Source organism: Coturnix japonica, chromosome 22, assembly GCF_054131305.1.
Source record: "Coturnix japonica strain WE chromosome 22, WE-NBRP24, whole genome shotgun sequence".
Taxonomy (NCBI): Eukaryota; Metazoa; Chordata; class Aves; order Galliformes; family Phasianidae; genus Coturnix; species Coturnix japonica.
Genome location: NC_140684.1, coordinates 7,227,641 through 7,363,396, shown reverse-complemented (window position 1 = coordinate 7,363,396; position 135,756 = coordinate 7,227,641). Strand labels below are relative to the sequence as shown.

Sequence of the window (135,756 nt, the reverse complement as noted above, 5' to 3'; positions counted from 1 at the left end):
CCCCCTTCGGAGGGGGTTTGCCCACACCTCACTGCACATGCTGGCTCTTAGACCCAAACAGCAGCAAGCTCCAACACAGCCACATGCCTCCCCACCACATCCATGAGGTTCTTTGTACTCCTGAATGCAGACACCTCCGTGCTGGGCATGTATCTCAAGCAGAGCTGTGCAGCCTGCAGCTCCCTCTGCTTATCTGCAGAGAAAGGCTGGCTGCCCACCCCAGGACATGACGATCCTTATGGGTCTCTTCCAAATTAGGATCTTCTATGACACCCATCCCAGCAGTTCCATGGAAATCACACACCAGATACTACAGCCTTCAAGACAGAGGGTGCACGATGCCAGCAGCACTGAAGGGCAGGAGCAAGCCCTGGGGGCTCACCTCAGCAGGAAGCAACCCAGCCATACCTGCCACCACAGAGAGGGTTCTACTCCCATCTCAGACAGGAGTGGAGAAAAACCCATCCCAGTTTGGCCCCGAATGCCCTACGTGACTCAAGGACCTGCTTGGCTACAGGATCCTCCTCACCTTGTGACTCAGCCATGGGCACAGCTCACAAGGAGACCTGCCCTGAGACAGCACGTGGATAAGTGCCAGACCCCAAGGGTTCATTGAAACCTGCAGAAATCAGTCGTGCACAGAGAGCAACTGTGCTGCTCCAGATCTAGTGACTGATGGAAACAAAGCAGAGCTTCCTCAGGATGGGGTTTGCCTTCTCACCTTATTGTACAGCCTGTCAGAGACCACATACAACACTTCATCCTTGGCAGGATGAGCATCACGAGCCAAACCAGAAGAGCCAGCGGGGTTCAGGGAAGAGACGAGAGGAAAAGAAGGAGGTAGAACAAGTGCAGAGAGATAAAGAGGAGATGGAAGCAGATATCAGTTTGAGCAGGAACTACCTTTCTTGGACACTTTCCTCCCCTCCTTAACTGAGCTGTGTTTTTTAGTGGCTTTATGGGTGCTGGCAGCTTGCGGCACACAGGTGAGGTGCACGGGGAGTCCAGCGGCTGACATCAGAATAGCCGTCATGCCTACAGCAGGTACGAGATCCACATGCAGGAGGGAAACAACGGGGAAACACATTCATTAAAACAACCTTCAAAACTTCCAAAGAAAAAGAAAATAAAATACAGAACAAAACCAAACCCAGGCCCTCAATGTGAAACACCTGACAGGCAGCAGGACTAGAGTCAGCACAAGGATCCAGAGGCCTTCAGAAGGAAGAACCTGGGCAGCAAACCAAAGCATCCACCTGGGAAATTCAGGCCTGCTGACGCCGGAATATTCCTAAGGTGACATATTGCTTTAGAACTCACATTCCAGGGAACACCTGCATGTGTGGGTGTCCATTCTCAAGGATGCCACAGTCAAAAATCACTCATGGCTGCAGACACAACAGACAACCCAGAAGCCAGCACCTCCCCAGATGTTATCTCCTATAAGCTGCCTGTGCTAAACCACATCCTAACACAAAGGAAATCCTCACCAGCATCCCCAGATCCGTGCACAGCTCATGGCTAAAGCTGAAGACTTCTGTTTTTTAAGCCCATATTCAACTGAGTTGGAAAGACAGAAAAGCAAATGCATCATTCAGGACAAAATAAGGTACCAGCCCACACAGGACTGAAGATGGAGATATGATGGGAAACACCACCCAAGTGCAAGCAGTAAGGCTGCTTCCTGCTTGAAGCCAGTCAAGGAACCACTGCCTGCAAGTAGAAATCCCCTGCACAAAGCCCACATAAGCACCCCACAAGCAGAGCCAGTCCCCATGCAGCCCTGGCTTCACATAAGGTCCAAGTACATTACGCATCCCACACACTGTTCAAGTCTTCCTTGATGCAAGAGTTAGATGTAAGATAGACAGCGTGTAAGGACCGTAGACTTCTAGACAGAAAGCATTTCACAAGTTGGGATATGAGACACAGCCATTTGTACAGGACTACCCAAGGAAGGCCCAGGCTGCCCCATGCACTATAGACCCCCCAGCACACATGGAAACAGGTAACCCCACACCAGGAACCCTGTTAGGTGTCACCTTCACTGACTCAGCTTTACATAACCCCCCTCCCACACCCAGGAGCTGCAGGGATAGAGGATCTTTAGAGCACAGTGGCACTGAGTGACCTCACCCCACTACCAGCACTGGGTGTTCTCAGTATGAGCATCAAGGGAGCAGCGTGAACCACGACTGAACATTGCATCCATAGATATCACAGCTTCCTGCAATCACCAGCTGCAGGTTGCTGCTGGCCCCATGCTACACCAGCAGTCCTTCAGCCTCCAGAACAGCTTAAGTGTCCCCCTAATGAAAGCTACTCCCAGGAGCTGCACAGCTGCCCCCTGCTTGCACCAGGAAGGTACTTGTGTCCTCAAGTTGCAAATCTCCAACTGCCTGACCCCACCAGAGCTGGGAAATGCCATTCCCCAGCCTGGTGCGAAGGAGGGAAGTGGTGATGCTGTGTCAAATGCTCATTTCTCAGCACTGTGATTACAGGGATTGCAAAGACTGGCATTTGACAAGAAGTGCAAAGACCAGCAGGGACTGTCACCACCCACACGCATCTATCTGACTGATATACAAATGTACAATCAGTGCTCTGTTGAGGAGACCAACAGCAGTTTGCTAACTAACATGCAAAGCCCACTGCAAAAGGGGGGGGGGAAAGGAGAACAAGATAAAAGCAGAGACTTCAGACTCCATGTCAGAGAGCCAAGTGAAGAACAAGGCTTGGAACCTCATCCAAGTTCAGCTACCTGCTAGTATGGCCCTTCCTGTACCTCGAACAACTTACCCACAGTCGTCTACCAGCATTGTGAATCACTGCAAAGCAAGTACTTAATTCCAGAAACTCTCATTTCACAAACTGCAAAGGCAACAACAGGTCCACGTGCACACAGAGCACAGGTTAAGCAAAGGACCAGGAGAGCTACCCCCAGTTCAATGCTCTCTGCACAGACAACCTTAAATTGGCAAGAAAACACTTTTCTATTTTTACCTTCTGCTGCCCTCACAGAGGCACACAATGAATCCTCTCTTCCTACAGATTCAAACCAAGAGAGCATTCAGAATGGGGCTGCTCCTGTGCTGTGTTGTTTGAGATAAGCCAAAAGAACACCACAACAATTCCTCCTTCAGAGTGCTGATACAAGGCTGGAAACCTCAGTATCCAACAATCCTCCCACAGGTCTGGTGACAAGAGCAACCAGCAAGGGATCCCAGACTCACATGGAGACGTGTACATGCCAAGTGCATGTGTGTGTGTACAAAGCAAGAAGCACACACCTCTCTCCCTTTTTTCTCTTACTCAAAGCATCTACGTGGCCACGAGCACCGTATTAAAACTGCATGGGGTAAAGTTATTTTTGCTGCATCTCTGACAGCATCCACCAGCTCTTCTCGGCCTCCTATGTAAATAAGGCATTTTTTTAATATCCTGTGCAGAATATTAGCATGGGGAAAACACCCTTACATAATGCACTGAGCACCAACCAGCTGCTTACTCACCCCCAGCCCAACACACCCATCCAGCCACAGCTCAAACACCAACACGGCGCTTTAGCAGTTTGCTGAGACTGATATTTTGGCATTTCTCTGTACTAACCCAATACCAAGAGTGGAAAGAACACTTCAATGACAGATTTTCTGCACAACTCAAAATACTAAAGTAACAGAAAATAAGGAAAAAAAAGCATAGAGAACAGGTTCTCAAAGTCAGCTTTGTGATTTCTGGGGCCTGGAGCTGCAGTGTTATAAATTCCTTGCTAAGAACCCAGGTATTCATCACACCACCAAAGCCCTCCTTCTCACTGACAGCAGGATTCCCCATTACCTGCTGATTCAGAACGTTTCTCCCCTTCCTGGCCCCTCAGAGCATCTCAGGTCTGATCACAGCCATGGGCTACACAAACAGAGAACCCAGAAGAGATGCTCGCCCTATGGATGCTCCTGCGGAGACCACTCAGCCCAGCACACAACACACTGCACCCTGCAGCTGCTTGGATCTCCCACTTGCTGCCTCCCAGGGACCTGGAGACCTTTCAAATTAACAAGGGACAATTTGCATATGCAGAACGAGGTCACAGTTAGCACTATTAACATAGCCTGGATACAGTAGGGCTTGTCAGTCCTTTGCTGTATTTACCCTTCTGTGATTAAGTAACTAATTACAGTCAGTGCTAATAGTCAGGGGATGAAACTCACAGCTCTCATAGCGAGCCCTGCTCACAGGTCATCCTCCCAGAGCAAGTGTGAGCTCTACTCTACACCTCATTTCCACAAAGCCTGATCTATTAAGACTGAGCTGGAGGGGCTACATGCTGTCAGCACAGCCTGCATTTGACTTTACATGGTGCCCATTTGGCTCTGGAGACCCACAAGGCACAATCCTCATCACAGCACTCAAATTGGATGACCAGAAACATCAGTGCCAGGGCATCACCAGGGCAAAACCTGTACTCCCAGCAGCCACTGTCACACTGCAGACCCCATAGCTACAGCCAACCAAGGCAAAACACCAGCATCAAGTTCTAGCACTCAGATTTTAAGCACTTACTGAAAGCTATAAGCGTGAGCTGCCATTTTCAAGGCAACGCCATTTCATGTTCCACAGGCAAATCTACTCTGAAAAGCAGCACTGAAAACTTGCACTTTCATCTCTCTCAGATGCACTGCTTGGGTATATTTAGGATCAGATTCACAGGTTTCAATGATAACAAGCCAGCCTGCATTGTGTTGCCACAGGAGACAGCGACTGATTTAACTTCTGTTTCTTCCTTTCCCTAAGGCAATGCATTACAACCCTTTTTAAGCTAACAGCTATCTCAGCCTTTATAATAAAACCAGACAAAATCATCCCATGCAGTTGCCTGCACTACAGCCTTCCTCCTCTAAGGAAGGAAAAAGGAAAAGCATCAATTGCCAGCCAGCACACAGCATGGCCCAGGTGCCACCCTATAGCTAACAAATTAGCACCCAAACCCTAAATACACCCACTTGTCCTCATAACCTGTCTCTAAAGCACAATTCAGAAGCAGAGCTTCTTCAATGAGCCCACAGAGCTCATCTCTCCGGCCCCAAGACTGACTACACACCAGCTGGCATCCTGTTCTCGTGTTAGGAAAGCACTGATCCATGTTGACCAACATCAAACCCTCTCCTAAAAAAAGGAACAACACCTTACAACAAACTCTAATGAGAAAAAACAATTGTTAAGGTCCAGCCTTCCTGCTCTCTCTCAAGTCTGCTCTTTCTACTGCTTGGGTTTTAGGACTAGAACTTTTTTGCTACTAAACACAAACCAGAGCTTCCCTAAAGGCTAGAAAGGGAAAGCAAGTGCCAGAGGAGACACTCACATAACCCTAGAAATAATGCAGATAAAGCAAAACAATGTAGTTACCTGCCAAGGCTTGGTTCAGCTTGCTGGGCTTGGACATCTTGACTGGGAGGTTTACAGTGCTAGAGAGAGAACAAGAAAGAGAAAAATATAACAGTACAGGTCAGCAGTCAAATAAGCAAGAGCTAACTGAGCTGCAGTAGCACACAGCCCTAGATATTTTAACAGGCTCTAATTACCCAGGTGAGCTTCACCTGGGACCCCCTTCCCCTCCCCACACCCCCACTGGCCCAAGAGTTATATTTAAGAAGCCCACCCCTTTGTAAAGCAGGGTTCTAATGCTTGTTATCTTTGATGATACTATAAACATATATGAACAAGGGGAGAAAAAACTGAAAGAGACTCAGAAGAGTTTGGCAGGCACTCTACCTGAGAAGCCAAGAGAAGGTGGACACCAAGCATCCCTTTTAGGTTCCTAGCTTGTTTTGGTAGCATTTCTTAGTGCTGGCAACAGCACCTTAAGCAGCTTAGGAAATATGGGTAGTTCTCTGACCACAAAGCCCCCCTAGGGAATGCAGTTCTCCTCTTCCAGACTGGTACCCAGAACTGGAGCATTAATACTTAACTCCCAGTGCACTGTGTGATGTTATGATGTGGAATATCAGTAACCAAAAATCATAAAACCATGACAAAGCTGGACCCCAGCTTGAAGCCCACCACGCTGGGCTTTGCCTTAGGTGGCACACAAGCACAGCAGCTCACGGGCAGCAGTTGCAGTCACTACACAAGCAACACAGCATCACAGGCAGTGACGATCCCTCTCTGCAGCCCCGCTAAGATCCAGCAGTGACACGTGCCTACCTCCCATTCTTGCAGCAGCGATGCATCCCCACCTTGCAGTTCCCCTGCCTGCTGTGTTTGGAGCAGGTTCCTGTATTCTCTGAGCCCCCAAGGGAACCCTGCGTCTCAGTGTGCTGTTGGCAGCCTCCAGACTTTTAAAGGGTCCTTCACACTGCAGAGGTTTCCTTCCTTTTCTGACTGTGTTTTCCCCACTGTTGCCCCTACTGTTGCAATATTTTCAAGTGATGCAACCAACTGTTCTCACTGCAGCCCAGTTCAAACCCTTCTGACCACAGTGGAAATCCTCTTTTCAACTTCAAGGGGCTCTTAGTGACTATGACCCTCTTTATGACTTCTTCCTTCCCTGATTTCGCTCCTTCATCACAGTTCCCTCTCACTTATTTTTCTCTCCCACCAGGAAGCAGCCCAGGAGACACTGCAGTGTCCATTCCTGGTATGTGACACAGCTTTGTGCCCAAAGTGCTGCAGCCACCTGGGTGCTTCCATCTCCCCCATGGAAAGGAAACGCAGAGCTGATCCAAGAGGGGGATGATGAGCACTGTGAAGTGAGAAGAGCCCTCAAGACTTACTTACAGTAAAGGCAGAGCATGTTAGCTTTGACTGCAGGAAGGCTTTAAGGCAACTAATGATGTAGGAACTAACTAACTTTTATTTCATGTGGGCTACATCTAGGTTTGAAATAGGATGTGTTAACTCATCCATGTGAACACAGGGGCAGGGCTGCCACGTGCAGAAACCTGCAGAAATCCCAGCCATGAGGCTGATGAAACCAAGGGAAATTCACACTGAGCTGCCTCTGCCACAATGCTGCCTGGGCAGATCTGAAGCCGCAGTGCGTAGGAGGAAGTGTTGCCATGCTAAAAAAGGTGCAGAAATGCAACTCTGAGCTTACGTTGGGCCTCAGGTGGTTTTTCTTTTGGACAAGGAAGGGTGTAATGAAGGAGGATATTGCTATAGCCGTGTAACACACATCGTGCCTTGCCTCCAAGCAGGCGTGCCTGTTCCCACACCTCCGCTGCACAGATTCCCAGCTGTTGCCTGCATCTCTGAGCCAAAGCTCGGCCCTTGCAGCAGCTGAAAGTCAATGCCTGAAATCTCTGAGTGCTCCCTGATCTGCACCTCCTGAGTGCATGGGAAGAGCTGGGGCTGCAGCACACGATGCTTCCCAGCACAGCTTCACCCGTGGATAGAGAGCTGCTGGAGGCAGTGCTGCATTCTGTTCTACACACACAGCACACTCCATCTGTGGCTCTCAAGTGTAGTTTGCAAGGAGGCTGGAATTGCTATATTTACTGCCTGGGAGGAAACTAAGGCACCGAGAAGCAAAATAACCTGCCCACATTTATTTCATACATTAGAGCAGAGCCAGGAATATCTACTTATGCCTTGGCTTGCTCCAGCCAGTGCTCCTCTCTGTTTTCCAGAGACTTTGATCCTTTTGGGAGCACAGGGAAATGAAACCTGCAGCATACAGTGCCTGAGCTCTACCCTGACCTCCATCCCTGCAGCAAGCAGGAAATATTCTCCCACCACTGATACCACAAAAGCTGCCATGTTTAGCTTCATTTCCTACAAAACTGGGTGCATGTAATTGGGTGGGTAACTGCACTGTCTTTCAGTCTCTGGTAGCTTTTGAACTGCTAGTTACAGCTCAGCTCCAGCAAGGCAGGAGCTGGGACTCCCTGCAAGCTTTTTAAATGTCTGCCAGTGTTGCATGCTTCAGGGCCAAAGGTTGCGCAGTGCACACAACACAACCTTTATTAGACACTGGAGAATCTCTCAGTGCCACGTCTCCCTTCCCTGCAGCACACACTGCTCTGTACAGCAGCACAGCTCTGTTGGTGGATGCTTGTGCAAGCTGCAGGATGGCCATAGAGAGGGAGCAGCTAAAGGAATTGCATGGTGCAGATAAGATGATCAAAGACACACAATCTCCTCCTTGGATAATGACCACAGCATAATTAGCACCTCATCCTTGCAACCACAAAAGCCTCACTATTCAGTGATACAGCAGTGAGGAGCAACGGAAGAGGAGCTAAGCCACAGAGCTAAGCTGAGGGGAAAGACAGGGAACACAGTGGGTAAGGAATGCTGTGGGCTTAGGAATTAAATGAAACGCATTGTTAGAGTATGCTACTCAGGTTTCCCTTAATTCGCAGAAATGAGGGTATTTTCTGCTGGAACACGGGCTTCATGAGCCTGGGAACATAACCCCAGCCAAGAGCTATTACCCCAACTCTGCACTATTTCCAGCTCACCACATGGGAAGGAAGGGGAAAAGCCATCCTGAGCTGTCAGCTGGCGTTGAAAGAAACCCTTTCACATAATGAACTGCAGAGGAAGACACTGCCCCATGTGCATTCACCTGTCTGGACAGGGGAAAGGCCAGAGCCCTTGGAAAGGTAATGTCAAAGGACTCTGAACATCCCCAAGGAGGGAGGTTCAGCAAGAGAGCAAGACTGAAGTCCTGCTTAAGATACAAACTTCAAAACACTCTGCTAATTGCATGGAGCACAGTATGCTCTTTCTGCCCTTCCAGTCTTTTATCTATGCCTTTACTTGGGCTGGCATGGACAGGTAAATCAGCTCTGGCAAGTTTGCTTCTAATTGCTCAGATGCTCACAGTGATGCTTGAGATTATTAAAGTGCAGAGCGTATATACTGCTCTACATGATGACAGCAGCAGTCAGACAGCCCTTACTCAGCCCTCCTATAGCTGGAAGACGTGCAGTGCATGTATCATCATCAGCTTTTGGAAAGAAGACAGGCCATGGAAGATCGGCTTCGAAAACATCTTGTGTGCAGTGAAAACTACGACCCTAAAAACATGATTCATGAGCATCTTGATGGTTTGGGTTCCATAGAGATCAACCCTGCAAGGAGACAGAGGAAAGTGCTCCACTTTTGAGGGAGACACTGACTCTGCTGGCTACAGCCCCGGGGATAACTGACTGTGGCTATGCCAAGCAACCTGTGCATGGGAGAGAAGAGTGCGGTAAGCTGCTTTCCATTCGGCCTGCAGCACCTATAAGGCCTGAGGAGAACTGAAGCATACTTTGAACTAAATAGAAGTGCCTATAAGTCTCCTTTGCCTTCACTTGGTTATCCCTCTCAAAATGCTACCTTACATTTCCTCACGCCTGCAGTATCTCAACCTGAGCACTTCCTTCAATGGTTCAACGTGGCTTTCCTGGCTGACAGGGATGAAATTTCAAGAGGGAGAAAAGCAAGGAAAAGCAGAAGGGAAACCTCCTTATCCATCAGACACCAGAAGGCTGCCTCCTTTTAGGGAGCTCAGTGAGAAAGGCTCCTAAACAATGGAGACCTGAGTACAGCAGGTCTCTGGGACACGCGCAGCGTTTGAAGGTGAGTCGAGGTCTGTACCTGACTCCATTCGATGTGGACAGTCCTGTGCTGGGGCCCACGGCACCTCCAGCCTGGGGCAAAGCCCAGCTGCTCTGTGCATTGAGTCGCTGTGTGGACCTCGCTCCAGATAAAGCGGGTTTGTTATAGGGCACAAAGCCGACGCCGGAAGAACCCACTGATGTCGTCCTACCAGAAACCTGAGGTGCAGTGGAGGAGTTGGGGAAGTTTATCATGGAGTTCCGGTACCGCGTGGTGATGGGGCCAGTCCCCCCGTTCAGCCAGCACTGCTGGCACGAGCAACCCGTCCCTGTGTGAACGGGGGCCAAGGAGGACGTCACAGGGTACGGACTGTCCACCCGCCTCCGAACACTGCGGCGGAACCTCGTGGTCTTGTTGGTCTGCACTTGAGCCACCAGGTCGACCTCATAGTCGTAGCCTAAGGGTCCAAAGTCCACCCACTGGTGGTTGGAGGCACAGGCTTGCTCCAGTAACTCGCAGATGTTCATCGCGTAGGGGAACCAGCCACGTTCATCGTTCTGCCACTCCCAGATGATGCCCTGTCCAGCTGCCGAGTCCCTGGGGAAGACGTGCCTGCGGACGGCCCGCATCGTCCCTGGTAGGAAAGAAAAAAGCACTTTGAGATCAGAGCAGCAGACCTGCTTCAGTGATGTGCTCCTACACTGATCTGCGGCGTTTAAATAAGAGCACTAATAGATTTTCTCATCCCGACAAAGGTGGTTTTGCTCACAGAGCTTAGAGAAACAGAACACCTCGGAGATCCATGTCCACCAGCCAAATCTGATTGAGGGCTGGCAACGGGTTCAAAAGCTGCTGGGAGGAAGGGTGGGAAGGGAGGGAAGGAGAGAGGATGTGGAGACCGACACACCCAGACACGAAGGAGCAGCAATCACAGATGTCTCACTGATGTTAAAATCAGGCTGAGGCACGGATCTGGTATAAACCTCCCACAGCCTCAACAACGGAGTAACTATAGAGACACAGCACCTACAGAAAGTGCGGCTGGGGCTGAAGGCCCACTTCCGTCTGCTGCACTAAGGCCTGGGCAACTCTGCTCCCACAAGAGGAGTCTCACGAGGGCAAGACAAGGGCTTCAGAAAGGGAAGGAGAGACCCAGCTTCTCTCAGCTCCTGACTGCTGCAAGGCGAGCATAGAAAACCAGCAAAGTCATCTGGATGCTGCAGAGAACAGCTGCTCACATAAAAGAAGAGCGCTGAAAGCAGATATGCTGTCATTGCAAGGCGCTCAAACCCCCCAGAAGCTTCCAAGGGGACCTCACTCAGTTGCTTTTTTAAAGCAAAAAAGCTCCTGAGAAGGAAGTGAACCACCTAACAGCACAGAAGCTCAAACCTCTGCAGAAATAGGCTTCTGCAGCTGGGCCAGATCTGTTTGCAGTGGGAAAAAAGCTCAGCAGCCCAGTGCACTAAGAGAAGCTGGGAATACCCCAGGGCAAGTCTGGGAATGCAGGCAGGTGGTGGGGAACAGGAATGCAAAGTGCTGTTAACACAAAGGAGTTCAGAGAACAGCAGCAAGAAGGAAAAAAACAAAACCAACAAAGCCTCTAATAGCAGTAAGGAGGGCTCTGACCCTGAACTCCAGGAAAGAGGTGAAAGAGCACATCAACAAACAAGTATCTGCACTTCAGCTCTGTGAGAACTGCCCCAGGATGTTCTTGTGGCTTTGTGGGACTCCACTCTGCCTGCACCAGAGGACAACCTGTGCTGCAGCTCTGCTGACAGCGTGGAAGTCATATCTCTGCTCCTACTGTGCTCCCAGGCTTCTTTGTGAGTAGCATTGGTGGCTTCTGCTGAGTGCTTTGGTGGCCAGACCATGAGACCCTGTGAAATTCCATACCTGACCTGTAGGACCCAGGGTTGAACCCCTGATGGCTCAGCTGAAAAACCCAAAGACTCCTGTGGGATAAGGCCCTGCTCTGGCAAAAGCAAGGGTGGAAGGTAGCAGCAGAACTAAGCCAACCTTCCCCAGCCAGGAATCAGTGCCTGACATGGGAAAACAGAGAACACAGCCAAGAGCAACTCAAGCAAGGACCGCTCCCATTCAGCAATCAACTCCTGCCAGGTTTGAGAAAGACTGAGAGCACAAGTCTATGTTTTCAACAGACACTGGGGAAGATCTGAGCAGAGGGAAGGAGGATGAGATCAGATTGGGACCAACACAGTGACACAAGCCATGTATTTAGAGATGGATGCTAGGAGCTTGCTACCAGCAGAGAGGAGACCAGCACAGGTAAAGCAAGGTGTTAGAAAGCCAAGCAGGACACATGGGTAAGAAATCAGCAAGGCAGTCCAAAGCTGCTCCAAAGGCAGCTCAGAAGCTATAAGCAGCACAGGGAACACTTCAGGTGTTTGCAAGTGACCTGAAGTTTTAAGATAGTCAAACTGCAATGGGGAGAGGAGCTTTTAGGAGTCAATAATAAGTGAAGGCATGCAAGGAATGGAAGGGTCCCCTTCCCCCAGGCTGGCAGGGAAGCTGGCATTCATCTCCCGGGTGGGCAAACAGCTGTGGCAGGAGGACAACTCCTGCTGCTGCCTCACATTCACTTCCAGTTAATCTGCCCAAAGCAGCAGCTGAAGCCTGCAGTTAATCCTGCCCACAAGATCCCCCTGCACAGCTGTCACTCCCTGTTGGTGGGGATGCTAGTCCCGTTAACACTGGCTTCCTGTTATTCTCCCTGGCTTCCTTTGAAGAGCTATTTGTCTGTCTAATAGCTAATGAGCAGAATACAACAGCCTATTTTTTGCTCTGTTTAAAGATTTTTCATGGGGATGTTTCCTGCAGAGATTCTTTTCTCCAGCAGATGACAAAGGTCAGCTGGCTGCTTGCTTAGAAAGGTTCGAGCTTAAGGCAGAGCCCTGCAGAGAGAAAGTCCTCCTTAGAAGTGGGCCACAAAAAGGGGATATGAGCATTCTCAACAGTCACACACACAGCACATAGGAACAGTTACCCATGGAGGGAGGCTCACAGACCTGGCTGCTCTGATCAGCATCCCTCCAAATCAGTGGGAAACACTGCAGGAGAGCTACGAAGTAGAATGAGCCTTTTTGTTGTTAAAAAGACTGCCACAAACCTCATCCACACAAAGAGGAGATCACGTCATCCAGCATCATTTCCAAAACTGTACCGTGCTGTTTCTCTGGGATGACTAAACCCAAATCATCCTGCAATGGACAGTATAGCTAGATGGACAATATAACTGGATGCTTTGAGGCTTTTCACAAGTGACTAAAGAGATACAAGGCACCTGCACACGTGAATAAGGATGTCCCAGTTGCTCTGGGACACATCTTTCAGCCTCCCACAGGTAATCAACCTCTACATGCTGAGATCTCAACCTCATCCAGCTGGGATATGTCCTGCACGAGTGCAGTGTGAAGAAAACAAGAAACAACTACTGGTGCCAGCTCCGGTGGCCTGCATTGTGTTGCTTGAAGCCACAGCTCTCAGCAGAGCTTCCAGGCCATGCTGAGCCAATACTGCTAGTGCTCAAGACACTTATAGGGAAAACTCATCTCAAGGTTACTGGTAAGCACTATAAAGTCAGAACAAAAACACGGATGCAGCTGCGATGAGCATTCACCACTCCAACCACTTCCCTTTCCTGTAGGAATTGTCTCATTTTGCAGTTGATTCAAGACAGTGCTCATTTCTTGCTTCAGCTGGCAAGAACCCAGTACACTGCCCAACATCACAGCCTGGTGTGAGGCTCAGGCAGTGTGCTAAACATGACTGTGTCCTGTGGCAGGGGGAAAGGTGTTGGCAAAGGCAAAACCGATGCATGGAGAATTTTCCTTTCGTTTAGGAGTGTGTAATGTGGAATCTCCCTGGATTTTCTGGAGATAAGAGCACATATTACATCCCTGCTTTGTGAGCTGCAGCTGCTCAGCACATCTGGAGCAAAAGAGGGCAGAAACCATATCAGCACATTCTGAGCCCATAGGCCCAGTGACCTCAGAAAATCAAGATGAGAATGAAAATTAAACCTCAGCCCTGCAATTAGGAGCAGCCCACCCTTCCTCCCTGGAAGGAAGCAAGTGAGCCTGGGACAGCAGCAATGGGGGACTATTCAGTGGCTGCATTACATTGTTGTGCCAGGGGCAGAAGGCTTTCACAGAGCAGCTCGCAAAGGATGGCATGCCAAAGTAAAGCAGCTGGCACACCTACTGCAGAGGGAACAAGGGATGAAGCCAGGAGGGTTTCAATTGCAAAAAGGCCTTTCTGTGGGAGCAGTCTTCAATGGATGCGGGCTGGGGGGGGCAGGCAGAAAATTTCCAGCTCTGAGGAGCCTAGTCCACGAGCTCTGAGCTGTAGAGGTCTCACGATGAGGCTTCTCTCACCTGTCTGCCTGGCACAGCCCTGCAGATTCATGTCAGCCAACAGTGCTTTGCTCACATGCCAGGTGGCACACAGTGTCGGGAGAGAAGACAGAGCACATAGCAAGTAACAACAGTGTCAGCAGAGCTCTGCAGGGCTCTCTTTAAGCACACAAGCAGGCTTACAAAAATGCTGACATGAGAAGGAAGCTCCCTTACCTGTATCCTGCCGGAACTGCATCAGGCTTGGGATGTCGATGACATAGGGAGCCAAGCTAGCATCCGCATGTCCCAGAGAGATGCTGCTGCTGACAAGCCCCGATCCAGAACGCTGCCCCTTCTGCTGAGAAGCCTGGAAACCCTGCTCTATGAAGTTGCACACGTTCACTTTGTACGGCCTCCACCAGCCCAACTCGTCCTTCCATTCCCACACCACCACTGCTGTGGAGCTGCTGTGTCCTGGGATGGAGGCTATGGGGGGCCCGGCCAAGCTGCTTCCTGCTCCCTGAGCTGCTGCCATGGTCTTCCCTGAGGTCTGGACACACGGAGATCACAAGCAGCAGCTGCACCAACTGGCTTTACACCATCTTCTGGGGAACCTGCAGGGAGAGACACAGGGCACAGCAGAGCTGAGAATGATGCTCTATAATCAACACACCTTAAAGACACACGACACAAACTCAGCCTTTCACAGAAGATAATCATTGTGCATTTAGGAGACCACAGGAAAGGGAATACACTCTGGTCAAGGGCAAATGAGGTGCCACCACCTGCAACATGTCAATGTGACTTCTGCAAATTTGGAGAAAGAGCTTTCTGACAAGACTCTGCTTCCAACACCAGACACCACCAGAGCCTGCAGACTTATGCAAAAGTAGCCCAATGCCGCTGCTGATCTGCACTAAGCATATCCATCAGCACTGAGCCAAGCTCAGACCTGAGAAGGATGCCAAGCCCTGCACCTGTGCACACTGATGACTTGGTTATGCAGGCAGATCCTGAAACTCTGCACTGGTCTAACTCCAGGGCTACAATGCCAGCTCCATTCAGGTCTCTGATTGTGGGGATTCAAGAACGTTCAGAGCAGAAGCTGTGGAGCAAGAAAAACAGCATTAGAGAGGAATGCTGAGAACCCAGGATGCCTCCAGGAAAGAAAAACAAAAGTCAAGTGAGATGGGTGATGCCAAACAAAAGTCAAGTGAGATGCGTGACCATAGCAGGATTAGCAATCCTGACTGGGAGGAAGAGAACATGGCTAGGAACCACTCACAACTGACTAGATAAGTGCCTGCATGCACAGTTAAGGCGTAGACCAGAGGTGACTTTGTGGAATGTTCTGTTGACATGTAGAGGAGGGCAGGAAAGTTACGAAGGAGAAGGTGGGAATGTATATGAGGGATGCTAGAAGCTGCAATAAATGATTTGGATTGTGGATTGTTCATGTGTTTGAGTCTGTGCCTTCAGACACTGCATCTGATCATCCGTTGTCATCCAGGATCAGTCCCTCCACTCCTCCTGTGCAGCATTATACACGTACACAAAGCCAGAAGACAATCCTTAATGCATGAAAGTCAGCAAAGCACAGAAATAAATTTGTTAAGCTTGATCCAAAAGAAGAAATGAAAGGAACAAGCATGGAAGTGGCAGGAGGAACAGAGGGGACAGAGAACAGCCTGTGCTGAGGACCGGATCACAGCAGTACTACCTACAGCTTCTGGGGCTGGAAAACAAGGGTTATCTTAGAACAAGGGACAGCTTGCATCACTAACAACTCAAGTCAGCTGCAGAAAGCCGTTATGAAATTATTTGGGGAAGGATAGAGAATGGGGTAGGAGCCTTAAGATAAGGCATAAGATCCAGATAAGGACACAGAGGGCAGCAACTAAATCCTAACAACTCACAGAGCAAAGACAAATTGCAGACAAAACATCACCAATGATCTCAGCCCCCAAGGAATTTAAAACAGCAAATCCAAAGCCATCATCACGTGGGGTCACCCACAGCAGTGGGGACAGACACGTTATTAGGGAACACAGGCAGAATGAAGATGCTATTAAGAAACAGCTATACACATGTGTATGGTTCCATAGGCATTGCTCCATGTGCTGCCACAGCCCACCCAGCAGGACAGGCAGCAGGACCTCCTGGGTGAGGAGGTGGAAAAGAGGGACTGAGAGGTGACAGCTCACTTACAAATGATGACCACTCACTTCACAAAGTGGTGTTGGTTGTGCTAACAGCACTGTTAAATGTTAGGAGCAGGGATACTGATCACACATGGTCACCAAGCTGCATCCAGGAGGCAGAGCACTGATAGCTGGCATTCCTGTGCTGCTGTGTTGTTGCAAGGAATTCTGTCCAGACCAGCTGGACACGTCTATCTTATGCCTGAATACCATGCAGAGCATTTGGAAATCTCCATGGCAGTGCTGGTGAGCAGCTGGCTACAAGAAGAACACGAATGCGAATGAACAAGATTCATTTGGGGTTTAAAAATACAGTCACCTTCTCCCTCCTAAGGTCTCACGTTGTTGATTGCTCACTTCACTCCAGTCAATAAGGAGCTGTGAGCTTCCTTCCTGCCAAACAGAAAAGTTCGTGCCTCCCAAGAGGCAGCAAAGCTGTGGGTGGCTTCCACTGGAGGATGCCATCTGCATGGAGAATGACATCGCTGCCGGATGGGGGAAGAGCCCACGCTCCACAGAGCATCCCATCCATCCTGCTGGCGTGGCTTGCTAGCTTAAAAAAGAAATAGAATTAGAAAAAAAAAAAGAGAAGAATCGAGCAAAGAAGAGACTCACCCACGTGTCTGCATTTATGAGATGAAAGCAACACAGAAATGCCAAAGTGCTCCGGGTCACCAGCAGCACACCCCACTCGTGGTGAGAAGTAATCAGCCACAGCAACACACACAGGTTGGTTATTTTACTGCTCCAAACAGCAAATTCAAACCGTAGGTGTCAAACTCGACACCTGCCTCCACCAGATCATTTGAAGGCAGGTTTCACACCACACTCTGCCTGGACTGAGTCAGAGCAGGGCTTGGAGTGGGGGGGATCTGTCCATCCCACAGTGCAGCTGGATACAATGCAGAGCTCAGGTGCTCTGAGCCCCAAAATAGGGAACTGCACCATTTTCCCTGCAAAGTTGTTGCTGCCAAATTTATTCCCTCAGCCTCAAGCAGAGGAACAGGGAGAGGCTTTTTGGAGGGAGTCAGCAGTTTGTTTTGTCCTTCTTTTGCAGTACAGCAGCAGGAGATGAAGGAAAGCAGCTCAGTGAGCACCGCATCTTTCAGCCACCATCAGTATCTGATGCTAAAAACGGGCAGGTGACAAAATCCTGCTGTCACACCCAGGGTGGCAGTGAGATACTTTGACTCTGGATGCGGCAGCTAAAGCACCCAGCCCCACTGCATGTGAGCACAGCTCTGCCATCTGCTTCCCCACCTGAAAAGGGAAATATTCCCTGTGCTGAGACTGCACAGCAGCAGAGATGGGTGTCCTGCTCCCGCCCCAAATGACAACAGGGACCTGACTTAGCACAAAGTTTAAACGATCCAGCCACAAAACTCCTGTTTGAGAGGCTGAATTAAGGTTTGTTTGCTTTGACCCCCAGCACCAGCACTGCAGCATTTGCCAGGGACCCCAATGACCAGGGACCTCAATGAGAGCAGGGTGCATTTCAATGGCATTTCTCACCACCCAACTTGCTCCTCCAGCCCCATGTAAGTCAGTCTGTTTAACAACATACATCAGGACATTGATTTCAGAGCCAACACATCAGTTGAGCCAAACGAAACCATAAGCGACAGCTCTAAAACTCCCCATTCCAGCTCCAGTGGCTGAGCAGACACAGCTGCCCTCTATCATCTCACACTGGGGACAAAACTGAATACTTTCCTCTTCTGCTCTAACGATTTCACCTCACTGTGAGCACTGCAGTCGCTACTGATCGTGCCTTAAGGCACACAGGGGCACTTTATTCGGGTTCCACATTGTGTTTATATAGGGTTCATTCCGGCCTAACAAGCAATGGGAACCTTCCATAATGGGACATGGGGGGCAGTGGGGCGGCTCACACCCACAGAGCCGGCCCGGCTCGGTCCTCCCGCATCCCAGTAAGGCCCAAAACAGCCCCGTACCCCAAATAAACGCCCTTAAAGCTGAACCCACCCCCCACCGCCGCACACACCAACCTCCGCCGAGTCTCCACAGCCGACAGCCCCACACTCAGCGGCTCCACCGGCCTCAGGAGCCGAGGAGCCCAAAGGAGCCCAAAGGAGCCCAAAGGAGCCCAAAGGAGCCCAGAGGGGCCCAGCCTCGCTCCGTTCCGACCCGCAGCTCCGCTCACTGCGGGACCGGAGGAGCCGCCACTTCCCGGCCGGAGGAGGAGGAGGGATGTGCGCATACACGGCGCGGTGAGAGATGGGGGCTGTAGTGCGGAGGGGCGGAGCGTTGGGATGAGTTACATGGAATCGACTCCGTACAAAGTATTGGGGGTAAATTAAATTTTTATATATATTTTTTTTTATAAGGGATGGGAAATAATTTAAAGCAAGAATAGGATAAAACGTAAAGCCATAGGATGGTAGGGTTGGAAGTTCTAACCACCCTGCAAAAGGCAGGGTCACCATCCTCCAGATTGAGTCCAGTCCAGGTTGCCCAGGGCTCCATCCAAGCTGGTCTTGATCGCCTCCAGGAACGGGGCATCCAGAGCCTCTCTGGGCAGCAGTCACAATCCGATTCAGTGATGTCCAGTCAGGAGTGTCAATGCCGAAATCAATTACTGGGACTATCAAACCCGTTGTCTCAGCTCCCTGCTGTAGCCTGTGTCATCTTCCACGGTGCTGGAATCTTGTCAGGGTTCCCACCACTGACTCTTGTAGAAGACGCAGCAGCTCAGCAGGGCAGTGCAGGCAGGAGAGTCACGGCAGTGTTGGTGCTGCACCCTGCAGTGCTCCGGCACATCAGCAAACTCTCCGGTGTTCCAACCATCGGGGCTGTTGTGCAGACGCTGGGAAGGTGGAGCGGCCGAGGTGCTTCTCGTGGGCTGTGCAGGCAGCTGAGCATCGGGGTGTCCCTGGTGTGTTGCAGCCTCTTGTGCCGGAGCTGAAGTGCCAGGAGCTGTGGTGCCTGCAGGGATCACTGCGCCAGGCCTGACGCTGAAGGGGCTGTAAGGTACATGGAGATGAGTGTAGGAGCACATCTCTGTGCCCATCGTGGCTCCAATGGGGAGGACATGTCCCGAGGACATATGGCCACGTGTCTATGGGGACCACATCCCCATGCTGCGTTTCTTACCGGCGCTCACACCACTGCAGCCGCTGCACTCCCACGATTCAGCGTCCTCAGCGATGGCAGAGCACTGCTGGTGGGTCCCGCAGGAGCCGCAGGAGCTGCAGAGCAGCATCCTCCAGGGCCTGAATAGTGACAGAAGCCCGAGATACACTGTCAAGGGGGGTTCTGGGGCTGTGGGGTGCTGACCATGGGGGGGTCCATGCCACTCCCACACTGGTGGCTGGTACTGATCTACCAGTGCACAGCTTGTGCCGTGCTGGGCTCAGCATGCTGGCCAGGCTCCATCCCAGCTGCAAGGAGGGGATGAAGGCGCCAGGTCGCTGTGGCTTTGGGGTCAGAGCACACTCACCCCATGTTCTCAGAGTGCTGCCGTCCCGCTGGGCACAGGCACACGCTGGTGTCACAGGTGCTGTGCCTCTCGTAGATCTCCTGGAAGGCTTCCGCTAGCTCCCAGGCTGCATCCCTGTGGGAGGGAGCCGGGGACAGCTGAGTGTGGCCGTGCGAGGGGAGGTGGGACGGGGCCGGGCGGTGGCGGGGCGGTGGGTGCTGACCTGTCTGGGATTTTGATGCCAAGACGCAACATCTCGTCCTTGAAGGTCTGCGTCTCCTGGCAGAGCGGGCAGCGGAAATGGTGCAAGGCCGCACTCAGAGCTTGGCGCTGGGGAAGGAGCAACATCAGCTGGGGGGCCCCGCACGTTGCCCCAGGGCTGGGGACCATGCCAGGGTTGCAGGGTTGGGTGGTGCAGGGGATGGTGCCGTTGTGGTGTGGGGGCGATGCCGCCTACCTGGATGCAGTGCCGGTGGAACATGGCGCTGCGGCAGGAGGGACAGACCAGGGTGTTGTAGCTGGGCCGTGTGTACACCTCCTCCATGCAGATGACACACTGCGGGTGCTGCTGTCGCAGCGGCTGCACCTGCTGCGTTGGGCGATGCTGCCAGCAGAAGGACCTGCAGGAGGGACGGAGGTGGCAGCTCAGCCTCCTGCCCCGTCCCTCCTGCACCCTGCGGGACACAGCCCTGCCCACGCTCACCTGTACTCGCCGAAGAACTGGGAGACACATCTGCGTTCTGTTCCGCAGGGGAAGTGGAAGGTGCGGGAGCATCTCCGGTTGTGGCAGCGGACAGAGGCGCCCTTCTTGCGGCAGATGCAGCAGATCTGGGGACAGCAGTGCAGTGCTGGGCGTCAGCGCCGTGCACCCACAGCTGACCATGGCCCAGCAGAGCACCGTGATGTTCTGCTGGGCCACGTCCCTTCTGATTAGTGCAGCCATGGGGCTTTTTGGGCAATGAGGGCTCTGCTGGAGCCTCCCAGCCACACAGCATGGGGACCGCGGTGGGGACACGTCGTCCTGTTCACCTTCTGTGCCACGTGCTCCATCTGCTGCTCGATGTCAGGGAGAAGGAATCCAAAGAATCCTTCATCGTCTGCGCCGTGCTGGTACATCCCGGTGGCGTGGTACTGCGGGAGGCAAGCGGGGACCTGTTGCTGCACATGGGGGGCAGCAGCTGGCACAGGGCTGGGGGTCAGGGGATGGGGTTGGGGCTCACCAGGCAGTTCTCATGGACACAGATCCTGTCCTGACGGCACATCTCGCCGTAGATTTCGGGGTCGTCGTCTGTCCGGTGGCACAGGCCGCATCCTGCCATGGGGACAAGGGCATCGTCACCTCAAGCATGGCAGCGGGGTGACACCAGCACGTGGCAGAGGTTCATCTGCTGCGGGAATGCTCTGCGCTCACCTTCCTCCTCGGAGATGTGCTGCTTATTTCTTGGGGGGGACGGTTCCCGTTCAGGTTGTGCCCGTGCCCTGGGCCGTGCCGCAGGGCGGCGGTGGCGAAGATTGGGCTGCGGTGCACAGAGGCGTCGAGACCTCAGCTCCATTCCTGGGCGTCACTTCTGGAGCAAAGCAGTGGAGCTGCTTCCTCGATCCAGAGGTACCCGGGACTGGGGGCACACAGGGGCTGTGCTGTGTGATACAGCTCTGCACATTGTGATGTCACGGTGACAACGTGGGTGCTGGTGACCCATGTCACAATGAGCAGAGCCCTGGGGTGGGGATGTGAGGGCACAGGGGACCCTGAGGGCTGGGTTTGGGGTGCCCACATCTCCCCACGGGGCTGTGCTGAGTGGCAGTCAGCTCCTACAGGGAGTTGGAGACACACCAACTCACAGGTCATGGAAGGATGTGGCCTGAAGGCGGTGTCACAAATAAACCACATAAACCCTAATTTCCAAGTGCAAGGGATTTGTTTAGGCATCAGAGCTCCCAACTCCTCAGCAGGTATTCTGATGTGTTCTGCATCATCTCTGTTTTCCTTTTCTCTGGTGGGAGAGCAGCTTTTCTGTTCTGGAAGAGCTCCAGGAGTGCCTGCACCCAGAACTGCTCTGGGTCTGCGCGTATCTCCCTGTTCTTGGTGACCTGCAAGGAGAAAAGCTACTATTGCTTAAAGGAGAGGAGTCCACAGCCGAGGAGCAGAGTGCCATAAGGAGAAGAGCAGCCAGGGCAGCTGCAGAGCCCTTCATGGTGCTGTGGCACATGGGCATGGGGAGCAGGGCTGGAGCCAGCTGGCTTAAGAGCTCTGCTCTGCACGAAGCTCAGCCCCTGGTAAGGTGCCACTCTTATCCCCTGGCTGCTGGACATGTACAGGGCGTCAAGGGAAAAATATGAATGCGTAATAACTAGGAAATTATTTCAGAACCCCTGAAGAAATAAAGCTGCAAAAGGGGAAGCACCAGCCACAGGGCCACTGCTTTCAGATTGTGTTTTACTGCTCAGTGGGGCACATGGGACATCAACCCTGCTGCTCTGCACTGACCCTGCAGTGAGATCCAGGCTGGGATGAGGAGTTCTATGGCTGCAGCCCCTATGGGAGTGGGGTGGACAAAGGCTGCTCCATCCTCACTGCTCTCCACAAGCTCAAAAGCAGCTGTGCTTTCATGCACTTCTTGGTTCAGAGAATGGGGTGACATGATTTGATTTCCTTCATCCCTGACAACAATTTGCTGACCCTCATTGCCACCATTCAACCCTCTTGTAGGACAAGCTTGTGCTGTGCTGGGCTCAGCATGCTGGCCAGGCTCCATCCCAGCTGCAAGGAGGGGATCAAGGCACCAGGTCGCTGTGGCTTTGGGGTCAGAGCACACTCACCCCATGTTCTCAGAGTGCTGCCGACCCTGTGGGCACAGGCACACGCTGGTATCACAGGTGCTAATCCCTAATTTCCAAATGCAATGGATTTATTTAGGCATCAGATCTCCCTGACTCCTCAGCAGGTATTCTGATGTGTTCTGTATATCCCTACTGAGATATATCACAGCAGGTATCAATGCGTTCAATAAAACCCATTTCCTATTGGAGAAAATACAATTTTGATCATCGTTTGCTGCTCTGACTGCTGCTCCTTCGGCCCAGCTGTTGTTCAAGGCATTCCTGCCCTGTGTGGATGGGGCTTTGAGCAGCCTGGATGTGGCATCGCTGCTTTGTAGCACAGCTATCAGAGGATCTGGCTGCTGATAATAGGCTATCAGAGGATCTGGCTGATTATAGGCTATCAATCAGAGGATCTGGCTGATAACACGGACCCATCACCTCCCGTCCTGCCACCACAACGGCCCAGCGCTGACTGAGCGGCCCCGGGTCGCCGCGCTGAGGCCGTAAGGGGAGGAGACTGCGACTGTCCAATCAGCGCCGCCATTTTGTGCGGCCATTTTGTGTGTGTGGGGCCCTTGAGGGCAGCGCTGTGTGATGGCAAAGGGCAGGACGGGACTAAAAGGGCTGAGAATGTGACTGTAATGCGGGATATCCACATTGAGAGGGGATATATCACGGGAGATATCACTGAGATTCAATATGTTCAATAGAATCAGTTTCCTGCTGGAGAAAATGCAGTTTGATGGCTGTGTTGTGTTTGTGGTGCTGTAATTGCTGCTTCTTTGGCCCATTCCTGTCCTGTCTGGATGGTGCTTTGAGCAGCCTGGATGTGGCTACACCTCCAATGGACAGCACTGCATCCCCTATGTTCTGTGCTGCACCTCCAATAGACAGCACTGCATCCCCTATGGGCTGTGCTGCACCTCCAATTGACAGCACTGTATCCCCTATGGGCTGTGCTGCACCTCCAATAGACAGCACTGCATCCCCTATGGGCTGTGCTGCACCTCCAATTGACAGCACTGTATCCCCTATGGGCTGTGCTGCACCTCCAATAGACAGCACTGCATCCCCTATGGGCTGTGCTGCACCTCCAATAGACAGCACTGCATCCCCTATGGGCTGTGCTGCACCTCCAATAGACAGCACTGCATCCCCTATGTTCTGTGCTGCACCTCCAATGGACAGCACTGCATCCCCTATGGGCTGTGCTGCACCTCCAATGGACAGCACTGCATCCCCTATGGGCTGTGCTGCATCTCCAATGGACAGCACTGCATCCCCTATGGGCTGTGCTGCGCCTCCAATAGACAGCACTGCATCCCCTATGGGCTGTACTGCACCTCCCATGGACAGCACTGCATCCCCTATGGGCTGTACTGCACCTCCAATAGACAGCACTGCATCCCCTATATACTTGGCCGTACTGCTGACAGCCCCCTATGGGCACTCACCATTTGGGGTCTTAATGGTACCAGCTGCTGTGCCCCCCCTGCTGTCAGCAGCCCGTCCTTGGGCTGCTCCTTCCCCCCTGGCGCAGGTGGGTCCTGCAGCACATCACTCAGGATGCGGATTATGGGACAAACAAAAGGCATTTGTCCAGGGCTGGGTTCCTCTCCTGGCTCCCCAGCTCACCGCAGCCCTGTGCCAGCACACAGCCTGCATCTCTTCCTTTGGCTCTCAGAAAATACCTTCAGCTTAAGCAGAAGAGCATCCCAAAGCAGATGACCTGATGCCCGTGTGTTTACCAGGAGGGAGGCTTTGCCTCGTTGTGGTTCAAAGGCTGTACGGTGCTCACTTACAGCCATGGCGGGTAGCCAGAGAGGCTGGGAGTTTTGCAAAGTTTGGGCAAAACAGACTTAAAAGGAACCTTTGAAAGCGATGTTTGTGAGCAGACTCGTTAGAACTCTGCTGCTCCTGGGGAATACAAAGTCAGTGCCTAATTGCTAATTACTGAACACACAGGGGGCAGTGCTGGCAGATGGGTGACGGTGCTGGCAGTGACGGCTGTTTTGGAGCCGGCTTTGTGCCAAGGAAAACCCCAAACCCCAGCACTTGGGGGCATGGGCAGCCCTGCAGGAAGGGCAGGGACCTCACTGCCTCTGGGATCAGCTTATCAGAGCCGACAGCACACCCCAGTGCCCGTGCTGCTGCAAGAGCAGGAAAGCAGCACGTTTCTGTGTTCCTCCTTCCCCATTGCCTTCAAATTTGCTCTCACTTTTATTGTTTGGCTTGTGGCTAAACACACTTCATTGGAAGCCCAGGGGGACACTGTGGTCTTGTAGCACATGAGGTGATGGAGAAGGGAGGTTTCCTATGATGAGGAGGTGGGTGAACACCAATAATCCACATCTTGTGCTTTTGGACACCCTGAGCACCTCCTTGATACTGCCCTCAGAACAGCAGAGTGCGGGTACTGCTGATGCCCTGAGCACTGTGTGCAGCATTGGACATGCTGGGGATGCCCAGGAGCAGATGGAGAGTGCTGTGGATTTAGGGTCTGGTCCTGTCTGTGTCAATGGGACGGATCCAGGCAGCACAGGAGGGGGAAGGCAAAGCCGGAATGCCCTCAGCCAGCCCAGGGAGGTCACAGTGCTCCCAGTGCCAGCTGCCCTGAAACCCGAGCCAGTCCCACCGCCATGCCCCGCTGAGCCGCCCCTTGCTCTCCTTGCTCTCCTCTTCCTTTCCTCCTCCTCCTCCCTCTCAGCCATCCCTGAGCCCCAGTATCCCGCAATGGGGCCGGGCTGCCATCCTGCCCCATAGCCCTGAGCCTGCGGGGTGACACAGGATGACAGCCGGGAGCTGCTTGGCTGATGGATGGGAGCCTCTTCTCCTCCTTGTTACCTTTCTTTTCCTGCTGTATCCCCCACTGTAATATTCCTTGCATGGATTAATTTTCCCTCTTTTGTTTTTTTAAACTAACCAGCCAGCACTTTTCTTGACTTCAGAGGAGCAGATTTATTTCTGGGTTTAAATACATCATCTTTATACTGGAAAGAAAACAGCAGACAGGTACGTGGATTGATGGAAAACACTGCTTTTGCAATAGGGTCAGTCCATTGCAATAGGATCAGTCCATTGCAATAGGGTCAGTCCATTGCAATAGGGTCAGTCCGCCTCTCTCATGCCCAGACTGAGGGAAGGAGCTTTCCCAGCTTGTTTGCTGAGATCTGCATTGTTTGGGGTGAAAACAGAGCTGGGACTTTCTGTGGGAGGAAAAGGAGGGATTCACCTTTATAGGGATAGCAGGGACTGTGCTCAGCAGCTCAGTGCTTTATGGAGTGCTGGGACAACTGGAATGGGATGCAAAGCGCAAAAGATGGATGTGGGATAAACATGGGGTGGATGCAGGATGGATGAAGGATGAATGTGAGATAGATGCAGGGTGGATGCAGGATGTGTGTGGAATGGATACGGGATGGGTGTGGAATACATGTGGGATGGATGCGGAATGGATATGGGATGGATGTGCAATGGATATGGGATGGATGTGAGATGGTTGTGGGATGGATGTGGAATAGATATGGGATGGATGTGAGATGGTTGTGGGATGGATGCAGGGTGGATGCAGGGCAGATATGGGATGTATGTGGGATTAACGTGGGATGGATATGGAATGGATGCAAGGTGGATGCAGAGTGGGTATGGGATGGATACAGAGCGGATGTGGGATGGATTTGGGATGCATGTGGGATGGATGTAACATGGATGCTCACCCACAGCAGGGCTGGTGCAGGCAGCGTGCTGAGGGGCTGCAGGCCCACGGCAGTGTGCCGGCCGTCTGTCAGCCACCCTCCAGCAGAGAGTGGGGAGGGCTGGTGGGACAAAAGGCGACATTATTCAGAGCGGAATAAGCATGAATGGAGTATTGAGAAATGCAATGTTAGGGACTAGATTGATTTCCGAGCCCCGTAACTGAGCCGACTGTCTGCTGGCGGGTCTCCTCTGAGTGCTGGGCCGGCAGCAGCCCCACGGTGAGAACAGGGATGTGCAGGGGGCTGTGTCCTGTGTGGCAGCTCTGTGGGAAGGGGCTGAGTCCTGTGGGCTGGGTACAGCACAGGTATATGATGTGAGCTCTCCTTTGCCGTGCCTGGGTGATGGAAGCAGTGCTGTCACCACCCCGTGCTGCCATTGAGAATCCAGCAGTGCCAGATGTTCACCATTCCAGCAGCAGTTGGTGAAGAGAGCAGCAAATGATGGGGAAATTGCATCTTATTATCTTTAATCTCTTCCTCGTTTTCTCCTCGCTTGCTTTCCTCCTCGTCCCAATGGAGTCTGCATCTCCTCCCACTGACAAATGATGTGATGCTGTGGTGCAGAAGCCCAGCCCTAAAGGTCCAAAGTGACCCTTCATCAACAAGAAAACACCTCTTGTTCTCAGCAAACCCCAACCGGAGCCATGATTTGATGTGATCGCTGCCCAATGGCTAATGCTGGTGTCTGCATGTTGCAGGGGCAGCAAGAGAACCCCAGAGCAGCGATGAGCCCTGGTCCCTGCATGGCATGCGGGGCACTGCCTTCCTCCCTGCTCCTCCTCCTCCTCCTCTTCCTCAGCCCCAATGGTGAGCTCTGCTGTTTCTCTTCCTGAATGGCCAAGGCTAAGTCCTACCAGAGGGTGATTTGTCCTATTTGGGTGGGTTTATTCAGAAATGTGACTTAAAGGGGGCTGTATTTACCTCAAGGCAGTTCCCTTTGTTCTCTGGGCTTTGTGAGCTGGATCAGAGGGAGCCAGGAGCTCTGTTCTCCACGATGGCTTTGCTCATTAGTGTGGACACACTGTGCATGTTATTCAGGTTTCTCTTGACTTTGCTGGAGGATGCTCTGAAATAAATACTTCAGAGCTTTGATTCTGACTAACGGGCGATGGATACTGAATATTGAACAACGTCCTTCTTATCTGCTCCTTGTTAAAAAGAGGTTTAAAAGTGCTCAGAATCCATACAAGCCAGAATAAATCACCGTTCCAGATACTCTTTGGGCATCCCAAGGTGGCTGCCCCATCTCACACCCCAACTCCCACCCCTTCTGCTGCCAAGCACCCTAAGGGGCCATGTCTGTGTCCCCCCATGTTTTTTGGGCCACATCTTTTGTTTTTCCTGGCTGAAAATGCTGCAGCAGCGGCTGTTACCCAGGTACCTGCACCGCTGCAATGTGACATATGTGATGGCAGGACGCAGACCTGTGTGCTGCCCTGCAGCAGCCCCTGCAGCCCTCCCCTCTTCAGCATTGCTGAATGGAATTAGAATGCACCGAGTGGTGCCCAGAGCAGCATTTCCCATCAGGAACCACCAGCAGGCTCTGGTGGCAGGCAGGACCATTTATCCAGGGCTTGCTGCTGTCACTCACCGTGCTCATAATGCAAGCTGCTGGCAGCCAAACAATGGCAGAGAGGAGAGGAGAGGCAGGAATGAAAGGCTGCTTCTGTCTGGAAGCGAGCAACTCCTCGGCGCGTGCCAGGAGAGCAGCTTGGTTTCATTAAGCTGCTAATGGCCACTCTTGGCACCTCTCTATCACATTCCATCCAGGGATCTGGGGGAGCTGCGGCTCCCCTGTTCCTGCCATCTCCTTCACTGTATCCTATGAGACCCAACCCTGCCTTCTCTGTTTCAGGAAGCTCCGAGCCTGCTCCGCCACCATTCCCAGGTGAGATTCTTCACTCTGAGTCGCTCTTCTCTGGGTGTTGCAGTTGAAAAATGCGTCAGAGAGGCAGCGGGTTGGTTCTGAACAAAGAGCAGCAACAAAGAGCTGACCCTCCCCTACAGAAAGGAAATAGAGATTCTTTATTATCCTTATTCTACTTATGATCAGGCGAGTACAACCTCGCTGCTCCCTGCTATAGCTGTCACCTCCCCTAAGCAGTCCCCTTAAGGGCTGCTTATACCAGCTTGGGAAAGCATTTCTATGCCCCCACTTTGGTCCAAAGAGCAAAGATTTGGTGCAGAATGGGCCCAGAGCCTCCAAATGCTGTGGTTCCATTGGACGCTGGGTGCTGCCCTCCCAGCTGAAGCCCCGTGTTGGGCCGTCCTTGCAGAGCTGCGCCTGGCCAACGGGCCCAGCCGGTGCCAGGGCCGCGTGGAGATCCTGTACAACGGCTCCTGGGGCACCGTGTGTGATGACGACTGGGACATCGTGGATGCCAACGTGGTGTGTCGCCAGCTGGGATGTGGCCACGCCATCGCCCTGCCGGCACCCATGACTTTCGGCCAGGGGAGGGGGCCCATCTTCTTGGACAACGTGGACTGCAAGGGCCAGGAGGCGGCGCTGAGTGAATGCTGGAGCCACGGATGGGGCATCCACAACTGCTACCACTATGAGGATGTGGCTGTTGTCTGCAATGGTAATAAGGCTTGGTTCACTCGGCCGGCAGAGTGTTATTGTTTGTATGAAGTGTATAGTTACAGCAGGGTCCCTGGATACAGCTCGCTTCTGGGAAGGTTTCTGCAGGCAGAAATTGATGCCGTCTCTCATTCCCTTTCTAGAGCTCTCCCCCACATCAGCAAGCGAAGGACCGACCAGCAGGACTGCCACGGCCTCAGTGCAGAATGGGGAAGGTGAGCTGCTCATGACACGACCTGGCTGGGAACAATCCAAGGGGCGAGCAGAAAGCAGCACCCATGTCCCATCACCCATCACCCACCTCCCACCACCATCACCCATCACCTCACCCACCATCACCTCACCCACCATCACCCATCACCTCACCCACCATCCTGTTGTAGTAGTCTGCCCTAAAGCAGATCCTCTTCCAGGAACCTGGGCAATTTCACCACCATAAGCACACCCATATCCCACCTCTATGGGCCGGTGACCTTGAAGGGACAGCCAGACATTTGTCCCCCATGCTGTCACCCTGCAGGTGACGGCCGCATCCGGCTGGTGAGCGGGGCAGACCCCTGCCAGGGCCGTGTGGAGATCTTCTACCAGGGGAGCTGGGGCACGGTGTGTGATGATGACTGGGGGCTGAGCGACGCCAGCGTGGTCTGCAAGCAGGTGGGCTGCGGCCAGGCTCTGGAGTACAAAAGCAACGCTTATTTTGGCTACGGCACCGGGCACATCCTGCTGGACAACGTCAACTGTGAGGGCAGTGAGCCCATCCTCTCTGCCTGCTATAGCCTCGGCTGGGGCATCCACAACTGCGGCCACCACGAGGATGCCGGGGTGATCTGCATGGGTAATGGGGCACGAGGATGGGACCTGGCATGGAAACAGCCTGCCAGGATGGGAGGGAGGGAGTGGAGCCTTCTCTGCATTGCCCAGCGCTGCCGTTATCTGCTGATGACCATGTATATGTGAACAGTTCCCTTGAGCTCCATCATTATGTTTGATAATGAGTGGAGCAGGAAGTGATGGTGCTTTTGCTTTTCTACTATTCACAACCAAAGCTGCTGATGGAGTGGAAGGGCCAGTTTTCTAAGGGTGCCCCTTTCCTCCCCTGTCATCCTGTGCTGGGTCTGGGTGGCAGCGCTCAGTGCCCATCAGGTGGGGCAAGACTTGGGGGATCCAGCTCTGAGGCTGGTGGTGAGGCTGGCTGCTCACACCCTGCCTCTGCTGGGCTCCTGCTGCTCAGTATCTGATGTATCAAGCATCAAAAAAGCACTTGTGTGGAGCTGGAGAACCCCTGTTTACAGAATGTGGGCAGTAAGGATGAAGGAGATCCATCATCTCCATCTCCATGTCCGTCATCTCCATCTCATCTCCATCTCCTTCCTCACACCACTCCACTCTGCACCCTGGGCTCACAGCTGGAGGGTTGTGTGCTTCGCAGCTTCTTCCTGACTGTCACCCCGTCCTTCTGTGTCCCTGCAGGTCTGGACACATCCACCATCACATCCTTCACCACCTCCGTGGCCCTGGACTATGAAGAGATGCTCACTGCCACAGCCACAGGTACGGGGTTGGCAGCAGCCAGTGCCACAGCAGGGAGGGCTCTGAGGACCAGCAACTGTCTGGGCTGTCCCTTCCCACGGGGCAGCCATGTGCACCTCGGTGAGGCTCTGGAGCTCTCTTGGGTGACCTTTCCCATGCACGTCCCAGGGAACCTCTTCCTCAGCACCAAGGGATTTTGCCTGGGGACACCGCGGTGTTGGCTGTGGCTCAGAGCAGGGGCAGTGTGTGCTGGGGCCAGACACCGAGCACCCGTGTGTCCCCATGTCTCAGCAGTGACAGTCAGCCGTGAGCAGCCCTCACCAGCGACCGAGGTGGTCACCACTGTGCTCATCACTGCCGAGATGGAAAGTAAGCACCCCCAGCCCGAGGTGCTCCTGTCCCAGCCCCCTCACTGCCCTGGGATCATCACCCCAGGGCTCAGCCCCCCCACCTCAGGGCTGGGGATCACCTGGGATCAGCCCATGTGTGTGCCCCCATCTCCCCATCCTCTCCTTGTACACCCAGGAACGTCACCCTATATCTATTTGGGTACCTCCTTCATTCCCAGGGGCTCCCCTCATCCATCCAGGGTCTCCCCCCATTTCCATAAGGCTCCTCCCCTGATCCCAGTGTTTCACTATGAACCCGTAGGGTACCTCCCTCATTCCCAGGGCTCCCCAGCGTCCCTAGGAGTCTCCTTTCATTATCTCAGGGCTCCTCCCAGGGGCTCTCCATCCTTCCCCCATCTCCCCAAGACCTCCACCCCTATCTAGATGTGTTCCTTCCTCATTCCCAGGTCTCTCCCCATCTCCTCAATGACTCCCCTCCTTCTCTCAGTGGTTTTACCCCATACTCGTAGGGTTCCCCCCCTCATTTCTTCGGCTCCTCCCATGTCTCCAAAGGGCTCCCCGTTAACATGGGATCCCTATGGGGACCTCCCCGTATCCTCCCATCACATCCACCCATCACTCCCTCCTCCATCCCTAAGTCTCTCCCCACCCTCCCAGGGACATCCCCAGCCGCTCCCCACCCCCTTTTCCCCCCTCCTTCCCCCCCCGATTCCCGCAGTGTCTGTGCGGGCGCCCACCCGCAGGTGGCGGCGTGAGGTTGGCGAACGGCAACGGGAGCTGCCGCGGTCGGGTGGAGGTGCGGCACGGCGGGACGTGGGGCACGGTGTGCGACGACGACTGGGACTTCCCCGACGCGCAGGTGGTTTGTCGGCAGTTGGGATGCGGGGCCGCCGTCTCCGCCACCGTGCTGGGTTCTTTCGGGTACGGCAGCGGGCCGGTGCTGCTGGATAACGTGGGGTGCGACGGGCACGAAGAGAGCCTGGCCGACTGCTTCCACCTGGGATGGGGGCAACACAACTGCGGCCATCACGAGGATGCGGGTGTTGTGTGCCGAGGTGCGTGCTCTGAGCATCGCCGCTCCCGGCTGTGCTGCTGGGATGTAGGACTGCAGTGTGGGCCCAATAGGACCATAAGTATTGCTGGCCCGGGTCGGTGGGCACAGCCCTGAGCTCAGGGTGGACGCACACATAAGGTTCCCTGTGTAGAGTCATGGGTTGGACTCGGTGATCTCAGGTTGGATATTAGGAAGAATTTCATCTCCAAAGAGCAGTGCTGCAGTGCACAGCTGCCCAGGGGGTCACCATCCCTGTTCCAGAGCCATGGGGATGTGGGATGGTGGGGTGGGCTGGGGTTGGATGTGGGGATCTCAAAGGTCTCTTCCAACCTCGGTGGCTGTGATTCTATGGTTCTGTGAGCCCTGTGGGTCCCTTCCACCTTGGGATGCTCTTTGTGACTCGGGGAGGGCAGCAGCACTGCAGCGCTGTGTCTTCTCTCATGTGCTCTCCCAAAGCCAACATTTCTCAGCTCCTTTCCCCTGCCACATGCAGGGGGACTCTGAGCTGGTCCTAGTTGGCCCTGAATCCTGTCCTGCCTTCCCTGCTGCACCAGGTGCTGACGACTCAGGAAAACACTTCCAAGAAGCCACTGTTGCCACCACCACGTCGGCCCCGACCCATCTGGAGGATGGTGAGCATCCTATGGGTGCTGGTCCAGAGGTGGGAAACAAGGCTCCCCCCAGCTCAGCCTGGCTGGGATGAGCCTGTTCTCCTCCACCCCATCCCAATGTCCCATCACAGGGTTCTTGCGCCTGGTGAATGGCAGCCATCGGTGCGAGGGCCGCGTGGAGATGTTCTACCTGTCCCAATGGGGCACGGTGTGCGACGACGCCTGGGACCTGCGGGATGCCAAGGTGGTGTGCAGGCAGCTGGGCTGTGGGCACGCCATGGCGGCGTGGGGGGAAGCATATTATGGCCCCGGCACCGGTTACATCTTCCTCGACAACCTCAAGTGCAAAGGCAGCGAGCCCTCACTGCTGCACTGCTCACACATCCAATGGGACGTCCACAACTGCGACCACTCGGAGGATGCCGGTGTGGTCTGCAGCCTCCTATGACCACCCGCCCATAGGGACCCTCCTGGGTATGAGGATGGGATGGGGGGTGGGGGGGAGGTGGGACAGGAGGGATGTGGAACTCAGCAGAGTGAAGGGGTAAATCAGGCTTCCTTTGGCTCCTACAGCCCTGCTGGAGCTGCTGGAGAGAAAAACAAAGCAGCAGTTTGTGTGTGTGAAATCCAGTTGGTTTCAGCCATTTCATTGTAGAGATGAGGGGAGGAAAAAAAAAAATGGATTTGCTGCTGTGAAATTGACTTGAGATTATACCTGAGAAATGTAAAACAGGGCTGAGAGCAAACCAGAACGTTCCAGCTGCTCTGCAGCGCGTGGCTGCCCTCCTACAATTTGCTTTGCAAAACCCCCTTAATCCAAGTATGAGCAATGAGGAACAAATCAGGGGTTGCAGCCCAGTCCTGCAGTTCCCCATTAATTCCCAACGTGCCCACATTGCCTCCTCTGCTCCTGCTTCTGCAAATGCAGCCACAGGAGGTTGGGGAACAGTGCAAGATGGGGCCCATGCAGCATCCCATGTCCCCACCACCCACACCCTGCAGCAAGCAGCTCTGCAGCAAAGCTTCTTTGTCCCTGCAGAGCGCATGGAATGCATGCATGGCTCCTCTGCAGCGTGAGCTGCTCTGCTCTGCAACAACGGGCTGCCCTGCTCTGCAGCATGCTGTGATGCAGCGCTATTTCCACCTGAACAGGAGAATCACCCCTCCAGATCTGCTTAAGGAAGGGTTTGCTTCACACCGAGGGTCCCATGGTCTCCCCCCTCCAATTTCTATATTTGTACAATTCTTTTGTTTATAACAGGTTTCTTACATGGTTTTGTTTTTTTGTGGGGGGTGTTGTTTTGTGAATAAATAACCCCCCTTTTCAGGCGTGTCTATGTCTGCATCCCCAGCTCTGAGGTTTCTGGCCATAGGGAGCAGGGCTGGCTCTGGCTCTGGCTCTGGCTCTGGCTCTGGCTCTGGCTCTGGCTCTGGCTCTGGCTCTGGCTCTGGCTCTGGCTCTGGCTCCGCTCCCGGCTCTTTGGCAGCCCCGCAGGCTGCGGGTTTGCTGCTGGAGTGGGCGTGTTGCTGGTGTGCAGCTGCAGTGCTGACAGCCGTAAATTCAGCAGCGCCGCTCGCTGAGGGTGAGGGGAGTTGAAGGGTCCTTCTGTGGGGGTCTGGGGTGGGCAGGGGGGCTGTAGCCCCAGTCCAGAAGTGTTTTCTGCATCGGTATCCTTATGACATGTTACAGTGTGCCCTGCTGCAGAGCACGCTGCTCTCAGTGCAGTGGGGAAACTGAGGCACGGAAGCAGCACGATGGGATGCAAGGCCTGGCTGCCTCATCCCCTCCCTCCTGTCCCCATCCCCATGCAGGACAGCTGGGTGACAGCAGGAGGGACGTAGCCACGCCAGCTGGGGGACAGCAATGGGGGTGCCCTGGGTTTGCCCCCCAGCAGCATCCACAGGGACACAGGGCTCCTTCCTCCCTTCCTGCTGCATCAGCTGCTTTCCCCCCCTCCCTCCGCCTGCAGCAGCTGCGGCTCCGCATGGGTCGATGCCATCGATTGGTTCCTCCCTCCATCCCCAGAGAGGGGACAGCATGGAGGCCGGTGGGGGCAGAGAATGAATATTTCACGAGGCCCCGGCCGAAAAGCTGGGGTTATTTTGGGGCTTGGATTTATGGCCTATTAGGAATAAGGAATGAGTCTGTGCTGGGGAGAGGAGACCCATTAATCCAGGCTGAAGGAGCACAAATGAGCAAGGGGAAATGGAGGAGGCTTTAATTATTTTGCCGTGTTCCAGAATAATTCCTTGCTGGGAATGGGGGCATCTCGAGAGCTGCGTGAGGATGGGAACCCCCTGGGGTGGGGATGGAGATGGGGTCTGAGTGCACGGATGGGACCCAGGGCAGGGATGGGTCCCAGGGCAGGGATGCTGAGTGGGGCTGCTATTGGGATCCCTGCTCAGGGTGGTGCTGGAAGGGATGGGGGTCCAATTGGGAACCAGCACAAGGCCACTTTGAGTGCGGCATGAAGTGAAGGATGTGCTGCCCTCACAGATGCATGGCACCAAGGTGCCCCCACACCTCCCTGAGGCATTCACCTATAACCAGAGGAGCTGGGCTGAGTCACAGCGGGGCCCAGCGAGCATCCCAGCTCCCCCTGGGTCACCTTGTGCTGCACTCCATGCCCCCATCACTGCCTGCCTCTGTTTCCCCATCAGTGGCTGTACCATCCCTGCAGGGGGACACTGCACGGTTGCTGTGGGGTGTGTGTGTGCTGCAGGTATTGCCGTGCTCCTCGCTGGGCCCCCAGCCCGTGCCGTTGTCCTCCTTCCCCACGTCTCACAGTGACGTCAGCCCGGCGCAGCCAGCTGCTATTTTGGGATCTGCAAAGTCACTGGTGCAATTAGCACACGCTGCTGAAGGCAGAGCTGCCAAGGGGGGGCTGCGGGGAGGCTGCACCCCCTGCACTTGGTGGGGGGCTGCACGAGGTGGGTGCTGCTCCCCCTCCCCGCCGCCCTACAGCCTCCCTCCCACGTTCTCCAATCCCATCCATCATCCTTTCTCTTGCCGTTGTTTGATTTTTCCTCTCCCCCATGGCACAGCAGTCCCACGTGGGCTGCCGAGCGCCGGCAAAATCCGGCTCGCAGCCGTCCTACAGCCCACACCATCATCACCTTCCCTTGGGGAGATGCACGGCAACAACCTTCCCAGCCCCACGCTCCCCTCCTGACCCCACGCAGCAGCCCCTATTTTGGCTCAGCTTTGGGGCTGGCTGCATGACCCACTCAACCCGGGTAAGATCAGCCCCTCCGAGCCGCTGTCCTTGTCCCCAGCAGCCTGTCCCCTTTTGTCACCTTCAGCAGGGACACCCGCCAGGCTCTCCCTGTGGGTGACAGCTGCTGTCAGGGTCAGGCCGGGCTCTGGTCTCTTTGCATTGTGCTTTGTCCCCGGGGTGGGGATGTGCCACGTGTGGCCATCACAGCCCTGCACTGCTGCACAGCTCCTGCCCTGCAATGGGGCTCTGTGCATGGGGACATGGGGACCAAGGATCAGTTGGAGTGCTCAGCCCCCTCCCCCATACAGGGTCATGGAAAGAGAGGAAACACACTGCTCCCACCAGACACCAAACTGGGCAACCAACCCCCCAGTGCTTTAAAAATCCCCATGTTTTCCCATGTGCCCCCAGCATCTTTCACTCCTGTCCCCCGCAATGGGAAATAAAATAACAATACATGTAAAAAATCCTTTCTCCTAAAGCCTGCGAGAGGCTGAGAGCTGCAGCAAGGGGAGCAGGGCAGCTCTTAGGGGGGGTATGTGGGGCACGGAGCAGCCCCCGGGTGTGGGGCAGGTGATGGGGAGGGTACCACCAAAATGGGGTGTGTGTGCCCCCCATGATGTGGGGCGTAGGGCCGGGGGGGCCGGGTGCAGGGTGAGGCTGTGCTGAGTCACGCTGCAGAGCTGCACAGCCAGACTGCAGCAAGCAGCTCGCCTGCAGCCGCTGATGGGGACGGATGTGACAGCCCCGTCCTGCCCCAGCCCACAGCATGCAGGGGCCAGGGGGGGAGGAGAGGGGTGAGGATGGGGTGATGCCCATGGGGGGATGCTGTAGGAGTGATGGGAGTCCAACTACACCCTGGGTAGATCCTGTCTGTCTCTGTGTTCTTCCATGTGTCAGCCTTGTGCTCTACAGCAATAGGGATGGGGCAGCTCTGGGACCCCCACAGGACCCCCACCCCCCACTGCATGGGGACATCTGCAGTGCTGCAGGAGAGGTGGCCCCTGTGTGAGCAGGGGGATGGCAGGGCTCTGGGGACACGCTGCCAGAGCAGACTGCAGCCCTGCATGGCATGATGGCAACACCTCCTGGCAGGACTAAAGTGGGTCTGCATGATGAAGGGAAACTGAGGCACGGGTGGGGGATCGTCCCCAGGTGCTGCCACCTCTCAGGCAGTGCCCTGGGGGCTGAAGCTCACCCTGTGCTGCCCAGCGGCCCTGCAGAGCTCGGGGTGCTTCTGGAGGGACTGAGACAGGCAGGGCTTTTTTTAGGTGCTCCATAAGTGCTGTCTGGGAGGTATTTATATCGGCTCCTTAAATAAGAGCTGACATCCGAGCCTCGTGTGCCTGCTTAATTATTAATGCCCTGCGGGGATCCGGTGTGCCAGCTGGGTCCCTGCATCCCCGCAGGGTCTGGGGCTGCTCCTACACCCCGTGTCCCCATGGGTCCCCATTGTCCTCCACCTCCATTTTCCATCCTCCTCCTCCATCCTCCCTCTCCATCCTCACCTTCACCTGTACCTCCAGCCACCTCCATCCCAGCCACCCCACCTCTTTCCCATCCCTCTGACCCCAAGCTCTGTGTCCCCGCTTCCTTCCTGCCCCCATGGGGCATCCTACATCACTGCAGGCCCTGCCCCAGCTGCTCAGAGCCAGTCCCAATTCATGAATGCCACCACCCCTATGACCCCGCATTCAGCAGGGCTGAGCTCAGGATGACAATTTGAAGCAGCCCTCAGTGAGTCTCCGAGTCAGAGAGGATTTACTGCCTTCCCTTGCGGTGTCAGAAGGCATTTGCAGCACATAGCAGGGAAGGGAAGAGAACGTGAGGAGGAGGACTTGTCTTCCAGGCCATGGGAATTAACAAAGTGGCACATCCAAGTGTTCCAGAGCTATTTTAAAGCTGTGGGTGGAATGAGGGTTATTGGGTTTTTCAGGGACATCTGCAGAACAGACCCACATTCTCTGGGTCTCTGTGAGTTCTCCTACAGGGATGGTGCACAGGGAATGCTGCAGCTCCATATTATGGCCACATTATTTACAGCGTGATGGATATCGCATCCTGACCTGAGGTGGGGAAGAATGTCATCCACGTTGTGAAAAGCACCGAGCGCTGCGGTGCATTGACAGCAATACATCAGCACTGTCTCAATCTGGATCAAACACACAGCCCCATCAACAGGATACAGTGACCAGTAGGGCCAGCCACAATTGTGAGGAGCATCAATTCTACCAGGCCCGGGGATCCATGTGCAAAACCAGCCTTCATACACACAGTGCTGCCCCAGGGCCAGGCTGCAGACCTGACCCATGGTGGTGGGCAGCCCTGGTGGGCCCAGATGGTGTTTCTGAACTACCTGAAATACTACAAGGGATGTCACCTTCTGTGCTTCTCTTATTCACTCCAATGTTATCCATGTTGATGGACGTGCCATTACCCAACATAGCAATGGATGTGCTAAATGGCTCCATGGGTTCTTTCAGCTCCCAGACCCCCTCACACAGCGCTCCCAGCACTGAGGGCAGGCTGCAGTCCATGGATCAGCACTGAGGTGCGCACACTGTATGGCAGCCATGTCAGTGCGGATGGCGGCCACATCTCCACAGGCAGCGGCCATATCTCCACGCAGGGCAGCGCTGTGTTCCTCCTAAGGGCCTTTCTGCTTGGTTTATAGGTTGGATGGGCGTTATGGAAGGTGTGGGGCTGCTGTGGGGGCTGTTGGGCCGTGCGGGCTGAGGGCGCTGCGGGCGGTGAATCAGCAGCGGGGCGGCGGGACTGAGGGGGCGGCCTGAGGGGCGGCCATCTTGTGGCGCGCGGCGGGAGGGGCTGTATCTCCGCGCGGGGCGCGCTGGGAAATGGAGTCCTGAGAGGGGAAGCGGAGCAAGGAGGGATATTACGAGTAGGACTACGAATCCCGGCGTGCCCCGCGCGGGGGCGGAGCGGCGCAGGGCGGGGCGGGGCGGGGCCGCAGGGGGGTTGTGGTGGCCCGCGGCGCGCGCACAGCTCCGGGTGCAGCCGCCGCCGCCGCCGCCGTCACCGCCACAGCAGCGCCAGGAGCCGCCGCCTCCTCCTTCCTCCTCCTTCCTTCCTCCTCCTCTCTCCTCCTCCTCCTCCTCCCGCAGTCTCCGCGCCCTTTTCCCCTCCCGGCCCCGTGAAGATGGTGGACCGCGAGCAGCTGGTGCAGAAGGCCCGGCTGGCCGAGCAAGCCGAGCGCTACGACGACATGGCGGCCGCCATGAAGAACGTGAGTAGCCGTTCCCCTTCCCCCCCACGCTCCGTTCCCCGCCGTGTCCCCGCTCCGTCCCTTTGTGCCGATCCTCAGCCCCTCGTGCTGTGCCCTATATGTGTCCTTTATCCCTGCCCCCTTTTCCCCCTCTCTCTGTCCCCTCCATTCTACGCTGTGCCTCATCTATGTGCCCCCCCCTCCATGATCCCCATCCCCTGCCTATTCCATCATATACTGTGCTGTATCTGTGTCCCGTTTCCTTCCCCATCCGCTATGGGCTCTGCCCTATTTGTATCTCCCACCCCCTTGCCCTGATCCCCATCCTTAACCCAGTCTGTGTTTCCCATCCCCCACCCCATCCCTTTGCTCTCCCGCTCTGTGCTGTGCCCCATCCGTGTTCTCTTATCCCTTACCCAATCCCCCATCCCTTGTCCCATCTACGTTGCCATGTTCCATTTGTGTCATCTCTGCCCCAAACCCTGTCCCCAGCCTCCATCTGTGTCCCCTCTGCCCCAAACCCACCCTGTACTCCACCCATTGTGCTGTGCACAAACTCCTATACCTTGCCTTAATCCGTGTCCCCTGACCCCCATTCCATTGCCCCCCACCGTGCCCCCTTTGCCATGTCCTGCTGTGGGAGCCACCCTTGGGGTGCAGCACTGCCCATGCTTCCCCCTCTCCCAGCCCTATGGGGTGAGGCTGTGGGGCTTTGCTGCCCCATTGGCCCCTTGTGCTGCCACTCATCCCTTCCCCGGTGCGGCTGCCGTGTCCCTGACCCCATGGAGCTGAGCTTTTAGCTGCCAGGGCTCTGATTTATTCCGTATCTTTTTTGCTGCACTTGTTTCGAGATTTATGAATTGAGTCATGTTGTATTCATTTCACGCTCTTAAAATAAAGACTCTGCATATAGCAGGCTGATCTGATTTGTGACACTGAACGCTCCCCTTCAATGCTGACATTTTGACAATGTAAGAAGTAAAAAAGAAGAAGAAGGGGGGAAAAAAAAAGAAAAACCAACAAAACCAGCCCATATCTCTGATCTGATCTTGCAAACAAAGCAATCGTGGGAGGCAGGATCAAGTCATTCCAGAAGATTCTGCATTTGTCATATTGCAGAGAGGCTAGACTGGGTGGAGGGAGGGAGGGGGTGCTTTAAAGGGGAAAACTGTGCTTTATGTTTGTCTCCTTAGTCAGGTCTGAACCTTTAAGAGGAGCTGGGGTGTCCTCCCTTGCTGATGAGGAGGGAATGCTGATCTAGGAGTGTCGCAGTCTGCTGGATGCAGCCCTGTTGGCTGTGTTGCACCATTTTGACAATAACCTTGCATTTATCAAGCAGACAAAAATCATCGCAGCCCCAGAGAGGGGAGGAGGGAGGAGATGTCTTTTCAAGAAATGAAATATGGATAATCGAAACCAGATAATAGCATATGAGAACAGCCGGGCTATTCCACTGCTGCCCTATGGATTTTATACTATTTTCCGATGGCGGCATCTATCCATTTTAAGGCAGTGCCTGCTGTGTGAGCAGCTCATTGCACATGGATGGTGCGGCCATTAGCACAAAGCCAGCAGGGATATGCCCACGGATTTAACACTGGGGTTTGTGGCCATATTTCTGCCCTGTGAATTTCCTTAGCTTGCATCCAGGGATCTGCATCTAACCCGACGTTGTTGTTACAGATTATATTTGCATTTTTTCCCTTTAGTCCTCCCCGGCCCTGGTGAAACAGTAACCGGCTTTAATGCTGCTTATCAGCTCTCCACGTTGTTCGGCCCTAAGAAAATGACTCCCAGCGGGAGCGCCGCCGCCTCCCTCCCCAGCAGACAAAAGACACAGAGCTTTGTTCCTCATTTCAGTGCAGCGCTGCCCAAACTCCGGCTCGGTCCCACGGCACTGGGCATGTCACACTTGGTTATCCCTGATCCTCCCCATCCCCCAGCTCTGGCTGTGCAGCAGGCTTGTGACCTCGCACTCATTTCCGTAGCAACGCACGGTGATGTCATATGCGCTGCTGCGAGCTGCATTGCACCCAGGTGGTAGCAGAGAGCATGCAGGCTGCATCCACACAAGGTAATGCAGGAGCAGGGCTGCATCACGTCCTCCTGGGAGCAGCACGGCAATGCCTGCATTCAATGCCTGCATTCCCTGCACCAGGAGCTTGCTGTCTGCTTGCTTCCTGCGCATGGTGCTGAGAAATACAGAGCTGCTTCCCTTGTGTCAGGTGTGCTCATTACCTGCATTAGAATTCGATTTTGCTGCAGCTTGATCTCATTGTTGAGTGTGTGGTTACCTGGTAGGTCGCTGCACAGCATCCAGCCGTGCTGTTTAGCTGCTTTGTTGCTGAACGGCTGTTGGTGATGCTGTTATATACAGAGAGCAGTCTGCTGGGGCTCTCATTGTCTGCTCAATCACCAAATGCTCCTCGCTGCAGCCATGGGCTGGGTCACAGTAGTTTCTCCTGTGTAAGTTTTAGCTGCAGGTGGTAGCCACAAGTGCCAGAGATCAGAGGGAGATGTTGCTGGGCTGTGAGCTGGCCTTGCACATGTGCGACCTTGACCACGTCCCTTGCATGCCCTGCATGCAGGGATGAGATCAGCCCTGTGCTGTGCCTGGGCTGCTCCTAGTCCCTGCAGCTCCCCAGGGCAGTGCTGTGCCTGGCTGCCAAACATGCCACTGGCTCATGGGCTGCCAGCAGTGCCACCATCTTCCTTCTGCATGGTGCTGCCCATAACGCCTTTGATTAAAGCCCTTTTGGCTTTGGCTCTGCTAAAAGTTTAGCTGTCCTTATGCTGGGACCCCCGTGGCTCTTGTCTCCATTGTGGGCAGCACGTAGGTGAGCACAGAAGGTACATGGTGTAACCTCTGTAGGAAAGGAGGCAATGAAAAAGAACAGGGAGAGGATTATCACGTTGCATTCAGGTATGGTGTAATAATGGGGCTGTGTTCAGAATCCTTCAGCCCACCTGAAGGTCCCCTGCAAGAGGAGCGTGTGGTTGTGTGGCTCTGGGGACCCAAGATGTGCCCTGTGGGTGCAGAGCATCAGCTGCTGGGTGTGGAGGCCTGGATGGGTGGCAGCCTGAGCTGCCCAAGCAGTTCAGCAAGGTTCTTTTGGGGCTGCTTAAGCACCAGCAGCAACCCAGACCAAGGCTGTCCTTAAACTCCTTCGTGCTCCTTCCTGGTGCTTCCAGAGAAATCTCAGCCATGCTGCAGAGAACATGTGGTGGGAGCAGGATGGATGTGCCCCTTGTGGAGGGTGCAGGGGTCATAGGGATGGCTCTGATCACAGCCTGCTGTCCTGCTCTTCTGACCTGGCAGTGATCTGTGGGCTGTGTTGGCTTTGGTTGAACAGCATCTCAGGAGGTTGTGTTGGGCTGTGCACAGGGCATGGTGCTACCTGCACAAGTTCAGCAGGGCATTGCACGCATTAACTGTGCTCACTGACCAGTCTTCAGCAGCCCAAGCTTTTAAAGCTTCCCTTTAAGCTCTTCTTTGTTGCCGAGCTTTATTGATGACCATTTGGGACTCCCATGGGTTGTCCAAGCACAACTGCTATGTGTGGATGGAACAGAATATGCCCTTAGAAGTCAGTGATGGAGGCTGTGATGCTGATTGTAGCTGCAGGGCCCTCTGCAAATACTATAGGTGCATGAAGACTGTAAAGTGCTCTCCAAGAGCCCTGTGGTGTTTGGGGCTTGGCCAGCAGGGCTGTTGTGTGGTGGTAGCCCTAGAAGTGCAGGAAGGTTGATGGCACTTGTCTTGCTTGTTTTTTCTTCTGAATTTAAGTCTCAGGGACCTCTGGAGCTGAAGTGCTCTATTCTTGGCTTGTCTCATCTGAACCGAGTGATGTCATTTGGCATCCCCTTACTCGTCCTCATGAGTGCCTGGGTGGTGCCTGCAAGACAAGGGAGGGCTGTACAGGCAGCGCTCTGCTCCTGCCTGCCCTGCTTCCTGCCACCAGGTAATGGATTGCACCACCCATGGGCCTGCATTGTGATGAGGAGCATGTTCCCTCACCTTCTCTTGCTTTCCATAATTTGAGGATCCCCATCTTTTCTATCTTCTGCTCTCTCCCTTCTTTAGCGTTTACTGCTGGATTACTTAAATTTCAGTTGTTCTAATTGCCTGGGTTGGTCTAGCTGTTCATACTCAGCTTTCCAGAGCCTCAAAGCAGGGCAATGGAGCAGGAGCAGCCTGATGGTTCTGAAAACAGTGTGATTCCATCCGAGATGGAGGAAAGTGTTGGTGTACACAGGGTGTTGGCTGAGCTGAGTGTTCCTGTTGTACCAGCAAGCTGCTCTCCTACCTCCCCCCATAGTGCTGGGCTGGGCTTAAGCTCACAGTGGGTGTAAATTGTGCCTGGGGAGGTTCAGGTTGAATGTTAGGAAATATTTATTGTCAGAAAGAGCAGAGATGCTGTGACACAGGGAGGTGGGGGAGTCCCCATCCATTGAGGTGATCCATAGTGGGAGCCTTGTCATGGTTCTGACAGTTCTCTGCAGAACTGGTGCTTCCTTGTGCTTGGTCCATTCCAGCCTACCTGTATTTTGGGGGTCTGCAGGTGGGGTGGGGATGAAGCACTGACTGAACCTTCACTCCAACAGTCATCAGGAAAGATGAGATGTGCTCATCACATTTTCCGTTTTGATCGATACGTACTTTTAGCTGCAGCTCAGAGTTTGGAACTGATCCCCTCCTGGCTTTGACATAAGGATAAAAGGAGCAGCGTGTCTCATGGTGCAGCTGTAGGGCTGTGCTGGGTTTGTGGGCAGGAACAAAGCTGGCAGTGTGACACATGGACTCCACAGCAAAGATCTTCAGCTTCCACTCTAAGCAGTTTTATGTCAAATAAAGGGACGAACGCATAAAGATTGTAGGCAGTGGTACGTAGTGAAGGAAAGAACAAAACCCCAAGGTTTTCTATCTGCTTCCCCATGCTGGAGGAACCAGCTGCTGCCTGGGAGGTGGCTTTGTCTGAGCTCATGCTTTTCTGCCCGCCTCCACCTCCTGACTGGTGACCGCCAATGAGAAACACACAGCGGAATAACTGCAGGACAAAGCACAGAACAACAGCATTTGCCTTCCCAAGCATTTCTTCACTGTCAGCCTTGATGAGATACAGGCACCATTTTTTGCTTCACCACCGAGCTGTGATGCAGGGCTGCAGCCATCTCTGTGCAGCTGATGCACCTTGATGCTTCCAGGCACTCCTCTGCACCTTAATGCTCTGCATCACAAGATGGCTTCTTATGAAGCAATGCTGTTAGGGAGCATTTTTGTGCTAACTGGTTGGGGACCTTTTCCTTTTGCTGTCCAGCCCTTTTTTAGTTCTTTTTCTCTTGGATTGGGATGATAAATAACCTAGTGTGTCCTCGGCTGAAGCCTCTGTCCCTTCTGATAGATTAATGAGACTGCAGACAAACAGCAATCTGAAAAAAAAAAAGGAGAAAAATTCCATTAAAAACAGTAAATGTTGAGCTCATCAGTTTCTCCTAACGATGGCTGCTGTGCTGGAAGGTGATAGCTGGAAACCAGTTGTAGTGCCTGCGGTGATGAAGGGGAAGCGGCTGTGAATTGGTGGCTGTACTGGTGAAGATACGGTGTTTGTCTTGCAGCCTGTGCAACCTCCATCTCGCCTTGAGGTTGTGCAGATAAATGGCCGTGGGTGCCTTCGTGCTGGCAGTAGTGAGATAAAATGCTGTGCCTGTGCTGGTGCCTCTGCGGCTCCTCATCCTTCCCCTGCAGACATAAAATGGCTTTCTGGGAGCCCAGCCCTGTGGAGCACTGCATTGCTTGAGCCAGCCGGGCTGTCCTGAGTGCTGGCACTGCTGGTGTCCAGGTCGGACCCTCCTGGGACCCACCTCACCTCCTGTCCCTGCGGTGTGCAGCAAGCTGAGCCATTCAGCAGCACATGGGAGGCTTCATAACCTGCACTCAGCCCAGGGCAAGTAGAAAAGGGGAAGGATGGAAACCCAGAAGCAGGGTGTTTCATGTAATGTGGTATTGTCTCCTTCACAGCCAGTGCTGCTAATTCAGCTTTCTCTTACGTGTTCCTCCCTGTCTGCTTCAGCTAATGAACAGGCTCCCTCCTCCCAGCTGAAAACTACAGAAAACGCTGACAAAAAGACTTCCACTTCTGCTCTAAAGGCATTTCTTCTTTGAAGCAAGAGGCCCTGCTCCTCCCTCCGGAGCACGGCTGTCAAGATGCAGGATCTCAGCATTGAGACGTGGGGTCCTGGCACTGCTGTGGGGCTTTGTGCTCCAAGGAGCTGCAGGAAGGCAGCAGGGCTGAGCCGTGTGTCCATCCAGCCCTGCTCCATGCCCACTGCTGCTGGCCTTGTGCTGGGGTCAGTACTGCACAGTGTGCATGGAGCAAGCGATCTGCAGCAGCTGCAGAGCACGAAGGAAGACAAAAGAAGTCAATAAGAAGTATTGAGTTTTTTTTATTTTCTATGCTGGGTTAGCTTTAGTGACATCACAAGGATGACCCAGCACATGCTTGGTTAGATATTAAACAACCTGAGTTTTGGCCTGCGACTGGCTATCCGGTGACCAGGGGCAATGCATTAGTTAATGACAGTAGGAGGGTAACCAGAGAACATATCCCTGATGGCATGAGATTCCCTTAAAGTGATCCGCGGATTAGGGATTAGAGGACTTAATGTTTTTCTTCGCTAAAGGAGATGTTGCATGGAGCCAGCCTATGGGCACTGGAGGCGGCTGCGCTTGGACATACGCACGTCTGCGAGGACTCAAAGTACAAAGCATTCCTTAATTGTTTGCAAATTCCTTCTGATCTTGCTGGATGAGTTGGCTTGCTTGGGACGTGTCTTTGCTTACGTCTCGGGCAAAGCTTCTTGGCGTGTCAGGGTGCTGCTGATTCCTCTTTAAGGTGGATTCAGCACGGCTGGAGGGAAATGCTGGTGAGAAGGCTCAGCCAAAGAGTGAACCAGCTTGCTGATGGACGTCTTGTTTGGACAGTTGTGCTTCTCTGCAGCATCAGGTTTATTAATAGTAGCTGGAGAAGCTGTTGCTGTGCAGCGTGCTAACAGCTATGCTTGAAAACTGCTGCAGGAGATCTGCACTTGTAAAAAGGCTAATGCTCAGTATGCGGCAGTGAATGAGGACTTGGGGAGGATTAACAGGCTTTGATTTACACCCAGCTTGGGAACTCGTCGGAGCTTTGTCTGTTGATGCTGTCGGGCTTCGTTACGTGGAATGAATTCTTCATTTCCTTGTGGCTTCTTGTGCTTGGCTGTGCCACCTGCCGTGAGCTGAGCTCAGAGCCCCTCAGGCATCCTCATAGGGCTGGAGGAGGTGGCTGGAGCCCAGTGGTGGTGGTGAAATCCACGGCCAGACTGGGATAAGTGAAGTGACCCACCTCATAAGGGGAACTATTCAAAACTGTGCTCCAGGAAGCTGCCGGGGCAAAAGCTTGAATTGCTTTTCTTCAAGTTCATTCAAGAAATAACATTATCTTTGCTAGAGGTGTGGAAGATCAAGCCTGAAATCCCTGAAGCAGGGGAGGGCAAAGTACATCTGGAGGGATAATCACCTTACTCACCGTTGCGGAAATGAAACCTATGGTGGAGCTGGCGTGCTGGAGTCCACCTGGGCGTTCTGCAAAGTCTCTTGCTTAATCTGGTAGAACACGTTGCAGATAGAAAGACCTAGCGCAAAAAAATCTTGTTTGCTTTTTTTTCTTGCTTGCTTCCCTCCCCCCCCCCTTGATGTGCAATGAGCAGACTTCCCCATAGCATTTAGGTGAAATGAAATGAAGCAGTTAAAAGCCGTATGCACTGGCTGCAGGGAGCACTCTGCCTGGTGTCACCTTCTCCCATTTCATGGTGCTGGAGCAGCAGCCTGCCAGCTGCAGCACTTGGCTCTGCAGGAGGAGACCATGTGAGCAGGAAGGAGACACTTGCCCATAGCACAGTGACTGTCCTCTCTGCATACGTGAGTAGTTTGTGGGTACAGCACAACACTGTCCCCTTTTGGACCCCGTATAAGGGTCAAACATCTCACGTTGCTGTGGCACCTGAAGCTCTGGGTGGGATGCAGTGATCTGGTGGCAGGTTGCTTGCTTCCCAGCAGTGGAGCTGGAGCTGAGCCCGATTAGTGCTCATAGAAGCTGTGAGGTAAGTCTTTAAGCAGCTAATGCTCCCAAGCAGCATCACACGCCCTCCCTGCCATGGAGCTCAGTTTGTTTATCTAGCTTGTCCCCGCTTGTGCACCAGGGTACCTCCAGCATTGGCTTGATTTTATTGCTCTGCCATCGAGAGCTGTTCAGTTGGCACTTGGAGAAGATCCTTTGTGCAGCCTTTAGAAACACTGAATTGGCTTCACTTGCAAAAGATGAGCTATTAAAACTTATGGCGTGCTGCAAGACTTTATCTTAGCTGCCATGGCAGTGTCATGCTGCTGTATTGGTCCTTAGCAGAGCTCATGTAGAAGGTGAGCAACCTGGGTAATGGGAGGCAGGAGAGCCATGGAGCAGGGTGGTGATCCTGGGCTGCTGCAGAGCTACCTGCAGAGATGCATAAGAGGGCAGATGTTGTTGCCAGCCTGTCATGTCTTGGGGAAGGGATAACTTAACGTCCTTCTGTTCCTTTTGTAGTTAGCAGGCAAAGGTGCTGGTATCCCATCTGTCAGAGACAGCGTGATGCACCCAGACTGCCAGTTCTGAATGCTCAGCTGATGTGGCTTGACTTGCTGCTTTCTCCATCTGCTAGTAGGAGGATGTTAGGTAACAGAGATGGATGGTTTTCCCTAGAGTTTCTAATAGGTGTGAGGCAGCTAGTGGCAGCCATGAGCTGTCCTGTGGCAACTTCTCACCTGGTTCAAAAGCTTGCCTTTCTGTAAGGCCAACAGGAACCAGGGTGAGGGCCCAATGCTGTACCTGGAGGCCATGTACAGAGAGCAGAGGGATATGCTCCCTTGTGCCTGCCCTATCTGGAAAGCTGCAGAAGAACCAGAGAGGCAAATCTTTGGCACCCAGGTGTTCTGCAGTGGGGAAAACTGAGCCGTTAGACCAGACATTGGAACTGCAGCTCTGCAGATAAGGAACTGTAACGAAGCACTGTTATATGCAGAATGGGGACTGCGCAGAGTTCTGTCGCTGGCTTTCTCACCACAGTTCCCTTATGACCTTTTGCATGCAAAAACTTAAGGGTAGGAGTGATCTACATTCCTGAAACTTGGTTTTTTTGTCTCACTTAAATCCACTCAAGCAAGTAGAAGTAGATCTGCAGGCTCTGAGGACAGTCAGACTCGTGTACTGTGTGATGAAATTCACTTGGCTTAAGTAGTTGTTGAGCTGCAGAGGCCAATAAATAAATGAGCTCTTGGTTTTCATATACCTCTCAATTTGCAGACTTTGTCTCAGGTGGTTCAAAGTCGCCTTAAATAATAAGGGCTGCAGGGCCTGATGAAAGCTCCTGTTAACTGGAGGAGCATGCAGAGATCCTAATCAGTGTCTGGAGTCCCTTGGTAGCATCTGAGATCCAGTTATGCTATGAGTAATAAGTAGTTTGACTTTCCAGATGCTGCCCCTTAATGCACCCTGGGCACTTTGGAGCTTAATGGCAGAACTGTCTGTCGTGCCTCCGTGTGCCTTCAGCTTTTTCCTCATCTTGTGATGGAAGCAAACACTGCGAGCTTCAAAATGGGAACCAGGATGCCATTATTCATACTGAAAGAGTTGAATGGGGCAGCAGAGGGGAACTAACTTCTGCCCACAGACTGTGTGTGCGTTTCTGGTTTTGTCCAGGGTAGGGGAAGGGGCTGATCTGTGGCGTAGAGTTCCCTAAAACACACTCAAAATGAGCACTGGGGACAGTGGAGGAGGTCAGAAGGAGAGAGAAACCCTTATGGCACAGCTTCCATTTTAGAAGTATAACGTCAGAGAGGAGGCTGGAAAATGGGTGAGGACCTGAACCTGTGAAGTCTGGTAAGATTCTTGATTTAGATCTGGTTTAACACACGCCTACCACGTGTTGAAGTAGGACAGAGCTTGAGAAAGGCATCTTTCCAACAGCACGCTGGGACAGCTCTTGGGCATTCAAGGAGAAACTGTTCTTTGCTTATAGTTCTGTGCAAGGTGAGGCGTGCTGCAGCCAACTGGGGGTTCTCAGCTGTAGTCTTTGTAGATGTCTGGTGTCTTCAGAGGCTCGAGGTCTCTTCTGTGCAATCAGAAGAGTAGTGCTGTGGATTGTGACATGGATGAAGCTGTTGGATGCTGATGGTGCTCCCCAGGGAGGAATGCCTGGTTCTCTTCAGCTGCATGCTTTAAGATAAGACATCAAAACTAGGTTGCAGCCACAAAGGTGGGCACTTAGTCATCAGATATCAGTGAAAATCCACATGTGTGAGGATAAGTGGGTAAAGCTAAATTCCATGAGCATCTATGCTGCACCTCTGTGTCTGAAGGGTCTGTGTTGCTCAGAACTGATCGCTCCTACCTACTTAAGTGAGGGGTGAAGTGCAGAATGGAGCCCTGGAATAAGCCCATGAGCAAACGTTCCCTGTGGGTCCCAAAGAAACCCACTAATTAGGATGCTTCTGGAAGGAAGGCTCCGAGGACAGCTTTCAGAGAGCTCAGACCTCGACTTTAGGGGTAGGTGAAGGTTTGTGTATTGGCTTTTCCATATAAAGCTGAGCCTTCCCCTGGCTGCAACGTGACACTTGAGCATGTGGGGAGCCTGCCAGGGCTGGAGCGTAGCGCTGAGTCACAGCTCACAGCTGCAGCAGAGAAGCTGGGAGAACCTTCTCTGGGCTTGTGCTGCCTGCTGAGAGCTCTGCTGCTAAGCAGAGGGCTTTGCAGGTCTATAAATCTCCAGACTTAAGCAGCAGAAACCCTAAACTTCCCGTCGGCTTTGTCCAGAGGGAACTGCTGCATTAGCTGTGTTGCTGTAGGGAGCCCAACCCTGTAGATGCGCAGGGAAATAAAGCTTGGTGCTTACTGGGACTTGCAGTGCAAGGCTGCTCTGCGTGCTGCCATCCAGGGCAGTAAAACACCAAAGGTATCTTTTCAGTGCATCACTGCAGTGCTGCATCTTGCAGGAAGCCTGGTGCTGCTCCCAGTTACGTGCTTAATTCCCAGAAAGGAGTTATGTGCTTAACAAGGTCCCCTTTCTGCTTTGATAACTTCCCTACCAGCTCCCTAGAGAAATCTCTGTGTTCTCCACAGGTGTGTGTTCCATCTGTCAGCCTGGTTGGTTTTTATTTTGGAAAGGATTTTGACAGGCGACTTTCTTCTGTAATCCTTAATAGCTTCAAATTTAAAATGTTTATGGCAAAGATAATCCTATGAAACTCCCTGTAGCTTTAATAAATTTGTCTTTCTACAAGACTCCTGGTGGGAGGAGGTAAATCTAATTCTGCAGTATGCTTTCTATGGTGATGAATATCTGCAGACGTGGCTGTGGGCTTATTTAAGATTCACCTGCCCGGCCCATGCTTGAAACTGGTGTAGTTGGGCAGGGAACATCTTGCTGAGAGTCAGCCCTATAACTAGTCAAGACAGAAGCTCTACTGGAGGTTGTGGAGGTGCTCAAGAGCCATGGAGATGTGGCATGGATGGCCATGGTTAGCAGGCATGGTGGGACTGGGTTGGGGTTAGACTAGATTGTCTTAGAGGCCTTTTCCAACCTTAATGTTTCTACTGAACTGCCACGTCTCTTGTGGTGTAGCAGTCAGCGTTGGACTGTCTGGATTTCTGGTTGCAAGAGAACGTGTTGGGTTGGGACTTCTGGATGTCCCCAGTCCCAACTCACTTACCAGAGTGGGGCCACTTGGATCAGGATCTTGTCCCCATCTCCAAGAATGGTCAACCTATGAGCTGTGGGGCACCATAACTGTGCTTGGGGAGCTTTGAAAGAGGGCTTTCAGTTACAGTATCTCTACAGTCATGAGGGCTGTGCCCTCACTAACCCAGTGCTCCTTTCCCTGCTCACTCAGTGACGGTGTGTGTGTTGTTCCAGTGCCTAAATGAGATTCTGGGCTGAGTCAGTCTCCCCTCCCAGCCGGATCCCTCTGCTTCCTGGTCACCGTCATAACCACGGTTATCTAGGCCTAGAGCAAACTTTGTCAGCGCTGCTGTGGATGACTCAGTATTTGCAGAAGCCTTTCATGTACAAACCATGACCTCATCCTCACAGGAGTGTCTGCCTGGGTTGGAAGGGTCCCGCAGGGGTCTCGTAGGTTCTATTTGGTTGGCATCCCTCCAGTGTGGCAAAAACAGCTGGATTTTGGGAACAGATTCTTTTCCAAAGGAGTAGTGGTGTGTTGGTAGAGTCCCTGTCCATGGAAGTATTCAAGAACCATGAAATGTGGCACTGAGGGATGTGGTCATGGCATGGTGGGCTGGGTTGGACTTGGGGTCTGTGAGCTTTGATTCTATGGCTCCGTCATCTCGGCTGCTCTGTGCTGCGTTGTGTGAGGCAGGGGGAAGCGATACGGTGCATTAAGACTCTTATTGTCAATGAAGGAAATCCCATGTGGGAAGAACATGCTCTTGCCACGTGAGCTTTCAAATCCTTATCTCCGTAGATGCCTTAGGCAGCTGTAATTTTAACATCTAACGTATTCTTTTGGCATCTCAAAAGAATGTATAATGCTCATGGGAAATGGAAAAGCTGAACACGCCGTAGCTGAATTTTCCGTCTTGTTAATCCATTCAGCTAGCTTGTAACTCTAGAACATCACCACCCATCTCAGTGCTTCCTCTCATCAGCATCTTCCCTCAGGTGAAATGCACCCATTTCCTCTGGGATTTCTCTCATTCTAGAAAACACTGATATTTCTAAGATGGAGGATACCTTGAACAGATCCCAGGCTCTATGATAGTCAAGTCCAACCATCAACCCATGGCTCCAATGGGACTTAGATGGTCAGAGAGGCCTTTTCCAACCTTTATGATGCTGGGGTTTGGGCCGGCTCCGTTCTCCCACTCCTACCTGGAGCACTGCAATGCTGAGTTGTGATGGGAAACAATGACCCCGTGGTTAACCTGAGCCCCTTTTTCTCTCTTCCTCTCTTGGTACAGGTGACAGAACTGAACGAGCCTCTGTCCAATGAAGAGAGGAACCTCCTGTCCGTCGCCTACAAGAACGTTGTGGGGGCACGACGCTCGTCCTGGCGAGTCATCAGCAGCATCGAGCAGAAGACCTCCGCTGATGGCAATGAGAAGAAGATCGAAATGGTTCGGGCCTACCGTGAGAAGATTGAGAAGGAGTTGGAAGCCGTGTGCCAGGACGTGCTGAGCCTGCTGGACAACTACCTGATCAAGAACTGCAGCGAGACGCAGTACGAGAGCAAAGTCTTCTACCTGAAGATGAAAGGGGACTATTACCGCTACCTGGCCGAGGTGGCCACTGGGGAGAAGAGGGCAACCGTGGTGGAGTCTTCGGAGAAGGCCTACAGCGAGGCCCATGAGATCAGCAAGGAGCACATGCAGCCGACCCACCCCATCCGGCTCGGCCTGGCGCTCAACTACTCCGTTTTCTACTACGAGATCCAGAACGCTCCGGAGCAGGCCTGCCACCTGGCCAAGACGGCGTTCGACGACGCCATCGCCGAGCTGGACACCCTCAACGAGGACTCCTACAAGGACTCAACGCTCATCATGCAGCTCCTCCGTGACAACCTAACGCTCTGGACAAGCGATCAGCAAGACGACGACGGCGGAGAAGGCAACAATTAGACCCCCAGATGGACTGGCAGCCGCACGCTGATGCTAACTACTGCAGTCTTTATTTTTTTCCCACAAGTGGGGGGGGTCAGGGGTGGGGGAGGGAACGGGAGGGGACACCTTCCCTGGGAGGCCCCCACAACCTGTCTTTGATTGCCTCTTTGACATTTTTGCCAAAACACCACTAGTGGAAAGTCAGGCTGGCTGTGCTGGTTATGGAATAGCAGCCTCACTGGCATATGGACTGTTCTGTAGATTATTAATACAAGTGGAGCTGTCTTTAATTTAACTTTATTGCTAGAAATAAAAGGGTTTTAAGATGAATTAACATGGAACGGAATGGCCCTCGTTTTTAAGAAAAGCAACACAAAAGGAAGTTCTGTGGTTCCAGTAAGGCTTTGTGCGTTTGTTTCCTCAGTTCACGTGCCGTGTGTCCGTACCGGAGCTCTGCCTGTCAGGGCCTCGCTTCAAATCCCCACACTGAAAAGGAATCATAATTATAATTAAGAAAATGACCCAAGAGTTTGGGGCTCGTAAAGCCCTGGGATTTAGGCCATTTGATCTTTTTTTTGTGCGTGTGTGAAAAGATATTAGGGTAGCTTACAGTATTAACACTAAATTGCAGTTTACAGTATTTCTACATTACAGCCATATGACATCAAGCCTTTGATTGTCTGTTTTCTTTTGCTGGTTCTTTTGGCTTGCCTTCCTGATCAGTCCTCGCCTGTGGACTGGCTTTTAGCTATTCTGTGTCTCCCAAGGCAAGAAGACTGCCTGCCCCAGGAACATCAAAGCTGCTCTAGTTTTCGGTCAACAGCTTAACAGGTGCTTGGCTAGCGGCTGTTTAAACTATTTTAGTCCACAGCAAAAGGTTTAAGAACTTAATTAGGAAAAGGGGGAAGTGTTTAAACTTAAAAATGCCACTGAAAAAAAAAGGAAAAAAAAAAAGAAAAAAAAGAAAAAAAAAAGATAATAAATAATAATAATAATAAAAAAGAGAATTCAGGTCTGTATGTCATGTACTGTGTTTGGTATTTCAAAGACCATCCTGATTTAAGGTGCCACAGCTGCTTCCTCAGGGATTGCACTGCCATTTCACTCTGCCTGACTTTCTCCCACTGTACCATGAGGTTTGTCAGCAGATCTCAGGCACCCGGGCTCCCTTGTCGGTCACCAGGGAAGCCAGGTGCGATTTCTTTCTCCTGGGGAAGCTTGTGGTGTAATGAGTGAACTTCAGGAGCTTAGAAACTAATTTGGTAGAGAAATCCTCAAGGGAAGAGCTACAATCATAGACATTTCTATCAAGCATCGGGAGCCCAGGAACTTAGTTCTCTTCTTAACAAAAACCTTTTCCAAATCTCTTATCCGGGCGGGGGGTGGGAGAGGGCCATCTGAGTTGCTTAGCAGGTGATATTTACCCCATTTTTTGAGTGGATTTTGTTACTTAACTGTTGGAAGTTCACTGCTGCCCCACGGAGCTTCCGGCCCAGAGCTGTGTGCTTTCCCCATCCCGCAGCGGGTGAGGGATGGGAGCAGAGCGGTACGGCGATGCCACGGGCCCCATATGCTCCTTAGGGTGCCTTCATAGCGCCGTGCCCAAAACGCCATGGACTGGAGGATCTGTGTAGGCTCCTTCCCTCCCTTTGGTTTTTCCCCTTGGTGTTCAGTGAGCGGTGTTGTCCCGGCTGTATAATTTGGAAGCGATTTACTGGAATTACAAAACCTGTTGGGTTCTTTTTCGTTTCACTTTGTTTTTCCTTTCCAGCTTTGGCTCATGGCTGCTTTAGGAAACTTATACAGGAGAGGTGGCACGAGAGGGCTCGAAGGGGAGTGGGGCCAGGGGTTGATTTTTAAGCAGCTTGAATGGTTTCTTTCATTTTCTAAGAAATGCACTTGCCTATGATACTGTCTCCAGTGAAATGATTACTGCTCCATTACTCTATTGATACAATATTGTGCATGCTAGTGTCGTATTTCTATACAGTAGCTTGAAATTTATTAACTTATACTGTAGATGTTATGTATTCCTATGACAAAAAAAAATAGTCTTCAAAAACAAAACGATTTTTTTAAAGTTTTTTTTTTTTGTTGTTTTTTGTTTTTTTTTTTTTTAATTTATTTTTCTTTTGGGGGTTCAAGTTTGCTCTACCAAATAGTGATCGTAACGAAACTGATCTGTTATGGATGTTGCTATAGTGACATGCAATGATATATGATTTTGTTTTTAAAAAGGAATAAAAAAAAAAAACATTTAAAAAAACACAAAAAAAAGCCAAAAATAATTAAAAATGAAAAAAAAAAAAAAAAAAAAAGCAAAAGAAAACACCAGTGTTAGCTTAATCTTAATGTCTGGTGTTCGTCATGGTGAAATTATAACTATTACAGTGTAGGAGAACAATGACTGTGTTCTTTGAATGAGCCTTTGTTTGTGCTTTTTGTCATGTTATGCAGTGAACTATTTTTAAGGTCTAATCAGTGATTATTTTTCCAACTCCGTGTTTCTGTAAGGAATTATTTCACACACGGACCATTCTTAGCAGTTTTCCTCAGTGATGGAATATCATGAATGTGAGTCATTATGTAGCCGTCGTACATTGAGCAAAATAAACTTACAGATCTGATGTCAGCGCTGCTTCATTCTGTTGCGTCTTTGCACTTCCTGGGGGCTGGGGGTGGTTTGACATCCACCTCATCCCATCCATTGCCATCCACCTCATCCCAACCATTGCCATCCACCTCATCCCAACCATTGCCATCCACCTCATCCCAACCATTGCCATCCACCTCATCCCAACCATTGCCATCCACTTCATCCCATCCATTGCCATCCACCTCATCCCATCCATTGCCATCCACCTCATCCCAACCATTGCCATCCACCTCATCCCAACCATTGCCATCCACCTCATCCCAACCATTGCCATCCACTTCATCCCATCCATTGCCATCCACCTCATCCCATCCATTGCCATCCACCTCATCCCAACCATTGCCATCCACCTCATCCCAACCATTGCCATCCACCTCATCCCAACCCATGTTGGTGTCCCTAATAACCACATTGGCCTCCCCAACAGTTGGTGATCCCATCCTTCCCAGTCAACACAGGCATCCCCAAACATTGTTTTCCCCTTCCCACCCTTGGCCTTGGGGACCTCCTGGTGTCCTCAACCTTGACTTCCCATTCATACCCTTGGCCTTGGGGACTTCCTGACATCCCTTCCCATCCATTGGCATCCACTTCTTCCTAACCCATGTAGGTGTCCCCAGTACTCGGTGTCCCATTCCTTCCCAACCAATGCTGGTATCCCCTTCCCAGTTGTTGGCATCCCCAACCATTGGTGGTGTCCCTTTCCCTCCCTTAGTCTTGGGGACCTCCTGTTGTCCCCAACCTTGGCATCCCATTCCCACCCTTGGTCTTGGGGACCTCCTGATGTCCCTTCCCAGCTGTTGGCATCCACTTCTTCCCACCCCACACTGACATCCCCTTCCCAATGCTTGGTGTCCCTTCCCAACCAATGCTGGTATCACCTTCCCAACTGTTGGCATCCCCAACCATTACTGTCCCCTTCCCACCCTTGGCCTTGGGGACCTTGTGCTGTCCTTTCCCCTGGCCCAGGGTTTGACTGATGTGTGACCAGGGCTGAGGAACCCATGGGGACAGTCTGTGCCTGGTTCATGGCCATGCTCTGTCCCTGCCTCCTGGCAGCTTTTTCCACTCAGCACGGTGTGCTCTGACTCACCCTGTAAAAATAATCCCCTCCCTTAGAAACCATACACCCAAAGTGGGTATTGACTCACACACAGTGGGGTTGTGCTGCTGCCTCCCCACCTGTGCCCAGCCCTGGGGCATGGCACAGTGCTGCCGTGGTGATAATGGTGCTTGGGGCTGGGACAGCACACGGTGCCACCCCCAGGTGCTGTGCTGCACTGGGTGACGTGTATTTGTTCCCCACCTATGCAGGAAGACAAGATGCTCGTTGCTGATCCCCAGGGCTGGTGCTGCTCTCGCTATGGCAACCATCTCCATCACTCTGGTTGCCTTGGCCACCCATCCCATAATGTCACACGCATACCCTGGGGGGGGGATGTCCCAGTGCTCTGGGGGGGCTGGGCTGACAGAGGAGCCCTATGGCTGTAGGATTCCTCCCCGGTCACTGCCTGCCTCCGGGATGACTCAGGGGGGATTAGGGGGATTTGTAGGAGCAGGAACGCGGCCGCTGGTAGCCTGGCCATGTAGGGCCAGCCCTGAACCTTGCATGGAGGTGTGGGGGACACAGGAGGGGTGTGGGGAGCATGACACTGTGCCCAGCTCCTGAGCCAAGGTTGGAGATGTGCAAAGCCCCATCCATCCAATTCATCCCAATGGGGTGAAGGGAGGGGGCACAGTGGGGTGGAGGCTGCACATCCCAGAAGGAATCAGGAATGGGGGCATGCTGCTGGGTGGGGTGGGGGGCTCTGACCTCCTGAGCTTCTGCCCAAGCTTCCCTGTGAGCTGCAGGGGCTGGGGGGCTGTTTTATGGGATGTAGAGACCTGGGGTGCTGACACCAGGATGGGGATATATGGCAGGTTGGATATATGGGATGTTGAGAGCTGGGGTGGTGACACTCAGAGCTTTGGAGAGGAGGAATGATGAGATATTGAGACTGAAAGTGACGAGATCTGGGAGTTTAGGGACCTGGGATGGAGGAGAAATGGGCTGCTGAGATCTGGGAGATGGGAGATCTGGAAATCTGGGGACCCTGGATCCTGGGAGCATGTTGGAGATCCAGTATGTTGTGACCTCAAATGGAGTAATGTAGAGTAGTGTAATGTTGAGACCCAGGACTCTGGAGACCCAAAATGTCAGATTCTCAGGACATGAAAGACCAGGACATTGACCTTGGGATGCTGGAGACCCACAGTGCTGACATCCAGGGTGTTAAAGCAGGGACATGGCCCTGTGTGCAACCAGACTCAGTGGTCTTTATGAGTCCCTTCCAACACAGGATAACCCATGATTGTATAATCCTATGACTTTAGAGACCTGGCATGTCCAGATGTGGGGTGTGGGATGTGAAACTTGGCATATAGGCTGTAGGATGTGGCCAGCAGACACGGGGCAGGTTTCTTCTATCACTTTTATTCCCATCAATTTTCTCTTTTCCTCCAAGTTTATTCAAGGCACTGGGTGATGGGTGAGTACCAAGTAAAAAATACAAAGGGGGTGGGAGCTGGGGGCAGGCGTGCGGGGTGTGTGTTGGGGACAGCAGCGGGGCCTCCTCCTACTTCTTGGCTGGTTCTTCCTTCTTGGCCTCGACGGTGACGGGGATGGTGATCTCGGATGACTGGATGGCCGGCTTGGGCAGCGGGGCCTCCACTGTCAGCATCCCATCAGGGGACAGTGAGGACCGCACGGCTGTGGCTTCCACACCAGGAGGGAGACTGCGGGGAGAGGGGAGAGGTCAGAAAATCCCCTAATTTCTATGCGTCCCCCATTGAGGCCAATGACAACCCCAGTGTGTGTGTGAGCTGGGGATGGGCAGGTTGGATGTCCCCACTCTCCCCACCCTGGTACTTACGTGTATTTGCGGGTGAAGCACCTGGAGATGAAGCCGTGCTCATCCTGTTTCTCCTCGTGCTTGCCTGGAAAGAGTAAAGCACAAAAGGTTAAACCCATTGGGTCTCCGCACTTGGGGTTTGCCTTTCCCTGCCCCATCAGCACTGGGTTGAGGGCAGTTCTGCTTGCCCTGCATGCAGCCTTGAATGACGAGAGACACCTGGATCCCTACAGGAACACCCCTTAAATTTAAGGGTAGGAAACAGACGGTGATGGTGGACCCAACCCATCTCCAACGCCTTTGTTTCAGCTCCCTGTTGGGCAGGGCACACTGCTGGCCCTGGGCCATGGGGTCTGTGTTTCCTCACAGCATCCCTTGCTGAGCCCCCTCCCCAGCACACAGGGATGCTCAGGGTGCTGTGGGGCCTGGCTCTGCCCCATGGCACTGACACCTCTGTCCCTATGGGGCACACATCACATTCCTACCGTGGGCTGCACACAATAGCAGTGTGGGGCTGGGGACTGTAGCCAGCACACTGTGTACATCATGAGTCATCCCTGGAATGCACTTGTAACCCTATTCCTTCTCTGTTTGCTTATCATTTGTTATATCTTTTTTTTCTCCCCTTTTCTCTCTTCCCCTTACCTTTCCCTTTTTCCCCCTTTTCCTCTCCTCTCCCTTTCCCTTTTCCTTTTCTCTCCCATTCTTTTTCCTTTCCCTTCCTTCCCTATTTCCCTTTTTCCTTCCCCTTTCCCCTTTCTCCTCCCATTTCCTTCCTTTTCTTTCCCTTTCCTTTTCCATCCCTATTTCCCTTTTTCCTTTTCCTTCTTCCCCTTCTCCCTTTTCCCTTTCACCTTTCCCTCACTCTTTCTTTCTTTCTCCTTCCCTTTCCCACCATGCTCCATATTCTCCTCATTCCCCCACCACAAATACATCCCCTCAACCACCCCACATCCCCCACACCCTCCCCATACCCCCATCACCCCACCCCTCAGACCCACCGGTGATCTCCACGATGTTATCCTTGGTCTTCACCACCAGCTCTTCAGGTGCAAAGTGGTTGACATCCAGGGTGACCTTCCAGCTGTCGGCGCTCTGCCTGATCTCGGAGATGCCGCTGCTCAGCTGCCGGCTCAATGCGCGGCCATAGGGCGACCCAGGGGCTGGCAGCAAGGCGCTCTCACTGGGCAGCAGACGGAAGTATCCGGGCCATGCGCTGCCGCTGGGCCACTTGTACCAGTCCTCGGGGATGTGGGGCATCCCAAAGGACTGGTCGAAGAGGCGGCTGCCATGGTACCAGTCACGGAAGGGCTCCCAGCTGGGGCTGCTGAGGAAGGTGAAGGGCACGCGGCGCTCGGCCATGGTGTGCGGGGTTGATGGTGTGGAGCGGCTGTAGGGCCTTATGAACCCGTCCCCACGGTTATTTTTAGCCTTCAGGCGCAGCTGGCTATTAATGGAAATTGCAGCGGGGCCCGGGAAGGGACCAGAAGCTTTTCTCCAGCCCCGCGCAGCCGCAAGCCCTGCTGCCCGCCCTGCGCTGCTCCTTGGCGCTGATGGATGGGAGCTGGATGGATCCCAGCCTGCCCTCCCCTTCCCGTCAACAGCCCTCGGGATGCGCAGTGCTGGGGGGGATGAGTCAGAGCAGGAGCCCGAGCTCAGCCCTGCACCCGCTGCGTCACTGCCAGGCCAGAAGCTTCTGGAGCCCACCAGAAATGTGGCACCCCAGGGTGAGGGGTCCTAGAGCTGGGTTTGTAGAGTTGATGGAGGATAGAGGGGCTGATGGGGGCTATAGGGCTTGGTGGGGGGGTCAGCAAGGCCCAGTGTGGCTGATGGAGGTCAGGAGGACTGATGGAGGCTGTAGGGCTTGGTGGGGGTCAGTGAGAGATTACATGAATGGGTGTGGACTGCTGGGGTTTAGTAGAGACCAGTAGGGATTGATGGTGCTGTGGGTGGCTGATGGGGGCAGTGGGGACTGATAGGGCTGATGCTGGTTGTTGGGACTGTTCAGGGCTGAGCTCTGGCCTTGGGCTGTCTGTCCCTTCCTGCCCAGCTCATGCAGCGTGCAGGCTTTGCTTTTAAGAGGCAGCACAGCCAGGGGATGGCTGTATCTGAGCCCTGATGTGCACAGTGCAGGGATGTGAGAGCCCTCCCTGTGGGGCGCTTGGCACAGACAGGGATACAGGAAGGATGGGAGAAGGATCCCTCAGCAGGGGGAGCTCGGGGCTGGGGTGGGGGGGAGCCCCATGTTGTCTGGGAAACAGGATGGAAAGGGATCAAAGCAGCCGAGCTGCAGAGCGGGGCTGCATCCTGCCAGGGGCTGGGGTGGGAGGGAGGGATGCAAAGAAACCGCTCCATGCCCCGCAGCATCATTTACAATATATACTGTATATTTTATTATAATTGAACCAGCTCACTGAATCTACAGCTGTACTCACAATCCAGAAAAAGGGAGCGCGCGAGAGAGAGGAAAATACTGAAGTATTTCTACAGAGTATTTTGTTCCAGTTGGCTCCCTCCGCGGCAGGAGACAGAGACTGTAAAAGAGGAAGACTGGAAATTTTCCCTGATGTGCTGTCCTGTCCGGGGCTCTGTCACTGTGGGAGCTGTGGCCGTGGGATGGGGACAGGTTTGGGATGGGGGGGATTGGAATGGGGATGGAGATTGGAGTGGAGTCAGGGATGGGGATTGAGATGGGGACTGGGATTGGAATGGGGTCAGGGATGTGGAATTTGGGATTAGGATGGGGATTGGAAGGGGATGGGAATTAGGATTGGGATGGGGACTGCCCTGGAGGATGCACTGAGCATCCCCACGCAGGGGGAGGGCAGTGCAGGGTGCCTGAAGTGCTTGGCCGTGGTCAGAGCCCCACAACCCACCAGCACTAAAGGGGCATTACTGGAGTCAAAGGGATGCCCCAGTTCTGCGGTGCCCTCAGGGCAGGGACAAAGCCCCGATCCCATTGCGGCGCTGTGGGTTAATCCCAGCAGCTGTGCTCCCATCCCACCGGGCTCAGCGCTTCGTCCTCCTCCAGCCAGGCGGAAAACACATGGTCCATGTGGATTAAACACCGGCAGCGGGGCCGGGGGGGATGCCCACAGGAAGGGCCTCTTTTTTCTTTTGGAAAATCAGCACAATGGTGTGGAATTGGGGCTGTCAGCAAAGCGGGCGCGTGGGCCCCATCCTTTATCTCTCATTAAAGCTCCAGGGAGGGCTGCAGGGATGCTCCAGCCCCAATGAGCCCACTGCCATGCCATGGTGCCAGGAGAGGAGCCACTGCCATCCCACAGGGCTGCAGTTATTGGGGATAGCGGCACCATGAAGCCATCTGGGTCAGGAACTGAAGCAGGATGTGGCCAGGGGGACCCAGATGGGGTCCCAGTGCTCAGAGGGGACACCACGCACCCAGATGTGCCCAAAGCAATGTGGGTGTGCAGGGGGCACCTCAGTGAGGACCACCCCAAAAGCACTGTGAGACGCATCCCAAAACAGACCTTTTTCACCCCAAATCCAGACCTGACAGCATTTGTTCTTCAGGGGCAGGAGATGCAAAGCCCTGGCTGGAGTCAGGGGGGATCTCAGCCCACTCCTTGGGCTCATGGCCCCGTGCTGGGGATGCAGCAATGCTTTGTTCATTGGTGGCTCTGTGGTGCCCAGGGCTGTTGGGGCCCCAGGATAATCCATGTCACCTCTGTCCCCAAGGGTGCCACAGGGACACAAGTCAGTGAGATGCTGCAGTTCCTTTGGGGCCGCACCGCACCCTCCAGCCAGGCATGGAATGGGGAAAGGTGCTCAGAAAGTCCCAAAACACCCCAAAAAGCACCGCTGGATGGAGCACCCCCCACCCAGCTATGTCGATGTGATTTGTTCCCTTGCTCTGTGCTCGCCCACCCTGCCCCCCCCCCAATAAATAAGCCACCCCCCACCCCATCTCCCAACCCCCGAATACCCCCCAGGCTCAGGGTCACCCCCCGCTTGGTCCATCCTTGGCAATCCCCTGCTCCTGGGGTGGGATGGAGGCTCCTGGATGGGGCGGGGGGGGCTCAGAAGCCGGCGCTCTCGGAGCTGCTGCGGCTGTTGTAGCTGGGGCTGCGGCTGGGGGGGCTGCGTGAGCGGCTGGGGGGGCTGCGAGTCCGGCTGCGGCTGCGGCTGGTGCTGTAGGTGTCGTAGCTGCGGCTCCGGCTGCGGCTGTACGAGTAGGTGCTCAGCGAGCTGGAGGACGAGGGGCTGGGGCGGTAGTAGGGGATGGGACGCTTGCGAGCGCTGCAGAGGGAAAAGGGAAACTGAGTCACAGTCCTGGTGTGGGTTAGGGGAGGGATGATGGGGGGGCAACAGCCCAGCCTCCACCTCAATAAGGGGTGGCTGCAGGGTGACAGCGCCCGGTCCCACATCCCCCTCCTCTCCCCTGATCCGCCCCGGATGTTAGTCCTGGATTAGGCAGCGTCGAGGACAGAAAGTGAGCGGGTTAATGTGGCTTTTGTGTTTTCCCAGCCACCAAAGAGTGAAAGCTGCTGAAAAAGAGATGTTAGGGATTAGCCAGCGTCGGGCTGCCCGAGCTTCGACCCACACCGGCTCCTATGGGGCAGTGACATCCAGAGCAGGGCACCCCCACAACTGGAAGGGACACAGCAATTAATTCCCTGCCCCCTTGTCCCATCCCTACATAGCAGTGAGCAGTGTTAGTGGGACCGGAGAAAGACGCAGAGATTGGAGCAGTCTGGGAGGAAGAGGAGGAAGAAGGGGAGAGGTTACCCTGGGAGCCAGGCAGGCGACGATGCTCTCCGAGAGGAACCTTAGGATGAAATGGAAAAGGAGACATTGGTATCACTGAGGGAGGAGGGAGGGCACGGGAGGAGGTACATGGTACCATCGAGATGTCATCTGCTGAGCCACAGCCCTGCAGCTCTGGGGGATTTGGGCTGTGGAGGGGTGACACGGACAGGACAGCAGAGCTGGCTGCTATGGGCAAGATTTCTCTTGTCCTCTCTTATGACTTCAGCCCAGTCCAGGAGAAATGAAAACCCTCCCATAGCGAGCGAGAGCCGATGGCTGAAGATCCAGCCAGCTCCATGCTCAGGCCCTGATGGTAAGGGAGACAAATAGGTCAGAAACGAGGTAATCTCAGCTCAGCACTGCTAATGCCACCAGCGCTGCATGCTAACGAGGTGCTATATATGCACACAGTGTTTTGTCTGGCACTAAATATTGCCTGTCTTAGAGCCTGGCATCCTGAGTCAATAGGACCTCAAGGAGGAGAAAACTGCCTTTAGAGGGCAGGAGACAAATGCACTTCTTGCTGGAATATACTCACGTAGGGTACAATTATTCTTACTTTCTGTCTGCAAATGGGAAGAGACCAGAAGACTGCAGTACAGTCTGGTTACCCATCTGGGTCAGGCTGATTTGCTTTTCATTCATCCTTAGGGTTATGTACCTATCTTTACAGCTGTTTGTCCATCTACCTGTCCATCCATCCTTCTGCATACACATCCATCCATTCATCCAGCCTTTCACCAAGCCAATCCAACTATTTATCCATCCATCTAGCCATCCTTTCTTCCTTTCCTTCCTTCCATTTAACTATCCATCTATCTTGAAAGCATTCAAGGCCAGGCTGGATGGGGCTTTGAGCAATCTGTTCTAGAGGGACATGCATCTGCCTGTAGCAGGGGGTTGGAACTAGATGATCATAAAGGTCCCTTCCAACCCAAACCATTCTTTGATTCTATGATCTTACCTTCCTTCCTTCCATCTATAGATCCATATAATCATTTAACCATCCACCCACCCAATCATCCAACCATCCATCCATCCATTCTGGGACCCACCTGGTGATCCTTCTGGGCTCCATGAAGCTGGGGGAGTCACGTCTCCTTTTCCTGATTGGGGAGTAGCTTCGGGAGCGGCGCCGGGCCCGAGCAGGGTCTGGGTCACCGTGGCGTGTTCGAGGCTCATTGTCTTTCTCTCTACACCAACACAAGGAGGAGCATTAGAGGCACGAGGAGAAACACAGCACCCGTGTGGGGCACTGGGACAACCCATGCATGGAAGTTAAAGCCCCTCCCCAAACCCAGGAGGGCTGAAACCCATTCTCAGCTGTGGGTGCTCTCTGAAGGTACTTTTGAAGCTGTCCTAAGAGATGGGACATGCAAGCCACCCACACACCTGGCAGCAGAGGGTCCTGGGCAGTCCCCATGCTTTGCTTGCCCCCACTGCCCATCCTTCAGCCCCCCCAGCTGACCTGCTGGCAGTTTTCTTCTGTGATGGAGAGCGGCTGCGGCTGCGTGCTGCCCGCTTGTCCCGCGAGCGGGATCGGGACTTGGAGAGGGACCCACTGGAGCTCCAGGAGGTGCTGCGGTGCCCTGTGCTGTGTGAGGGGCTCTTCCTCCGCTCCGAGGCTCCGTGCCGCGAGTGCTTCGCTGATGACTCTGAGCTGCTGTTGGGACGGCCCCGGTGGTGCCTCTCCTTCACCCTGTGAGGAGCAGAGGGGATAATGTCATGCCATGTCTTTACTATGTTCCTTTCCTTCTGCAATCTTTGAACTGTCCCCTGCGAGCCCATGAAGGAGCCGAAGTAGATCCCAAACCACCCTGATTATCATGGAATTGTAGTATTGTTTGAGTTGGAAGGGACCCTTAAAGGCCATCTGGTCCCACTCCCTGCTGGGTAGAATTACAGGATACTCTGAGTTGGAAGGGGCCTATAATGATCATTGAGTTCAACTCTTGGCTCCACACAGGACCACACAAAATCAAACTATTCCCAAATGTTTCTCGAACTCCAGCAGCTCAGGGCCATGACCCCTGACCACAGGAGCCTATTCAAGGGCCTGAACACCCTCTCAGTGAAGAACCTTTTCCTGACATCCAACCTGATGCCCCAAGATCTCACAGAGCCATCTGGGCACTATGGGGCTCACCTGCTGGAATTGCTCTCCAACAGCACGCCAACCCAATGGCCACCCACCCCGGTCTCAGAGCACATCCCATCATGGATAGCAACAGGACACCCCAGATAACCATGCATCCAATGCAACAGCACCCCAGAGAGCTCTTACTTCTTAGCGTGGGCACTGTGAGTCCTGTCAGGGCTGAGCGGGTGGGAGCACACTGAGCCCTCCGAGTCGCTGCTGTAGCCAGTGGGGCTGAGCCCCGTTGGTGCTGGCAGGCGGGGTGCCTGACCTCGGTGTCGGGGCGGCGAGGTGGAGTGGGAGCGGTGCCGGTGGCCGTGCTTGGCTCGCTCCTGCGAGGGTGAGCGGGCACCATGACGGCCGCCCCGGGTGCGAGGGGACGGCGGATCTGTCCTGCCGCGAGGCCGAGGAGAAGGGGATGGTGAGGCCGGCCTCTGGCAGGGGGAAGAGAAACAGAGAGAGGGGGGACAGGCGGAGGGGAGAAGAGAAGAAAGAAGGAAAAAAGTGGTCTTTAGTGGGGGGCACCAGGCTGGGGCTCGGTGCACAACGTCAACGCACATCGCATTAAGGCAGGCTACACAGATGCTACCCTGCACCTTCCTCAGCCTCTCGCCCTCAACAACGTGGGTCATGCAAACCTCCGCATGCAAAACGCAAAATAATAGTAAGAATAATAATAATAATCAACGAAAAAACAAAGAAACAAAGAGGGGTTGGGTGGGGGAAGACGATAAAATCCAAGAAACCCAAAGTCATCTGGGAGGGAGAGCTCAAAGGGAAAGAAACGACCCCCCGGACACCTGGAGAGAAAGCAACCCCAGAGCCTGCCCGCCCCGGCCAAGAGAGGTGGAAGGAAAAGGGGAGGAAAACATAAAAGAACTGAGGAAAACAAGAAAAAAAATAAAAAAGAAAAGATGAGAGGAGGGGAGAAAGGGGGAGAGTAAGTCAGAGTGAGCTGAGGAGGAGTGGGGGGAACCAAAGAGGGGAGGGGCCGGGCAGGCACGGGGCGGGAGGGCTGCTCACATAGAGGCATGCACATATATAGAGGTCTATAATGTTTATATATGCGTAGGTTCATAGATAGTAAGGCTTTTGGCTTAAAACAAATCAAGAAACAAGGAAGACGGCACAGAGCAACGATGGAGGGCAAGGCAGGGAGGTGGGGGGGGTTGAGGGGAGAGAAGGGAAAAAGAAACCAAAAGAAAGAAGAAAACATCAAAATCAAAGGAAAACCAAACCAAAACTTCACAAATGTCATCGTTACTGAGATAAATGAATGTCTCTGAACTCTTCCTGGGATACGCATTGATCTGTTAGCTGTGACTCTGCAGGGAACTGCTAAGTCCTCATCAGCACTCAACACAGACTTTGATTTCTGCTTCCTTTTTTTTTTTTTTTTTTTTAATTTTTCCATTATATGCTTTTTTTTTTTTTTTTTTTTTTTTTTTAAGTCCCTCTTGGTTAACATCCACTTACCAAAAAAGTGGCATTTCCTCCTTTAGTAGGTAAGGTATGAAGAGAAGGGAAAAGCGGGGCAATATAAGTGCATCATTAGATTCACAAAAATGCAAGAGAGAAAGAGAGAGAGAGAGGAGGAGAGACAGAGACAAGGAGAGGAGAGAAATAAAACAAAACAACTCCCTTCACTGCGCTCCAACACTGGGCATAGGGGACCCATCCTGGCTACCCAGCAGTGACACGGGGCCACTGGCACGGTGACCACCCCAACCAAACCAGGCTGGGGGTTACAGGCTAAGGGGAGGCCTTGGGGGGGTCTCCCCCATTCCATCAGCCCCTGATGCCCATGAAGGGTAAATCCTGTGTGATCTGATGGGGCTTAAGGGGATTTGGGAGGTGCCGCTGTGCTCGGGGCAGCCGGTGACCTCATTTCTCCACCATCCCCTTTGCATCAAATATAGTTAATCCTAAATGCTGCCTTTCTCCCCCAAAAGAGAAGTGGATGATGTACCGTAGTTCCACAAGGAAGATGCTGCCAAAAGGACATGAGGCCACTGTGCTGCTGGTGGCACATCCCCATAGTGCCCTCATTCCTATGGACAAGTGGTCCAAGCCAGTCCCCTGCAGACTCTACAGCCGCAGAGCCCTGAGCAAAATGAGTGGGTTGTTTGGTGCATTTTTAGCAACTGCTTTAATAATTGGCTGCTGCTGTCGTTGCTCCAGCAAGGGGGAGAAGTGGCGGTGGTGATGGATGCCCCACCATTAGCATTCATGTAGGGATCTGGCTGTGGCTGTACGCCAGCCCCACATCCAGGGAAAAATCCAAGTGGAGAAGAGAGAGAAAGATGGAGTGAAGGGACCTCCTCCCATGTGTGGCATTCCCACATCTGCCATCCATGCTGTAGGGATATGGAGTCCACATCCAAAACATGGAAAGAGGGAAGGGGAGGGCAGAAGGGGCTTCTATTGGAAGGAAGAAAATAAGGATGATCCAAATAAACCCTCTGCAAAGGTCCAGTTCCAATGGGAAAACACCTTCAGGGTACTTGTTCTGGGCATAGAAGATCTCAGATCTCCATAGCCCCCAGTGCTCTCCCCAGGTCCCTTCAGCTCACTGCCATGACACAGCCTCAGGAGGGGCAAAAACATCCAATCTCCCCCAGTTTCTCACTTGCTGACCCTTCCTCCCTCCCCATCCTGCAGACCGAAATGCCCATAGCCCCGTAAACCCTTCTCACACACTGGGATGTGCCTGCTTCTCTTTGCCTCTATTTCTGCTGATTACACTCAGTCTCGTTATCCAGCCCCTAAGGAAGCACAGGAGAACTCAGCCCGACCCAACGTGACTGTACCATTTGTGGGAACAAACACAAACTCGGAAGGCTAAAACACACAGAAATGCATTCTACCAAAGGAACGAGGAAAAGAGAAAAAGGCAGAAAGAAAGAAAAATATTACATGAACAGGGCAAAAATAATAATAATAAAAAAGAACGTAAGAGAAGAGCATGGCTTTGCAGCTAACTGGGGAAAACCATACAAATCGAAAAAAAAAAAAAATCATATATAGCCACCAAAAAGAGACAAAATGAAAAAAGAGAGAAAGAGAGAAAAAGAAAGAAAGAGAAAGAAAGTAAGAAAGAAAGAGAAAATAACATTAAATCAAGCTACGGTGCTTTTCAACAGGCTCATCTGCAGAAGTGAACGTGCAGAGGTGGACGAAATACCTACCTTCTGAATTGGCAGTGACAGGAATGCAATAATAAAAAAGAAAACAATAATCTCCACATTTGGAGTGCAGAATGGGAAAAAGACAATGACTCTTTAGTAATGTGATTTAGACCCCTTTGCTAATCAAGTTTGCTTCGCGTAGAGTTTTTAATATATAATTGGTCTCCTTTGCATCCTTTTTTTTTCTTTCATTTTGCTTAATTGGAAAGCCTGTGGCTTTCATGGTTGCAGCAAGTTTGCCAGCTTTGTGTGTAACCCAGCCCTTAGACAGCAACACTGCAATTCGGTCCGAAAAGTGGCTGCTGGACACGACCAAATCCCAAACAACATGCAAGGGGAACGGATGGAGCGGGACGTGTGGAGGCCAGGAGGGCCATGTCAGCATCGGCCCGAAGAAAACCAGAGAGAAATCAGTTACAGAGAGTGAGTGCAGGTGAGAGAACGAGGTGAGGAGGAGGAGGAGGGAGAGATGGGGAGGAAGGACGGATGCGAGGAGGATGGGGAGGCAGCTGGAGGTGAGGATGGATGGAGACAGGACGGGGAATTTAAAAGGGAAGTCAGCTTTGCACAGCACCCTGCCTTGACTGGGGAGCCTGCGGTGCTGGGCAGGGAAATGAAGAAAAATGGGCCGAATCGAGTGGTTATGGAGAGTTTGGGGTAGGCTGGGTGCTCAGCCCTGCTGCTGCTGCCTGGAACCACGCTTGGAATGCTTGGGGTGCTCGGGATGCACGGCAGCATCACGGCATGGGATGGCTGGGAGGGGGTCAAGGGTAGGTGGGCATCACGACCCCCATGGCTCCATCCTGCTGGGGTTACAATGTGGGGAGGGGACCCCCGTCAGCACCACGGACAGCTGCCGCAGCCAATTGATGGAGGCCAAGGGCAACTGACTGCTCACAGCTGCTGGGTTATCTTCCCTTTTAAAGCCCTCGTTTAAAATAGAGAGGATGGAGGTACCATGTTCAATGGCTGTCAGTATTTTAGAAAACACATCTGGTTGCTTTTTTTTGTTGGGTTTTTTTTTTTTTTTCTTCTCCACATCAATACACACAAAAAAAGCAAAAAATTCTAGAACAACACGACGACGACAGGGGAAAATAAAAGAAGAGAGATATATATTGTTTGCATTTCTGTACATTACGAAGGAAAAGAAAAGAAACCATGATAAAGGAAACTAAAACAAGGGCAGGGGGGGAAAGTGTGGTTTCATTGCCCTTCCCTCCCCCTCTTCCCTGCTTCTGCTGAGCAAGAAATGGCATTGTATATTACCGTTTGGGGTTTGTTTGTTTGTTTTTTCAAATGGGAGGCTAAAGAAAAACACAGATGGGATTAAAAAGAAAAGGAAAAAAAAAATAATCAAAGAAAACAAAAAGAGAGAGAGAAAGAGAGAGAGAAAGAGAGAAAAGTTGTCGCAGAAAAGTCCCCTCTAGAGTTGGGGAGCCAAGGGAGCTCATGTGGCATGAGTGATGTGAGGTGCCAGGGGTGGGGACTCCTTGGCACCCACACCCCAAACAGCAAAGAGGAATGTGGAGAGGTGCGCCATTACTGGTTAAACTGGGGCATGTCCCCTCATCCCATTGTGGGGACAAAGCCCTCAGCACAGCTGGGTTTTGCTGGGACTTTTGGTGTTGTTGGGGACAATTGGACCCACTGTCACCCATCATGGGGACCACGGATATCCAAAATCTTAGTGCTTAGCCCCCAAAGCCCCACACACCATGACCTCTCCTGGCCTTACAGCAGTCCCCAATCTGGGCACATAGAGCAGTGCTGGGATCCTGCACTTGGATGGGCTGCAGGTGGCAGGGAAATAATACTTTCCCATTTTTACCCACTTTTTGGCCATCTGGGAGCACTCCCAGCAGTGGCCTGCTGAGCCACTGGGGACACCCTTAGGGTGTGACATTCACAGAGCAGCCATAGTGGGGGACCTGGTGCTGGGGATCCAGCCCTGAGGAGAGGAACCAACATCCCAGGGCTGGGGTAACGCGTGTACACAGGGACGGGGACAGCCAGCACCCAGCGTCCCCATCAGTCTGTCCGTCATTAAGATGGGGAAGGAGGGAAGAGGAGAGCCAGAGTGAGGGATTCCTGCAAAGGGAGGAGGAAGAGGAAGAGAGGGCAGCAAACCGTGGTGCAAGAAAAGCCTACGTACATCCGTTGGCTCCTCGAGTGCAGGGCCATGGCTGTGGCGGCCATTCTGGGCGCTGCCCTTGTGCCCGTTCTGGTGCGGTGAGGACGAGCGGCGCGGTGAGGAGGAGGACGGGCTGCGACTGGAGCGGGCGCTGTTGCCCTTGGGGCCGTCCTCACGATGCTTGGGGCTTAGCCTGTGGGGCACGGCGCGCTCAGCAAGGTGGACAGCACATCCTCATCCACGTGCCAGCGTAACAGCGGCACCCAACATTGGGTTGGGATCGTGGCGCAAGAACAAAAAATAGGGCAAGAAATCGTGTTTTGCGCTTTTCCCTAATGGAGATTTTGCTTTAGATTCCCCACTACTGCCTTTCCAACCCCTTAAAGCATCCCTTGTGCTTCAGCATCCCCATCCCCACAGAGGTCCCCACCATGAGAACACCGTGCCCAAGGGTGCTCCTACCTGCTGGGGGATTTGGAGTTGCTGTAGTCAGAGGAGAGTGAAGCGCTGTGTGAGCTGCAGCTGCTACGCCGGTGCGACCGCCAGGCTGGCGATGCACTGCGGGACCTGCAGGGATGACAGCCAGGGCTGACGGGCAGGCAGTGCCTGCACTGGGTGCACATGCAGTGTTGAGTGGCGTGCATCCTGCCAGCCACCCTCTTACAGCACCTCACCTCTTGCGCTCTTTGTTTTTCTCTTTCCTCTTGTTTTTGGGGCTGCGGGACCTGTGGGAAGGGCAGAAAGGTAAAAGGGCAGAGATGGGATGCGGGGCAAACCCAAACCCAGCAGCACCTGGTTGCAATGGGTCACTGTGCTGGGCCCTGCTCAGTGCACACCCAGAGCATAGGGTGTTCCCTTGTCACCTCCAGGGTGACAATCAGTGTTGGGGTGAAGGGGACAGTATGAGCATGGTGGTGTGGCTCCCAGCAGCCTTCATCCTCACCTGTGTCTTCTCTTCTTCCGAGAGCCCGACTCAGACCTGAGGACGAAGAGGAAGCAGAGATGAAGGAGACGTGAAATGAGGTAACAGGGAGCGAGGGACAGGCAGCCCCTGGGGGTGATGCATATAAGGATGCAGGATCCAGCGGGATGTCTCTCCTGGACATGGGGAGGTGGCAGCCCGTGGTTTGGAGAACATTCTGCCCCATGAAGGGACACCCAACTCTATGCACGTTTCCACCTTGCCCAGTCTATGGGTGTCACCAGCCCTCCCTGAAGCCACCAACCAGTCTGGTGTCCCCAGCCCTGGAGATGTGTCCATCTCACCTGTCACGTCTGTGCTTCTTTCCAGTCTTCTTTTTCTTCTCCTTGCGGATCGGGGAAGAACTGTCACAGCTGCAGGGAGGAAAGTGGTGTCCATGGGGTGGGACCCCAAACCCTGTGACCCAGGGGAGCCCCATCCCTACCACCCACTGGCATCTCACTTCCCTGCACAGCCCCTGGGATGCACAGATGTTGCATGGAAATTATTTTTCAGGGGACAGAAAAGAGTGTTTGGCTCCAGTTCACCCTGCAGCCAAGGCAGGCAGATCCTGCTGTGTCCCATTGCCACCTCGTGGGCTTCACTGCCTCTAGCAGGAGACAAGAGCAGCTGTCTGCTGTGGGGATTTGGGAAAGAGACACTCACCTGCGCTCTGATCCGGGTTTCCTCTTTTTGCTGCCACAGGGAAGGCAGAAAAGAAAAGATTATTAAGGACAGCATCCTCCCACTGAGCCAGGAAATATAAAATAGGAAGGGGACCAAATCCTGCCTGGTGCCATGCTCAAATTCTTCCCAATTTGATTGAGCCCAATGCTGCTATCCAATGTGGGGTGAGCAACCAGGATTTAGGGTGCATCAGCATGGGGACTAAAGGTCCTTAGATGTCCCCTGGCTCCGTGGAGGTTGAGAAGGGTTGAGTAAGGAATGTACAGAGGACTGAGGCCTCCCTGTCTAGGGGAAAGTGCAGGGACAAGTGAGGACTCACCGGCTCCGGCGGTGACCTGATTTCTTTTTCTTTTTCTTCTTGGGTGGTGGGGAGGTGGAGCTGCTCGACCGTCTTTTCATCCTGCAGGAAAGGGTTGGGGTAAGAAAAGAAAACCATCCGCCATGCCATGGCCAATATCACCGCATCCATCACACCCTGACCTTGGTGTCTCCTTGTGCCAAGGAAGGGTGTCATAAGATCACACATGCATTTAAGATGTGGACATGGAGCTGCTCCCACACCCACCACACTGCCAGCCCCCAAAGCCCCCTGCCCAGACCTGTACTCGCGGTGGCTGCTGTCGTCGCGGTAGCACTCGGCTGAGCAGTCACACTGCAGCAGGCAGCCCTCGCTGTACTCAGGGTACTGCACTGTGTACTCCTCCCCATCCAGCCCGTGGTGGTTTTCTATCACTCTGGCAAAGGAGAAAACACAGGAAATTTGGGAGACTGACAGCAAAGAGGAGTGCAGTGGGGCTGAAATGGGGCTAGAGGGGAGAACAGCAGCCTGGTGGTACTGCTGTTGGCACGTGGGGTAAAGAAGACCTGGCTCTGATCATTCAACGCCTGGCACTTCCCTGTATCACCATCACACAGTGCATGTCTTCGTAGGGTTCTCCTGCAGTGCCTGCCTCTGCAGTATGTCAGCACTGGGATGCACAGGGACATCCCCAGGGCCAGGACACCACCCCCCTGTCCTCGTCATCACTCAGAATCCCTCTGCTGCCTCACGAGGCAGAGTGGGGGCTGAGCGGGTGCTGCTGGCAGGGTCAGCTCAGGTCGGTGGCGGGGGCTGGATTAGGGCGAGGAGAGCTGGTGGAAGACCAGGGATTATCCACCGTCGGCAGAAGCTGCCTGGGATGATCCAGACTTGGAGGCCAGAGCCCGACCTGTCATGGGCTTGGCACAGGAGGTGATGGGTGATGTCCCCCAGGTCAGCCAGGTTGAGAGAGGAGGGGACATCAGGCCCAAAAGCCACTGGGGTCTCCACTTCCTCTTCAGCAGCTTCATCAGCATTAATTTTTATGCTGCCATGGAAACGGACAGGAGGTTGCCATTGACTACCAGGGCTGTGGGCTGGACTCAGAAAGCAAGGGGGGCCATGCCCACCTCCCCTTTCCACCCCCACCTTGTGTTGCTCTTGTTCTGCCATCAGCCCCAACGTCCCTGGGGACCTCAAGAGAAAGGCATCCACTCCCTTGTGGAGTGGTGCTGGGAACAGTGAGGATGTGGGGCAGGGGATGAGCTCCTGAGCCCAAAATGCTGCCATGGGTCCTGGGGACCTTGGTGACAGTCACTGGGAAAGAAAGGCAGAGCAGGAAAATTACATCCAAGAGCCCTGAGGGAATATTTCCTTAGCAACAGCACTGCTGGGGATTGCAGCCCATGGTTCAGCACCACATCCACACCAGCAGCCCTCTGTCTGCTGGGGGACAAGGCTTAGCTGATATCCCAACATAGGTTCCCCCCTGTGCCCCAGTATGGAGGCTGGTAGCAGAGGAAACCAGTGGAGGAGTGAAGCCCTTTGGCTTTTGACCCAACCTTTCCATGAAAACGCCTTTCAAACAACAACCAAACCACAGAAAGAACAAAGGAAAAAAGGGAGCTGAGCAAACTGAATTAACTCTTGCTGGACTTTCTGCTTGATGGGCACCACAGGCAGTGCTGGACCATGTGCTGCACACCACAGCCTGCTGCCAGCACATCACCCATCAGCTGTGCTCAGCAGCTCGGGACCATCTCGTGCTGCTCCAGTTACACCTCCTCTCCCGACACACGCCTGCATTTCTTTTTAAGCCCACCAGCCTGTCCATCAAGCAGTTCCCCTGCCAGGAGCAGGCTGTGCTTGCACAGACAGGAGCTGAGAGGGCACAGACAACAAGCTGGGGCTCAGGTGGTCATGGCTCTGCTTGGTGCCTCAGTTTCCCCTGGGGATTTCTGCAGACAATGCTGAGCTTTTGCATGCACTTTGAAAAGAGAGCAGCTGGTTCAGAAACACGGGCCAGGGAGGTGTTGGAAAAGGACCAGCACACAAGGTAAGTGTGCTAAGAGCTCTCCCAGATCATTGCAAAGGCGATGAGTGTTTGCTAAAGCACTGGTATATCTTCAAGCAGTGCAGAGGTTTGGCACCCAAGCCAGCAGGGACACACAGTTCACATCCCCACTGCACAGAGCACCACCTCCTTGGGACCAATCTGTGCTTCCTTCCTCCCAGCATCCCCTGGCTGTGCAGTCCTTGCAGTTTCTTGCTTTGAGACCTTCCAACTCAGCACTATTATTTATAGCCCATGGGCTAATCTAACGCTTACCCTTCCAAAGCAAGTCTGCAAGCAGGGAAAGGTGACAGCCACTCTGGGGTACCCTTGACACCTCTGGCTTCCCCATGTGCTCATTAAAACACCAGCCTTAATGAGATGGGCAGCCTCTCCTGGGAAGATGCCCTGGAGATGACTTGTGCCCCGCAGGCAAAGGCCACTTGTTAACATGCCAATAGGACTCTCAGCTGCCTGAGCAACCTGGGAAGGTTGGTTTACCCCACGCCTTGGTTTTCCTACCTGCCTGGAGAAAGACCCAAATGATCCCTGAGATGGGGGTGGGGATGCAAATTCCAAGTGGGGCCAGGCACAACTGAGCTCTGATCCTGCTTGGTGGCTGCTGGCAGAGGAAGGCTGCGCCCAACACAGTGGGTTCCCTGCCTCCCCCTCGCCCTGATTTCCTGATCCTAATGAAGCATTAATATTCAGTGGACCTGCAGCATCTATTCCTGTCCCAAGTGACCTGGTTTCCAGGCTGATGGATGGTGTGCACCAGGCCAGCCATGCTGTCTGGGCCATTAAGCATCACACCAATAAAACAGCATGAAACCGGGGCAGATCCTTGAGAGGAGGTTTTACCCAGACAGAGAAGCTGTGATTTCAGCCCTGGAGAGCAGGAGAAGCAACCAATACAGCAGGAGTGGGCAATGGTGAGGCATGGGCTGAGCATCATATAGGATCAAACTGGTGCTGTGCTTTGCTCTGTTCCAGTGACCTCAGTGGCTGGAAGGGTGAGTGAGTGGCCAGCCTTTCTATGCTTTGGTTTCCTCATCTGAAATAGGAGCACTGCAACAATGGCATCTCTGTAGAGCACCCAATGGGTGACAAACAACTGGGAAGAGATAACTTCCCTAGAGGTAGTACCCTTCCTCAGAGAGGCAGAATCTGCCTCCATCCAAACTAACCAATTAGCCAATGAACCAACCAACCAGCTGACCAACCATCCATCCAACAGCCTACCCCTATAACACTCTCTGCATCCATTCACCTATCCAACTACCCCCATATATTCACCCATCCATCCTCAGTCATGATCTGGGATGTCTCCCCGGGACAGAAACACGTGGGACACAGATGGGCAGACTCAGAGCTGCCTCACTTACATTTGGCGCCCGTGCTGGTCCTCCCTGGTGAGCACGCCTTCCTTCTCCATCAACATCTGCCGAAAGGTCCCCACTTTCTGCCTTATCTCCTCCTCTGAGTACCTGCATGGGCAGAGATGCAGTCAGAGCTGGCACAATTACTGCATTGGCTCCCCATGTGTGCCCCCCAAAAGGCTGAGACAGGACCAAGGTGAATGGCCAAAGGGGCACACAGGGCAGGGATGTGCTGATGACCTTCCATACTCTTGAAAGTGGTATGTGGCCAGAGAGGCTGGGAAGGAGAGGTGGCATTGTGATGGTTAGCAGGGCCTGGAGGACAGCAGGACCCTCCTCCTGCTGCTGTGCACTCCTTCAGGCTTGTGTCCCCTTCCCAGGCAGCACCCAGAAGAAGAAAAGAGGAGGACAGCAGCAAGGACACGTTGTGTCCTCATAGCTGGTGAGGCCAGGTCCCTCCTCCATCCCTACATGAACCTCCCTTGCTCGTCTCCACACTGTGCCACGTCCCAGCCAAGCCAGCACTGCGCTAACACCGAACGCTGACTCAGGCCACTGCAGGGTTATTAACGAGAGACACTAATCACTTTGTCCCTGGCATCTGCAAACAGCCGCAGCAAAGCATGGCACTCCAGCCGTCCCAGAGACACTGGAGGATCAGTGACAGTGGACAGTTTTGTTCTGCATCCTGCATTGGCACAATGGCACCAGAGCATCCCCTGGACCCAAACCTGAAGGTTCTGTGCTGAAAATGGACAGAGAAAATGACATTGCTTCCAGCAATGTCCCCAGGAGAGTGAGGCACGGGGCAGCACCTGGACCACATCCTGCAGTCGGGTGCACAGCTTAACCATAATGAAATAAGAATTAATATTAATGAGCTCATTTGCACTGAAATGGACTCATTAATACTCCAACCAGACAGTGCTGCCCAGCAGGAGGGCAATGAACCAGGCAGCTCTGCTCATTCCCTGTGCCTTGCACCCCACCAGGGCTGGAAGACCCCTAAAACAGGGCAGCACCCCCAAAACGCTGCTCTGCACCTCACCAACTGCATCATGGCTACTCATCCTGCGGCATGAGGAACCTGAGGTTTAGCTGCAGAGTGGCTGCTTTTAACTCTAACACAGGGATATTTTCTTTTGCCTTGAATGCAGAGAACAGGCTGGGGAAAGGAGCAGAAACTGCTGACATTTCTTATCCAGAAAAGAAATCCAACCACCAGCCAGAAGGAACCCTGCAGGCAGTCTGGAGTGGGCAGCAGTCAGAGCTGGACCAGGAGGAGCCATCCACATGGAACAAACCAGGAAGGCTCAAATGCCCTGAAACCCTCCTCTGCTATCACAGCACCTGGTCCCACTGGGCCCTGCCCTTGGAGATCCATCCCCCAAGGAAGAAACCCCCACAAAGCACTTCCCCACCCCACAGACCCCAGGAAAGCCCCCACACAGAAGGGAATTAACCAGGTTGGCCAAGATGATGGCTGTAATTATGTTATCATTTCAGTGCATCACCGTCATCGCTGTTATTAATAGCCTTAATAACAGCAAAGGCAATTACAGCAATAACAACAGTACCGATCACAATACCGTTACTACCCGCTGCAGTAATACTACTACTAATAGTGAGAAGCCTAGTAGGGCACGGGAACCCAAAAGGAGGACCCGGGTTCCCCAAGGCGCCAGGTCAGCCTTATTTATTTCCATAACGACAAATTATGCATAATCATTATTCCAGCCTGTGTGAGACAATTTAATTCTAGGTCACAGTTGTGCTCTTAATGAAAGCCTTGGCGAAGCCTCCTCTCAATCCATTTTCCCTCTCCACAGCTGATCCCAGTCCCCGTCTCCCTGCGTGTGCTGAAGCATTTGCTCCATCAATCAGGCTTCAGTCCCAAAACTGGAGAGTGGGAATAGAGCAGGGACAAACTGAAGCACTGCAATGGCCTCACTTGGGGCTAAACACAACTGCTCCACCTCTTTTCCCCAGCCCATGCTTATTTTCCATTTAGAGATGTGGCTTGGAGGGCATGGTGATGATGGGTTAAGTCATCTTAATGCTCTTTTTCAACCTTATTGGTTCTATGATTCTAAGATAATAGGCTAACACCACCAAACACAAATTTCCTTCCAACTGCAGACCTCTGCCACCTCAAGGTACCTCAGTAGGGAGAAGCCAACAGAGGTCCCATGTCATGAGTTACCCCACACGTCAACCTCGGATGCCCACCACTCACCCTTGCTCTTCCATCATCTCCTGCAGCTCCATGCACTTCAGCTCCACCCGTCTCTTGCGCTCGTGGTCCAGGATCTCACGGTGAGCCTTCTTCACCAGGCTGGGCTCCACCAGCCTCACCTCCTCCTCTGCTTTGTGCCACGTGCCCGAGGCACCGGGCTGCGAGAAGCCATTGGAGGCCTCTTGGGGTGAGGGCACGTTGGCTCCGTTGTTGTACAGAGCCATGGTGGTGTGGGTGGGACACAGCACCTGATGGGAACAAAGAGCTGTGGGTCACCCAGCAGTGCTGTGAAATCACACATCCATGGTGTGGGATTGAGCATGGGAACCAGCAGAGCGCTCTGATCGCCCCGAGGTGCCCAGGCAAAGCTGGAAGCAGCAGCAGGGATGAACATCCTTGAGCTCACCAAACACCTCTCTGCATTATTAAAGCCTATTGATTCCTATGTCTGAAACACAAGGAAACCAGCATAGTTACAGCAGGATCTCTATGGAAATGTCATCTATGGGCCGACACACATTTACCCACCCATGCCAGCATGGGCAACTCTTCCTCAACAGCTCTGCCTTTCTCTCCTTAGGGACAAGAACTCAGGAGTGATGGAAACTTCCCATTGGGAACTGTTTCTCCACCAAAGGGCTCCTTCCATGGGGGAGGGAGGGGGAAGAAGTGGATGTTTCCACAGCAGCAGCCTCTGCTCGCTTCCTCCGGTGGGAATATATTTTATCTTCAGCCCAGCAGTGGGGAAATTCATTGCTGCAAAACCTTGAGAATGTGATGTGTCGCTGGGCTGATAGAGGGAGGAATGTATGCACAGAGAGAGGAGATAAATGGGCTGCCAGAGCTACAGATAAGGACTATGGGGTGGTGGAGGCTGGACTCATTGGGGAATATACCCAATGGGAGATAACCCTGAGTGGGGATGGAGCTCAGTGTCTGCACAGCCTGATGTTGAGTGCTAGTTTGCAAAGGCTGACTGCAGGGCCCCTCTCAGGTGCTGGGAGAGGGGCTGGGTCTCCTTTGTTCCCAGTCCTTACTGGTTATTCTTGGGTATCCAGCAGGGCTCAGTGTGGTGGGATGGGGGCAGGAGACTGGCGGATGCTCAGCTGGTGTCAGTGCCCCCCTCCTGGATTGCTGGAAGCCCTTCCCAGGCAGATGAGGATGAGGGGCTGGGGGTGGCAGGGAAAGAAGTGCTCAGACATGAGTAATACTCCCCATAATAGCTAATAACAGCAATCCTGCCTCAGTGACGGCACAGGCAGGAAAACAAAGGAAGAGAAAAAACTACCCGCAAACACCATCCTGCTATAAATAGCAAAGCAGAGCCACCAGCAACAGCCCTGGATGGGAAACGGAGAAAGTCCTGTGCATGGGGGGATAATGGGGGTGATGCACTGGGGCAGATGGAATCCCCAGGAGGATGGGCCAGGTCTGTGCCCCTTTGTCCTAAAAAGAGAGTCCCAGCAACAACAGCTTGGGGACATGCTACAGGAGGGCAGCCATCACCTCCACAGCCTCCAGTCATCAGTCACTGCCATGAAACAGAGCAGGGATGGCTTGCTTGGCTGTGCTGGACCAAGGCCTGAAGTGGAGGCAGAACCCCGGCCTCATCCCAAGCATCCATCCCCATCCTCAAAACCATCCCAATCCTCAATCCCAGCTTTATCTGCAGCCTTCACCTCCATCCTCATCAACATCCTCCACCCCAATCTTCATCCCCACCCACTTTAGCATCTTTCATCCTCACCCCCATCCTCAAACCCACCCATATCTTCATCCACAACCTCCATCCCCATCCTCAACACCATCCCCATCTCCATTCCCACTGACCTGACCCAAAATCCAGCAGTTTCCTGCCTGGCTCACTGCTATCCACAATAATAAACAGGATGGTTAAATATTTCATTATCTGCAGTAATTACCCACAAATCATCAAGTGTTGGCAGCCAGAGACCCGGCTGCCTCAGAGAGAGAACAGGCACAGTTCCCATGGGCTCATAGGAACGCGTTGCAGGACACAGTGCTGGCATCCATCCCCACTACCAGAGTCGTTCCCCCAGCACCAAAGCACCAGGGAAACTCCCGAGAAGATTCATCTCTCCTTTTTTCCCCCCAGGGAGGGGAAGCACAGCAGCGGAGCCCCCTGCCTGGCCGCTAATTAAAGCTGCCTCCGGTCGGTGCTCAATTAATTCTCACCACATCCAGCTGCACCAGACAGGGCAATGGCGAGTGCCTGCATGAAGGGGGCATGGGATGCAGCAGGGATGGGGACAGCCAAGGACACACTGACACCTCTGTAAGGAGCAAGAGGCCAATCTGAGCATTGAAAAAGCTAAAATCCCTTTGATGTGGCTTTGGCTGGCCTGGGGTCTCCCAGGGGGTGCCATGACACTGCGACTAGCATCACTGCTCTTCATCTAAAGAGCAGAGAGATTTTCCCCTTTAAGATTTCCACCTTGTTTACAAGAGGAAAGCAGTCCTGGAAGGGGGGGGAGAAGAAGCCTTCATCTGCTGCTGGCAGCGTGTGCCAAGCAAACAAAAACTGGAAGGAGAAAATCCCACCTGCTTTTGGATCACCATCCCCATGCTGGGTCCTCCATCCTGTATTTTCCACCTCCATCCTCATCACTATCTTCCATCCCCATACTCCATCTTCATCCTCCATCTTCATTTCTACCCTCCATCCTCCATCTCCATGCTCCAGCCTTCATCCTTATCATCCACCCCACCCCCCATCCTCATCTCCATCCTCATGCTCCAACTTTCCTGCACCATCTCCTTTCACCTTCCCCTGCTCTGTGCTGCTCCCAGGCACTCATACACCCAACACCCCAGTGCTCAGTCCCACAAGAGATCACAACACAGTCAAGCTGGGGGCCTCCCACCCACAAACCCTGCCCCACTCAGGCCACCAGTCTCACCCCATGACTCAGTTTCCCAGTCCACAGCACCAACCACCACGTCCTGCTGGGCTGGCTCCTTTGGGTCTCACTCACCAGGTGTGCGACCAGCACACAGCAAAAATAATAATCCCATCCCAAAGCATTTTTTGCCTTGTTACAGGCTGCTAATTGTCTGTTACTTGAAGATGGCCACTGGAAGGCTTCCTCCAGGCCATGCACAAGCACATATTGCAACACCAAAAGCCATAACACATCAGCCTTTCCCAAATACCTGGCCAGCATTACAAGGAGGAAAAGCCTTGGGTTGCTGCCTTTAATTGGGCCCACCTTCCCAGGTGCTGCCTCCCAGCAGCCCCCGAATGCCAAAAAACCATGAGTCAGACCTCCAAAATGGGAGAAAAAAAAAGAAAAAAGAGGACAAAATCAGCTTAAAAAGCCTCAGCAGTTGGAGCTTGTTAGCACTGAGCCATTGGGACCCCACAGAGCCACCACAAGGCTGGGGTTGTGCAGTTTGGCACCAAGGGCTATCAGTTGGCTACATCCATGTGGCTCAGACATTGTGATGCCATCCCCATCACCTGGTGGGACAAACAGCTGTGGGATGTTGCTTGGAGACTGCCCCCTGCATGCTAAAATATGGCAATTTTCAGATTTTAAAGCACTTAACAAAGAAGATCTATCCAACAACACGTGATGGTTGGACTAAATGACCTCAGTGGTCTTTTCCAACCTGAATGATTCTATGATAAAATACACATGTGATGCCCCAGCACATGGGGAGCCCCATTGAACACCCAGTGACCATGCAGGGTTATCCCTGGGTGATCCAGGAGTGCTTCACCCCCGTTAATGATGTGATGCTGGGGCTCAAGGGCTGGGCGAGGGTTTGCTGCTGCTTGTGCATCCATAGGCATGAACATAAATCTATATGTTTTATATAGACGATGCTGGCAGAGAAGCTAAACAGTTACCAAGCAACTGGGCTCCTTCCTGGCATGCCAGCGGATGGATGGGGAGCTGGGGGGCACAGAGAGGGGCAGGACCCTGAGGGAGGGCATGTGTGGGGTCAGTGGCACACAGAGCTAGGGCATGGGCAGGAGGTGCTCTATAAATACCTTCCCAATGGTGATGGGGGGTCCCAGGTGTGTGGGTGGTGGTGTGGGGCAGGCAAGCAGCCATGTCTTTCCCCCCTCACCACCCTCCTCCCCACGACGCGGTGCCCGTTGTGTAACGGGAGGAGCTATTCCGGGGCTGAGCGCATTATATAAGCCGTGGGCCACCTGGCTGGGAGAAGATGTGAGCTGGGGATGGAAGGGAAGGGCTTTGGGGACAGGAGGGAAGGGCTTTGGGGATGCTGGGGCCCCATGGCAGGATTCAGCTCCCACGCACCAAAAGTGGGGCAGGGAAGGGGCAGCTGGGGGCGTTTGGGGATTTCCTTGAGACTAGAGTGGGAAAAGCCTGTGCTGCAGCCCGGCTGCTGCTTCCTATCCTATACAGGGCTTGGGGGCACTGCACACCCCACAAAGGAAGGTCTGAGGTGCCTGATGCCCTTCCCAGGAAGCAAAGCACCCCAAGAACACCACACTGGGGTCAGCCCTATATCCAGGGTAAGGCAGCATCTCCTTGGGGTTGGGGACAAATCCTGCCTGAGGCATGCAGCTGGGTGCCACATATGCTCATCCAAAAGGGAATGAAGGACAAATGTTGCCCTAAAACCTGCCCAATATCGGCTCCAAAGCCCACACCACTACCGTCCCCCTCTGCTGTATAGGAAATAAGGCTGCTGCCATCCCTGCAGAGCCACCACCACAGCAGGGGATGAAGAAAGCTGAGGGTGGAGGCCCAGGAACAGCCCTTGGGTGGTGGGACCAGAAGGGAAAGTCAGATTTGTATAAAGCCCTGGTACAGAGGACACATGGCTGACAAGGGGCTGGAAAGCAGCTACCAAGGAGCCACCAAGGGGCGAGCAAGGAGTTACCAAGGAGTCACTAAAGTGCCAGTAAGGGGCTAGCAAGTAGTCACCAGGGAGCTAGCAACATGCTTGCTTCCCACTCAGTGCCAGCAGCGATGGCCATGCAGATCAGCAGCGCTTGCACCCTGTGCATTGCCCTCCAACCCAAGGCTCTCCAAAGCCAAAGCACTCTGAACATCTGAACCCTCCATGGGAGCGTGGCCACGCAAAGGAACAGCCCCCACCTGAGCGACAACCCCAAATTCCCCCAGCTGGAACCACCTCTCTGGAGGAGAAGGAGAGATCCAAGCACACATTTGGTCCTTCAAAGACCCTGGTCTGGAGCAACACAAATCACTTCCCCAGACCTTGTGCTTCTCACTCGCTGTTGAGTTTTGCACCTTTTTCCTCCACCCGACAGCCAACGCTCTCACACAGTTCACCCAGCACTGCTGCCCTTCCCCAGCTGAGCTCTAGGTCCAAAGTTGTGGAGCCATTTATGCATTCATTCTCTTTGCTGTAGCCCCCTATACCCCACCATGCTCCAGGCTCTGGCAGCCACTGGGACCTTCCATCTCAGTCCATGGCACAGCGAAGCAGGATGCTCCCAACAAACACCACCCCAGCCCCAATTCCTGCTCCCTACAGGGTCCCTCTGCCCCACAGGAACCCACAGCCCTCCATAACCCCCCCAGTCATTTGAGGTCTCCAACACCCCACGCTCCCCCATCCCCTTGGGGTACCCCCGTGCCCCACATTCCCCGCTGCCCCCCAACCCTTCCCCGCTCCCCATTGCTCCCTATGTCCCCCCTCCATCCCCAGCCCATCTCTCTACCCGCCCTCCCCCCCCCAACACCGCTCGGTGCCGCCCCAGCAGCCAGGCCCGGGCCCGGCCACGCTGCACTCACCTCTCCCCGCCGCTTCCGTCCCCGCCGCCCCGCTCAGCCCGGCCCGGTGCCGTCCCTGCCGCTCTCCGGACCCGGTTCGGTTCGGTCCCGCTCGGTCCGGAGCAGCGCGGCCCCTCCCGGCGCGTCCCCTCCTGAAGTGCTGGACAGCTCCGCGCCACAGAGCCGCCCGCCGGGCCAGCGCGCCGCCGGCATCGGGTCACAGCGCCCCCTACTGGCCGGAGGGCGCATTGGAGGTCTGTGCACAGCTCCACCCCCAGCTTCACCCCAATGGAGCCTCTCGTAGCGCCCCAAAGCCCCACATCCCTCCCCCATGATCTTTAAACCTCGCCTTCCCATCAATATCCCATCCCCTCTCACTGCCCTATGTCCCATCCCATATCCTTTCTCATCATGCATTCTGCCTCATCCCAACCTATACCCCATCTCAAAGCCCACCCCATTCTGTGTCCCATGACACATCCCTTCTCACCCCATATCCCATCTCATCATTTACCCCATATCCTCACATATCACGTTCTATCCTACATCCCATTTCATCAAACACCCAATTCCATAACTCTTCTCGTCCCATATTTCTTTCCACATCCCACATACACCATACCATATCCTGTTCTTAATCTCAACCTGTACTCCGTTCACATCCCATCCCACCCCATTCCTTAGCTCATATCCCAGCCCCACCACCATAGGAATCATATTAACCAAAAACAGCCCCAAACCACCCACTGTGGTCACAGCAAGGGACAGGCTGCTGCATCACCCCAAAACACCACCAGTGCCACCCCAAAACCCCCATACACGGCTTTGACAAGGGATGGGATGCCCAAACCAACCCCCAAGCACCAGACATGGGCACATAAAGGCTCAGTCTGCCTCAGATGGCCCCAACCCACCCCAACTGCATGGATACGGAACGGCTCTTGGCCACATACACACATGCAGAGGGCAATTTGGGGCAGGAAAACGAGTCCACACTGCATCCCCAGGTTGCTTTTATGGGGCTTTACTCTAAGCTTTCCCCTTTCTGCCCCCCATGGGGCAATGAGGAGGGGCTGCATGGTGAGAAAAGCCCTGTGCATGGTTGGTGCCCCTCCTTTTTCAGCAGCAAAGAGGGAAATAGGGAACACCCCACAACCCCCAGGGTGAGCACACATCACTGCTCTCCTTCCAACACCTGCAGTGCCGATTAACACACTGGGGGCTGGGAAACAAAGGGGAAGGCAGCAAAAGGAATGTGGGGAGACCCTACATAGGGCTGTGTATGGGGGCAAGGGGGCTTCTGCAGTGTCCTGGAGGCTGGGGGGGGATCGGGCTCTGCAGTACAGGGAGAACAAAAGGAGAGAGATGTGAGAGAAGGGACCGTAATTGCTGCAGAGCAGAAGGCAGAGCTTGCTGCAGCTGGGGGGGGGTGCGGAAGGAAAGCAGCACTTGAAAGGAACTGAGGGGTTGGGAAGGAAAAAGAGACGATAAATAATTAAAGGAGATCAAATGAGGCGGCAGCGGAAGGGCCCTAATTGCGGGGCTCACACTGCGGCTCAGCCCCATCCTCATACATGAAGAGGGGCTCAGCATCCCCCAACTGCAGGAGGAGGAAAAACCAAACGTGAAAAGAAGCAAAAGGAGCAAAAGGAAGGCCATGCAGAGATGGGTGTAGCAGCGGACGGGCACCACGAGCACACCAACCTTCCTGCCTAGCACTCAGCCCCCAGCAGGAGCCCTGCACGCTGATCGCGCTGCCTTATCCGCCATCTGTTCCAGCAAAAGAGCAGTCCCTTCTGTGCCCTTTATTAACGGGTTTCCCCCACAAATGCAAACAAACCCGCCCTGTCTCAGTGCTGTGCTCCAAGTCTGCTTGCAGGCAGTGATTTAACAGTGCCCACGGCCATGCAGGAGAACAGGGGGAGTACAAGGGGACTCTGCAAGGCTGGAACCACAGCAGTCCTGCACACACACTGACCCATTGCCATCGCTCTTCCAAACCCTTCCCTCTGCCTGTTCATCTCCCCACGAGCTGAAGATGCTGCACACAAAGCACAGAGCCCAGCACAGGCAGCTTCCCCAAGGCCGGGTTTGTTCCCAAGTGCTTCCCACTGTTGTTGCCCTGCTTTTCCTAATATCACTGCACTCCCAGCCCAGCCCCAAGACAAGCGGCTGCTGCCATCTCCCGGAGCATCCCCAGGGACAGGGGAGGCTTAGGGCCACCAGGCACCAGCTTAGGGATGGATGTTCCAAAAGGATTAAAAGCTCCTTATAGACACGGATATGGCAGCAGCACTTATTCCCACCCATCTGCCCTTAAAACTCACCCTCTGTGTGAGATTGCAGGCTGGGTTCACATGGGGACAGCTGCCAGCACCCCACCCTGATGAAGAAAAGGGTTAACGGCCTTCCTAGCAATAGCCTGCAGTCTCCTCCTAGGCTCTTTCAACCCAAAAGCCTCCCCAGGAGCAAGGCAAGGAAATAGCAAAGCCACACAGCCCACCTCCAGCTTTCCCTCTGCTTTATTCTCTTGCTGCGCTCCATCCCATCACTGCAGCAGTGTGGAAGCAGCAGGTGGGATGGGCTGACCCAACACCGGGTCATCTGGAACTGCTTTAGTCATTCCTCTCCATAAGCATCTCCCTGCACCTCATCCATCGTGTTACCTGCTCAGTGTCAGCACCCCGAGCACCTGCAGGGGTTGATTCACATCCAGCCAATGTCCTCCTGGTACCTCACTGCAGAAACCACAGCCCTGTCACTAACCCACCCTCACTTCCTTCTTTGAACTCAACACCCAGATCTGTCACTCCTCTGCATCCTTCCCTGTCCCCCACATCATGATCTTCAGTTCTTTAATTCTATTAATACCATCTAATAACCACTTTTGTTCCAAGCCTGCTGAGTAATGAGCGCCGACACTTCCAGCTCATTACTATTTATGCAAAGACAGCGGGGCTTCATACATCACATCCCTGCAGGTAGGAGGGACAAGGACTGCGTTTGCTGTCCTCACTGTGCCCACACATCCCACATAACATGGACAGAGCCAAGTCCTCCATAACACAAGTGTCAGAAGAGCTGGAATATATAAAGGAGAAGGAAACGCCACCAGTGACCAACCAGCACCTGCTACCTTTGCACTCCCTCTGCTCTTCCTTCAGCTCATCCAAACAGAGCCTACTTGACTTGGAATTCTACCTACGTGGATTAGAGCAATTCAAAGCAATAGGGTAAGCAGCCCCCGGAGCACGGAGGAAGATTGAATTAATAGCTTCCTTCATTAAAGCTTACCTTCAAAGCACTCGGCAGCAGAGCTTGTCATCACCATTTTCTTGCAGACGTTTATTTTTATATTCACGGGAGGACGAAAGGCAAAGGAATCTGTGTGGATGCTAAATCAAGGCTTTAGTTCTAACGAGAGGAAAGTCACCCTCAGCATTTTAATCATTTTCTAACAGCAGGACTGACATTTCCATCTCTGTGCTTTTACTAACCCTTTAAAGGTCAAATTAAGAGATTCCAGCACCACGAGGTAACGGAGGTAATATGGCAACCTCCTGGAAACTCAGCTGTTTGGATCCCTGATCAGATTCCTTTTGCAGCCTGCCTTGGTCTCATTTGATCACCCTTGTTTTCCCAACCGCTGTAATGAAGCAGCAGCCCAGAATAAAGCTAAAGCAGCAGCACAGCTGAGAGCTTAGAGCTGTACATAGCCAGGCACTAGGATAGAGAAGGCCATGTAGATGCCCCTACCAAGTTGCAGATCAGATACGCTCAGAGGCAGTTCCTGTTGCAGCACGGTGCTGGTGTTGCTCAATTTCCCCACTTTGCTCTTCAGGGGACTGAAATGCCAACCTTAATTCAAAAGGCAGTTTTGTTTTGCAACTTTCATAAGCCAGTGATGTAAAGCAATCTGAGGATGCTTTGTAAGCTGGATCACCTCCTCTTGGTTATCATCTCTGTCCAGACAGCTGAGTGCCATCTAGTAAGGTCTCATCATCTACTGACTATCATCATTGACTATTTTCAACACTAACTGTGATTTTAGCTTTCCTTAGCCCTGAAAGTGCCTATCGTGGCCACTCTGTACTTCCACCTTCCCTTCTGCAAAGGAAACACCAGCCCCCTTCACTCATTTACAACATCCAGCAATTGGCTTACCCGTTTTAAGCTGTTATCACCGATAACCTTTCAGAGACCTGCAGCTTCTACCTTCAGGAGATAAACACATTAAGGCAATTCCATCTGGTACACTGAAAAAAATGAGGCCATTTTTATTGATGATCAGGCTTTGCTTTGACAACAATCATTAAGCTAATACAGACAGACTTCAATCAAAGCATGAGCTCTGAATCAGAAGTCGTAAAGTGACATGATGCCTTAATAAATTAAGGAAGTTGGAATTCCTCTCCATCATCAACTCTTCACTTGAAGTTCTTTGCAAAATCCTCTCCTTTCTTAATGGAAGCCTTCAGCTCAGCCATGGCCTCAGCAACCATCTTCTCTTCAAAGGGGGTGATCTTGCCAATGCCCAGGTTCTTCTCAATTCCATTTTTCTGAGGGAAAGAGGATTTAAGGATTAACTACTATTCACTGAATGATCCGGGGAACAATTTAACAGCTCTGATTATTTCCAGCTGATTACATCCAGCTGAGGTGGGGACCCACCACAGGACCTCTGCCATCCCTTCTGCCTGCCAACCCTGTGCTTCCTTGCAAGGCTGCGAAGCTTTGTTATCTTCGGGCCTTCACAGACTTCTACTCACTGCTGATTTGGGTACAAAATCTCCTTTATACTCCTCTAAGTCCATCCCTTTTCCAGTCACCAGCCAGGACAAAATATATTTGCATCCCAGCAGCCATATCAGGGCTGCAGCATCCTTGGTTATCGTTTTGCCTACAGGGCAAGAATAACTGCTCCTTCAGAGCTCTGTAGAGGTCCTGAAATCAGTCAATTAATCCTAATCCACACCATGGCTCTGCATGCACCACAATTTCGGAGTGATTTGTTTGTAGCAGAGCAAGCTGAGGAGACCAGGCTGCCAACTCTGGTTAACCATACGAAAGCACTTCATAAATGGGCACAAACTTGGGCTAAAAATGACCTCTAAAGAAAAGCCTGAATCTCTGCTTACTCAGTAAGCTGCAGCCTAAGAGCAGACAAAAGGAGCAGCAAAACAGTTAGGCAGGAGGTATATGCTTAAATAAAATACCCAGATATTTGAGAACTCTTACATGTACATTTGGCTATTATCTATAGAGATACTTAGCACTAAACTGAATTGAAATCACTGAGTAAAAGCCACTAAGTCTAATAGCAGTTACTGAACCAGTCTTAAGCCCCATCATTTAAAGCACATACTCCCAGCAGCAGAGGTGTAGAGAAGTATGGGCTCTCTGTCTCTTCCGAGCGAACAAAGGAACATTCAATAACCCCTTCCTTTCCATTCATGGCATCCACCAGAGAGAACACAAACCGAGCGCCAGCATAGGCCATAGACAAGGTGGCAGATCCTGTAAGAGTTAAATCACTTTTAGAACAGGTCATATTTAAATTCAGTACTTGTTTTAGCATCAAAAGCTTCCATGCTGCTGAGTTTGCAGAGTTGCAGTGCTTGGCTTCAAGCTCACAGATAGTTTGATAAAGCAACAGCTACGTGCTACGCAGCTGAGCAGATTTTATAAGAAACAGCTTAATTAGTGAGAGAAGATGACTTTTAAACACCATACGTGTCCAGGGATCCCTTGATTTTTGTACTTACCTACATACTGAGCTATTTCTAGTACCACAGGTAAGATAGTCAGAGCTGTAATCAGCCATTCCTAACTGCATCGCAGTTGCAGATAAGATTAAACTGAAGAAAGTTGCGTCCAATCAGCTGGACTAGAAGAATTACTTGGAAGCTGTAGACAAGAACCAACCTGCTCCTGCTTTGGCTTTGACAACTTCAGTGCCAGCTTCTTGAATTCTCCCCGTAAGCTTTTCCAGTTGATCCTGAGGGAAATCCACTTTCGGTGTGCACTAGATTGGGAAAAAAAAGTTGCTATCAAATCCCAGGACCCCTCTGGATTCATAAGGCCACTCCAGTGATACATCTTGCTCCATTACAGTTGTTACGAGCAATTCTTGAGCAGGAAAATCAGCCACCCCAGCTCACAGATTGCATGACAGACTGGCCAGCAGCTGCAGGCATTCACTAAGGCTTCTGGCTGTTGCATGAACTGTAACGGTAAGCTATTGATGCCTGGTTTACTCAAGGACAAACCACAGCTTGACAAGGCTTGGTTACTTACTACCATAGTGCTTTGCATAGACAAATGCCCTCCAAGCATGTACCAGCACTAAGGAATTTCAAAAAGCCACATGATAAATATTTGGGTCACCGTGGCATTATGGAAGTCAAGAGCCTTATGGAGGATCCAGTCTGCAAGCAGTACTTAGGAAGTTAGCGAGCCTTCAAATACAGCTACACAAGTCTGTTAAGCACAGCTGTTGCTGTCCTGATTGACTGACTGAGCACCCTCCCAGCATTCAGCTGCACTAAAGCCCTTGCTCTTATTCCCTAAGACTGTCCTTCTGTGAAGGGTACTTTATTCCTCACTTACAGCAAAGCTTTTTGTCCTTTCTCCACTGACAGCTCCTTAGCCGTGTCCTACCTATCTCATTCAGCTGCAGCCTGCTTTAGAACTATAATTCATTTTGGATTAGATGCATGAAGGGAGCTTCTCTCTACCAACCATTTCTGAAGGAGGCCTCTCCACACAACTTGAGCTCTGCCTACTCATTTCGATACTGGATATTGAAAACGTGATTCTAGTCCATTATGTCAAACATGCTTTCATTTTCCTGCTGAAGAAAAGCATTTACTCCACACAACAGCCATCATAAAAAAAAAAAGAGTGAGAAAATAAAACACTGCCAAGACACCCGTAAACATGCTACACATCAAGTTCTTATTCCAGAGCTACTGTAGGGAACACTCAGAGTTCAGATGTATTTCCTCTTGCATCTCATCTCAGAATAAGATGAGCCACGAGAGCAGGGACCGTCCTTGCTGTATCTCAGCGCACTCCATGCCACCACAAAGGCACTTGACATCAACTCTAACACAGTGAGGAGGAACATCACACAGAGGTGATGCCATACACAGCAGTTAATATGACTTACCTGGGAGATCAGAGGGATGATGGTTTTCCCTGCATGGCCACCAATAACTGGAACACTTACTCGAGCTGGATCTAAACCCTAAAGGAAACATGAAACTTTCCAGTTTCTGAGACATACAGATAAGAAAAAACATTTAAAACCACCACACTTTCTCTGCTCTCGTTATCCTGATATCCAGAAATTTCAGAGGCAGCTACACTACAAGGACAGTGCCAATCAATGCAGTCAAACTCCAGGTTATGCATTCTGATAACTTTAGGCAGTCACAGGATAATATCAATGCAAGTTCAGATAAATAGAAGCAAAGGTACAAACTCCACCAGGGCTATTAAGAGCAGTGAAGCCACCACACTGTTTGATACCACACGGAGAATATCCTACAATGTGCAGCACAGACAGTATTACTTGCAAAGACATACTGCAAACTCTCTTCTCCAGTTGCACCAACAGGGCTGAAAGTGCCAAGAGAATTAGGGCAAACATACGGCTCACTCACAGGGGAGATTTACAAAAGGAAAGGTCAAAGTCTTTTGAAGGAGATTTTGTAAGAAACCCTATCCTCCTCTGCATGGAATCACTGCTTTCAGCTCCAGCTCCACATAAACCTGAGCTACTTTAGTTCTATATACTGCGATGTTTAGGAATGTTTTTGGTAGACCTGATGACAGAAGCACACAATACTCTTTCCCAACATCCACCTTTACAGCCTACCTTTAGTTCAGCCACAAAGGTATTTGCTCTTACAATGTCCAGTGTTGTTACACCAAAGATTTTGTTAGGATTATACACACCGTGCTTCTTGAAAACTTCTGAAGTTATGGGTATGGTTGAATTTACCTGGAGGCAAAAACATGCAATTGTTCATTGAAAACAGGAACATAACAAAACCAGTGCATGAAATGAACAGGACAGTAAAGAAACATCCTATTCCCAATTTTAAGTCACCTGTAATCAGCCATTTCAATTCCTATCAGTAAAACAAGTGTTTTATTTTAAACAACCACTGAGACAGTAACCATAGCAGTATGGATTGTAACCACTTACACAGAAGCTGAGATATCAATCACTTTTCCATACACTTTTAAACTGACTTTGTTATATCTCAAGCTGACAGAGCCAGGCTTTTAGTTTTTCTTGTTTTCCTGCAAATACTCCATAGGTTTTACAGACACTGCTCAAAAGAACTTGCAGATTATTTCTGTATTCTCAGATTGAATTTTCTTTTCTACATTTTGAAGGTCTCCAAAAAAATGCTTACCGGGTTGGAAATAATACAGATCATGGCTTCTGGACAGTGCTTTGCACAGGCAGTTGTTAAAGTAGCAACAATGCTAGCATTGGTGTTGAACAGGTCATCACGGGTCATACCTAAAACATACCCAGTACAATATTTTCAGTTACCTGTAGTCTATTCGTCCCTCTGTGAAGTCACCCCCATAACTACAGCTGGAATGTTAATTGAACTGTGCAGAATATTGCTAACTGCAGAGCTGACACTATGGAAAATGCAGAATTGGGGTGAGAAATGAATTAAAACCTAGACTTCCATTACATTCCCAACAACTGAGGCATCTGATACAATAACAAGCTCTAGGTCAGTGTTGTTAACAGACCACTTACATCCCAAGGCAACCAGAAAGGTGCCATAAAGCAGCAGCGCAGCCTCCTGGAACGTACTGCAGTTCTGCAGAGACACACTTCAATGAAGCCCTGCAGCTTTCTAACATGGAGAACATACCTGGCTTCCGAGGGACTCCTGCAGGAATCACTACAACATCACAGCCCTTCAAACAATCTGGCAGCTGCTCAGGTCCCAGGTAACCTGGAATGGAACATATTCAGGTGTTACATTTTTGACCATTTTTAAATAACTGACAGTCTGAAGAACAAGATTACACCTAAAGGATGCCTAATTCCTATTTTGAATTTAACTTTCAATTCAGACTTAACGCTTAAAAGCAAAGCAATAAGATCATGGATGGACCTGATTGGATGCTTTGGCTTTCAAAGCCCACAAAATAAAGAGTGGTGAGAACCACACATCTGTATGCTTTGCAAGCAGCCAGTTGCTCCCATTATAAACACAATCTAAGATCCTACTGACTCAGTGCCCCCAAAAGAACTGCAGATAGGCACATTCAAGTAGAGCATAAACTTTTAGTGATCTTCAAATAAAATGAAGATCAGCAAATGAAGTATTCTTCGATTTCATCAAAACTTGATTGCTATCTCTGAAGAAAACAAGCACATACAATGCACGTGGATGCCCCAGGAGCATTAAGGCTATTTATAGTCAATATCTTAAATTCAATATGCAGGCTTTCTCCTGATATGACTTTATTGAATGTTTCTGACCAGCTATTATGAATTCTCTTCCAACTGCACAACCACAGACTATTTCTCATCTCCATACAGGTCAATTTAACTAAATAAGCTTTAATTAGTCGTGTGCCACCTGAGGAAAAAGCTACTTCAGTCAACACTGGGATGAAGGATGATGTGAAGACTCCCCTTCACACAAAGCACAGTGACAAATGTCACACACACCAGAGGGGATCCTTTCACACAAGTTCAGCACTCACAAAGTCCACCCGCAGCCACTCACCTTTAACATTTGCTCTTGTCTCAATGTGGCTGAGGTCGGCTGCAACACCAGGAGTGTGTGCGATATCATAGAGGGTGAGCCTGCTCACCAGCGGGCTGTTCTTCAGGAGAAGGGAGAGAGGCTGCCCAATTCCTCCTGATGCTCCCAGCACTGCCACCTTGGCATTGTTCTGAGGGAAAAAGAAGAAAACATGCTGATGAGTTGTTTAGCCAGTTAATGCAGAAGTGACCTTGGGGATTTCAACACGCTTTCTTTACTGTTAGTTCTATTTCTCAATTTCTTTACCGAGTACTATGTAAACTTGCTTGCCTAAACCCACAGAAAGCCATAATCACCATCACAACAGCTTCCCAAAGATCCTTGAGATCTGCTGGTTGGACAAGAAGGATGAAAATGGACTACAGGAAACATAACAGACATTGTATATATGTGAAGAAAACATCTATGCCTGAAATAAAATAGTACCTTAAACCACCTCAAAATGGAGCCCTGAGAACATTCAATTACAAGCTTATAGCTCTGATTAAATGCAGCTGAGAAGCAAAATCAACCCTGCTTTGCTGCCCCTGTGAATCCACTGTACCCTGTGGAAGAAAGCCATTCCTTCTGATGACCCCATTGTCCCCACAGTGTAAGGAGAGCTACTTTAAGAGACAGAAATATTAGGAACTGTGATGTTCTGCCAAACTGATGGAGGACCAGAGGCTACTGCAGACATGGAACACGCTGATGATGTTCTGTATCACCGTCTTACCAGATAAAGCTATAATTGCTCCGAGTTCACTGCAGGAACAGTTTAATTATTAGCTTCATAATAATTCACAGCATAATAAAAAACCCACCCACAAGCCAGATCAATCTGCAATCAGCTCAGCATCCTTCCTGCTGCAAGAACTACATCCGAGCACAGAATTCTTCAAAGGAAAGCAAATCTGGCATTAGTCACTGCTGCACCCTGTATTTATGGCTGAGCTGATACCGTAAAATCAAAACCTCGTTACTACTGAATATAATTCCCATTAAATGACACAATCTTCTCTCACAAAGCCTTTCTTTAGGGCTGTGGCAGCCACCACAGGGTTTCACCTAAAGGGCGGGGGTCTATCCCTCCCTACCCAGCACAAAGCTGTGCCTGCTGTGGATCAGAGAACACCCCAAAGGGGAAAGGCCCCAAAGCATCATAGAGCCCAACCCCCAGCTCCACACAAATCCACCCCAAAATTCAAACCACGCTTCTGACAGTGCTGCCCAAGCATTTCAATGGTGGTCAGCAGGGATAGGGAGGTGACTGTCCCTCTCTACTCGGCTCTTGTGAGGCCCCATCTGTTGTACCGTGTCCAGGTGTGGAGCCCTCAGTACAAGAAAGACATGGAGATTTGGGAAAGGGTCCAGAGGAGGGACAGGAAGATGATCAGGGGGCTGGAGCACCTCCCCTATGAGGACAGGCTGAGGGAGTTGGGTTTGTTCAGCCTGGAGAAGAGAAGGTTGCGGGGTGACCTCATTGCAGCCTTTCAATACCTGAAGGGAACCTATAACCAGGAGGGGAGTAAACTCTTGGAAAGGGCTGACAATAGCAGGACACGGGGAAATGGATTTAAGTTAAAAGAGGGAAGATTTAGGTTGGATGTCAGGGGGAAGTTCTTCACTAGGAGAGTGGTGAGGCCCTGGAACAGGCTGCACAGGGAGCCCACCACACACCCATAGCCCCCTCCTCAGCTTCGCCCCAAGGCCCGGAGCACCCCACGGGCAGCCCCTCACCCCTAAGCCGCCCCTCCCCGCTGGCAGCCGGCTCCCAGCATCCACCCAACGCCTCTGATCCCGTCTGATCCCCGAGGCTCGTACCTGGGCGCTGGTGGCCAGGCCTCGGCACAGGACGGCGCTGGGACGGGCGATGCGGGACAGCATGGCGGCGGCTGTGACTCCAACGACCTCCACTGAGCTACACCGCGCATGCGCCGGCCGGGCTACAAACCGCGCGAGATGAGATCTCGCGTGAATTCCTCCCTCCTCACCGCCTTCCTATTTATTCCCCCGCTGAGCTGCTGGGGAAGTCTCGCGAGATTTGTATAGAGCGCTATAGCAACAAGGAGGCTTGTGTTGCCATAGCAACAGAGGCTAAGAGGTCCGGGCCTGGTCTGAGGCCTAGTCTGGGGCCCGGTCTGAGGCCTGGTCTGAGGCCTGGTCTGAGGCCTGGTCTGGGCCTGGTTTGAGGCCTGGTTCGAGGCCTGGTTTGAGGTTTGGTTTGAGGTTTGGTCTGAGTCATGGCGGGGGTGATGCTCTGCGAGCCCACCGAGCTCTACAACATCCTCAACCAGCACCGCCGCTTCTCCAGGCTGTCTGAGCCCAACTACCTCATCCTGCTGGGTGAGTCCGTGCAGCAGGGCTGCTCTCCTCAGGAATAGGCTGTGCTGGGGTGTGTGGAGGGGCCTCTCACCATCTGCGAGGCCTTTGGGGCATTTCTACCCCCCTTTTTCCATAGAGCAGCTGTTCTTTGAGCAGAAAGCAGCAGCGTGTGGCGTTTATCACAATAAGCTTTCTGCCTATTGATGTTCTGGCTTCAATTCCATCTCCCCTTCTGTGAGCTGCTCCAGGGATGGGCTCCACCTTCCCAGTGGTGGCAGTGCTGACAGACAGCCCTTGACCGTCACTATCCACCTATATCCTCCATGTTGCCATCACCCAGATGGAGTCAGGCGTTGCAGTGTGTTCAGGCAGTTTGGGAGCAGGGTGGAGGTCCCTGCAGTTCCCCTTGCAGCCTCCCCAGGTCTGTGAGTACATTAGCACTATGGCTGTGGGCATCCCCTGGTGTGTTCAGACTCACGTCAGTGTTGGGGTTTTGCTGTGTCCATTTGGAAAGTCTCACTTGCAAAGAAACAGAATCTCTTGTTATGCTGGTGCTTGAATTCCCTCTGAACTAATTCAGAGCAGTCTTCTACCATATAAACATCAGATAAGCCAGTTGCTTTATCTTGGTTGAGTGGTGGTGTTTTTCTTTTACAGATGCCCGCACTCTTCGTGAGTACAATCAAAGCCACATTATTACAGCACGCAGGATTGAACAGGTGAGGTGGGACTACACTTTGTGTAAACCATCTCTGGGTTTAGCAATTAAGCAGTAACGTAGAACTGCTTTAGAAACCAATGGAGTTGTCCTCACCTCTTGCTCCAATCGTGTTCCTGCCACTGGGGGGATGTGTTCTGTCACAAAGGTGGCCTCAATAGTCCAACAGATTGGCACATTGAAGTTGTATAGCAGGAAAGATATTGCACAAGAACTGACGTAGTGTTGGCTTGTCTCATAAAGGGCAGCGTAGGCATCTCTACAGCAGCTGATGAAGCAATCTGGAGTAGTTTGTATGATTTCTGAATTCTACCCAGGTCTTTCAGAATAAAGTTGTAGCCCAAATCCATTCACTGTGTCCATGCCACAAGAAAAGTGTGATGTTTTACTCCTGATGGAATTCTTCTGTGATTATTATTTTCAGGGTCCTTCAGGGGAGTATCTGGTGCCAGATTCAGAGGAACTGGCATATGTCAGATACTGCGTGGTGTATGACTGCATAACCAGCTCTTTGGACTTCTATGACCCCGAGGAAGAGGAAAAAGAGAAAGGTACACGTGGCTCGTGTCAGACAAGACCTCAGAGCAGGATGGATGTTCTTCCCCCTCCTCACTTACTTCTGTGAGCTTACTGGACAAAGATTTACCCAATTTTAATCAGAAAAAAATGAACATCTGTGCTATGCCTTTGTTATTTTACTGTGCTGTATATGTTCTTAAACATAAAGGAAGATTTTATTTCAAAGATTTCTGGCAGGCCTGGTTTCCTATGTGTGATCCTTTTGAAGCTCTTTGTTGCATGTAAGGACTATATATATATATATTTCAGTATCTCACTGAAATTGGGCTTGTCCAACGATTGCCTTTCAGGAAGCAATGGTTCTTCAGAAACGGAACGCTTTGAGTCAAGTTCCTCATATTCACAGAGTGAATACTTCCTTCTTTGAGGGTTACAAAGCACCTTTATCCTATTTAAGAGGACCTAGCTTTAACAAGGGTGCTGATTTGACAAAGTTCACTGAGAAATGCAAAGAGCTGGAAACCTTTTCATGTAGTTGTTCAGTTGACCATGTGTGGAAATGTTTAATTGTTACACGTCTGCTAGTAAGGCGTTCTACAAGGGAAGGTGTGAAGAAACAAAAGCAAGTTTCTGTTTTGCTGTTCTGTTTCTAAAGCAGGCATAGTTACAGGCAACTTGGATCTCATGTAGAAGAAGGGGAGCAACCATCCTGTGTAATTTGCTTTCCTGAGGGGAGATTAATACTACACTTAAATACTTCCCTAATATGGGAAGTTATTTTGAACATTTCCCAAAGAATAACAGAGAGAAAAGTGTTATCTGGTCCCACAAAAGAAACCAGGAAAGGAATAGAAGATCAGCACTAGAGGTGAACAGCAACGTTCCTTGGTGCTGTCTTGAAGCAACAATTAATTAAGTCCAGATTTTTAACAAGGCTTTCTACTGCCCATAAGATGAAAAGAAAAGGAGCTTATTGTGGGTTTTACTGGAGCAGGTTTAGCCTGCAGTGCTGTTGAAGGAACACCAAACCTGCCCCGGCAAATTACTTTTTGTTCTCACTAGTAGCTGAGGAAAGAAATGCTGCCCAACATGCCAGAATCTTACAGCAGTTCACCCGCCACCCGGTGCTTGTCCTGAAGGGAGGATACAAACGTTTCTCAGTTTGCTATCACTTTCTGAGGACTCAGAAGATATTGTGGATGCCTCAGGTAAGACTAATTTGCAAATAGAAGACATGAGCCTTCATATTCGACTGATGATAGTTAATGAATTCAAGCTGGATGGTGCTGTAAACCCGATATCAGAGCAATTCGAACAAAGGAATTAAGTGCCATTTGAGTTACTGTGCTTGCCCCAGGTGTTGTTCTTCTGCAGCCATGCTTTGCCTTTGTTTCTTCTTCTATTGCATGAAAATACAGCTCATGAAACAACTGAGGAACCTTTCTCTGATAACCCCAAGCTGCCCTACTGGAGAGTCCAGATAACTAAACAAACAGTAGCAAACGATGACAAAGAAGGCAGGTTCCAGTTTACTCTCTTTTATGCGTGGTTATCTGAGCTGTTACCCAGTCAGAGGTACATCTATCAAACGTTGTGTTTCATGTCTATAAAGCCTTTTGTCAGGAAGGATCACAAAGCAAGCACTCTGTCTAAGCTGTTGTTCTCCATTGCTTCAGACTATTGAGCTGTTTGGTTCTGGTGTAGCATTACTGAGTATCAATTATGGATGTAGAAGCACCGTCAGCTACTTGTGTATTTTTATTGTCAGCCCTTATGCAGCACAAAGCAGAAATAGCTGCAGACTTGTGCTGTGCCACTATGTTGCACCTGCAGCTCTGCAGGTGGTGGATGACTTCATTTAGCTTTGTGAACAACAACCAGGGAAAACTTCAAATGAATCTGTTAGGCTGCCGTTACTTGAGACGTTGCAAAAGATGTGTTCTTCTGCCTGTTTAGTTAGGATTTGATTCAAGTAATGCCACAATGAAAACATTTTTTGTTAATTATTCTCAGTAAATCTAGCAAATACTTCAGCACTTAAGAAAATCCAGGTGATTGAACGAGTCATTACACTTGAATGCATCACGGGTTGGTGACTAAATATGTGTTCATTTTTGCACATGACTTCTGTTTAAGAACTCACCAAGTTGAAAGGAGCAAATAGACTCTAAACTGAGCCCACAGCTTCTCTCCTTGCAGGAACTCGACGACTTCCAGCCGTACCCTGTAGAAATACTGCCTGGAAAGTTATACATGGGCAATTTCAGGCAGGCCTGCAACCAACAAATTCAGAAAGATTTGAAGATCAAAGCACAAGTCAACGTTTCTGAACAGCCTTCAATGCTGTAAGTTATTAAGGGTATATCTTTCCCAGTGTCTGTGCCTGTGCCTTCTCTGTGTTGAGTGCTCTGAGCTTCTGGAAGGAGGAGGATGCTGTGGTAGGAAACAGCTAAAGTGAAGCAGGGAGCTCTGCTGACCAAAATGCCAACATGCACTCTGCAAAGGCATGCTTGCTTTCTGTCTTCATATAGCTCCCAGCTAAAGGAAACCATAAAGTTAAGGCATCGATACTGGTACCACAAAGAATGGAAAATCAGTAATTAAACTGGTTCTGAATTACAAGTGCCTTAGAGTTGTACCATAACAATTCCTTATCATAATGTTAAATAATGACAATGATGAAAAACTCACACGTGTAATAACAAACAAAATTATCAGTTTGCCTCCAACAAACAATTCTTTTCCCATAGTTGCTTTGCTGGTCCATATAATGCTACATACTCTATTTACAGGTTGGCAGAAGAAGGCAAATCCCTCCATATATCTGTTCCAGATTCACCTGAAGCAGATCTTTTTTCTTCCTTTCCTACCATTAGTCATTTCATTGGTGAGTTGTTTCTGACCTGGACTTCCTGAGCTCTCAGTCACTCTCAGGTATTAAAATGGAGTGACTACAATTCACTCTGATAGGAAGCTCAGACAGGAGGACCATCATCTTTGAAGATCAGTGCACTCCCAAACTAACCCACACCCTAATGGATACCAGAGCTGCCTCAGTAACCAGGCTGATGGACAGAGACAAGATTTTAGAGGGCATTTGATGCTGATGTTCCTACTCGTTTTGAAGAATAGCCACTCTGCAATAGTAGAGAGCTTTGCAGTAGGCATGAGTAGGCTTTGCTGTAGGATGTCTAGCAGGGCTGCGTAGGATATGGCCCAGAAAAAATGTACCAGCTCAGCACCTGCAACAGCACAGCAGACACAGTTCCTGCAGCCTCATCCTGTGATGGTGTTCAACAGAGTCTTTATCTTCTATCATGCTTATACAATAGCATCTGCCACAGACTAAAGCCCTGCCCTGCTAGGTCATACAGACCCAGAAGCAGATCAGCCTGTTCCTACAGACAGTATAATTCAAATAGAAAATAAGAAGTAACAACTGGACACAAAGAGACAAGGAAATGATAGCTGCGGATATAAGCCTATAGTCCTAAACTGAATTGCGTGACTTGCGTGACATTGAAACCTGAATGCTGATCTCCACTTACATATCTTTCATTATGCCTCTAGTTTTCTTTCTGCAGCAGTATTTCAGAAGTCTCTTTCTCATATAAATACGTGGAAGCTTCCAAAGTAGACTCTTAGAGTTTATTAGCTGTGGGTATTGTGAAAGTGCATACTGTTTATTTGATAAGTCTAGAGTAGTAGATTACTTTAACTGGAATGGTTATGAGTGAACACTAAAGCTCTTTACAAACCCTCCGAGGGGTGTGGGTGTTCTCATGCTTGGAGTCTGTTGGAGTGAGGCCATTTCTGCTCATGGCCTTGTGACTCCCCCCATCCCTGGGCATCCCATTCCAGTGCCTGACCACTCTTTCTGAGAGGAAATACTTCCTAATATCCAACTTAATCCTCTCCTGTCGCAACTTGAGGCCATTCCCTTTTATCCTATTGCTGTTACCTGGGAGAAGAGGCCGACCCCCACCTCACCACAACCTCCTCTCAGGCATGTGTAGAGAGCAAGGGGTAAAGGATTTGCAGTCTGAATCCCTGCCAGTTTGAGCTGATTCCTCCAGCTTCAGTGCAGAACAGTTAGGTTTGCATTCAACAGAAATGTTGTCATCTTTAAACCTATCTGAAAGTGTTTGAGTTGCTGATGTGATGCTGACCACAGCTGATTGGTGATGGCAGGCTACTTTATGTCACAGTTATCTGCCATGGAGTTGACATTGATCTGTGCTGAAGCACTGGCTGGTCGTTGTCACTTAGTTCTGGTCCTCAAAGCTCCTTTCTAACTCAGTGGGGTTTTAAGAAAGGCAGATGCAAACGGAAACAAGAGCTGGCAGTGCACAGCTGTTCCTATCAGGGTTAATGACGGTTCCTGTCTCTCAGGTTAGCAGCCTGCCAGTTTGCACTGAATTAGAGCTTGACTGTACAACTGGAAATTTGATTTCCCAGATCACTAATTTGTGATTGGTGTTTCTTTATGCAGACGCCCAGCTGGATCTCGGAGCAGTGCTGGTGTTCTCTAGCCTGGGGATAAGCCGGAGCAGCACAGCAATCATGGCCTATCTTATGCATTCCCTCCAGTTTTCCCTGAAGGTACATCACTGTCATCCTTCCCACAGACACTGGCTGAATCTGCAGCTTATTTCTGCTCCTGAAGCCTCATTACTACAGTAATGAGAGAGAATTTATTCGTGCAGTCTACCCACCTGATAATGTAAAAGAATCTGTTACATCAGTTGGATCTTCCTGGTATCATTAAGGAGAAGGCATAGGTGTGATGTTGGATTTGTGAGTCCTTGCCTTGGCACCTGTATGTTCTTGTATTTCTCTGCTTAATAGGGAAATTCAGCCCCACAGGGCTATGAAAATAAGGCAGTAGTTACAGATCTTAGTTCTTCTACTCTGAGAAAAAGACTATCTGGAAGCTATTGAAGTGAATCCCATCTCCTAATGCCATGAGGTTACAGGGCGATTCATACCCTGTTGTTTGCAGTGCTCTTATTTACCACTGTGCTCATCAGCACCGACTTGGTCTGAAACCATTTGATTTCCCCAGCAGCAATCCCCTCCCACAGATGTTACCATAAAGAAATCTGGAGCGGGATAATACAATCCCATGTGGGACCTACAGCTTAAAAGAACAGTACATTTTGTTCCAGAGCTCGGAATAACAGAAGAAAAATAACAAAGGAAGGCTAAGAATGACCCTGAGGTGTGGAAGGACCAGTGGCCTCTCCCCAAAAGCCAGGCCACTTTTCCCTTTGTGTACAATTCATGGGCACGGTGCTGCCATAGGCACATGGTACCTGCTTAGCCCAAACTGGGCTTCTTCCCTCTGAAAACCAAAAGGTTTCTCCTTAAAAATCTTGTCCTTGTTTGGAAAGTGTGACCTCCTTGGGGAGCTGGAAAGGACTGAGTCACACCTCACTGAAGCCAGGCCTGTATCTAATCATCGGATTGATTTTGTGCAAGCATTTGCAACATAGGAGGAAATCTCTTACCATCGGTGTGTACCAAAGGGTAATTTCAGGCTGAGCCAGCTGGGCAGCAGGCACTGCTTGGTGTTTGCCAGCAGTGCTGGGTGTGATTGCTCCAGCTCATTGATAACCATTCCCTTGCTGTTTTCTCCTTCACGCTGAGTTACCAGAGGCATCTGCAACAGCAGCGTGATCCTTCACCCAGTCCAGGCTGGACACCCCAGGGCAGAGAGATGGCACAAGGAGCACAGATCTGGGGTGTGTGCCCCCTTATTCCATGAGTCATTGATACATCAGGATCAGTCAGAGTTCAGGGGAAGCACAGACGTGCAGAACATGGGCACAGAGCAGTAAATAGTGCAGGATCAGAGACTGCTGAGATTAGGAAAACAAATCCATGGAGTGCTATCTTGTAACCTTTGGTCTCCTTGTGCTTAAGCAATCCTCCCATTGCTGGGGGGGCATTTGAGAGCAGGAAGATGGCAGTGCTGGGAAAAGCCAGGGGTGGAGCTGGTGGAGTTGCCCTGCATGTAGCAGGATCCTGCATGGAGCTAACAGATCATTAAGGTGGCTGTAATTAACACGAGGGGATAACTGGAGCTTAATAGCTGCCCTGCCACATCAAGCTGTAGTAGTTCAGAAACGTGATAACCTTTGTCCCTTGCGTGTCAATGGCTGATATATCACAGCTCTGTTTATCATCCCTGAAAGGATTTTTGGTGGAGAGAATCCAGGACTGCACTTCTGCATTGGTGTAAAGCAGTGCAGGGTACATGACAAGCTAATGAGAGGAGCCTGAGCTGCCCTCACGCTCAGAAGAGCAGGATGAAAAGATGAAAGGCTGCTCACAAGTTCACATCTGGATCCCATCTGTCCTTAGTTTGGCCTTGTCTGCTAAAGTCCATCCCAGGGAGCAAACACTAAGTTCTTTTGGTCATAACATAATAGCTGCTTGGTGTAAATTCCTTTTCAGCTCCTATTTCTAACACTGCTTTCCTTTCTCTTTTTCAGAAAGCTTGGGACCACGTTCTGAAATGCAAAACGAACATGAGACCGCAGCGGTGCTTTGTGAAACAGCTTTCAGACTGGGAGGCTCAGATCTATGGGAGCACCATCACCGATGTCTCTGAACCCAATTACTGAGCGCAGGGAAGGAGGCTGCTCTGCCTGCCCCATCACCCGGCCTAGAGAACATGCACTCAGCTCTATTGGCAAGGCTATTAATGTAATAGAACTGGCACCTCCAGGTGTGGTGACCCCCCTCCCTGTTCAGCTGTGCACTGCAGCACCGCTCTTTGGAGAAGAAATAGTTCCTCATATCCAACCTGAGCATCCCCTGAGGTTATTCCCTCTTGTCCTACTGCAAAGGTTCACTGACCCACAGCCTTGGATGGTGTATGTAGAGCATGGGCCGGGACACACAGCAGCTCCCTGTTTCCAGGTGTTCTCCTGGAGTAACCCAACTATCACCCAGCAGATGAATGTGAAGCCCCAACCTCAAGCCCTGCAGCCCCTCACTGACAGCATGAAACAAAACACCCTTGGCTTCTCCTTGAACAAAATCTATCACTGCGTGTTTTAGATTGGCAGCAACGAAACACCCCCCCAAGCCCAGGCTGCCCACCGCCCCTCCATCCCATCCTTGAGCAGCTCAGGGCCGGCATAGCACAGTATGGCACAGCATGGCATGGCATAGCACGGCATAGCACGGCATGGCATAGCATGGCATGGCATGGCATAGCCCAGCCCGGCATAGCCCAGCCCGCCCCGGTCCGCCCCTCGCGGGGGGCGTGCCCGGAAGCATCGCTCAGTGCCGGGGCCGTTCGCCGCCGCCTCCTCCCGTCCCTCCCGCTCCCACCGCCATGGCTTCGGTCACCGAGTGCCTGCGGGAGTGGGAGGAGCTGCAGGACGGCTTCCAGCGCATCCAGGTACCGGGGCGGCTCAGGGGTCGGTGTCCGGGGAGGCTGCGGGGCTGTTGGCGCTGCTGTGCTGTGCTGTGCTGCTGGACACGGGGGGGTCACGCTGAGCTGGGCCGGCTCTGCCGCCCTCCATCCGTCCATCCGTCCCCGCTGGACGGGTCGGGGCCGTGTAATCCCCGGCAGTGAGTGGGCAGGAATCGGCACCGCCGGGTCAGCCCGGGGCAAAGCTCGGCTCACCGGCTCCCTCTGCCCCTCCACCCCCGCGGATGCCGTTGCGGACTCAGCCGTGCCAGGATCTGGGGCAAGGGCGGCTCTTGCTCCATAGGGGCCGGTCCTACGTCCCGAAATCCCCGGGGTGGGACGTGAGCGGATCCCGAGCAGCGCTCAGCCCAAACCCAGTTTGATCTTGGCCGACCCCGAGCGACAGGAGCTGCTATGAGAGCAGGGGGTCGGGGTGTTGGTCACTGCGGGGTGATCCGGGTCCGTCCCCACCTCCCTGCTGGGTACACGAGGGAGAACGTGTCTGGGTTTCACCTTTCTCCTTTGGGAAAGGCTTTGACAGCTGCTGATAAAGCCCCCGATAAGAGCTGCACGCCGAGGTCTAGTCCAAGGGTTGTTGCAAGCAGCGCTTTGTTCCTCTCGTGGCTCCTTGGTGGCTCTGGGGCTGCCCGTGCTCGAGGTGAGGTTGTTTGTCAGCTGCCAGGACCAGAAGGAGCATTGGCATTGCACGGTCTCTCCTTTCCCCTCTAAATATAGCAGAAGAATGGCATCTAGCGTTACCCAGGTGCGGTTGGGTTACGGCGGCACACGGGGCCACCGGCATCATCCCCCAGTATGAGCTGTGGGCAAAAACCAGCCCCATGTTCAGCCCCAGCCCAGAGCTGGGGGGTCTCATGGTGTCACAGCTGGGCTCCCCATACACACAGTGTTGTCTGAACACTGCATTCCTCACCCTGTTTTGCACTGATGATTCTTCAGCAGCTGCCCTGTTTCCATACATCACACTCGTGTTTTTTCATCCCCAAGCAGCAGCACTGAGGCTGTCGTTGCTCTGTCTTGCTGCAGTTCCTCACTGGGCTCATAGCACTGTGGTTCTGGGGGTTTTATGATGGGACAGGCGTGCACTGGGTGCTCTGTGCCCTGCTGGGTGTGTGTGCACCTGCAGCACACGCTGCTCTCATTCACAGGACAACCACAGGCTGTACAAGCAGAAGCTGGAGGAGCTGACCAAGCTGCAGGACGGGATCTCCAGCTGCATCACACGGCAGAAGAAGCAGCTGAAGGAGCTTTCCTTGTCCCTTAAGAAGTAAGTCGGGGTCCTGAGAGCTCCATTCCCTCTGGCAGCTCCTCAGCCTGCCCCACAGATGGGACTCACCTCCAGTTTGCTGTTACTGTCCTTGGGGTGCCCTTGTCCCAGGCACGGCCCTGTATCGAGTGCCAGCAACGCTGTGACGGGGCCGATCCCGATGCCAGCACCTGTGCTTCCTCCCCAGATGCAAAACCCACGTGAGTCCCGACCAGCGAGAGTCCATCCAGGAGATCCAGAGCCTGATCAAAGAGAGACAGAATGTTTTCTTCGAGATGGAGGCCTACCTGCCAAAGAAGAATGGGTGAGAGGTGCCCCACGTTTGCATGGGGATGGTCTCTTGGCCAAGGGCAGCACAGCTGGGCTCTGTGGGCACCAGGGTGTCTCAGTCCGATTGATAGGAGGTAGATGAGGTTCTTTTTAATATACATTTACCCAATGGTGAGATTAAGACTCCATGGGTCAAATATTAGCCCAGCCAGTTTATTACAGATCAAAACAAGACAAGAACAGTTCTGTCTTTCACACAGGGTCCTCCTGGGTGAAACCCTATGGCACACAGCACCAGGTCCCAGCAGCTCTAACATCATAAGGCACAGCCTCTGCACAGCGTCCTCCTGCTGCCCTTAGGCAGCTCTGGGTGGAAAATGGCTGGGCAGGGGATGTGCTGGGAAGGTGATAGCTGTGCCTGGCACATAACATGGGCAGCTTTGCGTGGCCTCCCACCTGAACACCTCTGCTCTCTCCCCAGGTTGTACCTGAGTCTGGTGCTTGGGAATGTGAACGTCACGCTGCTCAGCAAGCAGGCTAAGTACGGCACTGCTGTCATGTGTGGGGAGCTCGGGGTGCCCTTGTCATGAGGAAGTTACAGGTCTGCCCAGGCTGAGCTGCAGCCTGTGGGTGCAGTACATGCAGGCATATGGCTGGCTTGACCCACCTTGACCCACCTAGTGCAGGTTCCTTGCCTGGTCTGTCCATTTCTTCCTTTCCTGGAAGCAGCCCTCAGTCCCTGCTCAGCTCCTGTGATCAGACTGGGACGACCTGCTATTTGTAATGAGATAAATGGGACCCACCACCAAAGCTGTGCCTCAGTTTCCCCTCTGTTAGGGACTTCAGGAGAGACCCAGCTGTGGGGAAGCACCGGCTGTGGCCACCAGTGCTGGCAGCCCCAATGCTGGGCCACTCAAAGCAAGAAGTGCTGAGCAGTGACCCCAGACCCCGCTGTCTTGTCCCATGGGCTCCCCATGAAATGCACCAATGCTGACCTGCTCTCTTGCAAGAGGTTCCCAGAAGGGCATCCCTTTTGTGCACCCAGGTGGGAGGGGAGGATGGCTGCCAGCTCCCACCTTGCTCCAAACCTGGCCTCGTACACCCCTGCAGGTTTGCTTATAAAGATGAGTACGAGAAGTTCAAGCTTTACCTCACCATCATCTTGCTCATCGTGTCCTTCTCCTGTCGGTTCCTTCTAAACTCCAGGTGAGTCTGACTGGTGTCCTGGGCAGAGATGGGCTCTGGGAGGACATCCTGAAGTGCATAGAGCAATATTAAAGCTCAGAAGATGGAGCTGATGGAGGTCCTGACCAAGGGACTGACCACCCCAACCCTGTAGCTCTGCCCTGGGGGTGCGGTGTCCTCCTGGGGCTGAGCACTGTGCAGGGATCTGATTCTCCCTGCTGTCTTTTCACCCTGCTTTGTTTGCCAGGGTGACAGATTCTGCCTTTAACTTCCTCCTGGTGTGGTACTACTGCACACTGACCATCCGGGAGAGCATCCTGATCAACAACGGATCCAAGTGAGTCTCTCAGGTTCAGGTATGGGCAGTCAGTTCTTTTCTGTGGGCTAAGAGATCACAGACCCAGCACAGAGCTCTGTGCTTCCCAGGGATGCAGCTGGCACCTCCTACTCAGGGTGTGTAATAAACCTTGGTAATTAGCCCCCATGCAGTAATTAGCTGTGGTTTTGAGGCAGCTGCTGGGGCGGGAGGGCTGGATGAACTCACAGTGTGGAGGTGGTGTGGAAGGTGCGGTGCCCTGGGTCCCACCTGGGCCGGAGGCGCTGGGTCCTGCTCCATGCACGTCCCTTTCGTAACCACCTCTGCTCCTTGCTTTGCCCTGGGAGCTGGTGGGTGACTGGCAGTTGGTTGGCTCTGCTTTTCCTGGGCTTCATTTGGATCCCAATTTGTGACCCGTTGCTTATGTCTGCTTTCCAGAATCAAGGGCTGGTGGGTTTTCCATCACTACATCTCCACGTTCCTCTCAGGTGTTATGCTGACTTGGTAAGTCTGCGTCCTCAGCTCCTGTTTGTAGGCACCTGGCCTGCCTGTGCCGTGCCAGCCTGGCTCACAGGCCTCTGCTGTCCATATTCCTCCCCATGAGCATTAAGGTATAACCATCAGCTCCATGCAGTCCTCAGCAGGCCCAAGCACCCCAAACCAAAGCAGCCACCAGCACCTCAGCGAGGCAGGCAGCACAGCCTGGGCCTTTGTTGGGAAACACCATTCACAGTATTGCAGTTCTTGTCCAAGGGCTGTGCAGTGTGTTCCTGATCCCTGTCCTGTAGCTTCCTGGCTTCTCAAGCTGGATAAATAGTGTTCAATGAGATGCTGACACTGCAGGGCTGTGCTGTGCCCTGTTCTACTGGGAGCTGGGCAGCATCACTGTGACCTCAGCTGTGGGACAGGCTGGGTTGGCAGCATCTCCTCCTTCCCACATACCCATCAGCATCCTCTCTCCACAGGCCAGATGGGCTCATGTACCAGATGTTCAGGAACCAGTTCCTCTCCTTCTCCATGTACCAAAGTAAGTGCTGCTGCACCTGCTGGGCCAAGACTTGCCTGCAGCATCCAGGCGCGCTGCCCAGCCCTGCAGCAGGGAACTGGCTGTGGATGCTCACAGCTCACTGGGGTTTGCACTTGGCTCTTCTCCTGCCCTCTGCCTCCCAGGGGCCAGGAATCGCTCTGTGCACTGGCAGCTCAGAGCTGGGCTGGTGCTGAGCCCGCAGGCTGGTGCTTCTTGCCCTCACACACTCTCTTCTCTCCCTGCAGGCTTCGTGCAGTTCCTGCAGTACTACTACCAGAGCGGGTGCTTGTACCGGCTCCGAGCGCTGGGCGAGAGGCACAACATGGACCTCACTGTGGGTAAGTCATGATCTTCCCTGAGGTTGCCCTGGTCCAGCTGGATGTGCTGTCACCTCTGCTCCCCCCGCCAGCACCAGGCCACTACTAGGCTGAGTGGGAGCTGTGTTCCTGTTAGAAGTGATGGCAGTAGTTATTTGTGTTCCAAGATCGCTCTGACTGTGGTTTATGAGTGGTGACATCAGAAAACACAGCCAACATCCCCCCAGTTCAGCCTCTGCAGTTCTCTGGGAGCCCAGCTCTGGCTGAGGGCAGCCCCATGGGAGCAGCTTCCTCCAGGGATGCTCAGATAGACCTCAGGGATAGGAAACCTGTCACAGCCCTGCCCTGTAGTGCCCCAGCCAGATGTGGGATGGCCACTGAACCTCCATGCCCTGCTCTTTGGAGCTCAGCTCCATCCCAGCCCCTGTGATCAGGTTCTCAGCAAACCTTTCTCCTTTGCAGAGGGCTTCCAGTCCTGGATGTGGAGAGGCCTCACCTTCCTGCTTCCCTTCCTCTTCTTTGGGCAGGTGAGATGCATCAACCCTCCTGGGGACGCACGGGAGGCCTGGGGTGGGACTGAGCCACATGTTCCTCACTGTGCCTGGCAGCCACACAGTGCAGGTGCCAGAGGCTGAGCCTCCTCTTCTTTCCCAAAGCACCCACCTCTGTGACTTGGCTAATGAGACATGGAGGACCTGGGGGCTGCTGGTAGTGCTGCCATGTGTTTGAGCACTGTGTAAATACAGCAGAGGCGCTCTGACAACCCTTCTCAAACCCTTCTTGAACTTCAGCTCTTGAGCTGCTATGGAAGGTCCAATTCCGCCTTTTAGGCTGATGGCTGAATGGTCCAAGGAGTCCTGCTGGGCTCTGGAGCGGGGCACTGTCCCAGTGGGGATCAGCTGTGAGGTGCTCGCTCTGGTCCCAAGCTCCTGTGGGATTTCATGGCTGTGCAGAGGCAGACTGGCCTCATGTGAGGGAGCAGCTGAGCATCATAAGGCTGAGCCTATAGCAATCCCTCCATCTCCTTTCTCCTGCAGTTCTGGCAGCTCTATAACGCCGTCACCCTGTTCCGGATGCTGCAGCACCCAGAGTGCAAGGAGTGGCAGGTAACAGGGCAGCTGCGTGGGGAGGGGTGTCCATCTCTGCTGCCTCACAGCTCTGTGCTCCCCCCAGGTCCTCATGTGCGGCCTCCCCTTCTTCGTCCTCTTCCTGGGGAACTTCTTCACCACCCTTCGTGTTGTGCACCAGAAGTTTCAGAACCAGAGTAAAGACACAAAGCGGAACTGAAGAGGAGCAGCACGAGGGCCTGGACTGTTTCTCCTCGCTGGCTCCGTCCCGTTCCCATCTCCTTGCCTTGATGCCGTCCAGACTCTGGTGTCTCACCCTGCTCTGTGCAAGCCTGGATGCAGGACAGAGCTGGGGGCTTGTGAATAGACAATGTGTTCTCTGCGGTGCTGAATCTGTGCCTGTGTCACTCAGCAGGAGCACCCGGGGAGGAGCTGAAGCCACATACAGGACAGGAACGCTGCCCCTGCAGCCCCCGCTATGGCAGGGAGGCTGAAGGCTGCACAAATGTGCTGCTCTCTGGGATGGGGCACCGTGTTCCTCCTCACCCTCCAACCCACAGAGGGGCTGGGAGCACCAACAAGCCTGAAAACCAGTTGAAAACCAGGCTTTGTAGCTCCATGGCCCTGCATCTTTGGAGGATGCATATGCAAAAATAATAAAGGGAAGGTACCTCCTTGGTTCTCTGGGGTCCTGGAACAGAACACAGGCGTTGTTCTGCACTCAGTCTGGCAGTGGGCTGTGGACATCATTGCAGCAGTGATGGATGAAAGTCATCGTCCAGCTGCCCTGCACCTGCCTGGGGTGAAGCTCAGCTGACTGGGGTATGACAGGAAGGGGAGGGCTGAGCAAAGCTGTATTGCTGGCTGATGCTGCAGAACAAACAGCATCGTGTCCTGAAGCCCTCTGCTGCCAAAGGGAACCCCTGAAACAAACAGCATTTCCAGCACAGCTGTGCCCTCTGTGCTGCCTCAGACTGAGCTCACCTCACCCTGCAGTCAATGTGTGCTCCCCCAGCTCCTTGGCTTCTCCTACCTGCCTCCTTCCTCCAGCAGAGCAGGGGGAAGGCAGAAGGGCAAACAGCGAATTACAGAAACAGTGTTTTTATTCCAAGGGTAAGTATATATTTAAATAATTTACAGTCATTGGACAGCCTGAAAAGGTGGTTGGTTTGTTTCTTTTTTCGCTTCCATGATTAAAATCACCAAGATATTGAAACAAAAACAGTATTTTAAAAAATAGTGAGCATACACAGCATGATGGAGGGGATGGAACAGGGGAGCTGCTGGTTGCAGGGCCCAAGGGAGCCAGCAGGACCCTGCAGCTGTGACCCCAGACCAGGTTGTGGGGAGGGGAGAGGAGCTGCCCCCCACCCTGCTGAGTGCTGGAGGGCTGCAGGGGAAGGGGGGGTGCCTGCAGGTCCTGGCTTGGTGCAGGCTCTGCCTTGTCCTCAAGCAGCAGCCTGTGGTCATCCAGTGACAGCACAGGGCATAGAAACCAGCCCTAGAGAGGGCTGAATAGGAAAGGGATGAGAGCAGATCGCTGCCCCACGCTGTGCCCTCACACCAAACCTGCCAGGTTCCTCCACCACCACTTCCATCCCCAGCCTGCAAGGCACAAGGGTGGTTGGTCTGTAGCTCCAGAACGAGGTGCCAGGAAATAAGGCAACACCCCATGTGCAGAAAAGATCCCAGAGCTCCCCCAGGGCCACCCATCCCTCCTGCCCCACATCCCCAGGGCAAACACTGGGGACAAAGCCTCGGCCACCCCCTGTCCCTCCACCTGTCCCCTTCCACCACTCGGGGTGCACAGCCCACCCTGGGGGCAGAGGAGGGATTGGGGTGACAGCGGGGGAGCTGGAGGCTGGGCACGATGCAGTCACTCACAGGAGCGGTGGGTGGGAGGGCACCTCCTGTGTTCTTCTCTCCCTGGCCCCACCATCCTCACTCTTAGCTCCACACATCCAATGAGTATCGGCCCTTAGTCATCAGTTTCTTTATATAGTCCACGGCCTGAGATTGATTCATGTTCCCATACTCAGCCACGATCTCATAGAAAGTGTTCTGCACATCCCGGGCCATGTTGCGGGCATCCCTGGAAAGAAAAGGACCATGAATGAGGTGGTAACACAGAACAAATAAGAGCTTGGCTGTCCCTGAACACATGGATGGGGGCAGCCCATTCCATTTACCTGCCTGCTCACTGTCCCACTGAAAAAGGAGTGAGCAGGCAGGTAAATTACTTTTATCCCAAGGTCCCTTCCTTGCCCCAGGACTTACCCACACACATAGATATGAGCATTTCCATCATTCACCAGCTTCCAGATGTGTTCCTTGTTCTTCTTTATTAAGTGCTGGACATAAACCTGGCAAGAAACAATGGGCTTTGTCACAGGTGGGGGTGAAAAGCCAAGTCCACACCCACAGAACCACCCCAATCCCACACAGCAGCAGAGGAGCTGGGTGCTCCTTTGATTGCCATGGGCCTCCTCAAACAGCAGGGCTGGGCGTCCCCAGACCTCAGAGCCTTATTATCCACCACCCCCATGGCTCCATCGATCCTTGTGGTTCCTTTCCAACTCAGGATACTCCATGATTTTATGGGAGTGATGTTGGGCAATGGGAGCAACCAGGGGAAGGACAAGAGGTTACCTTCTCAGCCTGGTCCCTGGAGAAGGCAACGTTGAGCTGGGTGAGGACGCCCTCCTGCTTGAAGCGGGCCAGCTCCTGGCGGTACAGGTAGTCCTCGTGCTCACGGCGGCAGCCATAGTACAGCACCGTCTCACCCACCTCTTTGCCTGCGGTCACACAGCACCATCAGCCCCTTGTAGCCCCCCAGCCCTGCCCACCCCACCTCCCCCTGTCCTGCTCACCCAGCCCAGGGCTGAGAGATCTCTTGCTTCTGTTTATGAGAAGCTCAAGGCTGATCCCAAGATAGATACATGCTTTAGAAATGAGTCAAAGTGACCTGCCTGTGCTTTTCTGGAGAGGTAACAGAGGTCAAATGGCTTCAATCTACCTGCCCTTTAAGTGCCCTCTGTGGCCAGCAAACAAGGACAGAGCATCCTCGTGCTGGGACAAAGATGTTGCCCTTCATCTCCAGTCGTCACCCAGCAGCACAAGCTGCACCCAATGGAGGCACTGACCAGCTCAGCAGGGCACCCCTCAGTGCCCAGGGGAGTTTCTGGGTGCTCACCCTGCTCCTTCAGCCAGGCCCGCTCCTGTATGAAGCCGATGAAGGGGGCAATGCCAGTGCCCGGTCCGATCATGATGACGGGTGTGCTGGGTTTGAAGGGCAGGCGGAACTGCGACTTGCGGACATACATGGGCACCAGGGAGTTCCTCCCGTTCTCGTTGGGCACTTTGTTCTTCAGCCAGTTGGTGGCCACCCCTTTGTTCAGCCGTCCCGTCTTGGTCTCGTACTCCACCGTCACAGCACAGATGTGGATGGAGTTGGGGTGAACCTGCAGGAAGGGGATGTCAGCACAAGGCAGGAGGAGCCTCCAGCTCCCCAGCTGGCTGCAACATAGGACAGAAAAGATTTCCCTCTACAGAAGTTGGGATAACCCAGAGCAAATCCCCCAAGTCCTGTCCCTGTCAGAGCAGGGGGACTGTGCTATCATGGAGCTGAAGCTGAATGGCTTTCTCAGCATCCTTCGTGCTGTGTGCTCACCTTGGAGGAGGAGGCGATGGAGTAGTAGCGGGCCTGCAGGCGGGGCAGGAGCTCACACAAGTGGTCGATGGGGGGACGCAGTGAGGTCATGTCCTGCAGGATGGCCAGGATGTTCCTCCGGGCCTCCACCACCCAGCTGAGATAGAGAGCCTGCGGGCAAGGACGGCACAGCCGTGACTTCACTACAAAACCACAAACGCTCCCCAGAGCACAATGCCTCCCTTCAGGGCATCCCCAGACCCAGCTCAACCCGCAGCTCACACCTTCCCCTCAGCAGTGGACGATGCCATCTTTCGGAGCTGCTCCTGCTCGCTGCTGTCTGTGGCGTATTGGGCCAGTTCGTAGAGCACGTTGGTGCGGGGCGGGTTGGTGATGTCCAGGTAGTAGGTCAGGGCTGTACGGTAGGAGGTGGGGCAGGGGAAGGGGTGTTTCTTGTTGGATTCCTCTGGAGGAGAAGAGAGGAAAGAAAGAGAGATGTCAGCAACTGCTTGGTGTCATGTTAGATTTCAGCTATGGACGTTTGGGAAAGCGAAGCACCATCAGTCAAGGCTGGAGCCATTCAGTTTAGCAAACTAAAAGCAAGTACAGGGACAGGAATGATTGTGTGAGGCCAGGCAGCCCAAGACACAACACAGGGGTCTGCAGCCTCTAGCAGAGCATTACAGCCAGTTACTCTTTGGAAATGAGAAGTCAGCTCTCAGACTTCTGGGCCAGTAACTCTGATGCCTCAGGTCAGGCATTGCTGTTTCAGAAGTAACACAAGCAGCAGCTGCAGCCTCCCTCCTGCCACAGGCCAGCTCTGCTGGGAACACTGCCCAAGAAAAGCTCTTTGTACCAGCACTGAAAAGTGCTCTCTTCTGGCAGCTCAGCTCCCAAGTCTGTGTAACCTACAGGGACTGAATAACAGTGTTTCAGACTCGAAAGCTCCTATTGAGCTCTGGGGCTGCTGCAGCAGAAGGATGCTCTGGTGGGCTGATGCTTTGTAATTAGGAGCGTGTTGTTACATAATTTGTTGTTGAATGGGCACAGCAAACATGTCACAACTGATCCACTTCAGCTGGCTTGCAGCAAACAGGCACTATGCCACTACTGCAAAATGCATTCAGAGTGGCCATGGGATGTCTCTGCCTGGAGGTGTCTTACAGGACCTGTGGGTGTGATGTAGTGGGAAGGACAGAGGCCTTGCATGAGTGGATCCATACTCACCATCCAAATTGTTTAATGACATGATCGTATCCAGATCTGTGCCCAGAATCTCGCCAAACTGATTCACCAAAGATGCGTCATTGGCCGGATACACAGCCACGTGGTCCCCAGACTCATACCTGGTACATGAACAGGAGGAGAAGAGATGAAATACAGGCACTACTTCTTGTCCATACCGAGCCTGAGATGCTCAGCTGGAGGACAAGCTGCTGGTTAGAAAGATAACACTGAAACTTGAGCTGCTACACAGCACCTGCAGGATCAGGGACCCCAAAGAATCAGCAGTCATGGTAGTGAGGAACCATCATTTTCTTTTCTACAGGGGAGCTTCAAAAATCACAGTAGTTTTTCCCAGAACCTACCTGATTTTGGAATTGGAGATATCCAGCTCCAGGTGCATCAGGTGTCGTTCCCCACCTTCGTTCAGCTTACGGTTCTCTGTAACCACAGCCAGGAAGGGATTCTTGGCATCAAACGGCCTGGGAGGAAAGACAAGGTCCCTCTGGGTTACTCTCCTGCAGGCTCACAGGACTGCTTTCATCTAGATATGTTCTTTCTGTCTCCAGAGCAGGGTCCCACCATTAGAGCACGGAGCCATCCTGGCTCATGTTTCAAAGCACACCATAGCACAAAGCTTAAGCTGCTGCTACCCACAGTTGGCAGAGAAAACAATCATTTTCCTTCCAAGTACAGCCCGGCAACCAACAGCTCCTATCCCATTTAGAACAAGTGATGCAACAGCAGATTAGAGGGAGTGTCACCTCTCAAAATGGTATTTCAGGTTGTAATTCATTTACATAACCTCCCCACAACAATACCGCAAGCAACCATCACACAGTAACCACTCCAGGGGAGGAAAGGCTCTGACTGACCTCAGGACAAATGCTGCACACTTACCAGCCAAACAGTGTACGAGAACACAGCCAACCTCTCAAACATGAATGACTCATTAACTGCGGAACCCTTGAGAGTCCCAGGGGACATCTGAACCCATTTCTCTTGGGCAGATGTCTGCCACGTGGCTGTGTTGCTAAGATGACACTGCCTGCATAGCTTGTGTAGTTAGAAACATCAAGAATGCCATTGGCAAAAGGCAAGTCTGGCACTTACGGCTTCTGGTTCTCGTAGCTCTTGAGACGGCCCATCTCCCCAGTGTACACCTTGTTCATGTTCACATCTGTGTGCACCACCAGCTCGTACTGGCGGATGCTGGAGGAGGAAAGGGGACAGAAGAGAAAGGAAAAAAAGTCAAATTGGTAATTATGAGATCCAATTGGAACCATCACCTGCTTTACTGGGTATGGTGCAGTTTAAACAAATGACACTTCCACCCTTCACCCATCTCAACACATCAGGAAACAGGGTGGTAATGCTCAGTGCCCAAACCAAGGAGAATTGTCAGCTCTGCTGGGAGCACTGCAAATCTGTGTGTGCCTCACAGCCATCATGTGGCCAATCTTTCTGGCACCCAGATGAAAATGCTCCCATACCCACCTGGATTCCTCTCCTGTAGCCTCCACCCCAAAGTGCTCACACACTGCTGGCCAGAACTGCTCTCTCCAGGTGATGAAATCTTCTTCCAGGCTGGATGAGGAGAAAGAGAGTTTCAATATTCCTGCCCAAGAGGAAGCAGAGGGATGTTCCCAGAAGAGCCAACTGAGATGCCTATGGAATTCCGCCTTCACCATGGGAAAAGGCAGGTGCCTTGGACCCAGTAAGTTTTGTTCTCTCTACATGCTCACACATCACCAGAAGAGCATCTTCAGAGCACTGAGTATGAGGAAGGGACCTCCTGCTACACCTCCCTTCACAGCCACAGAAGGCTGGAACTCAGGCTCGGTGTCTTTGCCCATCTCAGCATCCCATTGCCCATTCCTGGCATGAGGTCACCTTCCAGATTCCAATTTTGAAAAGTCTATTTTCCTGAATTCAGAGCCTCCCACACAGGGCAGATCCCTCTAATCAGATCTTGCTGTCCTTGGAGGCAAAACTACAGGTTAATGGGTTAATGTAATTTGTGACATTAAGCTTCTGCCAAGAGGTTGTTCAGGTAAATACAAACAATTTCTCTTGGACTCTGAGTTGGAAAACTGCTGCATTCAACCATAAAATAAACAGCTCACAAGGAGATGAAGCTTGTCTCATCTGCAGGGATGAGAGGGCTTCTCCATGCAGGCACAGATATCAGTGGAGCTGCAGAAGTGCGAAGGCAGAAGAAGCTGTGAAGCCTCATGAAATATACAGTTATGGTCATTTAAAGCTGATGCTGGATTTCAGCAAGGTATACAGGGTATACGTGACTGATTTATATGAGAGAGAACAGACACACTCAGGGACATGGCAACCACCATAACTAGCCCTAAGGAGTTCACTTCTGTCTTAGCAGCAGAGCCAACACATTGCCAGGGACCCTTCTGTGATGCTACAGCCAGTTCAGAGCAACCCTTCAAGCTGAGCTACTCACTTGCCATCATCATCTCCCAGCCCAAGCTCAAAGATGCGCTGGGCTCCAAGCTCCTCCAGTCTCTTGTCCACATATTTCCCCATTGCATTGAAATGCTCATAAGTCTTGTTCCCCAGCCCAAAGACCTGAAAGAGAACACTGATAGTCAAGGAGAAGCAGGGACTGGATTTCCTCCATCAGACAATCTGTCCTCTGTCCTTCCCCTCCTACAAACCACCCAGCAAGTGCTTACAAACTGCTTCTTACAGAGCAGCTTAACATCTCCAGCAGTGCATTTTCCTTTCATTTGCAATTGTGATGCTGCCTAAGGAATTTGGCTGGCGTTCAGGTGAGGTGGCTGTATCTCAGCCAATTATTCAGCGGAGCACAGAAAAAGAGCCACACACTCCTCCAAGCGATTTAATTTGTGAGAGAAGATCTAGCCAAAGGCTGCTCAATTAGCTCCTGAACAACAGCAGCAGCCTGTAACTCATTTACAAACCGTATCTTCAATGTCTGCTGGGCTGTTTGGGCAAACCCTCGTGATTCAGGGAGAGAGCTCTCTGACAGCTACATTTAAAACACGTAGATATATGTTTGCAAACATCCGTGCAGCTTGGAGAGGAAGACAGTAAGGACTGCATCCAGAACAGGCATGGAAGGCATAGACATCATGTTGTGTTTTTACCCAAGCCACGTTCAAGTGCAGTGAAAAGCTTTTGACTTTCCTGCCCAAAAACAGCATAAACTGGAATTAAACCACTTACTGCAAAGCGGAGACCTGACAGGTCAGCATCAGCCTCCTGCAGCCAGTCGTAGAAGTCTTGGGCATTGTCTGTAGGATCACCCTCACCATACGTGGCCATACAGAACACAGCCAAGGACTTGTCAATCTCAGAGAGGCGACTCAGGTCCGACTACAACCAAAGCAAAGAATAAATCCTCAATGATCACACAATGTGATTATTGGGCAAGCCTACACCTACACTGCAGCTACACCCCTGGTGCGCAGAACAGCACTACGCCATGTCAAATAACTGCTTACAAAAGGGATTAGGAAAAGGCCAAACCCACCTGAAATGGTAAGGAAAACAAAGCTAACTATACCACTGGATTGCAAGTCAGAACTTCTATTCCACCAGAAAAGTCACGGGATTTTCCATTCAGGCTTAAGGGATCAGGATTAACGTTCCATGTGAAGAATAATACAGTGTCAATGCCCCTGTGCAAGACTGCAGCAGTACGGTACCAATGCTGACTGCAGAAGGCACATACAGTTTCATACTACCACCAGATGACTCATGAGTCCCAAGCACTCCAGACTACATTCCTTTTTCATCCACATTGCAGCATTCACCCCAAACCCATTGACTGTAAAGGACCAAGAGCACTTCTGCATCTCTGACTATGAGCTGACTTCCTTTCCTCCTCTAAGTGAGACTACTAAAAGGACAACAGTCCCTTGCCCATACCCTAGGGCTGCGTTCATGGCTAAATTACCAAGTCATACTCCTCTGGATCTGCTGCCATGCCACGGAGTCCATAGCGGTGAGCGTCTTTGGAGAGGCGATTGGCAAACTCCTCTGCTGTACCCGTCTGGGAACCATAGAAAACCACTATGTTTCGCCCCTGGAGAGAAGAAGAACAAACTGTTGAATGGCAATTACCCATTTGGCAATGAGCAAACACATCTTGTCAAAATGGAAAAGCCTGGGATCAGGAGACCTGGACTGCAGCTTAAAGACAACTAGGAAACTGCATCTGTACAGGACTTCACAGGCTAAGCTGTTAATACGGTCAGTGTCAGTCTCAGGGAGGTGACTCAGGTCAACCTAAAATGACAGCAAAGAACAAACTTTCAAGGTTTATTCTCAGCCTCAAAGCTACAGATTGACTCAGGAAAGCAGGAAACTCCCTGGACAAGAAAGACTTGCCAAAGCTTTGGGGAAAGCATCCGAGTACAGGAGCTCCTGCTCCACAGCAAGCCATTTACTTTGAAGTAAAATGGAAAATATCTCCAGCCTTTACATTTTCCCCTGCCTCCTCTTGCACCCATTCCAGCAGAGTCCAATCTGCCAGTTCTGCGTACAATTCCCATTCCTGAGTGATCCCGGTTTGGGAATCGACCACAAAGATGAACAACTGCCAGCCAATGACTTCAGTCTCCACCCTTTCCACGCTAACTTTGATCTCCTATTACACTTCTTTTTTCCTTACATCAAATTGTCAATTTCATTTTTTTTCTCTCTAAGAACAAATGTTCAGGCCGAGACTGGTGTTGATCTATTCCTGCCTCTGGACACTGCAGCAGAATGCCTCTGGATGCAAGTCAGTCCCACTACTGACAGCTAACAGCCTCCAGAGGAAAAAGGGGATGACATGAGCTCTGTCACCTTCTCAGCACCCAGATTAAGCAGCTTACCGTCTTCTTCATCTTCTCAATGAAGCTGCTATCTCTTGTTGGAGACGATCTGAAAGACAGAAGAAACCTCCCTTCAGATGGGTACATTCGTTCTTTAAGGTCAGAGATAAACAAATGGAGGAAAAAGCAGCCCCTGGGCTGCATCAGATCTCAGCAGGGCTACCAAAGTGGTGAGATTCCCCATCAACCACTCACATTTGGCATCCCAGGACAGACACAGAGCAGAGAAAAAGCCGGCTGCCAACCTTACCTCCTTCAGGAAAGTGCAGGCAAAGCCCAGGAACTCAGCCCTGGGCAGCAAGAAACTTTCACTTTGAGAACTGAAAAACCGCTGGTTATGGGGACCTCACAGAACTAGGATGCAAAAGTACGCCTTCAGATAAACCTCAGATGCCAAGCAATAGTGTGAGATGGGGAGAACACCCTGCCTCTGCTCCTCTGCGGTGGGCAGGCTTTGGTCCTGAGCCATGCACCAGGGGAGGATTCTCCAAGTATGAAGTAAGACAAGGCTAAAAACCAGCTGTTCTGACCTCAAAACAAACCCTGCAGAGCAGATGGGCACACAGAGCCTCAGTGGTAGATCAGTGTCTGGCAACACAAATGCTTCCCTTTGAGGTCCCACAGTGTTAATTTCCACACTGGGGTTTCTGTCTCCAGCACAGAGGTATTTGCTTTGTTGCAAGGAAGTGGCTTTCTCATGCTTGAAAGTGGGAGAAACCATGGCATTGAGAAACATGCAGGGAGAGAGATTCACAGCACTATGGATACCCTATTATTTAGGAAGCCAAGCGAGCTTAACTATCCTAAAAGCACTCGTGGGCTTCTAATGTCACACCGTGAAAGCAACGTGACCCTGCTGACAAGTGGGCCCTCTGGGAACCCCACAAGCAGACACAGCTCTAGCTACGGTCAGATTAGACACCGGGGTCTCTTCAAGACAGGCAAACAAGTGCCAGGAGCTCACTTGCTGTCTTCCCTGCTGAAGCTCTGGTAGCAGGGAAGAGAGGAACGTGGGACCCGTTCCCATTCCTCTTTCACAATGGAAGAATGCAAGGCTGGGTCTCCTGTGGGAAGAGAGAAGCCTCCAGGCAAAAAACAAATGGTTTTGGCTCCAGCCCATGAGAGAATGTGCAGAGCTCACTAACAGTTTCCTAAACCCTGCAGCCCAGAGGGAGGGATCTGCGTGAACGTGCAGAGACATTTGCAGAGTGCACACACAGTGCAGCAGGGTGGGGGCATCCAATGCAAGCCCCTCTTTCTACCCAAACTTCACAAGGAGCTCCACAACCAGGCCTGGGAGCTCTGAGCAGTTAAATTCCCCAAGTACCATGTATGAAAGATGAAGCAAATCCTCCCCAGAAATGATACTCACAAAGGCTGTGCTCCCAGGAGGGTGCTGCTCTGTGCCCCTATTTGCCCCCTCCATGGCTAACAGCCTCTTTGTGTTTGCATTTGTACCCTGCTGGGAACAGGGGCACTGCAAGCACCTTTCACAGAGCAACCCCAGCCCTGCCCCTGCCAGGATCCAGGCTCCGCAGAGCTGCCCCCAAAGCCCACTTACAGGACTCTCACTTTGTTTTTGGCTCCCATGTGAACCTCTTTCTTTTACTGCCCTCTGGAAATGAGATCCAATTAAAATAGCTGTTGGGTCAACTGCTAACCAGAATGCTTTTAAAGGAAGGAAAAACAAGTTTTGGATTCTTTCAGTAAAGCTCCCTTTTAAAGGAGAAAAGGGCACACATGGAGCTCACCCACTTTCAAAGGAGGCAACTGTGCACTGAAGAGTCTGCGGCTCAGACATAGAAGAAACGAGTCTGGCTTCTGTCAAAAAGAAAAGCCACAGGATTCACTGAAACTGTTTCATCAGGGTGGCTTGAAAATCTGAGCAGTAAAATGCAGAAATCCTGATTTTCATTGTCCAGCCAGGAAAATTCAGGACAGAAAGCACGTCTTCACAGCAGTGACCACTCTTAAGTTTAATGTAGCTCACAATGTGTTTATAATAGTTAGAAAAAGTGACGGGTGGAAGAAAGGAGATTAACTCCTTTGTTGAAACAAGTGTACAGATTGCCCACCCTTGCTGAGAGCCCAGAGCACAAACAAGTCCCAGGGTGCTCTCACTTTGATTCCAGGAGGATAAAGGGAGGCGTGGAGGAAATCACAGGCAGCTCAAAGTTATCTAAGTCTGAATAAAAGGTGTTCAGCTGGAACAGAAAGCTCCCACACCTGCCTACCAAAAACAAATGCACATCCAGAAGCAAGAATGCAGCTTGGTCGCTGCACAGAAACTGCTCTCACTCAAGCACCCACACTGGGGACCTCCTTCACAGCAGCCTGCCTCCAAGCAGAGTCTCTCCCTGCCTTCTCCCCCTGCTCTGAGTCCTTCCCTTTGCCTGCTGGGCCATTCACTTACCTGGACACAGCCGCCTCTTCTCCTGGCACCGAGTACACACATCCCATGGTCAGGGCAGGGAAAAGGCAAACAAAGAGTCCCAGGGCAGCTCTCTCTGTCTGCAAGGGGAGGTGTGGGGGAAGGAGCTAACTTAGCTCTGGAGAAACATGCACACAGGCCTTTCCATTCTGCTCCTTCTGGGCATTGAAGCCAAGCGTCAGCCTTTTGTTAAGAAGAAGAGAGCCGGCACAAAAGGTCCCAGTGAAGGTCATAGCAGAAGTGGTGCAGCTCGCTCAGCTCCTGGTCGCGAGGCTTTGGAAGTTACTGAGTGGATCCGCACAGTCCTGAGACACTGCAACATCTGGCAGCAGTGGCAGAAAGGAATTAGGAGTCAAGAATGAAACCTCCCAGGATTCTCCGCAGCACACGTCCCTCTCCCATCCGCATGGAACAAGACGGGGGGGGGGGGGACAGGATGCAAAGCCCTCCCCCAGCCTTGTTACCCTGGAAACTGTTTATATCACAGCTGCTTTTATATATATTCTTTAAAAGAAAAAAAAAAAGTCAGTGCTGTGACTGAATGAAACGATTCCAGACACTGTGTGAGTAATGTCATGGGTAACTATGGCAGTGCCATTATGGAGGCAGCTCAAAGGAGTTTGTTCTCATCAGGATCCTATTAAATTAAATTACAGATGGTCTCCCCCTAACACACAGGCAGGCAGCTGAGAGCTAATCAGGCTGAGAAGCTGGAGCAATTCCTGTGACAGGAAGCCCTACAAGCACCAGAGAATGAGTCTCTCTAGAGCTGCGGAATAGAGATAAGCCTAGTTCTGCTCCAAACAACGTTAAAGACAAGGAGGGGGAGGAGAAGGGTGAGCTGACACCAAGCATAGCAATCAGTGTCTCACCCATGTCTCCACAGGGTAACAATCTCTGCAATTCCAGAGCAGGAGGGAAGAAATCTGTGATTGAGAAACACACAGAGGTGGCACCTGGGTGGAGGAAAAAATAATGAGGGCACTCCTCAGTAATGTCACCAAGTAAAGTTGCTCTCACCACGGCTGCGTTGAGATCGAGAGCTGCTCTCTCTAATGACATCTGCAGAGCAGGCAGCCAGGAACACTCCAATGGTTTCAATTAAAACTGAAAACAGTCAAAATGCAAAAAATCCTCTGATGGCAGCAGCCTGGGCTGCCCTGTGGGTATTTCACAGAACAAGTAGATGAAGTCTTGCATGCAAAAAGCTCTTATGTGCTGAATCCCTTCTCTGGGGGCTTCAGGCAGAAGAACAGCTCTGCTCCACCGTAAATGGAAGGGAACAGGGAATGCTGTAGCTTAACCCTTAGACATACCAACAGGGTGAGGGCAGGACTGCTCCCAGCACACGTGGGCAGGCAGGGCCACAAAAACCAAGCCCAGATGAGACACCATCCATAAGAGAACACTTTGATTGTGGACATCTTTAACAATCAGCAGCAATTCCAGCAGTGCAATTCCAACTTCTTCCTTGGAGACATAGCTGTATTGACCTTCTTAATAGAGGTACGCTGCTCAGTAGCAACTCCAGGAGGGAAGTGAGGTGTCAGAGCTGAGTTGGGAACTATCTTTGTGCCCTCATGCTTTGGAAGGAAACCCAGCAGCAACCTTGACAGCCACCTGAACTGCTTTTCAAACCTTCAGTTCTCCAGTCTCTCACAGGTGAAGTTGAAGTTAGGAGTTCAAGGAACACAACAGAAAACATCACCGAGTACTGCCAGATAAAGCAGTTCAGGACAGCCTGGCAAGCCAAGGCACAGCTGCAAGGAAAGTGCTGAAGAAAAGCAACATCTCTTAAGGCCAAGGCTCTCCACTGCAGCTGCAAAGGGCTCTGTCTCCACAGCCAGCTTCCCCCATGCTTGCTATACAGCCAACCCAGGGCAATAGCTAACACGATCTTCTGTATTGCTGATCTGCTTGTTCAACAGCAAGGAAACTCCACCCCAGGCTCTAAGATGACAGGGGGAAGGAAATCCAAGGCTGAGCAAGATTATTTTTCCCCTCTTGTTTTCCTCACATTTCCAGGCGTCCCATAAAATGATACTGCAACAGCAGCAGGAAGTCACTGTCTCCGACCAGAGGATAAATGTGCCATGAGCCACAGCCTGGGCTCATGGGTCCAAGCTCCCCTCAGCTTACTACAATGACCACAGTTCTTATCACAACATAACCACGCTCATTACAATCTCCAGAGGATATCCACATGCACAAACAGAAGAAGCTCCCAGGCATGAAAGGGAACTATTTGACTGATCCAACAAAATCAGGGGTCCTAGGCCTGCATTCAGAGGGCTCTGTCTAACAATTAGAGGATTTATGATCTGACCAGAGGGGAAACAAGGAGACCAAATCTGTTCCTTTTCAACTACAAACCAAATTGCAATCCAAACACTGAAAGACAAGCCTTGAGAAGTGGAAGCAGCACAACTCAATAAGGTAAATACAGAAGTATAGAAGAGATACAAGGCCCACAACCACTTACTGTGTTTGACATAGCTTACGTTTACACACAGGTACTAGAAACAGTTACCCCATGCTGAAATGCCTTGGCCTACCACCAAATGTCCTCATCTGGCCAGAATGTGGAGAGTTCCTTCCACATTTGACTGCAAGTCCTGCTCTGTCGCTCAAGTGAATACTTTCAAATGAAGGACCAAGAAGAATTTCATACCAGAGCAGCACCCTTTAAGTGCCTCATGGAGAAAACCACTTCATGAAGGGCATCTCACCACTGCAATTGTGTGCACAAATCTTGAGCCTAGTGCGAACATCCAAACACCGTGATCCACTTCACCACTCTATGGTCACACAACCTGCAGCGTACCCAACATTACAAACACAAAAGATTCACCTTAGACATGAGGTTACCTTCTCTGAAGGCCTACTACTGTAAAACCACAGAGCTGGCTTTCTGTCTGCAGCAAATGCATCCACACAGAGAACAGATCCCAGGTAGGAAAGGTATTGCACAGCTTCAGCTCCTGAGGTCTCTGCTGCACAGTTTTATACCTGTACTTACTGCAAGGCCCCTGCACCAGGAGGAAGTAGAAGGAATAGGATCAAAAGCCCAGAAGAAATCTGATGGGACAGACAAGGAACTAAAAACCTCCACCAATGCAGCTCATTCCTGGCCCTAGAAGACAGGGAGGAACAAGGACCCCTCTCGAAATCCAGTCTCCTGCTGCAGAGACCAAGTATCAAAGCCAAGCAAGAGCTGCCAAGCAGTTCATGTCCAGGAACTACCTTCCAGCTCCCAAGGCCCTGTTTCTTCACTTTATAGCTATGAATAGATAAGATTTCCTAGATGGATTTTCTCTTTCTCCAGACTTATCTATGACATAATTTAACATGCAGAGAATAGCCAAAGCAATCCCTAAGCATTCTGAAGTGCAGCCAAGGGCTTTTAAAGTCTTTTCTTGCCTTGCTTGGCAAGACTAATTACTGATACAGGCCATGGCACAGTGTAAGAGAATTGCAGCCTTGCTCTTCCACAGGGATTTCTGCATGATGAAGCAAACACACAGCTCAAAAGAAACATGTGGGGACAGAAAGGCACTTCAGGACTAAAGATCTGCATCTGGGGACTTCAAAGGTACCTCCTGAGGGAGCTTTTAAGGACCCACTGGCAGCACAAAATCCTCCTACCCTTCTGACAGGAGGAATCCCATGTCATCACTTGGGAAAGTCACCTGTCCTGTGGCAAGGGTCAAAGCAATTTTTTGGATGGCAATGCAAGAGAACCCCTAGCAGGAAGTTTTTTCCTTCTGCCTTCTCCACCAGTTCCTACAGTAGGTTGCAAGCCTTGGTGGCAACTCTGTGAGGTCAGAGCGCAGTGGGAAATGCAGCAACTTGCATCGGTGATGCAATCACCATTGAAGGCTGGTAATGGAAACCCCAACTTAACTTCCTCATACATGCAAATCAGTCCTCCTGCTCCCAGAAATCTGCGATTGTAACCTCCAGGGAGGACCCAGCTGGTGCAAATACTCAAAGAAAACCAAAGAGGAAAGGAAAAGCAAAAGTGTCTTTGTGAACAGAAAATCATATGGAAGAATGAAAGTCACCCTTACCCCACACTGCCTGAGCTGGTACTTACACTGTTTGGATTTTGGGGAGATCAGGGATTTCCTCCTTTTTCTTGCGGAAGAAGAACCAATAAGTAAAAAGCCCAGTGATGAGTGAGATGAGAAACACATCAGTCATGCTGAAGAAAGAGTCTTGTGCAGTGCTTTCAGGAGAGGAGACTGTCGATTCCATACCAGCATCCCCCATGATGGTCAGAGATACTGGAGGGAAAGAAAAATAGATGAACGTCAGCAATTACACACAGCCACAGAAAAACTGAAGAGCATTAAGGATTGTTCATAACATGCTTTTCCACTACACACATAATTCGAGGAACACATTGTAGCCCAACAGATCCCAGACATTTCGAGATGTTCCATTACACTCTGCAAGATTTCTTCCTTCCTTGGTATCTCACTGTCCAGCCAAGCTTATCCCTTCCCACTGCATCCATGTTGATCTATTAGCAGTAATTTCTGCTCAGCCCCAGCCAGCAACACTGGAACAGCCCCATGTTCCCGCAAGGGAGCGAGGGCTGCTAACACCCCAGTAAGGCTCAGCAGGGATGCATGGCCAGCCTTTAGCAGACCTTTACCAACCACAGCCTGCAGGGCATTGCTGGTGGGGGAAGACACCACCCTTCCACACATTCCTCCAGATCTGTCTCTTTCTCCGAGGAGATGCAGAGCTCCTGATTTACTGCAGCACTCACACACTGCAAAGCAGTACTTCTCCAAGTATTCCCACACCACATCATTACAATAGCTAAATGATGAGGACTTCTGACTTGCTATCCTTCCCAGCACAGAGCCTATCCCTTTGTTCCTCTGTCTTCTGCATCAACTCCACTCCCTCCCCTTGTTTACCTTCTGTTTCCTTGAATTATGAGGTCATCAGTGGAAACTGAGCGGAGTTTAAGTGATTTGCCCATGGCCACACTCAAGGTCTGTGGTAGAGCAAGGACATGTAACTAGCCTTTAAGTCCCTGAGTACCCAATGGCCTCCGTCCATTCTGCAGGAGCCACCCATAGCTCCCTCCCTCCCAAACACTGCCAAGCTCTGAACTCTCCTGACCACAGTTCAGACTGAAAGATTACCTGCCCAATGCACAAGGGCACACTCTGTCCAAGCAAACAGATAATTAACTTAACACTTGATTCATAAGGGCAAAGTGACTCTTCTTGTACTTAGGCATCATACCAGCCCAGGAGACCATGGACATTTGAACCTGCACACAAAAAAGTAACTCAGAGCTGCGGGGGTGCCACTAGAGTAAGGACACGTTGAGGCCACATTGAGGCCATGACCTCTGGCAAAGCTGGAACAGAAACAGCAGCTGTGCCTGGGATGAGAAACTGACTTAAGTTTAAACTCCGCTCACGGTTTATTCAAATCTAAGTCCGGGTTTTTAAAGCAGTTCATTCTTTTCTCCCAACAGCACTTATGTAACAGGGTTTGCTCCACTCTCCTGCTCACGTTGTCTTTTGTTGCAAGCCTACTGAGGGAGCACATAGCTCTGGAGATCACAGAGTACAGCACAGACAAGTCACAGCCACCCAGCAGCCATCACAGGTGAGCAGCTGGGCATTTCTGCAGGTCAGAAAGCTCTCAGCTCCACAGGAAGCTTCCTTTAGTGAAGAGCTTGGCAAACAACTACAAAAGGCACTAAAACCACTGCAGAACTCATATTTTCTGCTGGGCTCTCAGCGATGACACTAAGCAGGGAGTAGGAAGAAAAACATCAGCAATGCAATTACAGACAAGCAAAGTGCTCGCTCCTCTCATCAGGTCACCCTGTCCTCCCTGCTTTGTACAGAGGCTTTCCATCTCTGGATCTCAGAGCCGAGCAGGAGCCGGGTGTTATTTCTGTGTAACTGTAGACTAAACTGTTGGGTAAAGCCTCCGCAACCAGAGCTCTGTTGCCAACAACATGCAGCTCATCTCTGATTGGGATTTACTGTAGGAGATGGTCTGAGGGAAGGCACTGGTTTGAGGAAAAGCACTGCTAGTTTATTGCCCCCACTCCTAATGAAACCTAAGAGGAAGCTATTGAAAAAACAAGGCTGGTGGAGACCACACTAAGCTGGCTTGGGGCAGGAGCTGCAGCCCATCCCTTCCAAGCACCAAATCCAACACTTGCAGCAGTGAAGCCCTTGGAAAACATTCTTGCAGCAAGCACAACAGCCACGTAACTGCCTGCCAACCAGCTGCACGTGGAGGGAAGTTTCTAGCCAGACAGCTCCAGCAAGCACGGGGTGGGAAGCATACAGGCTGTGTATGCCCGGCCCCCAGCAATCCCACCCTTTGGCTCAGATAACTCAGCACAGACTTTCATCAACCTCCCAGGGCTTTGCTTTCAACAGCAAGGAAGTGCAGTGCCTTGGAAGGAGGCATCCCCAGGAGGGAAGCTTTCAGGAATGCAGTGCAGACAGGAGGGGGAGGAAGCCAGACTATCTCCTGGCCTTCGCCATGCTGCAGCTCTCCAGCACTTCAAAGGGGAACCCTACAGCTGCAGCACCAGCTGGACCACCCGCTGCTCACCCACAGCCCAAGGGAAGAGCACCAGTTCTAGAAGCTGAGGGCTCTGGCACAGGAACCAGAGTCTGGTCTGGTCTCATCTCATCATTCACAAGCTTCCATGGCAAAAAAAGGTTCTGTACTGAGCTCTGACCCTGGAAGGAAACACCAATGTTCTCTAGTGATAGAACCAAAGACACAAGAAACCCTAATTCTGATGCTGTCCTGGAAATCCCAGATCCTACTAGAATCAAATCAGTTCCTTGCAAGGGAGAACAAAATTTATGACGCAGAAGTAAAAGTTCCCCTTTTATCAGTTTCAAGGGTAGCTATTTTATCCTCAGTGTTTATTTTACCTTCAGTCAAGATAACAATCAAGATAAGGCAGACATCCAACTCCCCCTTCCCCCCCTTGTTTCTTAATATCAGTCATGCCCACATTTCTTGATCCTTGCCTATGTATGCAGCATCTGGTGAAAAGCAATCAGCCTCAGCCACGATATAAGGTACCTACATAGAAAAGTCACAACATTTTGAAAGGCTGCAATCAAGCAGCACTATTTAGCACAGCCTTCCAGCCTCTCAGTGCAGCTTTTAAACCTGGGACTGTGCACGATACAGAAGCTCGCAATCACTGGGGAGCATCTCTGCACATCTCCAAGCTGCCAAAGTGATGCATCTCTTTTTTCGTGTTAAAGGATGTGTTTCTAATTCTAAGTGGTCGGCAGCCCACACAGATTTGTTATTCTCCCTCTATTGTGCACAGCTGATGGCAGTATTAAGTGATGCTACAGATGCATGCAGAAGCAGGCTGCAGCCCTCAGCTCCAAATGGAAGGCAGAACATCAAGTTCATAAAGCAGGCAGCAAGGTCTCCCTTTCCCCAACATACAAGGAAGCTTCTGAGAGTCACAGATTGCTTGTAGTACCACATATTGACCAAAAGCCCTTGGCACCAAAGCTAAGCTGGTGACTTGTGCAGGAAGTTGGCTCTTCACAGAAGTAGCCTTTTATTTGTGATGTTTGTGTTTTCTCAAGCATCCCAGGATGATTTGCTTTCTTGGCCCACTACTGCAGCCTATGAATCCAAGCCCTGAGCTCAACCCTCCTCTGATTTGCACTATCAGAAGCAGGACGTGACACACTGACATCAGCCCCACTGGCCTGAGAGGGGAAGGAGAAGCAGACTGCTGACCAAGCACAGCCCCAGGCTGCTCTCCACCTCAGCTACCCCCCACCCCAAGGCCAGGATCCCACCATCCAGCTGATTAAAGCCTGTAGCACCAACAAGCCCACGAGTTCTGCCTGACACAGCAGAAGGCTCCTCCTGATCCTGTACACTCAATGCAGTGATAAGCATGAGCCCATATCCCATACCCCTGAGCCTACTGAGGCAGCCAGCTGAACTTCTTATAAGGAGTTTTTCACACCAAGCAGAGCAGCAGCAGTGCACCTTGGACTCACAGAGATAAAGCAAACATGGGAGCTGCAGGCAGAAGCTCTATTTCATAGTGTGTGCACTCTAAATCTGCAACGACTTAATCAAAGGAGTCATCAAGCAACAAACGCATGTGGTGTCATTGGACAATAAACAACTAAGGCTCACACTGATGCTCCTGGTGCTGCTTACCATGCAGAGGGAGCTCAGCAGGGACAGGCAGCTCATCCTTCATGGTCCAGGGCATCAGAGAACTGGTCTAAAGCCAAACCATGGCCTGCAGGAGCAAGCTGCAGCCTTGCAGCTGTACAGCCATGCGGCCAACATGACCCAAAGTACTACATCCTTCTCTGCTCACTGGAACATTCCCAACCAGCAAGGACACTTACCAGGCTGCTGTTCTGTTTCTTAACACTGGAAATCTCTCCAAGTCAGCACCACAACAAACTGCAACACACAAAGACCTCCCAGTGCTTTCAGACTGTCTTCCTCCACATCAGGTTCCCGGCAAAAGCCCTGTGCAGCTGTGCCAGGGAAGAGAACAAATGAGCGTGCTGGTGGAAACAGCCTGGCAGAGCACTCCTCTTGCTTCCTGCAGCCACATGACGACCCTTGTGCCACTGACTCAGCACATACTTTGCATTATTACAAAAAGCAGAAATAGAGCTGTCGTGATTACTAGCGCTGGAAGGTCTGAATGGGGGTGAGAGGTTCAGTGTCATCACAAGATATAAGGAAGCCATGAGCCCTTGCACACAGTCAGATGGAGAAGCAGGAAGGAACTTGCTTACAAGCAGGAATTAAGTCATGTGGTAGGGAAAGGACTGTCTGCTTTCACTAAAGATACAAGATAAGCAGGTTACTGAAGTGCCAGGAAGAAATCCCACAGAGTTCAGCTCACAAGAAAAAGAGTGCCAGCAGCAACAAGAACAGAGCAGGTTAGTGGTGGAGATGGTATTGCAGCCCATGCACTGAGTCCTGCTGCAGAGACAACTTCCCTGTGTGCTGGTGTTAGGCCAGTAGACCTTTGAAGCAAACTGCTTCTCTCTTTGCAACAGTCCAGTCAGCCATGTAGGGCTGATTCTCACCACTGCCTGACAAACCAAGGTTCCCTATGCACCAAGGTCAGCACTCCCATGTCACTTCCAAACCTCATCACATCCTGCAACTTGCTATTCCCCACCATCAGCTCAAGGGTGCGAGGCAGCAGCCCTAAGCTAGAGAGGACCTCAAGGAGGGTAAGAAACATGAAACATGTATATAGTTCAAAGCCTATTTTTTTTTCCTCTTTTCTTTGGTGAAACAGAACAAATTACTCTTGCTATGCAAGGTCGCATCCAACCAGGCCTTGACAAACCAGCTCAGACATCATTAGAATTTCTATTTTCGGCATGACTGATGCACATTCTGCATCTGTTTCAATCTGGAGCTTGAAACACTGCATATTTGAACTCTCACTGTTACAGTGGGATTTTTCTGGCCAATAGCTCTTATTCAAGGACAGCAGAGCAGCTGTAAGAGCAAGGAGAACAACATGAGAGGGTTTACTGAAGCAGAAAGCAACTCTGCCCTAGGGGTATGCCAAGGTGTGGCTACGCAATGAGCGCAGGACATTGGAACCAGAGGATTTAAGGCATTATCTAACACAAGAATGAAATCAAACTTGTTGCATTAACAATACAACCTAGTATTACTGAATTTGCACACTTCCCTTCACCAGGAAACAGCTTGTCTCTCAGCCTTTAAACACAAGGCATTTCAGTGGCTCAAACACTCACCTTTGCACAGATTAACATGAGCCAGCAGAATAAAACAAGCATTCAGGATTTCAGGATAAACAGAACTTGAGATGGGCAGGTAAACTGAACCTCTTTGCTCACTAATGCTGCTCCCCAGCTTTCCTTCCTACAAAGGGACAAATTCAGAGCATCATAACACAAAAACTCCTCCACAAAACTGGCCACTTACTGACCCTGACTTTACCTGCAGGCACTTACAGGGAGCGGAGCACCTCAAGGCTGGTAGCTGCAGACTTTGATCTCTTCCACTGAGAAGAGTTTAGATGGCCAAAGTCTCTAACACTTTTCTCATTCAGAAGACTTCCTTTGAAGCTAGCAGCTAGAAGAGAGTCAGAAGATGCAGCTAAAATAGATCCAGCGCAAGCTTAAGAACTGCAAACACCTCTGTTTGGAACAGCATGGTTTTTTTTGGGGGGTTATTTATTTACTTAAAGCAAACCCTGTGGTATTTGTACAGAACCAGAACACTTTGTACTTATAAGGTAGCTTTCCCCAGAGGATGTGGAACTGTTTCAAGTACTTTGTGCCTGTGTTCTGTATTGCTGTAAGGGAAGGAGGTGTTACCACATGATCCTTACATGTGGCCATGTTGCTGTCAGCCATGTGGAAACTCATTGGGAGAGCTTTACTCCAGGCCCCAGAAGCACGCTGTACATCTGGCTGGTTCCTGAGTGTGTGCCGTCAACCTATAAACCTCTCTGTCTCTGTGGGTAAGGCACCCCAAACTGAACACCTATGAAATACAGGCAACCCCTGAGCTCAGTCCCCTGCAGTCACACACAACCGTGTGCAGTCAGGCAGTGCCAGCAAACCCCGGAACATCAGCTCCTTAACCCAAAGCTGACATCCCCATGCCAAAAAGGGACATGAGGCTACAGAACAGCAGACAAGACAGGCAGGGACTAAGCAGGGTCACAGGCTGAATGGTTCAGCTCAAGTTATAAAACACACAACCTTCTGACTCCACACTCCCATTCTAGAATGGTCAACACAAACAGAAGATACTTGACACACAGTTTTTCTTTCCCTTTGTAAGACTAGCTGCTCCTCTTACCTCAAGTATGTACGCACACAGCCCTGTTACACAATCACAGCTTGCACAATCCTCGCAGGCATTTTATCAGCTTGCTCCTCCAAAGTTTCAAGTTAGTTAGAACCAAGAGATGCTAGCAATGACCTTCGAAAGCAAGTCATTAGATACATTCCACAAATAACTATGCAGCAACATCCATTGTACTTGCCAGTGCCACCAAGATTGATCTAAAAACACCCTGGGCAGGTAACTAAGCCTCCACAGAAGACTTGCACATGTATTGCCAGAGCCAGATTTTCCAAGGACAAAAATCCAACCCCAACTTGAACTCTGAACCCATTTCATCTCCTAGTTCATACAGCAAGAATTGAAAGGAAAAATTAATCAGTAATTCTAATTTATTTGCAAAGCAATAACCAGAGGCACAAAAGCGGCCAATAGTTAAGCAGAAATGCTACAATAGACTGCCACTGTAGATCACATTCAGCTACCCTTTGGACTTGTGGCCTTAGAGAAGCCAGAGATAGGAGCACTCCTATTCCGCTCTGTGTGGACTCTTTAAATGACAAGTAGCACATAATTGACTTGAACTGCAGAAAGAGATAACAAACAGCTTGTAATTGGAGAGAAGCAGCAAGAGATTACGAGCAGCCTGTAATTATTTGTCCTGTTATATGAAATTTCAATCACCACAAAAAACAATCTTGGCAGGCGTGCACCAGCGTCTACAGAGCTCATGACTCACTCAACAATACCACGTATATAGCACACTTGGATCAAATGATCACATTGGGAAAGAAACTTATGTAAGTTCTAAGAACTGTGTTTTTAGAGGTAGGAAAGCTCATGTCAGGCAACAGAACAAAGTTCAGTGTCAGCAGAGGTAACTGCCAAATTGTTTTCCTTTATGTGAGAGAAAAGAGATGGGAAGGAGATGGTCAGAGCACAGATTTGAGCAGGGAAATCTCTTGCCCAGCCCTTCAGGATGGAGCAAACTTCCTCTCTGCTGTGTCTCAACAGCCAAAGATGAGAGTAAAGATCAAAAGGGATTTCAGTCTGTGTGTGGCTCCACGTGTTGCTTTTATTGCAGATTAACTGCGTAAAGAAACCATCACTCCTCAGCTCCTGCTGCCAGCCATTCAAACCCCAGTGCAGCCACAGATACTCCACCTATGACACCCGAAATAACAGGTTACCTCGCACCTGCTGTTCTGCAAGCAAGCACTGATGAGGCCCACGAGCTCCAACCCGAAGGGCAGCGAGCAGCAGGGAGGTGGTAAGATGCTAAGATGAGTTTTGGCCAGACAGCCCCGTCGAGCTTCTCCAACTGCCTGGAAGAAAGAAAAACAAAAGTTACAGAAACCACCACCTTGCTCAACTCAAAGCAGGCACCACCCCAGCAATTATTGATTGAAAAGGAGGCAACTGCAAAGCGATGACAAAACAAGAGATTTTCCTGTCACTTAGGGCAGGACTCTAATTAACAGCGTTAAGCCAGATGTGTGACACTGGCTCCTCCTTTCTGCCCACTCTTCCAATGTAAAATCTGCTTGCTCTTCCAATGTAAAAGCCTTGGGGAGTCAGTGAAAGCGTTCAGTTGTCACCTTTTCCTCCTGCTGTGCTGGTTTCCTCCCTGCCTTCCCACTATCATGGGAAAGTGCTTTGGAAATAGCTCTTTCTGCACTTTCACATACAACACAAAGGACTCCTCCAGCACAGCACAGCCCCAAACCTGGGGGGGGGCTCTACCTGTGATTCAGAGCAATCAATACAACATAAGATGCATTGAGATAACACTAGGTCCTCCAGGAGCAGCCCATCAAACAGCAGTTTCCACACTTACAGCAGACTCGTACACAAGGAGCTTACAGATACAGAAGGGCAGCCCCTCACACAGCAGCGGAGCAACATGGGCCCCCTCAGCGCAGCCCCCCATGGCAGGGCCTCACTCCCCCCAGCCCCCCCCAACATGGCCCCGCTCACCTCAGCCCCCCCATCACCGCCCCCCGCTCCGCTCCCCTCACCCCTCACACCCCGCTCTCCATCCCCACACCCGGCCTTCCCCTCACCCTCACCCGCCCCGTCCCCGTGAGCTCCGACGCTGGCTGTGCCCGCAGCCCGGCGCGGCCGGCACGTAGAGCGGCGCGCACCACTCTGCGCCCAGCGCGGGGGGAGCAGTGAGCCGCCCCCGCCTCCCGCCAATGGGCGGCGAGCGCGCGTAGAGCGTCCACGCCCATCGCCCCCCCCCCCATGTCCAGAGGTTGGTACGGTCCCAGCGCGCCTTAAAGGGACAGAGCAGCGGTACGAAGGGCACGGGGTGGTGCGAGGTCGGAAGGATGAGGGTGAATAGGGACAGACATAGAGACAGATGGACGTGTAGGGATACGGCCATATAGCCACGGATATAGGGACACTGACATGCATGGCTATAGATTCAGATAGACATACCCAAGGATGAGCACACAGTGATATATGCAGGCATATAAACAGGCAGATAGACATACAGTTGCATGGGCAGATGTATAGGCAGAGATGCAGACATACACAGGCATATAGATAGACACATAAATGCACAGACAGATGGATATGGGTGCACAGATTTAACACGCAGTGTAACCACAATTCATGCTATCTGGGTGTCGTTCAGCTCTTTGCCATGGCAGCATTGCACAAGAAACATTGTCCCTGGTAGGGGAGATTTCACAACCTGACCCCCTGCAGCACCCACTGCTGCTCTGCTCCTGCTGTAAAGCTGCACCACAAACACTGCTGGGCTGAGGGCGAGGATGCACGAGAGGCACAGAGGGGTCATGGGGGGGATTTTGCTCCAGCAAAGCACAAAGAGCCCCCACTGGAGTGTGACAACAGTGATCATGGTGGTGCCTTTCACACCCTATAGCAGCCATGAATTAGCAATAGGTTAGCGCATGGTGTTCAGCCTCTCTCCTTTGCAAAGCCCAGCTGGCGCTGCCCAGCTCCTCC

General features: G+C 52.0%; 10 protein-coding genes and 1 long non-coding RNA gene across 33 annotated transcripts in view; 5 read left to right on the top strand and 6 right to left on the bottom strand.

Moving 5' to 3' along the window:
* DTX2 (deltex E3 ubiquitin ligase 2) overlaps nucleotides 1-18,346 on the bottom strand; it is a 24,060-nt gene extending 5,714 nt beyond the window's left edge. For 2 of the 4 annotated variants that reach the window (XM_015880505.3, XM_015880507.3), the window contains exons 1-5: nucleotides 18,112-18,346; nucleotides 14,136-14,515; nucleotides 9,586-10,180; nucleotides 5,404-5,462; nucleotides 904-1,035 (exon numbers count right to left, since the gene is read on the bottom strand). In XM_015880505.3, coding sequence (XP_015735991.2) covers nucleotides 904-1,035; nucleotides 5,404-5,462; nucleotides 9,586-10,180; nucleotides 14,136-14,436 — 1,087 coding nt within the window. In that variant the 5' untranslated portion in view covers nucleotides 14,437-14,515; nucleotides 18,112-18,346. The remainder of the gene's footprint in view (nucleotides 1-903; nucleotides 1,036-5,403; nucleotides 5,463-9,585; nucleotides 10,181-14,135; nucleotides 14,516-18,111) is intronic. The other 2 variants (XM_015880508.3, XM_015880509.3) reach the window with 1 other exon arrangement.
* A 62-nt stretch (nucleotides 18,347-18,408) lies between these two features.
* Nucleotides 18,409-23,769, bottom strand: LOC107322420 (E3 ubiquitin-protein ligase PHF7-like). The gene is made up of 9 exons (XM_085522342.1): nucleotides 20,953-23,769; nucleotides 20,762-20,853; nucleotides 20,571-20,672; nucleotides 20,245-20,369; nucleotides 19,999-20,161; nucleotides 19,765-19,871; nucleotides 19,563-19,676; nucleotides 19,217-19,335; nucleotides 18,409-19,086 (listed from the first exon to the last, which is right to left on the bottom strand). The coding sequence occupies exons 1-9, from the start codon at nucleotides 21,092-21,094 to the stop codon at nucleotides 19,058-19,060; spliced, it is 993 nt and encodes a 330-aa protein (XP_085378468.1). The 5' UTR covers nucleotides 21,095-23,769; the 3' UTR covers nucleotides 18,409-19,057.
* Nucleotides 23,770-25,039: 1,270 nt separating this feature from the next.
* On the top strand, nucleotides 25,040-33,578 carry SSC4D (scavenger receptor cysteine rich family member with 4 domains). Of its 3 annotated transcripts, XM_032448389.2 has the most exons (12): nucleotides 25,040-25,376; nucleotides 26,818-26,926; nucleotides 27,975-28,007; nucleotides 28,396-28,701; nucleotides 28,844-28,915; nucleotides 29,221-29,535; nucleotides 30,171-30,251; nucleotides 30,522-30,599; nucleotides 31,324-31,635; nucleotides 32,189-32,266; nucleotides 32,377-32,719; nucleotides 33,285-33,578. In XM_032448389.2, exons 2-11 carry the CDS (start codon nucleotides 26,845-26,847, stop codon nucleotides 32,691-32,693), a joined length of 1,674 nt encoding a protein of 557 aa, XP_032304280.2. In that variant the 5' UTR covers nucleotides 25,040-25,376; nucleotides 26,818-26,844; the 3' UTR covers nucleotides 32,694-32,719; nucleotides 33,285-33,578. The 3 variants fall into 3 exon arrangements, with proteins under 3 accessions (XP_032304280.2, XP_085378465.1, XP_085378467.1); XM_085522339.1 differs by lacking the exon at nucleotides 25,040-25,376 and having other exon boundaries at nucleotides 25,909-26,926; XM_085522341.1 differs by lacking the exons at nucleotides 25,040-25,376; nucleotides 29,221-29,535 and having other exon boundaries at nucleotides 25,909-26,926.
* Nucleotides 33,579-38,470: 4,892 nt separating this feature from the next.
* On the top strand, nucleotides 38,471-55,003 carry YWHAG (tyrosine 3-monooxygenase/tryptophan 5-monooxygenase activation protein gamma). The gene is made up of 2 exons (XM_015880962.2): nucleotides 38,471-38,707; nucleotides 51,733-55,003. The coding sequence occupies exons 1-2, from the start codon at nucleotides 38,621-38,623 to the stop codon at nucleotides 52,387-52,389; spliced, it is 744 nt and encodes a 247-aa protein (XP_015736448.1). The 5' UTR covers nucleotides 38,471-38,620; the 3' UTR covers nucleotides 52,390-55,003.
* A 2,481-nt stretch (nucleotides 55,004-57,484) lies between these two features.
* Nucleotides 57,485-59,296, bottom strand: HSPB1 (heat shock protein family B (small) member 1). The gene is made up of 3 exons (XM_015881044.3): nucleotides 58,920-59,296; nucleotides 57,940-58,003; nucleotides 57,485-57,802 (listed from the first exon to the last, which is right to left on the bottom strand). Exons 1-3 carry the CDS (start codon nucleotides 59,278-59,280, stop codon nucleotides 57,643-57,645), a joined length of 585 nt encoding a protein of 194 aa, XP_015736530.1. The 5' UTR covers nucleotides 59,281-59,296; the 3' UTR covers nucleotides 57,485-57,642.
* A 144-nt stretch (nucleotides 59,297-59,440) lies between these two features.
* LOC107322718 (uncharacterized) lies at nucleotides 59,441-60,485 on the top strand. Its single transcript, XR_001559029.2, has 2 exons — nucleotides 59,441-59,645; nucleotides 60,328-60,485. It is a non-coding gene; the product is annotated as an uncharacterized LOC107322718 (long non-coding RNA).
* On the bottom strand, nucleotides 60,285-86,917 carry SRRM3 (serine/arginine repetitive matrix 3). Of its 4 annotated transcripts, none has more exons than XM_085522325.1 (16): nucleotides 86,797-86,917; nucleotides 77,762-78,009; nucleotides 75,532-75,633; nucleotides 72,395-72,529; nucleotides 72,115-72,195; nucleotides 71,775-71,804; nucleotides 71,414-71,482; nucleotides 71,091-71,126; nucleotides 70,822-70,872; nucleotides 70,610-70,714; nucleotides 70,169-70,340; nucleotides 64,973-65,259; nucleotides 64,157-64,387; nucleotides 63,744-63,881; nucleotides 62,668-62,707; nucleotides 60,285-62,178 (listed from the first exon to the last, which is right to left on the bottom strand). In XM_085522325.1, the coding sequence occupies exons 2-16, from the start codon at nucleotides 77,983-77,985 to the stop codon at nucleotides 61,765-61,767; spliced, it is 2,115 nt and encodes a 704-aa protein (XP_085378451.1). In that variant the 5' UTR covers nucleotides 77,986-78,009; nucleotides 86,797-86,917; the 3' UTR covers nucleotides 60,285-61,764. The 4 variants fall into 4 exon arrangements, with proteins under 4 accessions (XP_085378451.1, XP_085378450.1, XP_085378452.1 ...); XM_085522324.1 differs by lacking the exon at nucleotides 86,797-86,917 and adding an exon at nucleotides 83,524-83,716; XM_085522326.1 differs by lacking the exons at nucleotides 62,668-62,707; nucleotides 86,797-86,917 and adding an exon at nucleotides 83,524-83,716.
* An 837-nt stretch (nucleotides 86,918-87,754) lies between these two features.
* Nucleotides 87,755-95,221, bottom strand: MDH2 (malate dehydrogenase 2). The gene is made up of 9 exons (XM_015880731.2): nucleotides 95,121-95,221; nucleotides 93,279-93,447; nucleotides 92,412-92,495; nucleotides 91,932-92,041; nucleotides 91,385-91,510; nucleotides 90,674-90,751; nucleotides 89,428-89,527; nucleotides 88,868-89,019; nucleotides 87,755-88,061 (listed from the first exon to the last, which is right to left on the bottom strand). The coding sequence occupies exons 1-9, from the start codon at nucleotides 95,181-95,183 to the stop codon at nucleotides 87,930-87,932; spliced, it is 1,014 nt and encodes a 337-aa protein (XP_015736217.2). The 5' UTR covers nucleotides 95,184-95,221; the 3' UTR covers nucleotides 87,755-87,929.
* A 30-nt stretch (nucleotides 95,222-95,251) lies between these two features.
* STYXL1 (serine/threonine/tyrosine interacting like 1) lies at nucleotides 95,252-103,727 on the top strand. 2 transcript variants are annotated; one of them, XM_015880733.3, is made up of 8 exons: nucleotides 95,252-95,642; nucleotides 96,279-96,340; nucleotides 96,764-96,890; nucleotides 97,924-98,066; nucleotides 99,058-99,203; nucleotides 99,651-99,745; nucleotides 101,351-101,460; nucleotides 103,356-103,727. In XM_015880733.3, exons 1-8 carry the CDS (start codon nucleotides 95,540-95,542, stop codon nucleotides 103,485-103,487), a joined length of 918 nt encoding a protein of 305 aa, XP_015736219.2. In that variant the 5' UTR covers nucleotides 95,252-95,539; the 3' UTR covers nucleotides 103,488-103,727. The 2 variants fall into 2 exon arrangements, with proteins under 2 accessions (XP_015736219.2, XP_015736218.2); XM_015880732.3 differs by having other exon boundaries at nucleotides 95,368-95,642; nucleotides 97,921-98,066.
* A 422-nt stretch (nucleotides 103,728-104,149) lies between these two features.
* On the top strand, nucleotides 104,150-110,453 carry TMEM120A (transmembrane protein 120A). Its single transcript, XM_015880730.3, has 12 exons — nucleotides 104,150-104,272; nucleotides 105,451-105,569; nucleotides 105,757-105,873; nucleotides 106,321-106,380; nucleotides 106,950-107,045; nucleotides 107,272-107,361; nucleotides 107,779-107,844; nucleotides 108,306-108,367; nucleotides 108,613-108,705; nucleotides 109,147-109,211; nucleotides 109,722-109,790; nucleotides 109,858-110,453. Exons 1-12 carry the CDS (start codon nucleotides 104,207-104,209, stop codon nucleotides 109,969-109,971), a joined length of 1,017 nt encoding a protein of 338 aa, XP_015736216.1. The 5' UTR covers nucleotides 104,150-104,206; the 3' UTR covers nucleotides 109,972-110,453.
* Nucleotides 110,454-110,836: 383 nt separating this feature from the next.
* Nucleotides 110,837-134,930, bottom strand: POR (cytochrome p450 oxidoreductase). 14 transcript variants are annotated; one of them, XM_085522314.1, is made up of 19 exons: nucleotides 132,796-132,913; nucleotides 131,940-132,060; nucleotides 131,721-131,847; nucleotides 130,332-130,466; nucleotides 126,020-126,209; nucleotides 119,493-119,541; nucleotides 118,571-118,699; nucleotides 117,838-117,987; nucleotides 117,092-117,216; nucleotides 116,122-116,211; nucleotides 115,738-115,836; nucleotides 114,990-115,106; nucleotides 114,628-114,746; nucleotides 113,685-113,866; nucleotides 113,422-113,571; nucleotides 112,945-113,212; nucleotides 112,401-112,546; nucleotides 112,029-112,114; nucleotides 110,837-111,843 (listed from the first exon to the last, which is right to left on the bottom strand). In XM_085522314.1, exons 5-19 carry the CDS (start codon nucleotides 126,193-126,195, stop codon nucleotides 111,699-111,701), a joined length of 2,031 nt encoding a protein of 676 aa, XP_085378440.1. In that variant the 5' UTR covers nucleotides 126,196-126,209; nucleotides 130,332-130,466; nucleotides 131,721-131,847; nucleotides 131,940-132,060; nucleotides 132,796-132,913; the 3' UTR covers nucleotides 110,837-111,698. The 14 variants fall into 14 exon arrangements, with proteins under 14 accessions (XP_085378440.1, XP_085378439.1, XP_085378438.1 ...); XM_085522313.1 differs by lacking the exons at nucleotides 131,721-131,847; nucleotides 131,940-132,060; nucleotides 132,796-132,913 and adding exons at nucleotides 133,971-134,105; nucleotides 134,844-134,930; XM_085522312.1 differs by lacking the exons at nucleotides 130,332-130,466; nucleotides 131,721-131,847; nucleotides 131,940-132,060; nucleotides 132,796-132,913 and adding exons at nucleotides 133,971-134,105; nucleotides 134,808-134,930.
* Nucleotides 134,931-135,756: the final 826 nt, after the last annotated feature.

Excerpts from the sequence above, each read along its gene's own strand:
- STYXL1 (XM_015880732.3), top strand. The coding sequence starts at position 95,540 with ATGGCGGGGGTGATGCTCTGCGAGCCCACCGAGCTCTACAACATCCTC. Across the intron at positions 95,643-96,278 it reads CAACTACCTCATCCTGCTGG|ATGCCCGCACTCTTCGTGAG; the intron begins GTGAGTCCGTGC and ends TTTCTTTTACAG. Across the intron at positions 98,067-99,057 it reads AGATATTGTGGATGCCTCAG|GAACTCGACGACTTCCAGCC; the intron begins GTAAGACTAATT and ends CTCTCCTTGCAG.
- LOC107322420 (XM_085522342.1), bottom strand. The coding sequence starts at position 21,094 with ATGGAGCTGAGGTCTCGACGCCTCTGTGCACCGCAGCCCAATCTTCGC. Across the intron at positions 20,370-20,570 it reads TGGAGCACGTGGCACAGAAG|ATCTGCTGCATCTGCCGCAA; the intron begins GTGAACAGGACG and ends TGCTGTCCCCAG. Across the intron at positions 19,872-19,998 it reads TCCACCGGCACTGCATCCAG|CGCCAAGCTCTGAGTGCGGC; the intron begins GTAGGCGGCATC and ends CTCCTTCCCCAG.
- SSC4D (XM_085522339.1), top strand. The coding sequence starts at position 26,788 with ATGGCTAATGCTGGTGTCTGCATGTTGCAGGGGCAGCAAGAGAACCCC. Across the intron at positions 28,702-28,843 it reads TGTGGCTGTTGTCTGCAATG|AGCTCTCCCCCACATCAGCA; the intron begins GTAATAAGGCTT and ends TTCCCTTTCTAG. Across the intron at positions 30,600-31,323 it reads CATCACTGCCGAGATGGAAA|GTGGCGGCGTGAGGTTGGCG; the intron begins GTAAGCACCCCC and ends GCCCACCCGCAG.
- YWHAG (XM_015880962.2), top strand. The coding sequence starts at position 38,621 with ATGGTGGACCGCGAGCAGCTGGTGCAGAAGGCCCGGCTGGCCGAGCAA. Across the intron at positions 38,708-51,732 it reads TGGCGGCCGCCATGAAGAAC|GTGACAGAACTGAACGAGCC; the intron begins GTGAGTAGCCGT and ends CTCTTGGTACAG.
- MDH2 (XM_015880731.2), bottom strand. The coding sequence starts at position 95,183 with ATGCTGTCCCGCATCGCCCGTCCCAGCGCCGTCCTGTGCCGAGGCCTG. Across the intron at positions 92,496-93,278 it reads GACAAGAGCAAATGTTAAAG|GTTACCTGGGACCTGAGCAG; the intron begins GTGAGTGGCTGC and ends GTTCCATTCCAG. Across the intron at positions 90,752-91,384 it reads CCTTTGTGGCTGAACTAAAG|GGTTTAGATCCAGCTCGAGT; the intron begins GTAGGCTGTAAA and ends TGTTTCCTTTAG.
- TMEM120A (XM_015880730.3), top strand. The coding sequence starts at position 104,207 with ATGGCTTCGGTCACCGAGTGCCTGCGGGAGTGGGAGGAGCTGCAGGAC. Across the intron at positions 106,381-106,949 it reads CTGCTCAGCAAGCAGGCTAA|GTTTGCTTATAAAGATGAGT; the intron begins GTACGGCACTGC and ends ACACCCCTGCAG. Across the intron at positions 107,845-108,305 it reads TCAGGTGTTATGCTGACTTG|GCCAGATGGGCTCATGTACC; the intron begins GTAAGTCTGCGT and ends CTCTCTCCACAG.
- POR (XM_085522312.1), bottom strand. The coding sequence starts at position 126,195 with ATGGGGGATGCTGGTATGGAATCGACAGTCTCCTCTCCTGAAAGCACT. Across the intron at positions 115,837-116,121 it reads GCTACAGGAGAGGAATCCAG|CATCCGCCAGTACGAGCTGG; the intron begins GTGGGTATGGGA and ends TTCCTCCTCCAG. Across the intron at positions 112,547-112,944 it reads GGCCTGGCTGAAGGAGCAGG|GCAAAGAGGTGGGTGAGACG; the intron begins GTGAGCACCCAG and ends GTGTGACCGCAG.
- HSPB1 (XM_015881044.3), bottom strand. The coding sequence starts at position 59,280 with ATGGCCGAGCGCCGCGTGCCCTTCACCTTCCTCAGCAGCCCCAGCTGG. Across the intron at positions 58,004-58,919 it reads TAACATCGTGGAGATCACCG|GCAAGCACGAGGAGAAACAG; the intron begins GTGGGTCTGAGG and ends TACTCTTTCCAG. Across the intron at positions 57,803-57,939 it reads TGCTTCACCCGCAAATACAC|TCTCCCTCCTGGTGTGGAAG; the intron begins GTAAGTACCAGG and ends CTCTCCCCGCAG.
- SRRM3 (XM_085522325.1), bottom strand. The coding sequence starts at position 77,985 with ATGGCTCTGTACAACAACGGAGCCAACGTGCCCTCACCCCAAGAGGCC. Across the intron at positions 75,634-77,761 it reads GAGATGATGGAAGAGCAAGG|GTACTCAGAGGAGGAGATAA; the intron begins GTGAGTGGTGGG and ends CTGCCCATGCAG. Across the intron at positions 71,805-72,114 it reads TCAGGTCACCGCCGGAGCCG|CAAAAAGAGGAAACCCGGAT; the intron begins GTGAGTCCTCAC and ends TCCCTGTGGCAG.